Below are 128075 nucleotides of genomic sequence, written 5' to 3'. Positions count from 1 at the left end.
ACAAAGCCCTGACTCACAACCACAATATGTGTTACAAAATACTGACTCACGATCACAAAATGTGTTACAAAGCCCTGACTCAGGACCACAATATGTGTTACAAAATACTGACACACGACCACAATATGTGTTAAAAAGCCCTGACTCACGATCACAATATGTGTTACAAAGTCCTGACTCACAACCACAATATGTGTTACAAAATACTGACTCACGACCACAATATGTGTTACAAAGCCCTGACTCACGACCACAATATGTGTTACAAAGTCCTGACTCACGATCACAAAATGTGTTACAAAGTACTGACTCACGACCACAATATGTGTTACAAAGCCCTGACTCACGACCACAATATGTGTTACAAAGTACTGACTCACGACCACAATATGTGTTTCAAAGTCCTGACTCACGACCACAATATGTGTTACAAAGTACTGACTCACGACCACAATATGTGTTACAAAGTACTGACTCACGACCACAATATGTGTTACAAAGTCCTGACTCACGACCACAATATGTGTTACAAAGTACTGACTCACGACCACAATATGTGTTACAAAGTACTGACTCACGACCACAATATGTGTTACAAAGTCCTGACTCACGACCACAATATGTGTTACAAAGTACTGACTCACGACCACAATATGTGTTACAAAGTACTGACTCACGACCACAATATGTGTTACAAAGCCCTCACTCACTACCACAATATATGTGACAAAGCCAATTAGATAAGGTGTACACACGGAGAGTATTTGTGACTTGTAAATCTCAATCAAAACCCTGTTGATAATACGCTTTGTACGTCAGTTTATTTCATATTTAGACGAGGCGGTGGGGTAGCCTAGTGGTTAAAGCGGGTCGCTCCATGCCGGAGACCCGGGATCGATTCCCAACATGGGTACAATGTGTGAAGCCCATTTCTGGTGTTCCCCGCCGTGATATTGCTGGAATATTGCTAAAAGCAACGTAAAATTAAACTCACTCACTCATATTTAGACCTATGCATAAATATTCTGAGTGACAAAAACAGGTTGATTGAAAAGAGGATGACTTCAAATTCCTTAATTTGACTTGTGCCATCGGATTCATTAGTCGGATAAACCAAAGTTGTCTTTGGACGTAAATAATGTGGCAGGATGCGCTCATCTGAGTCAGGTGCCCTTGCCATTTGACAGTGATTCATAAACTCATGCTCATCACGTAGACGAAATTGCACCACCGACTCTGCAATTAGCAGACATTTCTTAATATGGAGAGGGTTTTGTCACCTTGAATAATTATATAACTCCCAAGTACAACGGCATGGTACATGGTGTCAACAACTATGCAGTGTTCTCCACGTCTCTCCTACCCGTTGGTTTTCCGGGTTAACGTGCTGGCAACCTACGCTGGTCGTGAGAGTTGGCTAGAGCATGCTACCCTGACGGTATGGATCGTTGATATAACATAAATCACTGGATCGGTTGGTCCAGATTTGCTTGTGGACAGGTCGCCTTCACATAACTGGAATACATACATAGGGACGATTTAATCAAAGAACAATACAAAATCAATAATTCTGTTTTCAACAATTTTATTCAACCAATCACACAGCTAATGAAATAACATTTGCACGTGACCGTTAATTGCCATAATAGCACCATGACTTCATGTAGGAAGCGCAGAATCAGTTTCTATAGTAACACACACGGCTATGCAAAATATTCATGTCGTTTATACATATTATTTCCAATCGCGCAAAAATACAAATATGTACATTGTTTATTCAAACGTATAAAGCATTGTGCCTCCAAAATAAACTTTGATAAAAAGATTGACCTATATCATGAAATGATTTAATAAAAGGTCAAGAATTACGCACATTCGACAACGTCGAAAATGAACACTGCAACCATGACCTTGGGCTGTGTGCACGTGGAGTTGCCTGTGTCGGCTCTCATTGGAATAGATGCTGGAATCAGTTAGATGCTCCAAGGCCTCAACAAATTAACTGTTTGTTCTTCGGAATCTCTCCACCACTACTCCCCATCCCCTGGAACAGGGTATATACACTCTCGGTCTCGGCCGGAAGGAAACTGTGAAGGCTTACCACAAATACTTCTACGGCAACTGAACCATGTGACGCCACTACAAGATTCGATGTTAATAACTGTAAAAAGTAATACAAATGAGCTTTCCACATCAAATAATGTAGCCATGTTAAAAAATACAGTCTCCCTCCCTATCTGCCACGTAATCAGAAAACTGAGAGTAATGACACATGGCGTTTTGGAAGAACAAACAGACCTGTCTGTGACATCTGGTAAACTATGAACTCTGCAGCTACACTTGTGTAGGTGATGTGACAAAGTGAGATAACCAACTTAAATAACACTGATGTTTCATATTTCCATATATGGAAACAAGTCAAGTGAACGATAAGGACTGTGACGTCAGAGTTGACGTAGAAATGAAGTCTTATTGTCATACGTTTACATGAAATATCACATGGGTGTCTTCAACGAACGATATATTCCAATATCACCTAAACTGTCGAGTCCATAACCATTTCTCACGTGAAAACTGGCACTGTCACAGGTAACATGGTGTAAGTACTTGACATTCAAGGACCGTAACCTCTAACACCGTAGTTTTAAGAAAAAGGTTCACCTTGCATCATAAACAAGACAGATAAAGTAAAACCGTTAACCGGAACACGTGAGCTGGTAGGAACACTTTCAGAAACAGATAGTGATACGTCAAACGCCATTCCCTTCCTTACTCACCACACCACCACCCGGTGTGAGGAGCTATCATCGAAGGCCTGCATGTGCTTTTACGCGGGAACATTGTTCATACAACTTGTCTTACAAGCCCTGACTCTGGGCCAAGTACATCACGACACAAATATTGCATTATTCGCTGAAGATTTATGACATGGAACCCACGTGTTTTTTCGCCTCCAGATTTACCCTTGTAGTCAACGCGCGCATGGAAATATGCCAAGACTTTGCGCAAACATTCTTCCAGGTAATTGTGAATACGCATTGCACAACACAGATTCCTGTTGCTAGGCAACGAAATACAACATGTGGGGTTTTTCCATGTTTGTAGTGAAAATAAAGATCTTGTCTCCAATTTCATTACGGTAAACACAAACGAATGACGGTGATATTTTTTGTAAGTCTTGCTGTGATGGCCGCCACCTCCACACACATCACACGCACGTCTGGTTCTGTTTCCTTCATAACAAAGGATAACCTGTCATCATACACATGGTTTACTGGCGGGATGTGTGAGACTGGAGATAAACCACCGTAATGAACAACGGACAAGTACTAACGCAGACCTTTCATTTCACGCATGCGCACAAAGAAAGCAAGATATACTATGAGATTACTGGTATTGTTGAAAAAATGATATCAGTTTTGGAAACATGTCTGTGTTTATTTTTCTTGAATATAGCATAAGGGCGGGTAGTGTACCACGTGGTTTCTTGTGGTGTGTGCTCTAATACAGGTGCAGCATGTTTGACAAACTTGATGATCATCAGACATCGAAGAAATTATTATTTTCTTTTGAGATTAAAATATCTTTGTTCAAACAAAGGCCATGAGGGCACGCCGAAGGTAATGGGGCGGTTGAACCTATAGCTCGAGTCCAGGTGTGACGCCATCCCCTGTGCTTATACTCGCCGTAACGACTGACTGCACCTTGGTGGTATTTACTGTTCACCAAGCTCCCGATTATACAGACAGTTAGGAACTACAGGACTTTGTTTAATCATAAACCGCATGTTGTTTTGCACTATTAAAATCAGAAGCCAACGTTAAACCGTTTGTATTCAAAAGAGAGACAATATTCCTGTAAATGTGGCGAAGCCATAAAGACGGTTTTGTGATTTAAACATCATAACTGCATGGAAAATTAGTCATAATCGCCCAAAAAACCGCTTACTTTCATGAACGTCAAAGATAAAGAGTGAAAATAGTACTTTCCAAATGACTGCCTCTAATTGAATTTTGTTTACGTAATACAAGCATGTCGAACCTGTCAGTGCCTACTACAGATAAGAATCAGATTCCTGCTTTACCTGCGTCTACTACAAAAAAACTCCACATCAAAGACAAGCACGATCATCTGACTACAGTGCTAATAGCAAAGTTTGAAATTTGGGGAATTTCGTTTTGCATGTTTACGACACTTGAAACCGTAAACGCTAAGCCAACAAGAGGACTTGATTTGTTGCAGTTTTGCCATCAGCTCTTTAAAGACAAGCAAGGAAAACAACGTGAATATCTCAAGAGTTGTAACAACCATCAGTGTTACGTGTCTAAACCTGTTGTAAGATCAAGGGCCTCCCGCTGCTACTTCGTCTAATTTCATGCATGCTGAATATAACTGTTTCATTTGCTCTTGAAAACACGTGTTGGGGAAGAAAAGGGTGCGTTTTAGAGACGCGTTATATTCATTATTTTGTTTTTACTGTTTCGACACATTATTCTCTGGCGTTGACGTTACTTGAATATTTCTTCATATACCTCTATCGCGCATTTGCTCTTGAAAACACGTGTTGGGGAAGAAAATTTAGAGACGCGTTATATTCATTATTTTGTTTTTACTGTTTCGACACATTATACGAAAGTGCCAGTTGTGTAATATTTGCAAATGCCATAAAGTTTTGTCTGTATAAATGCCAAAACGTTTTTCATATGCAATAGTTTTGGTAATGTAGTTTTATATGAAATGTTGACATCTGTTCAAAGGTGGAATGAAACCCCAGAAGGAACACATTTCCAAATCCGTTTTCCAGTTCTAACCATTTGCATGGTCATGTCTCCAGAACGCAACGGTACCTTAATGTCCACAGCGTGTGTATTCAGCTATACGTGCACAAATCCCTAACAACTCCACACACCGACATGCACCTTTATCAAGGTATCTGCATAATATGCACAAATGTAACGCTGACGCCAGGACGTAAAAGCTCCACACACTGCTTGTGTTCCTGATTGACCGTTTCGTTAAGGGCACTTCCTCAGCGGATGCGAACAGAATGGTATTGCCATTCTTCCGATGCTAACCTCCCAAGATTTATCCTGCCTGTTTAACAAGGAATAACACCTACTGCTGTGGATCTAGAGACGCACACATTCATCACACTGTTTCTAAAGGGCACAGTGAACTTCCGGTTGGATCACTGTAGTCGACGACGTGGGCGCAGCACCATCCACCACAGTTACTTGATCTGACGAGGGCCAGACTGACATGGGCGGTCCAAGGAGTGATGGTTCCACAATAATACACAGTTATACAGACCTGGTGCAGTGCTGTCACAATCAGACGGGTTACGGAGAGTTGCGTCTCTCCCGATAATCACGGATTTGAATCCCTGTTCGACCCTATAAGACTGTTGTTCTGGCAGCACCCTACCTGTCATACCGGGTATCATCAAACAGAGGTGCATGTGTGAGTTGTGGATTTCTTCTCCTTCAAGTTCAAAGGCCGTGATGCTGTGCAGGGCGGCGACACACCCAACTGACTGATATTGTTCAAATGAAAAGTATATCCTTATTCTCTTAACAGTACTTAACGTGCCTTTGAATACCTCTGAACTGACAGCTGAACATAATATCAAGCCAAACAGTACTGACAGGGGCATGTACAGGAGCAGGCGTGAAGAATTGTGTTTGTACTCACGGCGTGGTGTAAGTATTCTGAAGTAGAGGGAACACTACGATACCAAAGCCTAACTCAGTGACACAATTACTGGTGTACTCGTCTTCTAAATTGCTATGTTACATGGAAATTAAAACCTTTTCATAGTTGTTCAAAACCAAAATCAGATGAATTCAGATGAAAGAGCTATCAAAGGGGGTAAGCCAAAATCGTTCTCCAGTCATAGCTGGTTGCCTGGAGCTAATGTCAGTCTATCGTTCCACGTTGCCTGGTTCGGCTTATGGTGATGTCTGTACATGAAGCAACGCGTACAAACCTCCACACAATCCCCGAACACAGGGTCCTGTACACCTGAAGCAACGCCTACAAACCTCCACACAATCCCCGAACACAGGGTCCTAGTACACCTGTACATGAAGCAACGCCTACAAACCTCCACACAATCCCCGAACACAGGGTCCTAGTACACCTGCCCGAGGAGCGACCTTCAGTATTGGTCTCCACAGAGGGATCTCATCCACTACCTCAGGGGCCTGGCTCTAATTTGTGTATATTCTTAACAGTGAGTAGTAAACACAATCGAAACAAGCAAATGCATCGCTCTAGAGTTTCGCCAGGTCGCTATTGTACTTTATACATAGTTAGTGATTCGACCAGGGGAATTCGCTATTGTCTAGGAACCTGGGATCGGTCCAGACGAAAATGTCTTAGAGTCCGTAGAATGATTCTAGAATAGCGCCCTGGAACTAATCGGGCATTGCTGCCTAAGAATCTGCAACTGATATGTGACATGTCAAACAGACAAGAAAAGCATGTTTGTCTCAAGGTGTGAAGGGTTGAGGCTATAGCGACAGGACACACAGTGACGTACACAAGTATACTCATGAAATAAAATAAGAGAACAGGTACAGAGGAGCGCATTATTATACAATCCCAAGTATTAAACTCAGGTATTGTGACAGTTTGTCTGGAAACTGTCTCCTCGTGTTAACTGGAAAACACTGAATACCACAAGCAATCATTTTTTTCTTCCATCGCTCTGTTATGTTCTCTTGTTTGATTTCATCAGTATAATTAGGACCTAGTTAGCCCTTGGACCTGATGACATTACTTCAACGAAACAATCTGTGTACTTCGACATGACGTCTTGGACACGATACCGAGTGGCGACGTAACTCGCCGTGGATGACACCACTTCATTGACGCAGCCTGCCCTTGAATACTTCATCAGAACCGTCTTGCCCTTCTACTGTTTAACAAGCGTTCATATCACCCACGATGAAGACGTCGTGTCCGCGGTGTAGTGTCCGAGGACATGTTTTGTAGTTATCTTCACGTCAACATGGCCGCAGTGTAACGAAGTCCACTGACCACACATGCGCCATTTATCAAAGAGATTCAGTATTTTGACCAGTAACGTTACTTTCAGCTGCAATGTGTCGGATATTCCATGTTTTGGATACATTACACAAAGGGAAGACACACCACAGGTATGATTCAATTGTCTGGATAAGGCTTCACAGTCCTCGGATAGTGCTTGTTTGGCCTTCAGTGGTAGGTGACTTGGTCGAACGGTTCAGCCCTGGGTTAGTCATTGCTGCTTCTCGCTACTCTGGCCATTCTGAAAATAGCAAAGTTACAATTAGTGAGTATCTCTAATGTCAGTGTTTAGAAGCTGTAGTGTCAATAAAGGCAAAGTGCTGGGTAACGGCACACACTAGTTGCGAGGCGTATCATTAAGTGAATAGTTTTACCATTAGTTGCTGGACTGCTTTACACAGGCAGTTCCATAGTTACAGACAACACTTGGATATGATCGAGGATAAAATAGTATTTTTACATTAACTGTCATTCTCTAACATGACTGATTCAGGACGCTAGGAACACCTTAACAATAAGCTCATGCATACTTGTCATGATATCAGTTAGCTCGTCGTCATGCATACAGGCAGTAACACCAAACATGTAATGAGTAGAAGTACAATATTCTTAGAAAACTGCAGTGGAAACATTTGTCACTACTCGACCCTTTCCGTAAAATGATTCTGCTTGTTACGGAATGACACGAGTGTTCACGAGCACTCACGAAAGACGCAAGTTCGCATGCATCCCGATATCCTGTGGTCATACATGTTATAAGCAAGATGTTAGAAGTAGGATATATCATGAATTCCTGTGGCAATGATTACAAATGCTGCTCTCAAAGAACAGTTTAAAAGACTGATGTTAGATCAGAAATCTAACTGATTAAGCTACCCTCTGAAACCAGTTGTAAAAATGTTGACAACACCGTCTTTGGTACCCGACAATGTGACGGATCATTGGTGGGGCGAATCTTTGTTTTGTTTCTATCGGACAGATGATCTGCGTTCCCCGAGACACAAGGGAGGTACCCCTGTGAACTCCTAGATGACACGTCTCTGACAAACACAAGATCTGGGGACCGACTCTGTCCGCTACATCCATTCCTGTGTCATACACTGACCACGTGTGTCCGCTCACAACCTGCTGACCATCAAGTATTCAGTGGACTACGCTGAAGGCAAATAAAGAAGCCGGCATGGAAACATTGACACGGCTGCGCCGTAATGAATTACTAAAACCAGCCTTTGACCATGTGTCAAATCATTGAGATGATTCTATTCCCTACAATAAAGGGTGAAAACACTGAAACTGTTCTGTCTGCGGCAGGTCATTGAGGGCCGGACGCCGCAGGGTGGGTGAGAAAGAAGTCTCTTCATGCCAGACATGAATGTTTAAACACGGCCTTGCTTGAGGTCTGGAAGCTATATGAAGCCAATTAGTGTTGGTTACTTTCCTTATGCTCCGTGGGATCAACCAATCGCTAGTATAGTTATTAATGGTTACTTTATGCATCAGATAATCATCTTAATGGAACAACAGAGACACTGAGCTTCAATATCAATATTACAGTGCTGATTAGCGGCTGTGACTGACTCGCTGTGTCACTCTAATGGAACGAATCCAACCATGCATACTTTGGACAAGAAAATCTATATTCCTTTAACTTGTTTCCAAAAGTTAAACACTCAAAATAAGTAAGCGTAATGATAGTGTATCGCCATGCTGCTTATCATTATAAACATAATGCCACAATTACTGACATTATGAATAATATTATTCTGATTCACTCCTGCTTAACATATATCTATGATGATAAATATTTAATTAACAAACACGATACCATGCTCCTCATCGATAACACAGTGATCAAAGGATGCTTCATTATTAGCAGACCAATTAAAATAGAAAGTGATAAGATTCATTACTGATGGCGCTCCTGGAACCTCCATGTTTCCCCCGAGAACAAAGCAGCCTCTGGTCCGCAGCTCTCTTAGCGCGTCCATCTGTACGATATTGTCTTAATTGTCAATAAAACTCTGTTGATATTAGTACAAGTGGAACTACTCCATCATTCATCAGTTTCCGTCTTCGATTCTCTCATTTCGGGCCAAACTTTCTAATTGTTTCTCGGGGACTGATAAGGACGAGGGATGAACTCGAAATGAATTCCATTAACATTTCAGCTACAATAGCAGTCAAGCAAATTATGGTTAATTAAGAAAATCACTTTTACACCGTGGATGACAGAATGTGGTGATACAACGAGGCGTTGTAGGAAGGTTTAAAAGACGTTCAGACAAAATATCCCTCAGGACAGAGATGGCCTAATTAAACAACTTACCCGGAAGCACTGCCAGTGGATGAATGTTTGCAGAAATAGTTAAAGTGAGTGAGTGAGTTTGGTTTAACGCCGCTTTGAATAGTATTTCAGTTATATGACGACATGGTGTAGGAGGCCGCCCAGATCCCGGGTCGGTAATGGCCAGCCAACACATAGAGATATGGTGTATCGAGCAGGTGCTTGTCTACTTTGGACTTGGTGAGATTCTTTGGTGAGCGAGTAGTTCAGCACACCTTGAAAACTTCAATTAAATGAACACAGTTGTTGAACTCCAGTTTCCTGTCCAAGAGAGACGGTATTTCCGCTCTAAACAGTATTTCAGATATGAAAGTAATGAAAACACCTACAAGTTAGCATAGTTCATGTATCCCACTCATGGTAAAGGCAAACCAAAGATCATAACTGACTTTGAACCCTGGAGACGAACCTACTCTGTATACCCAGTTATATCACCTTCGATCGCCTGACCAAGCCTTTGTCCAAATAGTGTTCCCAACTTGTTCGAATGATAATACAAGACCTGGATTAGAACCTACGACTCTGGTAGCCAAGGGATTAAGCTTGACAAAGTTTCCCATGGCGCATGGCAGCAATGATGGTAGACAGATGACCCGCTCACCTCGCCTACACGTGACTACCACATTAATCCCGACCCGCCTAACATATACAGATTATCCTGAACAAGGCTACTCTCACTCCAGGGGCTGGGGAATCAATTAAATATGAGACTAAATATAAATGGGAACTCTCTACGTCTTTTTGTAAGAGATCGTTTAACTAAACGGCTCCTGATAAAAGTGACAAAGGTCTCCTTGGCGATCTTCTCGAGGTGGAGAGTGTCTACGTTTGTTATCTGTTCAATTAAGCGCTGACGTGTAGAAGCAACGATCGATGCCTTATGTAGATTCGCTTACAGGCGCAGTGTTAACTTTAATTATTCTCTAGCATACTTCCAGCTAATGTCGTGATAGTGAGTTCGATTACGGTAGATGTCGTCATTGTCTACCGAGGTCGGGAATTTTGTGATTTCTTTCTTGTTTGAGACAGGACTTTTCTTTGTCACTGACTGCTTCAGGCTGGAGTGGGTGAGTGAGTGAGTTTAGTATTACGCCGCTTTTAACAATATTCCAGCAACATCACAGCGGGGGACACCAAAATGGGCTTCACTCATTGTGTTCATGTAGGGAATCGAACCAGGGTCTTCGGCGTGAGGAGCGAACGCCTTAACCACTAGGCTACCCTCACCGCCCCGCTTCAAGCTGGAAGACCTGCACCTGGTACTCTGAGCACTCTTAACTTTACAGTCATCAGAAGGGTACGTGCCACATGTCTGGAGAAATGAACTCTATGGTGTTGATAAAACCCCTATAATTAGTACTAATGTGAGGGTGTACGATTAGTACTACTGTGAGGGTGTATAAGTATTACTGTCGGTGTGTGTGGTTAGTACTACTGTCGAGGTGCAGGGTTAGTTCTACTGACCGGGTGTATGATTAGAAACACTGTCATAGTGTATGGGTCTTGTGCTCCCTGACGCAGAACAAAGATCGTGACGAACAGTGATGCGACTCATTCGTACTGCACCTGACATAACCCTATGCTTCCCGCAGCGTTCATTTAAGGGACACAACTCCGTACAGCGAGGTGCGCTGCCTCCGATGGCGCGTGTTTCTGCACAGAAGCCTCTGATTAAGTTATTTGTTGGTATCCCGCGTGTAAAACTCAGGAAAAAACACAAAGAAACCATTATGTGAGAAGAATATTAGTTTTGGAATATTGTTATGCATACGTGTCCCGAAGATTAATGTCAACTAAATGTGTTAGACAGTACGCTAAAAGACAACGCCCAGGAGAACTAAGAGCCTAAACGCCTATAGATTAAAGGGCCGAATCGGGCGACTATCAACGCCCTTAGAGACAAGATGACTGAATGAGATTCTTTGAGTCGGGTCAGCCATAGAATTACTTTCCTTTCGGACGTGTCTCTTCTTTCCTAATAGGGCGTATCGAATTAAAATCTGTTGATTTGTCTAATCTTTACTCGAGTTATTTTATTCGTGTCGATTGTGCTTCAAATCCATTTACTCCATGGGGACCAAATCAGCGAAACAAATTTATTTCATAACAATTTTGAATGAGATGAAATCGTCTTTCTTCGACATCAACAGATGGGACTGATTTGCGTCTTTCCCTGTGAGGTCGGTGCTGCTTTCGTTCGTTTTTGAAGCATTGAAAATCCCTGGAGTGTTGGTTTGTCAAAGTGAATCAAGTGTTTTAAAGGTCCTTTATTATCAGTCAATCTTTGCCATGGCGAATCAGCTACAAAGCATGGTGTTTTCAAAACAGGTCATGACTAAATTACTCGGTCTGGGTTGGTGTTATAATCAAACAAATGAGCAAAACATCTCTTAATGTTGAGAGTTATTCAATCAATATATTCAAGTGTGTTCCAGTGGGCACCGAGGACTATGAATACGCTTCTCTGTGGCGCGCTGTTTGAGATATGAATCACGCCTTTTCATAGTTTAAAATGATTTCAGAGAAACTGGTTTTTCGGTTAATTAGAACCAAGACGTTTATTACTGGAGTCTGTTCTGATGCAGATTACACATAACGGGAATCGGCACAAATCGATTCACATGTGTCATTGTATTTTTACATCGTAAGTTAACAATTGCCGGCACGAGTTTGTTCTGGCATGTATTGCTTGATGGTGTCAAGTATGTTATCTAACTAACCCCTTTCTAATGCCTAGCGTGATCATCGATTGAACCTTTTTGTGAAGCCTTCAAATATATCATTCACAAGTCACCATTTACCGTGAGCGAGATTGTTAATTTCAACAGTTACGTCACTTACATCAGGTCGAGTCACCCCAGTCTGTGGGAGCCCGGTGGCGTGCGATATGTACAACATTCTTGGGCCAGTGTGAGAGGCCATGGCTATAAGTTTTGAAGCGTCACCGTTTCAACTTAGTGGTTGATTATTCCATATATGTACACATTACTAGCCAGTATGTGAAAGTATGTTAAACGTCAGTCGGAAAAATTCTAGCAATTACCACGTCCGTCTGTGAAATATGGCATCTGGTCCAGTTGACGACAGCATGAGCCAAGACCACGTTGTCTTTGAGTCCCTAACAACAGTTAGTAAATACAAGACCACAGTGTCCTGGAGTCCCTAACACCTTGTTAGTAAAGCCAAGACCACGGTGTCCTGGAGTCCCTAACATCTTGTTAGTAAAGCCAAGACCACGGTGTCCTGGAGTCCCTAACACCTTGTTAGTAAAGCCAAGACCACGGTGTCCTGGAATCCCTAACACCTAGTTAGTAAATACAAGACCACAGTGTCCTGGAGTCCCTAACATCTAGTTAGTAAAGCCAAGACCACAGTGTCCTGGAATCCCTAACACCTAGTTAGTAAAGCCAAGACCACGGTGTCCTGGAATCCCTAACACCTTGTTAGTAAAGCCAAGACCACGGTGTCCTGGAGTCCCTAACACCTAGTTAGTAAAGCCAAGACCACGGTGTCCTGGAATCCCTAACATCTAGTTAGTAAAGCCAAGACCACGGTGTCCTGGAGTCCCTAACACCTTGTTAGTAAAGCCAAGACCACGGTGTCCTGGAGTCCCTAACACCTTGTTAGTAAAGCCAAGACCACGGTGTCCTGGAATCCCTAACACCTTGTTAGTAAAGCCAAGACCACGGTGTCCTGGAGTCCCTAACACCTAGTTAGTAAAGCCAAGACCACGGTGTCCTGGAATCCCTAACACCTAGTTAGTAAAGCCAAGACCACGGTGTCCTGGAATCCCTAACATCTAGTTAGTAAAGCCAAGACCACGGTGTCCTGGAATCCCTAACATCTTGTTAGTAAAGCCAAGACCACGGTGTCCTGGAATCCCTAACACCAAGTTAGTAAAGCCAAGAGTCCCTAACACTAGTTAGTAAAGCCCAAACCACGGTCCTGGAATCCCTAACACCTAGTCAGTAAAGCCAAGACCACAGTGTCCTGGAATCCCTAACATCTAGTTAGTAAAGCCAAGACCACGGTGTCCTGGAATCCCTAACACCTAGTTAGTAAAGCCAAGACCACGGTGTCCTGGAGTCCCTAACACCCAACCACCTCGAAGTCCCTAACACCTAGTAGTAAAGCCAAGACCACAGTGTCCTGGAATCCCTAACATCTAGTTAGTAAAGCCAAGACCACGGTCTACTGGAATCCCTAACACCTAGTCAGTAAAGCCAAGACCACGGTGTCTTGGAATCCATCACACCAAGCTAGTAAAGCCAAGATCACGGTGTCCTGGAATCCCTAACACCTAGTTAGTAAAGCCAAGACCTCGGTGTCTCAGAATCCCTGACACCTAGTTAGTAAAGCCAAGACCACGGTGTCCTGGAGTCCCTAACACCTAGTTAGTAAAGCCAAGACCACGGTGTCTCGGAGTCCCTAACACCTAGTCAGTAAAGCCAAGACCACGGTGTCCTGGAATCCCTAACACCTAGTTAGTAAAGCCAAGACCACGGTGTCCTGGAATCCCTGACACCTAGTCAGTAAAGCCAAGACCACGGTGTCCTGGAGTCCCTAACACCTAGTTAGTAAAGCCAAGACCACGGTGTCCTGGAATCCCTAACATCTAGTTAGTAAAGCCAAGACCTCGGTGTCTCAGATTCCCTGACACCTAGCTCAGTAAAGCCAAGACCACGGTGTCCTGGAGTCCCTAACACCTAGTCAGTAATAAACCCAAGACCACGGTGTCCTGGAATCCCTAACACCTAGTCAGTAAAGCCAAGACCACGGTGTCCTGGAATCCCTAACACCTAGTTAGTAAAGCCAAGATCACGGTGTCCTGGAATCCCTGACACCTAGCTAGTAAAGCCAAGATCACGGTGTCCTGGAGTCCCTAACACCTAGTTAGTAAAGCCAAGAGCACAGTGTCCTGGAATCCCTAACATCTAGTTAGTAAAGCCAAGACCACGGTGTCTTGGAATCCCTGACACCTAGCTAGTAAAGCCAAGACCACGGTGTCCTGGAATCGCTAACACCTAGTTAGTAAAGCAAAGACCATGGTGTCCAGGAATCCCTAACACCTAGTTAGTAAAGCCAAGACCACGGTGTCCTGGAATCCCTAACACCTAGTTAGTAAAGCCAAGACCACGGTGTCCTGGAATCTCTAACACCTAGTTAGTAAAGCCAAGACCACGGTGTCCTGGAATCCCTAACACCTAGTTAGTAAAGCCAAGATCACGGTGTCCTGGAGTCCCTAACACCTAGTTAGTAAAGCCAAGACCACAGTGTCCTGGAATCCCTAACATCTAGTTAGTAAAGCCAAGACCACGGTGTCTTTGAATCTCTGACACCTAGCTAGTAAAGCCAAGACCACGGTGTCCTGGAATCGCTCACACCTAGTTAGTAAAGCCAAGACCATGGTGTCCAGGAATCCCTAACACCTAGTTAGTAAAGCCAAGACCACAGTGTCCTGGAACCCCTGACACCTAGTCGGAGTTCTTGTGTGACTGTACCTGAATTACACTGATCGACGTTCACACGTTACAGGCGTCGTAAAACGCCAACAGCAGGACGACTGTCGAAGTTCTTGTGTGACTGTACCTGAATTACACTGATCGACGTTCACACATTACAGGCGTCGTAAAACGCCAACAGCAGGACGACTGTCGGAGTTCTTGTGTGACTGTACCTGACTTACACTGATGGACGTTCACACATTATAAGCGTCATAAAACACCAACAGCAGGCAGTACTGTCGGAGATCTTGTGCGACTGTACCTGGATTACACTGATGGACGTTCACACATTACAGGCGTCATAAAACGCCAACAGCAGGCAGTACTGGCGGAGTTCTTGTGCGACTGTACCTGGATTACACTGTTCGACGTTCACACATTACAGACGTCAAAAAACGTCAACAACAGGCAGTACCGGCGTGTGTGACTGTACCTGGATTACACTGATGGACGTTCACACATTACAGGCGTCATAAAACACCAACAGCAGGCAGTACTGGCGTGTGTGACTGTACCTGAATTACACTGATGGACGTTCACACATTACAGGCGTCATAAAACACCAACAGCAGGCAGTACTGGCGGAGTTCGTGTGTGACTGTACCTGAATTACACTGATGGATGTTCAAACATTACAGGCGTCATAAAACACCAACAGCAGGCAGTACTGGCGTGTGTGACTGTACCTGAATTACACTGATGGACGTTCACACATTACAGGCGTCATAAAACGTCAACAGCAGGCAGTACTGGCGGAGTTCGTGTGTGACTGTACCTGAATTACACTGATGGACGTTCACACATTACAGGCGTCATAAAACGCCAACAGCAGGCAGTACTGGCGGCGTGTGTGACTGTACCTTGATTACACTGATGGACGTTCACACATTACAGGCGTCATAAAACGCCAACAGCAGGCAGTACTGGCGTGTGTGACTGTACCTGAATTACACTGATGGACGTTGGCACATTACAGGCGTCATAAAACACCAACAGCAGGCAGTACTGGTGTGACTGTTCCTGTACACTGATGGACGTTGTACAGGCCTGAATTACACTGATGGACGATTCACTGGTGGACGTTCACACATTACAGGCGTCATAAAACGCCAACAGCAGGCAGTACTGGCGGAGTTCGTGTGTGACTGTACCTGGATTACACTGGTGGACGTTCACACATTACAGGCGTCCTAAAACGCCAACAGCAGGCAGTACTGGCGGAGTTTTTGTGCGACTGTACCTGGATTACACTGTTGGACGTTGGCACATTACAGGCGTCATAAAACGCCAACAGCAGGCGGTACTGGCGTGTGTGACTGTACCTGAATTACACTGATGGACGTTCACACATTACAGGCGTCATAAAACGCCAACAGCAGGCAGTACTGGCGTGTGTGACTGTACCTGGATTACACTGATGGACGTTGGCACATTACAGGCGTCATAAAACGCCAACAGCAGGCAGTACTGGCGTGTGTGACTGTACCTGAATTACACTGATGGACGTAGGCACATTACAGGCGTCATAAAACACCAACAGCAGGCAGTACTGTCGGAGTTCGTGTGTGACTGTACCTGAATTACACTGATGGACGTTCACACATTACAGGCGTCATAAAACGTCAACAGCAGGCAGTACTGGCGGAGTTCGTGTGTGACTGTACCTGGTTTACACTGGTTGACGTTTATGGTATTTTTTAATCACTGCCCGTTTAAACACTACAGGCGTCATATAACACCAACAACGAAACATTCTGAAGCGATGATAGGAAGCCTTGCCTAGCATAAATAAGGAAAGACAATCTGAATGTCGTCATACGTTTCATCATGTTTAGTTTCAACAGAGAAAACACTCTGAAGGTACTTGCGTTACTTTGTGCTCATATTTCGTTGTTTACAACAAACATTGGCAGGCAGTTCACCGACAACACTTATCTCTGCTTGCATGTAAGGACTTGTATTTTTACACTGAAGCGCACATTCATCATAGCGATACAGACCTTGTGAAACATCATAGGAAGCTTTCAACAGACATTTCAAATTCCTTTTAAAAGAATTTGTTTTTCGATGTGCTATTTTCCATGAATGGCAAATTAATATGGATCGGTGCAGCGGGTTTACGACACAGTCGGCTCTTCGTTATTATTTCTTTTCACAACGGTTAATTTGCAGAAACATGTATCTTGCCTGAAACGAGTAGTAAATGGAGTGAGTGATAATTATTTAGTCTGTATAAGACAGTTGTTGGAGGACGGTGAACTGACTGACATATCCTACACAGATGAAACCCTCCAGCAAAGGCAAAAAGAAGGGGAATATCAGACATTCCCACCTTCGACCAGCGGATCCTGGCCCGGACAAGGGAAGCAAGTTTGCACGACCCACACAACACGTCTGGAAAAGAGGAAGTGGTCTAACATGACCGAGTGAGTGAGCGAGTGAACAGAAAATGGTTATCGCCGCATCTGTTTGAGAGGAGTTGTAACTTGCTTGTAAAACCTCCACCACCTGATGACAGTTACATCGCGGACACTGCCCATGACCGACAGGATGTGACGTCACGCTAGTATAACCACCCAGTGGACTAGTTCCCTGTAATGGCTATTGTATAGGCTGCCCCATGGTAAAGTCACAAGTGAATGACTTGTACCCCGAGCGGCTGGTTTATCAGTTGTGTGTAAGCGGTTCAACCACTAAAACCCATCTTCCGACTTGTCAAATTCCATTAAAGACTAGACATAGCATCACTATGAACGGCAAAAGACCATTTGAAGGTTCTATTTAAAAAAAAACCCACATCAGACCGCCCCAAATCCCTTCCGATTCTCCCGCCGCGGTCATGACTATCAGATCCTATCTAAAATTCCAACAAACAAATTTAATACTGAAAATACCACCAACTCCCACGCCGATATCTATCAGGACAATTCTTACATACTTGTCTTCGTGTATTAGAACAAATAGGTTTAAGATCCGCTGTAATAGGCCTCCATATCGCATGTTTAGTCTGCATGGTATTAATGTTTTCACGGGGTCTTGTTTACATCTCCCGGCGCGGTCGGGCTGGTTGTGTGGAAGAAAGTGTTCTCAAGTCTGGTCTTGTTACATACGATCAACCGGCTGTTGCGCGTCAAGCCATGACTTGCGTTTGAAGCCATCTAGCCATTTTGTAATCAACAGCTCACAAACATTCCACAGTCGGTAGCTTTATTTTCTTATCCTGATTGTGTAACTCTCTGTGTATTTATGAGCTGTATCTGTTTCTGGAACTATCGCGTGTCGATGGCAGCGTTTGCCATCTTCCAAGCTTCCGAAGCAGTGAGTGAATGAGTGAGTGAGATTGAGTTGACTCGCTTGGACATCACGAGATGTAAGCCCGAAGTGATGGTGTTCGTGAACCTTTACAATTAAGCCAAACCTACTGCCACAGCCTTGACCAATCGAAAACACTGACGTCAAACCACGATTTGAACCTACGCTCCCTGGCTTGTGTCAGACAAGGCACTCTACACATTGACTTGGGGCTCCTTTCACGAAGCAGCCTTACTAAGGTTAGCCTTAACTCCCATTCCTTAACATTGCACTAAGGTTACCTTAGTGACTTACGATCACCTTAGTGCTTTGTGGAAGGAGGCCCTGGATGCTGTTGTACAAAGCGATCTTAGCGCTAAGGTAACTCCCATACCTTAACATAGACTTAAGGTAGTCTTAGCGCCAAGGGGACCGTAACTCCCATACCTACATAGACTTAAGATAGTCTTAGCGCTAAGGTTGTTTTGTACAATAACACCTTGGGGCTCCTTCCACGAAGCAACCTTTACTAAGGTTAACCTTAACTCCCATTCTTTAACACTGCACTAAGGTTACCTTAGTGACTTGCGATCACCTTAGTGCTTTGTGGAAGGAGGCCCTGGAAGACTGAACACCAGAAGCCTGGTGGGAATACATCATACCCATGGGTTAGTAGTTGAAGCCATATGGACTCCTTACAGCGCTTCGTTGTGAAGGATCGCTGTTCTGAGAAACAGCTATGTTGAATGACGGTAGTGAAGCCAGTCTCTTCATATGTTATTTTTTTGTTCAAGACAAAGACATTGAATGGCGAAGATGGATGTTCTAGATGAAACAAAAGCTCTCTGGGATTCTTCGTTCCGTATTTTTCAGGTTATGATTTTTGACAAACCTTTCCGACTTAATGCAAACACTAGCGTTTGTTTCCTGATGGTTGTTTTATCATTACTGCTTGTCTATGACTGTCCTAATTATATAATGACTCGGGTTCACTAATTCCTTAATAACTACATCTTGATGTGGGATACAAACGGGCATCAGCTGAGTGTTGTAGGAGATCGTTTCGAATTCAGAGATTTCTCAGTTGATAAAAAGCTAAATTACATCTGTTTATCTGTTTACCCTCATGCATATTTTACAGTAAAATAATGCTTCAGGATTGTCATTCTCTAAGTAGTCTTTGATTATTTGTGTTATAATTTTAGACAGCAATTTAATGTCATATTTAGAAAGTTACAAATGTTCAACAGAGATGCACGCAAGGTCAACCTTTCCCCAGATTTGAAGAATCTTTACAACTTCAAACAAGGCTTCAGGAGGCTCCTGGTTAAAGCACAAAGACGCCCTTCTACCATGTCCCAACAAGGATCTCCATTGTACCGACCTGTTTGACCTTTAATGGATGATGCAATGAGGATGACGTGTGAAAGTTTGCACAGAGGAATGAGGGGGGTTCTGACAGCGTTCTGACTGTATCGGCAGTGTTGTCGGAAACACGTGCAGTCAAAGCCGGCAATGGCGACACGGTTCCAGCACAACTCAGTGAAGGCCTATTTTGGGGATAATTCGCTATGATACAAATTATCTTTAATAAAAAACAGGAATCCATGCGACATAGAGAATACACTCATGAATATCTCTGGGCTAAAACTCTTTATACATCTTGCCACTTCAAACTTATATATGTTGAAACTGAGGTAATGGAGGGAGGTGTCTACACTGAGTAGATGATGTGGCGTGTGTCAGTGTCTGCAATGGAGGAATACTACACATTCAGGCCCCTCACGAGACTCCGTTATGGCCTCACAAGTCATGTACTAAATTAGCAAGTATAGTGATGTGTCAAAAATATATCCATTTTCAAAATAAGAAAAATAAATCGATAATATACCATTATGTAAAAGTCTGGGGTGGACAGGGATGTTTATGTTTTGTAAGTAATGGTTGCCATGACAACAGCGAGGAAGTACACAGTCTCCTATGATCTGCTTTGAGCTTCTTGCAGTGTTTCAGTAGGATGGGGGATTGTTGTCTTATGCAGCTGAACTTGGGTTCACTTTGTGATACAAATACAGTTGTTGGGGGTGTACACAGTTACACACCTGATAACGTTGTAGATTGACTCCCGGCATTGACCCTAACAGCAGAGATACTGTGGCAATGAGTAACAGGTATACCCTGGCCAGCATGTATACAGATAGTTACTCCCCGTTAATCCAGACACATCACAGTATACCCTGGCCAGCATATATACAGATTGTTACTGCCCGTTAATCTAGACACATCACAGTATACCTTGGCCAGCATATATACAGATACAGTTACTCCCCGTTAATCTAGACACATCACAGTATACCTTGGCCAGCATATATACAGATACAGTTACTCACTGTTAATCCAGTCATCATTCATTAGTAGTCTAACCAAACACTTCTTCTCACATCATATATATATAATAGTCTAACCAAACACTTCTTCTCACATCATATATATAATAGTATAACCAAACACTTCTTCTCACATCATACATATAATAGTCTAACCAAACACTTCTTCTCACATCATATATATAATAGTCTAACCAAACACTTCTTCTCACATCATATATAGAATAGTCTAACCAAACACTTCTTCTCACATCATACATATAATAGTCTAACCAAACACTACTTCTCACATCATACATATAATAGTCTAACCAAACACTACTTCTCACATCATATATATAATAGTCTAACCAAACACTTCTTCTCACATCATACATATAATAGTCTAACCAAACACTACTTCTCACATCATATATATAATAGTCTAACCAAACACTTCTTCTCACATCATATATAAAATAGTCTAACCAAACACTTCTTCTCACATCACATATATAATAGCCTAACCAAACACTTCTTCTCACATCATATATGTAATAGTCTAACCAACACTTCTTCTCACATCATATATATAATAGCCTAACCAAACACTTCTTCTTTTCACATCATACAAATAACAGTCTAACTAAAACTACTCACATCATATATATAATAGTCTAACCACACACTTCTTCTCATATATATAATAGTCTAACCAAACACTTCTCACATCATATAATATATAATAGTCTAACCAAACACTTCTCACATCATATATATAATAGTCTAACCAAACACTTCTTCTCACATCATATATATAATAGTCTAACCAAACACTTCTTTTCTCACATCATATATATAATAGTCTAACCAAACACTTCTTCTCACATCATATATATAATAGTCTAACCAATACACTTCTTCATCACATCATATATATAATAGTCTAACCAAACACTTTCTCACATCACACTAAATCACTTCTTTCTCACATCATATATATAATAGTCTAACCATACACTCTTTCTCACATCATATAATAATAGTCTAACCAAACACTTCTTCTCACATCATATATATAATAGTCTAACCAAACACTTCTTCTCACATCATATATATAATAGTCTAACCAACACTTCTTCTCACATCATATATATAATAGTCTAACCAAACACTTCTTCTCACATCATACATATAACAGTCTAACCAATCACTTCTTCTGACATCATATATATAATAGTCTAACCAAACACTTCTTCTCACATCATATATATAATAGCCTAACCATACACTTCTTCTCACATCATATATATAATAGTCTAACCAACACTTCTTCTCACATCATATATATAATAGTCTAACCAAACACTTCTTCTCACATCATATATATAATAGTCTAACCAAACACTTCTTCTACATCATATATATAATAGTCTAACCAAACACTTCTTCTCACATCATATATATAATAGTCTAACCAAACACTTCTTCTCACATCATATATATAATAGTCTAACCAAACACTTCTTCTCACATCATATATATAATAGTCTAACCAAACACTTCTTCTCACATCATATATATAATAGTCTAACCAAACACTTCTTTCTCACATCATATATATAATAGTCTAACCAAACACTTCTCTCACATCATATATATAATAGTCTAACCAAACACTTCTCACATCATATATAGAATAGTCTAACCAAACACTTCTTCACATCATATATAATAGTCTAACCAAAACACTTCTTCTCACATCATATATATAATAGTCTAACCAAACACTTCTTCTCACATCATATATATAATAGTCTAACCAAACATCATATATATAATAGTCTAACATACAATAAACACTTCTTCTTCTCACATCATATATATAATAGTCTAACCAAACACTTCTTCTCACTCACATCATATATATAATAGTCTAACCAAACACTTCTTCTCACATCATACATATAATAGTCTAACCAAACACTTCTTCTCACATCATATATATAATAGTCTAACCAAACACTTCTTCTCACATCATATATATAATAGTCTAACCAAACACTTCTTCTCACATCATATATATAATAGTCTAACCAAACACTTCTTCTCACATCATATATATAATAGTCTAACCAAACACTTCTTCTCACATCATATATATAATAGTCTAACCAAACACTTCTTCTCACATCATATATATAATAGTCTAACCAAACACTTCTTCATACATATAACTCACATCACTTCTTCTCACATCATATATATAATAGTCTAACCAAACACTTCTTCTCACATCATATATATAATAGTCTAACCATACACTTCTTCTCACATCATACATATAATAGTCTAACCAAACACTTCTTCTCACATCATATATATAATAGTCTAACCAAACACTTCTTCTCACATCATACATATAACAGTCTAACCAAACACTTCTTCTCACATCATATATAGAATAGTCTAACCATACACTTCTTCTCACATCATATATATAATAGTCTAACCAAACACTTCTTCTCACATCATATATATAATAGCCTAACCATACACTTCTTCTCACATCATATATATAATAGTCTAACCAAACACTTCTTCTCACATCATATATGTAATAGTCTAACCAACACTTCTTCTCACATCATATATATAATAGTCTAACCAAACACTTCTTCTCACATCATACATATAACAGTCTAACCAATCACTTCTTCTCACATCATATATATAATAGTCTAACCAAACACTTCTTCTCACATCATATATATAATAGCCTAACCATACACTTCTTCTCACATCATACATATAATAGTCTAACCAAACACTTCTTCTCACATCATATATATAATAGTCTAACCAAACACTTCTTCTCACATCATATATGTAATAGTCTAACCAAACACTTCTTCTCTCATCATATATATAATAGTCTAACCAAACACTTCTTCTCACATCATATATGTAATAGTCCAACCAAACATTGCTTCTCACATCTGCTGAATGTTGATAGAATCCTCCCAAAGAGGATCAAAATCAAAATGTTGTTGGACAGATGGGAGATTTGGGTCCATAGCAAGGGGGTCGTAACCTAAGTGCTTGCTGACCTGGTTTCTTGCATAGTATCCCTGTGGATCAGTGCTCAATGTTGACAATCACTGGATTGTCTGATCCAGATCGATTATTTGTGGGTCTGTCCCAAGCTATCTGACCTCTATCCTGCTGTCACACAGTGTTTGACTATAATTACTTTACTGTGTTGTAATGGTTTGTATATTGTGGGTCTGTCCCAAGCTATCTGGCCACTATCCTGCTGTCACACAGTGTTTGACTATGATTACTTTACTGTGTGGTAATGGTTTGTATATTGCGGGTCTGTCCCAAGCTATCTGACCACTATCCTGCTGGTTCACAGTGTTTGACTATGATTACTTTACTGTGTTGTAATGGCTTGTATATTGCGGGTCTGTCCCAAGCTATCTGACCACTATCCTGCTGTCACACAGTGTTTGACTATAATTACTTTACTGTGTTGTAATAGCTTGTATATTGCGGGTCTGTCCCAAGCTATCTGACCACTATCCTGCTGTCACACAGTGTTTGACTATAATTACTTTACTGTGTTGTAATAGCTTGTATATTGTGGGTCTGTGACAAGCTATCTGACCACTATCCTGCTGTCACACAGTGTTTGACTATGATTACTTTTACTGTGTGGTAATAGCTTGTATATTATGCGGGTCTGTCCCAAGCTATCTGACCACTATCCTGCTGTCACACAGTGTTTGACTATAATTACTTTACTGTGTTGTAATAGCTTGTATTTTGCGGGTCTGTCCCAAGCTATCTGACCACTATCCTGCTGTCACACAGTGTTTGACTATAATTACTTTACTGTGTTGTAATAGCTTGTATATTGTGGGTCTGTGACAAGCTATCTGACCACTATCCTGCTGTCACACAGTGTTTGACTATGATTACTTTACTGTGTGGTAATAGCTTGTATATTGCGGGTCTGTCCCAAGCTATCTGACCACTATCCTGCTGTCACACAGTGTTTGACTATAATTACTTAACTGTGTTGTAATAGCTTGTATTTTGTGGGTCTGTCCCAAGCTATCTGACCACTATCCTGCTGTCACACAGTGTTTGACTATAATTACTTTACTGTGTTGTAATAGCTTGTATATTGCGGGTCTGTGACAAGCTATCTGACCACTATCCTGCTGTCACACAGTGTTTGACTATGATTACTTTACTGTGTGGTAATAGCTTGTATATTGCGGGTCTGTCCCAAGCTATCTGACCACTATCCTGCTGTCACACAGTGTTTGACTATAATTACTTAACTGTGTTGTAATAGCTTGTATTTTGTGGGTCTGTCCCAAGCTATCTGACCACTATCCTGCTGTCACACAGTGTTTGACTATAATTACTTTACTGTGTTGTAATAGCTTGTATATTGCGGGTCTGTCCCAAGCTATCTGACCACTATCCTGCTGTTACACAGTGTTTGACTATAATTACTTTAGTGTGTTGTAATGGCTTGTATATTGCATATCAGGAAATGAGTTTTAGTTTGTATTTATTCTTTCTTTGCTATAAAACTTTTAAAAATCCTGCCTTCCCAGATAAGGCACGATTCTGACCAGATCATCTAACTGTACTGTGTTCAGTGAGTTATCAGAGTTCCAGGAGCGTTGTGTCCCTGTGTGGAATATGACGACAGTGGGAGTCATTCTACCTGTTTCCATTGAAATGTTTTATGGACTGCTGAAACACAAACACAAATCATCTGTGGGAAGTCTGGGAACACAGGACACTGAACTGGCCATGCTACACATCACACTAGGGGCGCTGCACAATCAACACTGTTGCATGCTGGGAATACTTTCAAAAAGTTCAAAAACAAACATTGCATGAAATGAAATATTTCTCCATGAACAAAAACTGACAATTCCTACGTGCAATAAATTCCTGTCTTTAAACTTCTTTGAACAATAAATCTGATCACAATAATTATTGGTGAGTGTGAGGCTGATATTTCCTAATATAGTCATAACAATAATAATTCTTTTAAAAATGAAATATTTCAAGCAATTCCAAACATAGCAGTAAGGTATGACTAAACCCTTGTGTCAGGTGGAAATGGTTAATATCCTAACAGTTTCTTCCTGTTTATAACTGTCCCAGACTCCAACTTTCTCAACAGAGGGTGGTACGATATGTCAAGGTTATGGCCTGTAACATATTGACATTGTATTGCACCAACAGTGAAGGATAATGAACACCAAACTCTCTTCTCAATGAAAAATATTGTTATTTCATTTCTTAAATAAAGATATACACCATTTTGTACAAAAAATGTGGCTCACATTTACTTGAAACACGTGACAGGCAGGTCATGCAGAGAACAAAATAACAAAGTGAAGTCAGCATGCAGGGAAGTCAGCATGGCACTGAGTCCTGGAAGTCTCACTGGCTGGCACTATGTCTCAGTCCTTCTGTAATCACCTTGATGATAATATTTACACAGAATAAACTTAAAAATACAAACTGATACTTCTTCATTGATATCATGTCAGAAAATGGCAGGATGAGAAGATATATTCATTATCATATTCTACACTTTGATAAAATGTCCAAATCTTGATTCATATATATGTGGACAGTGTTTGTTAAATGACATTTCCATGTTTTCAGCAGTACAGTCATGAAGTTCATGACACCAGAGGTAGTGTTCTTACCACGGAAGATGATTCATCAAATATATTTCATTACTGACTTCTGAAGTTGTGTTAATCAGTTCCCTAGTCTTAATGACAACCACTTAACCAAACCTTCATGCAATGGTCACTGGGGGAAAATATTATATACACTCAGGTCAAACCTTCTTGTTTTTGTTTCAAGGAATATTTGTCCACTGCACTAAGATCCAGAAAAACAATTAATACAATGACCTGATTTGAGGTTAACAACCTCCACAAATATGACTGTAAACAATGATTTTAACACTGTTATAGATCGTACAATCATTTTGCAGTACGATTATCTTTCTTACAGCGTCAACAGGTTTCTGGCCTCATGGACAAAACAGTCTTGAACAACATTCTCATTAGTGGTCCATTCTTGATTCGCAAAACAGGACTACGGTTTGGCTGAGATATTGATTACTTTCTGATTCCTTACCCAGTGACCACACAAATATTTTCAACATGCATGTTAACCCTCCTGCCTTCATGATGACGTGAAGACAAAAGTGTTACTCACACAACACAATAGAACATTATGCAACAGTTTCACTTCTAGAACGCCAAGCTTAAAACACAATCACTATACTTGGCTGCAGAGTCCTTGCCCCTGATCCGAGTCGTTAGACGACGTTTCTTGTGATGATGTTAATGAATAATTAGCTGAGTCCCTCCTCCCAATGTCACCCTTCTTCACTGATAAGTGCAGCGGTCTTGGAAAGAGGTATTCAGATTTCTCCAATGGAGGGTAGCCATTTTTTGACCGTTTTTTCAAGCTGTTATCAGGACTCTCGTTGGTTCCGTTAACAAGATGTCTGCTTGAATTGGGCATGGGGAGAATGTCATTGGACATGCTACTGACTCCAGATGTGCTAGTCCTCTTTGAGTCATCACTGTTACACGAGGAGTTTCTCTTACATCTATTAAGAGAGTCCAGATTGTCCAGATGAATATCATTCAGTTTCAGAGACACCTCTCCAATCTCGCTTTCCACCAAGCCCTTCCTCTTAGACAAGCTGTTGCTGTCTACGTGTCCGTTGGAAGAACTATGGCTGGAATTTTTCTCTAGTGAGTTTGTGGTTGGGAACATGGACTTACTCTGCTCCTTGTAATTATTAGCAGTCCTTGAAGATTCCTTGACCTTGTCCCTAAATGAAGACATTAATGTCGGAAGAGGCTCAGAGATGGTGCTAGAAGGAGCTTCCTCTGAGGAAGTAGATAAATTATTCACATTGCTGTAATACTCCCCACACTTGTTTCTAATACTGTTTCTGTACTCTCGTGAGATGTTGTTGTCTGTTCCACTGTTTGCCCTTCGCAGAACACCCTCCCCCGCAGATCGCTTGTCTTCTCCATTATGGACATCCACTGTGACATTCATCATCTTTGCTTCTGGAGTTGTCCGCCCATTAACTCCGCCTCTGCCCCGAGGTTTACCATCCTCCGAAGACGTGTTGCTGCGAACAGATTCATCAAATGTAACTCTCTGTCCTCCATTTCGCCTGTTCCTAGACTTCCTCATGGCTCCACCATTGGTCGCTGGTTGATCCATGTCTGATAATGGATTTTCAGTTAAGTTCATGTTATCAGAGTTGTCAGTTCCATCTTCTGATGGCATGTCATCAGTTCCTTCTGTAGAAAGAGCTTCCAAATATCCTGGAGGGGACTCACGTTGTCGGTTCCGGCTTGGTGGTCGCTCTTTGTGGAGTTCATGCAATTCCATGTTGTCTGTCTCAAACGATGGGTTCTTCATGACATGACCATTCTCTGAGGAGTTGATCATAAAGACAGGCTGTCCAAGAGGAACATAGTCAAGAATTCGGAACCTCCACTGTTGCTTTATTGTCAGCCCGAACCAAAGGACAATCCAGAACACCATGTAGCACACCTCACAGACAACACAGGCCAGGACAAGGCCGTCTTTGGTCACACGATACAGACTGACCAAATTGTACAATATGGGGCCTTTACACACAGCAAAGAATATCAGAGCAGCCATTGCACAAGAATGAGGAATATAGCCCTGGCAGCCACTGTGAACTATCACAGTCTGCTTCACATAAGTCTCTGAGTTATGTTTTCGTTCGATGATTTTGAACTTTTCCTCAAAGTAGTGTGCACCATATTTAAACACTGTCATGGTGGACAGTACCATGATGATTCCTCCAATAATGTACAAGGCGATAATTGCAGCACACCCAAGAGACAGATGAACATTCTGGTAAAGGTGAAGGTTGTAGCAGACTTTGTACAAGACAGAGAAACCACAATAACCAAACACTGAGGTCAAGGTCATGAAGAACATCTGGAAAGCAAAGATGGCTGTGAGGATCTTGTTAGTGAACCAAAACACAGAGGAGTATCTGATGGAGAAGGTGATGAGGGCAGCAGCGAAGTTGACAAAGGCCACAGTGAGGGAGTATTTGTTGGTCCAGCCCCAGGGAGGGGGTCGGGGCGTGGGGATGACGAGCAGGGTCTCATTGTGTGCCTCCGTGATGTTGATACTGCTCTTCACGTCACTCAGGTGTGCTCGCTCGCGCGCAAACAGGAAGTCCATGTCACTGGTCCACACAGCATCTGGCAACAAGTAAAGGAGCAGGTTAGTGATATTTGGAATAAATAACATCAACTTATCAAGCAAATGTTTTTTCATCAGAAACTTGTTTTGAAAATATATTTCAACCCATAATGGACATTCAATCACCCTTTCAGCTGCTCTTCACAACAACATGGAGTCAGAGGAAGCACCTTCTCCATGATATCCTCACTCAGACTGTTTGGATCATAAATAGCTCTCAGGAAACACATGCTACACTATCCATAGCTTCAATAGATGCAAGAAAACAATCTTCCTCTATCATATTTGTTGTGATCCAAAATAAACCTTGCGCAAAGATGCATTCATTCAGAAAACATTCATATTTTCATTTCAAACAATCAGCGGCACTTCTGCCCTACAACTTCCGTCTGCTGAAACTAGGAAATGGCAGACATGTTTTCTCGAGCTGCAACAACACTGTTCTGTAGCAAGAGCTTTACCTATATTGTAATATCATCACAATAACTTATTACCAAACGTAGGCCAGTTCCCCAGCAGACATTCCTTGTGTAACAAGCTAATGGGGAGGCAGCAGGGGAATTAACCTGTTATTCTGACAGGAATTGTGAATATCATTATCCAAATAACCACCTCCTGAGACTTAAAATCTGCTTCAAACTGGATCGTTACATTTACAGAACAATCACTTTTAGTAGGCATTTTCAAACGAAGATATGTATGATGTAAAAGATGGTGTGAATGATGTGTGTCAAGCAAGAGATACTGACTGCTATAGGTACATACAGTTCAAATGTGGTTTGAGAGTGTTACCATGGAAGGTTTTTCTCATAGTTAAACATTCCTGCCCAATATGACTTACATGAGACTCCATTAAAACCATCTTGAAAAACACTCTACATACATCAAACGACTGCTCTCAACACATTGCATTTAATACAAGATAAAACATATCACATGATTCCCACTTCAGATAAAGAAAGGTCATAGATATACAAAAATATTTCCTATATTCTTCACAGCATGACAGTTTCCAACAAACTGCATTTTTGTAGTATCACTCTGTTTGCCAGATGATAGCGTCTCATGGAATCAAAGCGAATTAATGTGCTGCGGTGGTCACATTGCATGGGATTAACATTCATTGCCTCTGTTGGGCTTCAAAAGACTCATTACTCTAATTTGAAACCTTGGTAAATCCTGGTACTGTCACCAAGAGGGAACTGGTTAACTGGGCTTATACAGAAGGAGAAGTTGACCAAGATGGAACTGGTTAACTGGGCTTATACAGAAGGAGAAGTTGACCAAGAGGGAACTGGGCTTATACAGAAGGAGAAGTTGACCAAGAGGGAACTGGGCTTATACAGAAGGAGAAGTTGACCAAGAGGGAACTGGGCTTATACAGAAGGAGAAGTTGACCAAGAGGGAACTGGGCTTATACAGAAGGAGAAGTTGACCAAGAGGGAACTGGGCTTATACAGAAGGAGAAGTTGACCAAGAGGGAACTGGGCTTATAGAGAAGTAGAAGTTGACCAAGAGGGAACTGGTTAACTGGGCTTATACAGAAGGAGAAGTTGAGAAATCTTCTTATGGATTTGGCAGGTCAATTGGAATGTACTTTGCACAGTTTGCTGAAACACCCCTTGATCCTGACAACATTCTCGGGATGCACCGGGAACCGGCTGCCGAATCTTGGCCAGAGAAGTGGTTGGTTGATGGCATGAGCAGACTTGTGGAATATGACGAATTGGTCATGACACCACTGTGCCCAGTCAGGTCTTGTACAAGAAGCTGGGGATCTACTCCAGTGGAGCTGAGTGGAGCTGAGTGGAACTGAGAGCGATATGCTTAGTGGGAGGTGGGTTAACACAAGCTATCAATTAATCACCACGGGTGTCATCCATTAGGCACTGCAGACCCTCAACATAGATTCACAGAAAGTTTTAATCATCTGAAAATAATATGGCTGTATAATTCCCTGAAATCAGAAACATCCTCACTATGATTGAAGAGATTGTTCAACTTATTGCCAACAGACTTTGTAGATTGAATGTTTACGGAAATAGAAACTCTCAAACAAACATTCTTCAGGTAAACTAGATACAGCAAATGTAAAACAGGTTTAATTAGAAAACACTTCAGTAGAACCCTGATGAGGCTGAGGTCTCATCCAGTGAGATAGACATTGAGGCAGACGGCTACCAGCAGACGGCTAATAATGACCTACTGCTGTTGGTGCATCCAGACTAATGACATAACGAGAGCCACACTCTGCACTTCATCAATGACCTACACTCTTGTGTGAACTACCTTCATGATTCCAAAACAATTACATTAAAATTCTAAATGAGCATCTTAAGGAGGTGTTACTAAAAAGTCAAGTTGTTAAATGTAGGGATTTCCAATGATTGATACAAGGTGTCCAGGACTTGAAGACTTATCACAGAAGCAGTTGGTTCTGAAGGAGAGCAGCACCATTTGTGCTAATAAATAACCCAGCATGCGTGCAGGGATTCCTGTACTCGTCTTGAATGAAGAAAATGAAGATTAATGCTGGTAGTGGGTGGTACACAGTGGGCATGAACATGGATTTAATCTTTAAAGTTTGTATTGTTTGAATAAAACATATTCTTTTTATACATTATTGCCAATAAAATACTTCAATATTCTTCTGCAAATATTTTAAAAAGATAAACCTGTAAGTTCTGATAAATATATTCTCACATGAAATGGAAATAGAATCCAATAAATATTCAAACAACAGTTAATATCCTGAAATATTTTGCCCCTCTACTGTTTTAAGCCACATGTTCATACATTAACATGGTGGTTTTGTTGCTTTCATTTACTGGAAGAGTCTCCAGACAAGTGTTCAATCCTTGTGATTTATCTGAACCTAGATGATACTGTGAATGACCTTTTGAACTATTTGTACAAACATGGGTGACTTTAGTAAACTGTACAACTGTACATCCAGCCCATCAATCAGTCAGTTGGTAAACCACAGGTAGCAAGCTGGAGTTTTACCATAATTTAGTTCCAGTCCTTGCGTCTGGTTTCCAAGACTTATGGAACTGTTGGGACCTGTAACAAACTCTGTTGTGGATCAAACACATGTTCAACAAGCCTCCGTCTGACAGACAAGTACAAACAATTGAAGTCAATCCTGAAGTAACACTCTATTCATGTCTCCTCTTTATTACATTACTTTGCATTTCAAGACCCATGGAATCGGTTTGTTTGTTTGTTGTTTAACGCCACATATCGCAGTATTCCAGGTATACGGTGGGTGTCTGTAAATAATGGAATCTATACCAGACAATCCAGTGATCAACAAGATGATCAAAAGTGTTTTTTATTAGTCATTGACCGAATAGTTTCCATTCAGTCCAGAACATTCTCAGACTAATGGACATTGACAAATTGTTCCTCAAAGCTTTGCCTCTCCAGACAGTGTTCTTAAAGGTAAAAAAATATGCAATTACTTGTACATATAAGTGAGTTTGTTTGGTTTTATAAATATGCCCCCCAGGGCATAGAGGCAACTCATACTGATCATTTCTGACAAGAGTAGAACATTTTCTGTGAAGCTTTCTACATTTTTGGACAATCTTGAAAACATTCTGTTTGTGTAAACATTCTTTCACACTCTTCAGAGAGAAAGAGGATTTCCTGGATATATCCCTTTAGACATGACCTTTGACCTCCCTAATGACTGTCAGCTGATGAAGGTGTAACCATTGGTTGGTTTCTGTGTGGGGGCTGGGCCACATGTGGATGGGTGTGGCAGTTGGGGAGGTTGATGCTGTTTTGATTTTTTTTTATTGTAGCTGCTGTTGATGTGAGTGAGGAGTTAATTGTTGACACAGTCATGGCAGCGGTCGGAGATGACAGTGGTGGAGGTGGTTGTTGTTGGTAATGGTGTTGATTATAGCGAGGAGATGACTGGTGGTTGTTCTAGGTGAAGGTGTGGTGAAATGGGGTTTAACTTCACACTTAAGAATATTTCACTCATATGATGACGTGCATGTGTATGTATGTGCGGCTGCTTGTCCTAGTCCAGACTTAAGCTGGTTGTATAGTGCCAGCTCATGTTGCATGAATACCCCACTCAGACACATTATACTGGCCAGTCCTTGTTGTACCTATTAATGCCGAGCACCAGGCAGGGACCAACAAGTACCATATTTTAACATCTTTTGGTATGACGCGACTGGGGATCGAACCTGTGACCTTCTGCTCTCCAGGTGGACCTCTCTAACCACGACACCACGGAGGTGGTCTGTCGCTGATGGTGTTGAGATAACAGTGGTATAGGTGGGGTAATGTTAAGAGGATGAAGTCATAGGTGGTGCACAATAGATAAGGTGGTTATGGTAGCCAACCATTCACTGATGCACCCACTGCACCTTGCCTTCAACTCTGCTACATTTCATCCTATCTGTAGACAAACTTCTTCACAAATTGTCCTCAACATCTGCACTCTAAATCTACAAACTGGCACGTGTAACATTTTATCATGAAGTGAATCTTGCTTGCCTGACCCAGATAACATAGCGGAGACTTAATCAGAATGGAAATGCCAAAACAACGCCTCTTATCCACCAGGGCCTGTGCCAACCATGTTCCAACTTCTCCATTACCAACAAGTTGTATCACCAACTTTTTAGTCTTAGCAAATATTGGGCAATGACGAGCAAGCCTCACTAAAAACATGGACCTCCAACAGCGGGGAGTTAATCTATCCCAGCATGCCACATGTTTCTCTGTCAGGCTGATTAACCCTACAGAGCTACAAACACAGCCTACTAAAAAACAAATAATACAATTATGATTTGTTAATAATTTATAATTTCCTGATTATGTTAATGGTATTACTGCTAGCCATGGAATATATTCCTGCTTGTTGAGTGAGTGAGTGAGTGAGTGAGAAGAGAGAGTGAGTGAGTGAGAAGAGTGTTTGTGTCACCTTCATATGATGGAGCCCCTGATTAAAGGTCACTGAGTCACACTTAGAGGCTGATAGATATACATGTATGCCATCACTGCACACGGTACAACATTTTTATTGAATGACTTGTGAAGATCCAGGTTAGAATCGATCTTCAGTAACCCATGCTTGTTGTAAAGGCGACTAACGAGATTGGGTGGTCAGGCTCACTGACTTGTTTGACACATGAGATCATATCCCAATTCTTAGATCGATGCACATGCTGTTGATCACTGGGTTGTCTGGTTCAGACTCGATTATTTACAGACCGCCGCCATATAGCTGGAATATTGCTGAGTGCAGTGTTAAACAACAACCAACCAACCTACATATTTAAACATACCTCTATCAACATGCCAAATATGGCCACTCGGTGACTGCCTTGAGTGAGTGAGGATATAAGTTGAAAGTGATGCAAGTCAACGAGGTTTACCCCTCTGGTGAATGATATTGGTGCCTCCGGGCCAGCATCAAACTCATGACAGCTAATTGGGATATCTATGTCCACATTTATTATAATCTATGAGATATTACACGTAACATTTCGTTGTTGTGTACAAAACACCCAGAAACACCCAGAACCAAGATACCAGGCCTGTCCAACCAGCAGGGGTACAGATAAGACGGAAGCACTACATGTCTCACAACAGACACTTGGCAGTACAAATATATACTCCTCTTGACAGACACTTACATTTGAAATTTGTCAGCAGACACATTGTTTGCAACAGATGGGCTTGGGAAGGTACAAATAATCATATACGACACATTTTTTCAGTCTATTCAAAATGACACGAGGCCAACGAAACAGAACCAGCATCCATTGTGTGGTAATGACCCTGCTGTCAAAATACAGTAGCTGCTTGGGTCACAGCAATATCTGCTGTTACTGGACGCTGCTGCAATCAGGGATTATATCATGGTAATGACCCTGCTGTCAATATACGGTAGCTGCTTGGGTCACAGCAATATCTGCTGTTACTGGACGCTGCTGCAATCAGGGATTATATCATGGTAATGACCCTGCTGTCAATATACAGTAGCTGCTTGGGTCACAGCAATATCTGCTGTTACTGGACGCTGCTGCAGTCAGGGATTATATCATGGTAATGACCCTGCTGTCAATATACGGTAGCTGCTTGGGATACAGCAATATCTGCTGTTACTGGACGCTGCTGCAATCAGGGATTATATCATGGTAATGACCCTGCTGTCAATATACAGTAGCTGCTTGGGTCACAGCAATATCTGCTGTTACTGGACGCTGCTGCAATCAGGGATTATATCATGGTAATGACCCTGCTGTCAATATACAGTAGCTGCTTGGGTCACAGCAATATCTGCTGTTACTGGACGCTGCTGCAATCAGGGATTATATCATGGTAATGACCCTGCTGTCAATATACGGTAGCTGCTTGGGATACAGCAATATCTGTTGTTACTGGACGCTGCTGCAAGCAGGGATTATATCATGGTAATGACCCTGCTGTCAATATACGGTAGCTGCTTGGGATACAGCAATATCTGCTGTTACTGGACGCTGCTGCAAGCAGGGATTATATCATGGTAATGACCCTGCTGTCAATATACAGTAGCTGCTTGGGTCACAGCAATATCTGCTGTTACTGGACGCTGCTGCAATCAGGGATTATATCATGGTAATGACCCTGCTGTCAATATACGGTAGCTGCTTGGGATACAGCAATATCTGCTGTTACTGGACGCTGCTGCAAGCAGGGATTATATCATGGTAATGACCCTGCTGTCAAAATACAGTAGCTGCTTGGGATACAGCAATATCTGCTGTTACTGGACGCTGCTGCAATCAGGGATTATATCATGGTAATGACCCTGCTGTCAATATACGGTAGCTGCTTGGGATACAGCAATATCTGCTGTTACTGGACGCTGCTGCAAGCAGGGATTATATCATGGTAATGACCCTGCTGTCAATATACGGTAGCTGCTTGGGATACAGCAATATCTGCTGTTACTGGACGCTGCTGCAAGCAGGGATTATATCATGGTAATGACCCTGCTGTCAATATACGGTAACTGCTTGGGAAACAGCAATATCTGCTGTTACTGGACGCTGCTGCAAGCAGGGATTATATCATGGTAATGACCCTGCTGTCAATATACGGTAGCTGCTTGGGATACAGCAATATCTGCTGTTACTGGACGCTGCTGCAAGCAGGGATTATATCATGGTAATGACCCTGCTGTCAATATACGGTAGCTGCTTGGGATACAGCAATATCTGCTGTTACTGGACGCTGCTGCAAGCAGGGATTATATCATGGTAATGACCCTGCTGTCAATATACGGTAGCTGCTTGGGATACAGCAATATCTGCTGTTACTGGACGCTGCTGCAAGCAGGGATTATATCATGGTAATGACCCTGCTGTCAATATACGGTAGCTGCTTGGGATACAGCAATATCTGCTGTTACTGGACGCTGCTGCAAGCAGGGATTATATCATGGTAATGACCCTGCTGTTACTGGACGCTGCTGCAAGCAGGGATTATATCATGGTAAGGATGGATGTTCATCACTTTGATATAAGTACAGCAGAGAGTGATCTACAGGGTGTCAGGAGGTTGTCATACAAGGGTCTACGTATGCTGGGGTATGTCTGTGAAAACAACAGCAAGCCAAGCAATCTATGGATTCCACTGTGTAATACCATCTTTTCAGTGACTGGTTTGTCAGGTGTTATATAGATCTCGGGTGTTCAATCACTCTTTGAATGTGCATTTACAATATCAGCTTCCTTGCTGACATGCAGATGGCTGTTGTTTGTTGTAGCTGACACACAACCCAACATGGAAAAGTTCACACAAGTGTTTACTTCAGGTGAGCTTCTTTAAATGCAAAAATCTGAAAATCCTTTTAGTATCCAGTCCTGGGTGGTCTCCTCACTGTAAGGATTACGTAGTGTTCACACATATTGTGATAGATTACCCATGTAGAACAGGGGTCCCTCTCACCTTGGAGGGGGCACCGTGCGGGGTCAGCAGTAATTACATCATGAGGAGAAGGGCACTGAAAGGGGCAGTGGTATTTGCATAATAAAATAACACTTTAAACCCATTAAAGGTACCCCATCCCTGTTTTTCTACAAAAGGAGACAACTCTGTCAGGCACAGTTCATCTTTATGAGACTGTTGTGATGTCATGAAGAGGTGATGTCTGGGTTCTGTTCCCAACATGAGGTATGTTAGTATGGTTTTATGATGCCTGTACCAATATTCCCATTTTACCATAACATGGTGATAGACACACATGGGCTCTGCACATCACACAAATGATGAGAATCAAACCCAGACATTCAGCATGACACCTAGCAGGCTGCTCCACTGTCCCACCCCCAAAAGTATATTGTGAGTGAGTGAGTGAGTTGAGTCAGACACCTGGAGCTTCTTTGTGGCAATTTGCAGTCGTTAGATGCTACATCAATGGTGCACCTTATGCCCGAAGGAGCACGTATAATAGCACAGTATCCAAGTGAAACACAAGACGCCCCCTGTTACAAGGGTTAGTGAAACACAAAGCATGTTCCCTATGTTGTAAATTGAAAAATGCACCCATCAGTCATTACGTACTCATTTCCTGTTCAGCAGAAACATATGTAACATCTAAATGGTGGACTTTCTAACGTAGCAACTTGTTAAACAAATACACACCTTGATGGATTACTTTCATAACAGGATCCTAGTACACATTATTTTGAAACAAAATAGGCAACAATTCCCATTCCCGGCCAGACTAAACACTGACAGGGATGATACATGTAGCCAAACAACCACCTTCCCTCAGCCGGCATCCAATTACTTCACTAAACACTCTCCATAAGCACCAACTATCTGGCCAGGTACAGAGATGTACATGCCGGGCAGGTGAGAAAATTGGGGAGGGGGAGGGAGAAAAGAAAGAGAGAGGGAGCAGGTGGGGAGGGGAGCGAAGGGAGGGAACCATGGCCAGGATGTGTTGGTGGGTAGGGGTGCGTGAAAGATGACTGGGGGAGGAATAGCTTGAAGGAATGAAAATCAAAGGGATGTAGAGCCTTCATGGAAGGAAGAAGGGTAGAAGCAAGGAGTGAGTGAGTGAGTTTACTTTTACACCACACTCAGCAATATCCAACTCTGTGGCGGCGGTCTGCAAATCATCTGAACCAGACAATCCAATGATTAACTAGCATGAGCATCGATCTACGCAATTGGGATACCATGACGAGTCAACCAAGTTAGTCGCCTCAAGATTACGGGTTACTGAAGATCAATTCAAACCCGGATCTTCATGGGTTAAAAGCAAGGAATAGCATGGGTAACAAGCATGGTGGAAAGGATGGAAGAGCTGATAGGAATGAGGGAGGAGAGAGGAATAGCCTGAAGAAAGGATGGAAGAGCTTATAGGAATGAGGGAGGAGAGAGGAATAGCCTGAAGAAAGGATGGAAGAGCTTATAGGAATGAGGGGGGAGAGAGGAATAGCTTGAAGAAAGGATGGAAGAGCTGATAGGAATGAGGGGGGGAGAGAGGAATAGCTTGAAGAAAGGATGGAAGAGATGATAGGAATGAGGGGAGGAGAGAGGAATAGCTTGAAGAAAGGATGGATCAATTTATTAAAAGCTTGACGTAACGAGGCATGATGGAAAGGATTAATTGTTAACAGGAAAGAGGAAGGAAAGAGGAATAACTTGAAGGAAGAAGGATGAAAGAATAGCTTGACAGAGATGAAGGAATGAGGGGAGGAGAGAGGAATAGCTTGACAGAGATGAAGGAATGAGGGGAGGAGAGAGGAATAGCTTGACAGAGATGAAGGAATGAGGGGAGGAGAGAGGAATAGCTTGACAGAGATGAAGGAATGAGGGGAGGAGAGAGGAATAGCTTGACAGAGATGAAGGAATGAGGGGAGGAGAGAGGAATAGCTTGACAGAGATGAAGGAATGAGGGGAGGAGAGAGGAATAGCTTGACAGAGATGAAGGAATGAGGGGAGGAGAGAGGAATGAAGCTTGACAGAGATGAAGGAATGAGGAATGAGGAGAGAGGAATAGCTTGACAGAGATGAAGGAATGAGGGGAGGAGAGAGGAATAGCTTGACAGAGATGAAGGAATGAGGGGAGGAGAGAGGAATAGCTTGACAGAGATGAAGGAATGAAGAACATAAGGAGTGCTGAAGGGAACTCAAATCTTAAAGGAAGGAGAAGATATTGTAGAGACCTGATGGGACGGAAGGGCTGGAGAACTGTTGGAGCAACAGGGAAATGTATGTCAAGTAACTGTTGTACAGGCACAGAACAAAAAGTAGACAGTCATGTTATAAGTATATCTTTTAAACAAGAACCTGTAAACCTCATTTCTGGTGACCAGTAGAGAATATCAGCAGACATTCCAAACCTTACTTCCAAGGGCACCAAGAACACAAAAACACAGTTGAGTGCACACTTCTTCAGCGTGTGAGTCATGTACAATGTCTTAGATTTTGTTTTATTGTTTTTCAGATTCAGATAAACGATGTTATGCAACTTTGTAAACAAGCCGCATCAATCAGGACGGGTCCTGACATCAGCTGCCATCTGTAAAGGCCATCAAGACTACCGTCATTACATGTGTGATGCGGAGTTGCAGGTAGCTTAACACCAAATGTTCTGTGCAGTATTTGATTGTGTTACAACTCATGAATCTTACTGCGTCACTGGATTCTGGGCACTGATGGAGATAACAGGAGGCAGGTGTATTTGTGGACTTCAATGTGAAACTATAGCCAGTCAGAGCCTGTTGGGCTACATACTGGTTACATGTTCATGGATTGTTGGATGTTGGGATCTCTGCAACAGGTGGGGGTATATACAGAGCTGTGACATGTCTCAACAAACACAGCACATTGTTTAGAAATGGAGAAGTCTCGTTCAGCATTATCTGATGTGTGATCTGGCAGAACTCATAGCCAGGAAGTGAAACTATCTCATGGAACAGTGAGTGGGTGAGTGAATTTAGTTTTACGCCGCACTCAGCAATATTCCAGCTATATGGCAACACTCTGAAAATAATTGAATCTGGACCAGGCAATCCAGAGATCAACAGCATGAATATCAATCTACACAATTGGGATATGATGACATGTGTCAACCAAGTCAGTGAGTCTGACCACCCAATCCCATAAGTCGCCTCTTACGATAAGCATGGGTTACTGAAGACCAATTCTAACCCTGATGTTCACGGGTTCTCATGGAACAAGTATGATGATACGCATTACACAGATGAAACCTGATTGGGGAACGCATGTTGTTGGTGAATGTTTATTTCACCACACTGGCAATAATATACTTATAGCATGTCAGCCTGTCAACCCAATCTAGACTGGCGGAACCATTCGTTCATAACATGTTCAGTAATTTACTGGTATGTGATAGCACTTCACACATTGTGACCATTTCACAGGCCCTGATGGCCAACTGGCAAATTAAAGTATTGCAAATACTGGCTGGTATGTGATAACACTTGCTTCAGACATTTTGACCATAGGATCCCCATTTCAGACTGGATACTGGTGACCTATTCAGGATGAAAATACTCCATGGACATGTATCTTCGATATCAATATCGATGTGTGTGTTAGGGGTATCACTGGTTTAAACATGTGTTTAGTTGATTACATTATAGAACTGGTTTCCTTGGTGACAGCAATATTGAACTTATAGCCTCAAATCGTAAGTGAAGATACTGGAAGTATACATGCAATAATTTGGGAATCAAATAATTAATAAAAGTATGCTGAGAAAATGAACATTGATTGAAGAACAAAATGACTCATCAACAAATCGGGATCTCAAATAAATATATTCCAACAACAACAACAACAACAACACAAGACTGTCATGCCAAGGAGCTAAACATCACACACACAGTACACTGCTGCCCTCAACAGGTGGGCTAGACACATACAGCAGGAGTCTGGTCCATCCATATCCTCAACAGGTGGGCTAGACACATACAGCAGGAGTCTGGTCCATCCATACCCTCAACAGGTGGGCTAGACACATACAGCAGGAGTCTGGTCCATCCATATCCTCAACAGGTGGGCTAGACACATACAGCAGGAGTCTGGTCCATCCATATCCTCAAGCCTGGAAGAACCTTGGCTGGCATTTACCAGGCTGAAGACCCGTGTCAGACACCCTGTGTGATGTTGTGGTTAATGGACACAATCTTGTTGTTTCCTGATACAGATTGAGATACAGCAAACACGATACTGCTTTCACCTTTGTTTGTTTTCTCTGATCTTGACATACTTATACAATGAAATCTTGTTAGGGTAGAATTCATCAGTAATTCTATCTCGTGGATGATTCTTTTAGGGTGTTTATATAATGACAAGGGAACATGTTTTATAATGTGTTGTTCCAAACATTTGTTCAAGAAGACCCCCTGTCTGTATGGCTGAGATAAAGAGACAAAAATCCATCTTCAAGTTGACAATGTGCAACATCTCCATAGCATACTAAAGAATTATCAGAGAAAGTCAAGTTACTTTTTATCATAATTTAGGAGAAAACAGACAATGACACCCAAAACTTTCAGAACTAGATTTTAATTCTAAATCCAATTTTCAATTTTAATGCACAACATATTGGAAAGAGCTCTTTCATACCGTCCTCAAAAAGCCAACAAATCTGCTTTTCATAAAAAACCACTGCATATAATAGTTTAAAATGAATCAATAAATTCCATCTTAAATCCTTTACAGATTTTAATTTCAACTAAGTTCTTATATGCCTCAACGGCTTGAAAACCTCCATAAATGCCAATAAAGAGATTTTCTTTTTCACATGCAAGTGAATTCCCTTGTTTCCATAAGCGACTCATTTCTCTCCACTGCAGCTTAATGCCTGTCCTCTTCCCCTAACTCCGTGTACACACAAACACTCATAATGGCCTCACAGAACACTGGCCATATCTAAAGCCATTCAGCAACAGCACCCAGTCAACACACAACTCGAACTGCTCACACATCAGATTACAGATACAAGCTCAACCACCACTCATACAGCACAATTACATTCAATTATAATTAATTGGTCTGGGATTCAAAATATTCCCATCACGTCAGGCTGTGTCTAGTTGGAAGTTTTTTCTGATAAGTGATGTTAAATAAAAGTCTTGCTTGTTTGTTTAGTTCAACTCCCCTTCAGTTGCCCAATTCCATGTCCATTATGCCTGTGAGTGAGTGAGTGAGTGGGTGAGTGGGTGTATGGGTGGGTGAGTGCTGCAAGTCCTAGACTGACTGACCTACACTCACACACTGGATGTTTCTGAGATTCAAACTAACAAATGCAGGATTCTGGGAAGCTTAAGGGAGGGAAACAGAGGAGACTGAGATAGACTGGGCCCAACAATATGTCGAGGCTAGAATCCAAGTATCAGGATTTGGGATTCAAACTCACTATCAGCAGATTCCAGTTAACAGGTTGGTCTGTGCCAAACCGTTAGACCATCTGTGCCATGTTTCCACACGTGACATGGGAACATTTCAATATGTTCTGAAGGAACAATGCCTGAACCTGCAGAGGTGTTGCAACAAGAAATGGAAAGTTATGCCCAACTGAAAATGAATACTACTTAATACAAGGCTTAGTACAGCTAGATGCAGATCTTAATAATGCCAAGAGTCTGTGAAGGTGTATATGGGTGTATGTATAAAAGTGACTGCACAAATAACAGTGAATGACTGACTTTACATGGGTGTGTAGTGTGTCAGCAATAGAAGAATGAGGCTAGTTGAACTGTGGATTGGCTGGAAGCAACAAGCTGCAGATGTAGTTAGGGATGTTTATTAGTTGTAGTTGTAGCTGTGGTAGTAGTAACTGTAGTAGTAGTAGTAACTGTAGTAGTAGTAGTAGTAGTAGCTGTGGTAGTAGTAACTGTAGTAGTAGTAGTAGCTGTGGTAGTAGTAAGTGTAGTAGTAGTAGTAGTAGTAGTAGCTGTGGTAGTAGTAACTGTAATAGTAGTAGTAGCTGTGGTAATAGTAACTGTAGTAGTAGCTGTGGTAGTAGTAACTGTAGTAGTAGTAGTAGCTGTGGTAGTAGTAACTGTAGTAGTAGCTGTGGCAGTAGTAACTGTAGTAGTAGTAGTAGCCATGGTAGTAGTAACTGTAGTAGTAGTAGTAGCTGTGGTAGCATTAACTGTAGTAGTAGTAGCTGTGGTAGTAGTAGCTGTGGCAGTAGTAACTGTAGTAGTAGTATTAGTAGTAGCCGTGGTAGTAGTAACTGTAGTAGTAGTAGCTGTGGTAGTAGTAGCTGTGGTTCAGTTTCACTCCATTTCACCAGACTACACCTGTTGACGAGTTTTACCTGGAACCTGATCCCAGGTAAAATTGACAGGTATGATGTATCTCCTTGTAGGGGAGCCGACAAAGCCTCCTTCTCACTACAACCTCACTATCTGCTCTCTGTGGTGCCAGAGTCACCACCAGGTGGGCATGAAATGAACTTTTATTCACGTAAATACTTGTCAATTATAAACATTTAAACCCTTAAGATGGGCGTGTGTGGTGAAAAGGTGTAGCTCCAGGGGTTGGGGACCCATAACGTGTCATCATTGTATCTAAACACCTCATACTATCCACAGTCAATGCAATAGGAGAAGTTCCTCTGTCCGAGTTAAATGATCGCTGTTTGACATTAATGTCTATAGTTTGACAGATCAGGGGACAGACAGAGGCGACCTTGTATCATCAGACTTTGTGACTTCAGCATTACATACCACTCACCAATGATAAGGATAGTCAGGGTGTTTGGGACTGAATGCAACTGGCTTGGAGATGTTTCCATACAAACATAATTCTGTGTCACTATGGAAGTCACACAGTTTATTTCCAGAAGACATAAGCATGTCTTTAACTGTTATCCTCAACTAATGATGCATCCCTAACAGTGAGCAGCTGATACACGAGTGAGTGAGTGAGTGAGGTTCTTGCTGCTTTTAGCAATATTCCAGCAATATCGGCGAGGACACCAGAAATGGGCTTCACACATTGTACCCTTGTGGGGAACTGAACCTGGGTCTTCAATGTGACGAGCGAACACTTTACCCACTAGGCTACCCCACCACCCCTTTATACAGATGAAGCTCCCTGTGGTGTCTGGGTGAGAGAGATGTCAAGGAAGGTACACTAGGCTACCCCACCACCCCTTTATACAGATGAAGCTCCCTGTGGTGTATGGGTGAGAGAGATGTCAAGGAAGGTAAACTAGGCTACCCCACCACCCCTTTATACAGATGAAGCTCCCTGTGGTGTATGGGTGAGAGAGATGTCAAGGAAGGTACACTAGGCTACCCCACCACCCCTTTATACAGATGAAGCTCCCTGTGGTGTATGGGTGAGAGAGATGTCAAGGAAGGTACACTAGGCTACCCCACCACCCCTTTATACAGATGAAGCTCCCTGTGGTGTATGGGTGAGAGAGATGTCAAGGAAGGTACACTAGGCTACCCCACCACCCCTTTATACAGATGAAGCTCCCTGTGGTGTATGGGTGAGAGAGATGTCAAGGAAGGTACACTAGGCTACCCCACCACCCCTTTATACAGATGAAGCTGTCCCTGTGGTGTATGGGTGGGTGAGAGAGATGTCAAGGAAGGTACACTAGGCTACCCCACCACCCCTTTATACAGATGAAGCTCCCTGTGGTGTATGGGTGAGAGAGATGTCAAGGAAGGTACACTAGGCTACCCCACCACCCCTTTATACAGATGAAGCTCCTGTGGTGTCTGGGTGAGAGAGATGAGATGTCAAGGAAGGTACACTAGGCTACCCCACCACCCCTTTATACAGATGAAGCTCCCTGTGGTGTATGGGTGAGAGAGATGTCAAGGAAGGTACACTAGGCTACCCCACCACCCCTTTATACAGATGAAGCTCCCTGTGGTGTATGGGTGAGAGAGATGTCAAGGAAGGTACACTAGGCTACCCCACCACCCCTTTATACAGATGAAGCTCCCTGTGGTGTATGGGTGAGAGAGATGTCAAGGAAGGTACACTAGGCTACCCCACCCACCCCTTTATACAGATGAAGCTCCCTGTGGTGTATGGGTGAGAGAGATGTCAAGGAAGGTACACTAGGCTACCCCACCACCCCTTTATACAGATGAAGCTCCCCTGTGGTGTATGGGTGAGAGAGATGTCAAGGAAGATGTACAGGTACACTAGGCTACCCCTTTATACCAGCCCCTGTGGTTATACAGATCAAGGAAGCTACCCCACCACCCCTGTGGTGTATGGGTGAGAGAGATGTCAAGGAAGGTACACTAGGCTACCCCACCACCCCTTTATACAGATGAAGCTCCCTGTGGTGTATGGGTGAGAGAGATGTCAAGGAAGGTACACTAGGCTACCCCACCACCCCTTTATACAGATGAAGCTCCCTGTGGTGTATGGGTGAGAGAGATGTCAAGGAAGGTACACTAGGCTACCCCACCACCCCTTTATACAGATGAAGCTCCCTGTGGTGTATGGGTGAGAGAGATGTCAAGGCTAAGGTGAAGCTCCCTGTGGTGTATGGGTGAGAGAGATGTCAAGGAAGGTACACTAGGCTACCCCACCACCCCTTTATACAGATGAAGCTCCCTGTGGTGTATGGGTGAGAGAGATGTCAAGGAAGGTACACTAGGCTACCCCACCACCCCTTTATACAGATGAAGCTCCCTGTGGTGTATGGGTGAGAGAGATGTCAAGGAAGGTACCAGCAAGGTGATGTTCACCAGGACATACAGGGTTGTTACATCAGTGTCTGCCAGGTACCATTTATCTCATGACTTTTTCAAGTTGCAACCATGCATCTGTTGTGAAACATTGAGTTGAAAGAATAATGGTGTGTAAATGGCATGAGTGCAGTAATCTGTTTCTTTCACATCCTTAATGATGAGCATTTAGTTGAGGAAATAAGGTTTTCATATGTAAAATTATATATCTACAAAGTGGATATATAATTGAGCCAAGAACAATACTTAAGTTCCTAGTGCTGAATCAAGGTTCAGGGAAAGCACTTAGGAAAATAGTATTTCTTGAACTGCTTTCCTTCATTGTAAACTATCATTGTATGAATAGAGTCCGCAATGTGGAGACTGAACTAATTACAAATGATACCATGTACATGTTAACAGAATTGTCTCATTCAGATCGACTAGTGTTATCTCAGCTAGGTCACTATCAAACAGAGTGCAATGTTTACATATAATGCACACCACTGACACATATTACACACAGTAAAATGTCTCTCCATCTTGAACATCTATTGCAGAATATATTTGCAAATAATGTCAAAAGCAAATGTTTTACAAAGTGCTTTTTCAATCTGATTGACTCTGTGATGGAGAAATGTTTAACCTACAAATACACAATTCTTTGTCTTGATCAGCCAACCCTATTAACCAACAAACAGTGCAGGACAGCGAGGGTGTTGAATGACGATGTCTTGCTGAGGATACTAAGCCCCATATTTAAACAAACAAGTGGGGATGTACCAGTGTTTATCAATCGGAAAGTCAATGTTAAACAGAGTAAATTCAAACATTTAAACAGTGAACTTTGAGCGTATTTATGACCCAAATGTCAGTTACATGCAAATGACCTGTGTATTTCCTCACTACTTAATTTGATTCAAACAGCCTGACATTGTTGTCAACACCTGTACTCACGATCTATATTGCCGCTGTCCATTCACATTGTTGTCAACACCTGTACTCACGATGTATATTGCCGCTGTCCATTCACATTGTTGTCAACACCTGTACTCACAATGTATATTGCCGCTGTCCATTCACATTGTTGTCAACACCTGTACTCACGATGTATATTGTCACAGCTGTCCATTCACATTGTTGTCAACACCTGTACTCATTCACATGATGTACTAGTATATTGCGATGCTGTCCATTCACATTGTTGTCAACACCTGTACTCACGATGTATATTGCCGCTGTCCATTCACATTGTTGTCAACACCTGTACTCACGATGTATATTGCCGCTGTCCATTCACATTGTTGTCAACACCTGTACTCACGATGTATATTGCCGCTGTCCATTCACATTGTTGTCAACACCTGTACTCACGATGTATATTGCCGCTGTCCATTCACATTGAGGCACAGGGCAGGCATAATAGCAGCACAAACTTATACAGGATCCTTATAAAGAAATAATTACATATTTCTCACACACACAAAGTGAATGAAAAGAACACAAGGGTCCCTACAGTTGCTGCGTTCTTCAAGTCTACATCACTTGCCTGCTGAACACTTTTGCCAGCCCCATCTCGTATCCACAGACTATCAGTACACGATACCATGAACAGCGCTCCCTTCGAATGTTATCATAAATGTTACATTAAAATATCTGTTTATGATACTCTTAAATCCTAACAAGTGTGGTTGCACACAAAAGAAGCATATGTTGAACAATGACAGTTTTTGTTTCCGCTGTGACTGACATAAACCCTGCCTGACGATAAACTGGTTATTGTTTACAGATGAAGATAACAATGGAATAAAGAACACGCTCAGTTCACAAAACTTGAAAACCTGAACTGATTATTTGTAGATTTAAGTTCAAATAAAGGTGTGAGCATCGGCTGGTTGGCGCCAAGCAATCTCCAAGCCGCACAGCCCTCGGAAAGTAATGAGATACCGGGACTCATTCTGTTTGGCGGCTCTTAACAACTCTTATGCAATACCAGACACTCACCATGCACAGAAGTAAATTATACTAATTGTTTCATTTGGGTGTGGTTGGCTAAACAAGATAAGGACTTAGTGGATCTTATTTAGAAGTCAACACTCAGTTTTTTTGTGATGGCTCATGAAGTGTTAAACACAGTAGACAGACCCTGCTGGTCAACATACCACAGGTAGAACATCATCAGGCATGTCGATAACACAGGTAGAACATCATCAGGCATGTCGATAACACAGGTAGAACATCATCAGGCATGTTGATAACACAGGTAGAACATCATCAGGCATGTCGATAGAACAGGTAGAACATCATCAGGCATGTTGATAACACAGGTAGAACATCATCAGGCATGTCGATAACACAGGTAGAACATCATCAGGCATGTCGATAGAACAGGTAGAACATCATCAGGCATGTTGATAACACAGGTAGAACATCATCAGGCATGTCGATAACACAGGTAGAACATCATCAGGCATGTCGATAACACAGGTAGAACATCATCAGGCATGTCGATAGCACAGGTAACATCATCAGGAATGTCGATACCACAGGTAGAACATCATCAGGCATGCCGATAGCACAGGTAACATCATCAGGAATGTCGATACCACAGGTAGAACATCATCAGGCATGTCGATAACACAGGTAAAACACCATCAGGCATGTCGGTACCACAGGTAGAACATCATCAGGCATGTTGATAGCACAGGTAGAACATCATCAGGCATGCCGATAGCACAGGTAGAACAACATCAGGCATGTTGGTAGCACAGGTAGAACATCATCAGGCATGCCGATAGCACAGGTAGAACAACATCAGGAATGTTGGTAGCACAGGTAGAACATCATCAGGCATGCCGATAGCACAGGTAGAACAAAATCAGACATGCCGATAACACAGGTAGAACAACATCAGGCATGTTGATAGCACAGGTAGAACATCATCAGGCATGTTGATAGCACAGGTAGAACAACATCAGGCATGTCGGTAGAACAGGTAGAACAGCATCAGGCTATCGGTGCTGGTTACTGGCACATACCCCAGTAATTACTTTCACTAAACTAGGGCACAAATGGCATATAGGAAGCTGTATGACCAATGAAACAGGTTCAAATCCCAATGTGTGAAGCCCAGGATCATTGTCTATGGAGGAATGTATGGATGAGAAAATTGGAAAATGCAGCTTAAATAAACACGAAGGCTGCAACCACCCAGCCACCTCTTCACAACAACTCATGCTGCCCCCATCCCCTTAAACCACCCAGCTACCTCTGCCCCTCACCAGATGGTGCCTCAGTTTATTCCTAGGTGTCTGTTCAGTAATCCCTGCCAATCCTCCCCGCTGCCGGCCACCCCACCCCTCAGCCGAACCTGCAGCAGGGGTAATCTGCAGCTTACCACATCCATGTGGTGAACCAAAAACACTCTCGTTGTTATTCATTCAGATTTCAGAGACAGTTCAACATAATGCAAAATAAAGTACTGTTATTTGTACTCCATATCAAAAGTCACCTTTGCTGAGGTATAACATTAGTTCATGTCAATATTGATCATAAATATCTTTAAATCCTTCGTGGGTCATGTTACCAACAAAGCTTACAATTCAGGTCTGACCACACTGTGCATTTCTATCTTATGATTAACATATGTTTTACCAAAAAATATAAGGTACAAAATATTTTGTTTATTGGAATGTCTCTGATTCTACTGGGCACAACACTACATGAGTCACGTGTAAGAAGGCAAAACATAAATGTCATCTCTGTTTAGAGAGCAGCATGTTTACCACATGGCTGAAGTAACAGGTTCTCAGTGGAGAAGAGGAATCCCATGTTAGCTGTTCACAGACCACATTATGCACCTGCTATCTAATACATTGTGCATCTCTCTCTCTCTCTCTCTCTCTCTCTCTCTCTCTCTCTCTCTCTCTCTCTCTCTCTCTCTCTCTCTCTCTCTCTCTCTCTCTCTCTCTCTCTCTCTCTCTCTCTCTCTCTCTCTCTCTCTCTCTCTCTCTCTCTCTCTCTCTCTCTCTCTCTCTCTCTCTCTCTCTCTCTCTCTCTCCTTCCCTCTTCACCCCCAACCTAAAAGCCTAGGGCATGTTTTAACAGCTTGTTACAATGACAGGTCTCAAGACACTGATGACACAGACAAGAATAACATGATGGCCACATTCATTATAAGCCTTATCAAAACTGAAATGAATTTCATTGAAAAAGCTGTTCTCCACTTAATGAAACTGATTCATGCAAGATAAACTGTGTTTTTCTTTACTCTCCTGAAAAACTCTACATCCACCAATACTTCAGGCTACTGTTTGCTGTAGGCTTACCTCAGTATTGTAAAAATCATATTTCATTTTGTCCAAATCATTGAATGAAATTTCATATAGTAAAGTACTTCCAGAAAAATACTTTCACAATAACAGAATGTCCAGCATCATTTGAGCACTGTATACCACACACTGCCAACTCAAATTATAAACTGTGATGCTCCACTTCACATCCTAAGCCGAATTGTTGCCATTTTCAACATCCATCAAAGGTTTAACAAAAAACACAAAACATCTTTCAGCTGCTTGTGAGCAAGCAAAAAAATTGAAACGTACATGAGTGCTGCACATTGTAGGTAAAAGGCACCGACCCAAAACCTCCCCCCGGCCTGAGACCAATCTTCAACCCCTGAAGAGGCTCATAGACTACTCGCAGCATTCCGACCAGCAAAACAAACCATGAAAGTACAGCCATGCATCCCTGGTGCAAGGAAAAGCCATCATCTTGTCAGATTTTGCAGAGACGTTCATTACAGCGTGAAAGGAGTTATGGACTGGAAAGAAACCACTGTGCTGGCCAGACAAATATGTGCGCATGTTGGGGGAAACGTGGCCCCTTGGGGACTCCAGCTGGGATATACTGACAAAAACAAAGGAAGGGAAGAAACTGATGTGAGTTCAAAGGAATCTACATATCAGTGGTTTATTTCATGCTCATGTGACCAGACTTCCTGTGAAAGGCCAAATCGTGATTTATAACTCATGAAACGCAAAAAGAAATTGAATTCTATACAAAACCAAAAAGTGAGCAAATAAACTCAAAATACACACAAAAAAAAGAATGTCTTTTTCAATTTTCTGCAGATATACAACATTACAGAGATGAGGAAAGAAGACTCATAAAGATGTTTACACCTGATATGTCAGTGTAACTGGGATTTTTTTCAAATTGGTATCTTTTTTAAACATCAATTGCATCCATCAGCACTTTTGTAAGACTACTTCCCCCTTGTTACAAGCTCATCATGATATCATGATAGCCCAAATTACCACTGTTTTTAAAGATCTGAGATATAGGGTACACATTCTGACAATGTGGAGTCCCTGGTGCAAGGAGAGAATGTGTGGCAAGTGATGTGATCCTCTATTTATCTCAACACTCTGGCAATTACCTACAGTGAACACCTGTCTATCTGTTCCCTGTAGACTATCTATCACACACACAATCCATATCAATAATCACATCTTTACGATGTTAATTAGATACATTGTAATTAAACCTCCAGGTGTTTTCTTAACTCTTAACAGGTTGTTATCTAGTTCCAGTGTACATATGACCCTCACCATGAGATTGAAAGCGAGACTCTCTGACTGTCTGGACTTGTTTCTGTGGGTGACAGAGCATGTTAAAGATGATTTCATGTCTTGCATGGGGAGCTGTGTGAGGGTTATATCTCTATTCACATCTACAGGATGTCATTCACAACCTGGGAATGATGTAGCACAGTGTTTGTAGGGGTAATGGCCCATGATCCCTCCTGGCATGTCCCCCCACTCTCACTGATCCAACCCACCCCAACACTGTCCTCCTAACCCTTACTGATCCCTCCAAGCCTGCCCACCCCCTCAGCTATCCAACCCACCCCAACCCTGTCCCCCAACCCTTACTGATCCCTCCACTTTCAACTATCAAACCCACCCCAACCCTGTCCCCCCAACCCTTACTGATCCCTCCAGCTTCATCTATCCAACCCACCCAACCCTGTCCCCCAACCCTTACTGATCCCTCCACCTTCATCTATCCAACCCACCCAACCCTGTCCCCCAACCCTTACTGATCCTCCACCTTCATCTATCCAACCCACCCAACCCTGTCCCCCAACCCTTATTGATCCCTCCACCTTCATCTTTCCAACCCACCCAACCCTGTCCACCCAACCCTTTCTGATCCCTCCTAGCCTGTCCCCACCCTCATCTATCCAACCCACCCCAACCCTGTCCCACCCAACCCTTACTGATCCCTCCACCTTCATCTATCCAACCCACCCAACCCTGTCCCCCAACCCTTACTGATCCCTCCACCCTCATCTTTCCAACCCACCCAACCCTGTCCCCCAACCCTTACTGATCCCTCCACCCTCATCTTTCCAACCCACCCAACCCTGTCCCCCAACCCTTACTGATCCCTCCTAGCCTGTCCCCCACCCTCATCTATCAAACCCACCCAACCCTGTGCCCCCAGCCCTTACTGATCCCTCCTCCATGTCCCCTACCCTGATTGATCCCACCCACCCCAATCCTGTCCACCCACACATCAGGGCATGTCCAGAGCTCCATCAGGAGCCTGGCGACACAGGGGTTATCAGGGAGATCTCCGATTCTATCAGGTAATTCATCTACTTAACATTCCCCAGTGTAAGCTGACTGTCCCAACTGAGTCATTGACAACATCTTCACTTACAATGACCATCATGAAACATGACCCACTGCCAGGCAATCTGCAGACTCCTTGTGAGTGAGTGAGTGAGTGAGTGAGTGAGTGAGTGAGTGAGTGAGTGAGTGGAGAAGCTGTGGGTCAGTCATGTATTAAGTCTCCAAGATAAACCAGGTCAGTTGGTGTGTCAGATAACAGAGGACAATTTGAACCATTAGAACTGCCACTGCAGGAGGAACAGTCTATGTCCCGTCCTCCTCAATGTCATGTCTTGTCTGATTTTCTGGTCAAGTGCCTCACAATGGTGGTGGTTTAACAATGATAACAATGTGTAGGATTCCTTTGTGTCCAGATCATCAGCTCTGTTATTCCACTGTCTGACGTCATGGACATGTGTGAACCTGTTTACACACAGAGACAGGGCTGTCACTTCACATCAGACATTCACACAGATATTGCTGGATGAAATATTTCAAACATTCATGGCACGCTTGTCTCACTTGTCCCGCTTGTCCCGCTTGTCCCACTTGCCCCTGAGTGCATCTTACATTACATCAGGAGATACAAACTGTTACAACTATACAGATCAAAGGATATTCAAAGAAACATCCATCCAGCATGTATCCCCTCATATACTGTAGGTTCTACAAACAGTATCCATGGGCATCCAATACATATATGTCAGTGAGTCATGTTTTGTTGATACCACTATGATTGAACACAACAATCACAAAATGAATGTTACCTGTTTCTCCACCTCTTATACTGTTGTCAAGCAAGAGCGGTATAAGAATCTATACAACAGAATAAGAATCAACACCGACATGTTGCATCATAATATAACAAAGAAGTTGTTATCCATAAAAGTATCATTCATTTCTGACATCTGAACTGAATAACTTTCCAAGATTTTATTCATTTTTTTATTCATAAGTTGGCATTTATGGTATTGATGAGATACCTCATATTATTGGAAGTATGAAACATATTCAAGACGTGTTTGTCATCATTTAGTTTTCTAAGTATCCACCTATTTATATATTTAAGATGGCAGGTACATGATGGCCTATGAGTCATGTTGACTATCAAACTCAACACATACTGATGAACCTGATACTGCTGACAATCACAGACCTCACCCATAAGGAACATTAAATATTGTGTCTCTGTTTTCTGATCAACTCTAAGAATCCCCAGCACTTTACCGTTTGTCTTGAAGCTGCACTTACGGCATTATCACCGTTCCCACTATTCCATATTTGACACCATTACTATGAATCTGCTGTGCTTCACTGCAAGTAATCAAAGCCTTCAACTTGAAACATGAACAGACACACTAATGTAAACTACAAAAGAAAAAGTATACAAAATCATGGAACACCAAAAAAACCACCCCAATTTTGAATGGGCTAAATAATATTTTTAGAATTAAGAGTAAAGAGCTGTTAATGACAACCTCCCAATATCAACTGCCTGGCGACCTGTGTAAATTGTCTGAACCGGCCTGTGTAACACTGCGATAAATGTTCACCAAACCTTAAACCCTTCTCTATCAACAGTGGTAAATGCGAGACATTTCAAAGATCTGATTACCAAGATACACACACACCAACAAAGGTGTATATCTGACACAAGACATCAGCGTGGATCGGATTCAAGAGTTACATGCATATAGCTTAGATTCATACAGCCTATTTCAGACTTCAGCTTTAATCTTTCAACACGCCTTTCATCTTCAACCAGATAATGGTTTCTCAGACAGTATATAATCCTTAAGACACATCTTATATCAGACAGTCAGCCCGATGACGTGGAATCATGTACAATATCTGGAACATAGTCAACAGAGGCTACAGAAACTAAGTTCCATGATCTGCATGGAACACACCACAATCAGGTGACATGTACTGGGCTATTGAAACGCCTTCAGGATTGAAATCTGGCACCTTGAGTCATGTGTCACAGATCGAAGGGAATGTTACTTTGCATGGTTACACTACATGTTGCATGCAGAGTAGTCCTCAGTTTATTTACAGTTTCAGAAGGTGAGCTACAAGGTTATCTAATCTGTATGTGAGCCAGTAAGTATTGTTTTACACTACTGTTTTACTGGCAGTATTCAAGCAATGCCATAAATAGTCAAGTCTTGGTAAAGCTAACCAGTGGTCAATAGCAAGAGGAACAATCCACACTGTGACACACTGTCAGTCATGTCATAATCTTTCCTTCTCCAGTGAGAAGAGTGAGTGAGTGAGTTGGGTTTTACGCCACTTTTAGCAATATTCCAGCAATATCATGGCGGGGGACACCAGAAATGGACTTCACACATTGTACCCATGTGGGGAATTCCAGTCAGTAGAGATCTATTAAGCAAATATTTCACAAACATAACTTTTTGAATGGAAAATGAATTCAACGCCAAAGTATATGGGATGAAAAATAAGACATGATTATATTTATCTACTGATTTTATATACTTATGTTGTTTTAGACAAAAATCAGTTCAAACAAGAAAGATAACATACAGAAGTGTCAGCAGATGATTGATGGGAAGACAATGGACCTGTTTCTTCTAAACTTGTCCCACTGAACTATGTTACAAAATACCAACAGCTGATGAACACGGTATCTGTCCCAGAGACTAATGACCCATCAAGTGTGGAGATGTAGTCTCCTCGTTACCACCTGAAGCCAACCAACACCGCCACATTCCGCTCTCTAATGAAGATGTCACCCACTGCTTTATCAGGGAAAGTGTCATCACTACCTGGAACAAGTGAAGCCAACCAACCAACAATGCACACCCTGCTTGCCCATATGTCAGACGGATGATACAAGATAAATGGCTACCAATTGCTGCGGTATCTCTGGTGTCTGGCTCCTTGGACAACTTTCACATGGTGGTTGCGGGGAACATTGGAAGTAGTGTATCATCAGTAGCAAGTTACAATGAACTTTGGTACTAGTGATATGATCCGTGGCAAGTTACAATGAACTTTGGTACTAGTGATATGATCCGTGGCAAGTTACAATGAGCGTTGGTACTAGTGATATGATGCGTGGCAAGTTACAATGAACATTGGTACCAGTGATATGATCCGTGGCAAGTTACAATGAACGTTGGTACTAGTGATATGATCCGTGGCAAGTTACAATGAACATTGGTACTAGTGATATGATCCGTGGCAAGTTACAATGAACATTGGTACTAGTGATATGATCCGTGGCAAGTTACAATGAACGTTGGTACTAGTGATATGATCCGTGGCAAGTGACAATGAACGTTGGTAGTTATATCGTCAGTGATACACTTAGTTGCAAGGTATGTTTTATATTGATATCAACAGTGATGTGCTTATTGGAAAGTTGCAGGAGAGTTGTCTACAGGCAGTGATATACCCCATGGAAAGTTGCAGGAGAAATGTCTACAGGCAGTGATATACCCCATGGAAAGTTGCAGGAGAGATGTCTACAGGCAGTGATATACCCCATGGAAAGTTGCAGGAGAGATGTCTACAGGCAGTGATATACCCCATGGAAAGTTGCAGGAGAGATGTCTACAGGCAGTGATATACCCCATGGAAAGTTGCAGGAGAGATGTCTACAGGCAGTGATATACCCCATGGAAAGTTGCAGGAGAGATGTCTACAGGCAGTGATATACCCCATGGAAAGTTGCAGGAGAGATGTCTACAGGCAGTGATATACCCCATGGAAAGTTGCAGGAGAGATGTCTACAGGCAGTGATATACCCCATGGAAAGTTACAGGAGAGATGTCTACAGGCAGTGATATACCCCATGGAAAGTTGCAGGAGAGATGTCTACAGGCAGTGATATACCCCAAGGAAAGTTGCAGGAGAGATGTCTACAGGCAGTGATATACCCCATGGAAAGTTCTAAATGTGGGCAGCCAGAGTGATAATGGTACATTATACTGGACACTGGTGAAAAGAACGATAAGTTTGGAAGCTTGTGGCAATGAAGGTTGGAGTAATCAGTAAAACACTTAGATCTGTTATAATTAACATAGATTTGTGAGTCCTTTAAAGGTCTGAAGACCCAAACTTCATCAGCACTTTCACATTATGACCCTTCCCCAAAGCAATACTTTCAGTATGATCAAAAAAATTTGACATGGGCATTTGTAAGAAATACATCCAAGAATGCTACTAAAAATCCATAAAGCTCCTCTCATATCAAACAATTTACGCTGCAGAAACGATCACACTTACTACCAAGGAAGACATTAAAAGGAAATTTCTTTGGGGAAATTATATATCCACAACATAAACGTTTTCGACCAGGATATATTGTGAAGCTCAGTTTTGGGTTAAGATGTCATCAACATTGTTCTGCATCACAGGACATGAAATCAGGCTCACTACTCACATGCTCATTACTCTTTCAATGAAATATACGCTCCGATGAGCCACGGGTGAGATATCATCACATTCTACACAAAGGCAGAACAGCCAATAACCCACTCATCAGCTTTCACTGCAAGATACACTCAAGGCATCTCCATGATGATACCACATCCCATAAATCATGTACACGCTAAACAGAGGGAACAAGCATAGGGTGACAAGAAAGTTCAGTCATGCTACTTTTTCTAGTTCACAAGAAGTTGTCTATTTGGGTGTTCATGGAGCACAACTAGTGGACATAACTGATGGTGGAGATATTGATGATATCAGAAATTGACAGACACCTTCATGTGGCTTATCCAATACAATATGATGATCCCAAACCTTTTATAATTTTGTCTTTGATTATAAGTTTCTCTCAACATAAATTGCTGAGTCAAGATTTTATGAGTAAGAAGTATTATTTTCTTATCAACTATACAACTTTCCTGATGCCTGGACTATTGGTGGGGCAACCCTTTTCATGAACACCTGGTGCCGTCTCTGTAAGTGAACGACACATGAGTGAAGGTTGACATGACTGTGTTGGTGCTTGTCAGTAATGATTATTTCTTGTCAAGGGGTAGAGTTATGGACAACATAACTGAAGGTAACTGTATTGGAAATCACAAAATGTGGAATGAAAACTTAATAAACTTCAAGAGGGACAAAGAAAAAACCCAGCAATTTAAAGAGAAAATTGGAAATGACAACACTTCCGAGATCGCTACAGGGGGAGGCAACAGGGATGTCGGTGAAGGACTGTGAACCTCCACACAGATGAGTTGTGTACACTAGGGACTGAAGGCATGAACAGCCATTGGGCAATGGAGACCTATTCTCCACTGGAATCCCTTCTACAAGACACACATGGGGCAATGGAGACCTATTCTCCACTGGAATCCCTTCTACAAGACACACATTGGGCAATGGAGACTTATTCTCCACTGGAATCCCTTCTACAAGACACACATTGGGCAGTGGAGACCTATTCTCCACTGGAATCCCTTCTACGAGACACACATGGGGCAATGGAGACTTATTCTCCACTGGAATCCCTTCTACAAGACACACATTGGGCAATGGAGACCTATTCTCCACTGGAATCCCTTCTACGAGACACACATGGGGCAATGGAGACCTATTCTCCACTGGAATCCCTTCTCACAGAGACACACATGGGGCAATGGAGACCTATTCTCCACTGGAATCCCTTCTACGAGACACACATGGGGCAATGGAGACCTATTCTCCACTGGAATCCCTTCTACTGAGAGACACACATGGGGCAATGGAGACCTATTCTCCACTGGAATCCCTTCTACAGAGACACACATGGGGCAATGGAGACCTATTCTCCACTGGAATCCCTTCTACAGAGAGACATGGGGCAATGGAGACACATGGGGCAATGGAGACCTATTCTCCACTGAGGCCTATTCTCCCACTGGAATCCCTTCTCACGAGACACACATTGGGCAATGGAGACCTATTCTCCACTGGAATCCCTTCTACGAGACACACATGGGGCAATGGAGACCTATTCTCCACTGGAATCCCTTCTACAAGACACACGTTGGGCAATGGAGACCTATTCTCCACTGGAATCCCTTCTATGAGACACACATTGGGCAGTGGAGACCTATTCTCCAACGGAATCCCTTCTACAAGACACACATGGGGCAATGGAGACCTATTCTCCACTGGAATCCCTTCTACAAGACACACATGGGGCAATGGAGACCTATTCTCCACTGGAATCCCTTCTACGAGACACACATTGGGCAATGGAGACCTATTCTCCACTGGAATCCCTTCTACAAGACACACATTGGGCAATGGAGACCTATTCTCCACTGGAATCCCTTCTACAAGACACACATTGGGCAATGGAGACCTATTCTCCACTGGAATCCCTTCTACAAGACACACATTGGGCAATGGAGACTTATTCTCCACTGGAATCCCTTCTACAAGACACACATTGGGCAATGGAGACCTATTCTCCACTGGAATCCCTTCTACGAGACACACGTTGGGCAATAAGACAGCTCTGCCCAGTGCAGGAAGACAGGCCAGGATAGAAAGTTCTGGAATCCCTTGGAGGATCCAACAAACAGATCTCCATGCATTGGCAGACCTGTGACAGGTAGCAGAGGCAAACCTTCTTACCAGTGTTTGTAGGAAAATACTGACTGGTATAATCCTGCACAATCTGTGTATTTCTGTGTATTTCTGGCCCCATCCTGCCCAACACTGGATACAAGCCAGGATCCGCAGGTATCTTGGTGCAGCCAAAGTCAACACGGATGAATGCTGGTTTGTCTCATCAAGGCTATTATTAGCACCACCCACAACTGTATGCACTTCCTGTGGGTAAACAATATTTCCCAATTGTTTAGATGTGCATCATGTCGTCCCTGGGCACATTCATATATATCGTTACAGGATGAACAGACTTGTCCAAAATAGGCAACACCCTACCTGTCAGCCATGTCTACCTTCCATAAACTTGCACTGTATTGTCCGGCTTGCTGGGTTATATCTGCGTTATTGCTTACAGGTGTACATCATGGCTGATTGTTGATAGCAAATGACAAACAAGGTTAGTTTCCTGCCTGATGTCATACACACCAATATTACCACTGTAAGACAGTAGCCTGCAAAACTAGTGATTGCTATTATGAGCAAGGAACCATATTGAGGCATGATCTCACACAATTCACTAAATCCGAGCCTGGCCATCCAATCCTCTTTTCACAGATCCGACACAACCTACTCTTCCACTTCTCCACTACTGGTGGAGATACTTTAACCATCTCATATAAAGAAAAACAAAACGAAAGAGAAGTTAATTCATACTGAATACCCCATTTAAACAGCCTCTGGAGATCTGGGTTAGGATATTGATCTTCAGTAACTCCTGCTTGCTGTAAGAGGCGACTAACGGGATCGGATGGTCAGGCTCGCTGACTTGGTTGAGACACGTCATTCGGTTCCCAATTGAGCAGATCGATGCTCATGCTGTTGATCACTGGATTGTCTGGTCTAGACTTGATTATTTACAGACCTCCACCATATAGCTGGAATATTGCTGAGTGCGGCGTAAAACTAAACTGACTCACTGCCTCTAGCAGCAGCGTGTGCCCATCAGCAGGTCTCCAGATACATCTCCACCCCAACACCTGGTTTGACAGTGTGGACACCTTCCAGCATTTACCACCCTCCATTATAAATACAGCATTCCTGTTAATGGACACTCTCAGGTGATCCTGAATGTTTAAATGGGTTTTCCTAACAACTACTTATACATCAGACAGTTTGTCCTGAGTGCAGTGATGGTTTGGCTCCTAAGGTTACCAAAAACAGGTATTCTGGGAGGAGGGGTGATGAAAATATTCCAACTTCCCCATTAAGTACAACAGGCTGAAGTATCGCCCCTTGTGTTTAATTGTTGAATATTGCTCATAAATATTTTCAACAACTGTTTGTTTCATATGCCTGATGGGACCAATCAGTACCTCAAACATTGGATAATGTGTTTGTGCAGCTGCATGTTCTCATGTGTGTATGCATTTGATTGTGTGCATGTGAGTGTGTATGCATCTGCATGTGTGTATTTATGTGAGTGTATGCTAGTGCATGTGAATATATCTGTGTGTGTGTGACTATACCTGCATGTCTGTGTATGTGACTATACCTGCATGTATGTGTGTGTGACTATGCCTGTGTGTATGTGTGTGTGACTATACCTGCATGTATGTGTATGTGACTATACCTGCATGTATGTGTATGTGACTATACCTGCATGTATGTGTGTGTGACTATACCTGTGTGTATGTGTGTGTGACTATACCTGCATGTATGTGTATGTGATTATACCTGCATGTATGTGTATGTGACTATACCTGCATGTATGTGTGTGACTATACCTACATGTATGTGTATGTGACTATACCTGCATGTATGTGTGTGTGACTATACCTGCATGTATGTGTGTGTGACTGTACCTGCATGTATGTGTGTGACTATACCTGCATGTATGTGTGTGACTATACCTGCATGTATGTGTATGTGACTATACCTGCATGTCTGTGTGTGACTATACCTGCATGTTTGTGTGTGTGACTATACCTGCATGTATATGTATGTGACTATACCTGCATGTCTGTGTGTGTGACTGGTTTGTTGTTTAAAGCCTCACTCAGCATAATTCCAGCTATATGTATGTGTGTGTGACCATCTGTACGTATATGTGTGACAGTACCTGCGTTTATGTGTGTATAAAATCATCAAGATATAAGAAACAAGTCATGCATAACAAGCCAATGCTCAAACTAGAACATCATTATCAATAAGCATCGGCAGTAAAGATTTCTAATCAGGTTTGCAGCAGAAAGCTTTTAACTAATTACCCTAAAAAGTCAATAGACAACAAATTGTATTTAGCTTCCACGTTCAAAGGTCATCATGAACATCAACAGTACATTACAGGAAGCCCATATATCAGTGGCCTGCTGGGATATCCCATAATCCCCCACCGTGGGGGCATGTTCTGCACATGCAGCAACTATTAAGTGCATGTTTAGCTTGGCAGTAACTATTTTCACATCGACACACAATGGTTCAATATTGCTGCTGTTGGAGAAGCATGTTGCCCTGGCTAGTTAGGATGTGATTTAGATAAAACTTATCATTGTCCAAACTTCGCTTTCGTTGGAATTCCTGGATACTGGCTGCTGATAATTAGATGATAATTAGATGAGCATCAACAAGCTGACCTCACCCTTAAGGGGGACAGAAGATTAGATGAGCATCAACAAGTTGACCTTACCCTTAAGGGGGACAGATGAATACACGAGTATCAACAAGCTGACCTCACTCTTAAGTGGGACAGATGATTAGATGAGTATCAACAAGCTGACCTCACTCTTAAGTGGGACAGAAGATTAGATGAACATCAACAAGTTGACCTTACCCTTAAGGGGGACAAATGATTAAATGAGTCAACAAGCTGACCTCACTCTTAAGGGGGACAGATGATTAGATGAGTATCAACAAGCTGACCTCACTCTTAAGTGGGACAGATGATTAGATGAGTATCAACAAGCTGACCTCACTCTTAAGGGGACAGATGATTAGATGAGTATCAACAAGCTGACCTCACTCTTAAGTGGGACAGATGATTAGATGAGTATCAACAAGCTGACCTCACTCTTAAGGGGATTAAAGATGATTAGATGAGATGATTAGATCAACAAGCTGACCTCACTCTTGGGACAGAGATTAGGGACAAGTTGAGACCCTTAAGGGGGACAGATGATTAGATGAGCATCAACAAGCTGACCTCACCCTTAAGGGGGACAGATGATTAGATGAGTATCAACAAGCTGACCTCACTCTTAAGGGGGACAGATGATTAGATGAGCATCAACAAGCTGACCTTACCCTTAAGGGGGACAGATGAATACACGAGTATCAACAAGCTGACCTCACTCTTAAGGGGACAGAATGATTAGATGAGTCAACAAGCTGACCTCACCCTTAAGGGGACAGATGATTAGATGAGTATCAACAAGCTGACAGATGATTAGATGAGTATCCTCACCCTTAAGGGGACAGATGATTAGATGAGCATCAACAAGCTGACCTCACTCTTAAGTGGGACAGATGATTAGATGAGCTGATCACTCAACAAATGATTGACCATCAACAAGCTGACCTCACCCTTAAGGGGGACAGATGATTAGATGAGTATCAACAAGCTGACCTCACTCTTAAGTGGGACAGATGATTAGATGAGTATCAACAAGCTGACCTCACTCTTAAGTGGGACAGATGATTAGATGAGTATCAACAAGCTGACCTCACCCTTAAGGGGGACAGATGAATAAACGAGTATCAACAAGCTGAGCTCACCCTTAAGGAGGACAGATGATTAGATGAGCATCAACAAGCTGACCTCACCCTTAAGGGGGACAGATGAATAAACGAGTATCACCAAGCTGAGCTCACCCTTAAGGGGGACAGATGAATAAACAGGTATCACCAAGATGACCTCACCCTTAAGGGGGGAACAGATAATTTGATGGGTATCAACGATGTTTCACAGGTTTAATTAAATCTGGGCCTAAGACTCCAACTGCTGAATGCCTTCTGTGCAGTGAGAGATCACCTAGTCTGGACTGCATATTTCCACAGCAAATGTTCCCTGGCAGCCATGAGAGCGCTGTATGCACTACATACAACATGTGATATTTAGGTGGTATTTGCCTGTTTTCAGGAAGATACAGAATGTGACAGAACAGAAACCATTCCAGTGTTTTTGCTCATTGTTCGCATCACCTTTTCATCAACCCATAACATTATACAGTGAGTTTTTTTTCCCTTATTAGTTTAATCTTTCCAGTAATATAGCTAAACTCTGTTTATGTCATTAGAGAGGACTATTTAAATATCCCAGGATATTCATCCATGTATCAGACCTACTCCGCCCTTCTTCCTACAGTCAGCACTAACTCAGGTACGTACAGGTAACAACAGAGCCATGGTCCCTGCAACACATCAGGCTAATTAATTAAATGTGTCAGTAGCTTCTGTGTTTTTCACAACTTCTGCTCCAACTGTCACAAACATTACGTTAAACATCCACTTAATAATCAAACATCACTTAAAGTTCATAATCATTAAACTAAAGAAACAAAACACCCACACAGATTCTCTCCGTGATATTTTAACCATGTCACAACACTAACAAAAATCAGTTCCTGTGCTAACAACCATTTGATCATGGTGTATTTCGTCACCTAACAGCCATATTCCTGCTTCAAACATTTGTTGACATTCTTTGATTTTGTATGCTGTAAAATTCTTAATAATGATGAAATAACCTAAAGAACAAAAGACACATTAATGTTTTTTCTGTATACAAACATTGAGGAGCTGAAGTTTAGCCGCTAAAGCTTGTTTGAGATGGCAGAGCCATTTGCTAACAAACACAAAGCCGTTAGGTCAACAGGGCTGTTCTTGAATGGCCAGATACAGTGTGCTACAATGTGCTACAGCGCCACAACAATGTTACAGCATGTTGACAGTCCCTTAACACACCTTTGGTAAGCACAAAATAACAGCATTCTTCCTCAAAATGAAATGCAAACGAGGATCTGTGAAGAATACTTTTGAAACAATGGCCAGGCTGTTGGGAAACTGTGTTTGTTGCCAAGCGTTTGATATGGCAACATGCACATAGCCGATAATCAGTCAGCCTTGAAGATTAGGATATCATGTTGCATACAAGTACCCATGTCAATCCCCCAATGACAGATGCAAGGACATAAATATCAACATGTTAAAACTGAAAATAGTGGTTTAGATCACATAGCTGTCATTTGTCATACATTCATAGCATTTATGAATGAATTGTAATCTTGGTTGTCAAGCAAGACTCTTGCTTGACAATGGTACAAGAATCTGTATCGAAAAGTCCTCTTGCTTGACAACGGTACAAGAATCTGTATCGAAAGTCCTCTTGCTTGACAACGATACAAAAATCTGTATCAAAACGTCGCACTCACGAAATAAAGAAGTTATTATCCATAAAAAATGTTCTATATTGTACGTCTCAACTTCTAAAATGCCACTCAAACAAGATGAAATATAAGTTTATAATTTTTTCTTGCATTGATAATCTACCATGATGTTGAAAGCAAATGAGGATTTATCCTCTGACATACACACAGAAATTAACCCATTGTGTGTCGCTGCTGTGCAACGAATACATCGTCCCCTATGTGATTTATCTCGACCTTCTCGGAGACAAATTCAGCAAATTGAGACACAGTCTGTAGGAAAAGCAGCAAACACTGAAACTTTTCCCATTCATATCAATGTAGTTTAACTAATGTCATGGCTTGGTGGAAGGGAGGGACTGTGTATCACTGACAACAGAACTAGTTAAAACAAAGAGGAAGCAGCTTCACCGCCTAGTTCTACATCACTGTACTTGGGGATCCCTGCATCATGAAATGTGTGAACTGCTAACTGTAAGTAAAAGATTATCATGGAAATAAAGGACTGATGTCGGCCATTCTGACATGGCCCTCACACATGAACATTAACACACCCAGGCCATCATGGTGTAAACATACCTGGAGACTGGACATCCTTGACCAGGCATACCTTAGAAATCACCTGCCTACAAAGGTGCCCACTGTTAATACACCTTGATAAAACATCTATTATAAGTGGACAATTTAGATCACACAAATCAACCAAATGGGGAGGTTCCATATCACTCTCCTGCCACCTATTTACTCAATGTGTAGGATAACAGTCAATAGCATATTTCCAGTGTGTGAAGAACCCATGCTTGACTGGCTATTAGCTGTTGTTGACCGACTCTCTTAAAAGTTCATCCACTACAACAGGGGAGTAGCACAGGGGCACCTGCTGAGAGCTTCATTATTATAGAAAACTAAATTTACTTTCACAGGCTAAACCTGGTACATCCAGCTATTGAAAGAAGTGTACCCACTCACCATATTTAGACCAAAGTTATTACAAATTTTGTATGCTTTTACCAACAAAAAGTCATTATCGGAAGTCACAAAGAATTTGGGTACAGTTTAAACAAACTGAACAATATACTTAGACCATTCTGAGAAATCTTTTGACAAGGACAGCATTTCCGCAAGGTCTTCAGGTATTCGCTCAAGAGCAAGCAAGTATGTACCAACCTGCCAGTCTTGGTCATCCAGGTGACAAGGAGTATACTTCACTAGTGGGTGGCGACACACACACGCCATGTGACTTCACAATGGAGGAGTAACACCCATTAAGTTTGCTACATGTGGCCTCTCCAATGGGTCTTTAATGGTCTTCAACACGAGGTGACCAATAACAAATATTGAAATCAACCACATAATAATAAATAATCAAATCAATGTTTGTGATTAAATGCAGAAGAACTGTATTTCTAAAAATTGTAAATATCAAACTATTAACAGCATTGATATTCTAAACTCTGTTCATTCATAAAGAAAGCAACCTGGCAAACCAGACCAAGAACTACCCTCTTGAAACAGTGAGTGAGAATTTAAAAACATAATTTCATAGCTTTTCCAAGTCTATCAGGAAAGAACAACAACTTACAGCTAGACGTGAGTTATCAGGAATCACAAATGATGGACAAGCTCATCACAGATCCACGCTCCAGATACTGATCCACCATCAACCAAAGACAATATATTTAAAAATTGTAGATGAATTAACTTTTGATAAATGTGACAGGCGATATCATCTTGGGCATGAATAATGCTAGGTGTGTTTCTTTAAGAGATATTGCTGGCTGGTTGTTTATATTGCTTCCCTACTCTTGTCTTTGTCGTATAGGTTCAAGGGTATATTGAATGTTGATAGTGAGCATGGAGGGTTGAGGAATGTGTGTGTGCCAGTAACTCATCTTAACAGAATCAACAAACAACATCAACATTCTCATACTGAATCACGCAAGTTCCATTCTGACACACATTTCCCAAAATAACATTAATCAAATAAATGGAAAGCAGAAGAAATCTTGGCTCAGAGGATGAAGCAATTTCCACATATAACTTTAACTGAATGTTTCAAGCAAGAACACAGACATTGTTACCAGCAACGTTTCATGTGATAGCATGCAGACATAATGCACACTGTTCACCTTTCCTAAACGATTATTTAGAGAAGACATAGCAAAATCTTATGTTTGGCTCTCAAACATGGAACGATCCTGTTTGCAAATGAATAAAAAGGGTATGGAACTTCAGTTACCATGGCATTAACAGGAACCACTCATGGTGCCAAGTGGAGAAAAGTATACTGTTTATTACATCATTTCCAACCAACTTGCTGACTGAGTATTATACATGACACAAAACACACAGAAACCATTTAAGATTAGTGTTTAGATATCATGGCAAAAAATGAAATAATGATTCTCTTTCCTCAATGTGTTGTACTGTTGGAAGCAGATTGTCACATGATGCTGATGTACAGACAACTAGTCATAACAAAACTTCCTTTCCATTAACTGCTGGTATGGAATTAACACACATCTACATTATATCATTCATCATGTGTCTGCTGTTATGAGTGTAAAGTGTGTGTGTAAATCAGTCCAGGAATAATTTATCATCACCGGTTACCATGACACTTTCCAAAACATATCCAATTATATATTTTTGTTCATAAATGCGTCATGGTACTTTGTTCACAAAGAAACGGCCATTCCTTGGCAGCACATAACAAATGGGGATGTTTAGCTGCTTGACTGCCATTGGCTGTATAAGTTCCAGGCAACACCGACAAACCTTCTGGATGAGCTTAGGGACTTAAAACAGAATTCCAAAATGATAATGTCAAAAGTGATTTAAATGATGACCAATAAAGCGACACAAGAATGTCCTTTACTTACTTATTTTTACATTACTGTATTGAAAGCAATATTAAACAGTTCCTACAATGACATACAAGGACAGTGATGAACTATTTAGTGTGTCAGTTGGTCGCAAGGGACAGTACCACTCATACATGGCCTGAGTGAAGTCCAATAGTTCATAGTGAGTCACAGTGACTGACAGACACAGCTGCCCTTTGCTACACACCTCCACAAGACGAATATTGTTGTGATTACACAATGCCACTTAGAAAGTGGTCAAATGTAACATATGTTATATTTGGGATTACACTTTCTTAGTAAAGTACAGATTCTAGTACTTTCATTGGGTTGAGTCCCATCCGGGATTCGAACCCACACCCTCAGAGTCAGGCACCTAATCGCCAGCACACAAAGTCAGCCGCCTAACCCGTTCAGCCACCGCGGCTTCCATATGTTACATGAATATTGTTATCATTCAGGAACTCGGAGTAATCCTACATCCTAACTCAGGTTCTGCAAATATCAGGAACCACACAGAAATAAAATATTACCAACAAACAGAAAGAATGCAGTCCGGATTCTAATAACTCAATGTTGTGAAGACCATGTCATTCATACAGGAAACTTATAATTGTGACACACTTTAATAAACTATTTGTGGGTCTTACAGCCAAAAGGCTTCAGAAATGGACTCCTTTGTGGGAACACGTACTGGAAGGAAGCGTGAAACTGAGTGTCCATCATTCCACAGGGACTTGGCCAGTAGCTTTACAACTGAAATTTTGACATTTTCAAACAATATTTCTTTACACAAACCTTTGCACAATGCTTCCTGCCAATAATCTACAAAGGAATTCAGGAAATAGCAAAGGTATTCTCGGAATTCAGTTTTGTGCAGCCCTTTGTAAACAAACTTAATTATTTTAATCTCTGAAACAAAGAACTGGACATGTCTGCTTAGTAGTTTATTCAGTATCGGGCTGTGTGGACAGTAGTGCCCACTTGACCAGTCTTACACTGTTAATTGCACTTCCCTAACAGCTATTGTTGAAACAGTGAGCTTTTCCATTGTACTAACAAAGCTCAGGAATTTTACATTCCCTGCCTAATTTTTGCTAAGAGGAGCTCAGTACGTCAAGGTCGTGGTGTGGTCAAAAAGAAACATTTGCCAAAACTCTGAAAAAAAGAAAACTTGGTTTGTGATTCTTAAGTTTTGAATTTTGCATCAAAACTCTTTCTTTAGGAACAACGCAAACACTACTGGGAGTGGGGTCATAAGGCAATATTGTCTTCAATGTCATTACTGATAAAGTGCACTTGAATACTTGATGCACCTGTAGCTAAACTTGACGTCTGCTATCAACAACAATGAAAGAAAAATGATTACCGACTATCAGAAGAAAGATGAAAATCTGAGACTGAAAAGCCAAACACAACATGTATATTGAACCCATTACTTAAAGTTACAGCGATTGTCAAATTACATTACGTGAACTACAAAATGTTTAGAAATAACTGCACCCCTTTCCAAATCTGACATTATCCCCATTGTGTATATCAGAGCAAGACCGTACAACCTGTCATAACAAATTACTCCATCTCAACAAATAACGACAAAGTTATTACCACAGCACAATAAACTTGTTCTGGTTGAGACCATATACTGTTTAAACTACACAAAACAGATCCTTTTAACATCAGTTGCACTCAGAGAACTGTCTGCTTCCAGGTTAAATACTGCCAAACTTAACCAAAGACAAACATACAGTCCTACAAGTTTCAGTGAAGGCTGGCCTGCTATCAACTCTGCATGTCTTCTACATGATGTTTACAACTGTAATCATGTCTTGTTCAGCAATATTGCCAGTTTGTCAGGGATGGAGGTGGTAAATGGTCCAGTCTGGGCCATACAAACCAGGGGTTGATATACTGAACACTCTCCATGCCATAACAATCCATTAATCTAAATTTGGAATGTACACTCTTGCTTACAATTGTTTTGATGTGCAGAAAAATATGGGGAAAGTTCAGAGCTTGAGGACACAATGATTGCATGTAATTCACATTAGTTCACTAAACAGCCAGTGACATGAAGTAAATACAAAGACTATTGAAATGAAAGTGACAAAATCTTCTGCTTCATGATACAAAACCTCTTCTACATTTTTTGTATGAAGAGACCATAACCACTTCAAAAAACATAAAAGTGTTTGGTCCTTCTGAGTGGAACCAAAAATTGTCTGGCTCATGGCTTATTCTAGTCACTTGTACAATTCCGATCATAAGCCTGTGTTTACAGAATCTATCTTTGCAACTCAGTTACTTGGAAAAAAATGGAAAAAAATCTTATTTCTGGGCTCATCAAAAAACTTTCCGATATTGAGGATATTTTGCCATAAACAAACTTCAACATGCTCACAGCATGCAAAACATGATTACCATTAACTGCTACTCAAAACACAAAGGCATGGCAGAAATTACCCTACATACTACGCCATTTAACTCTTACTGCCCACTTGTGAAGCATCCACACTAGACTCATCCAAGCTAGAACTATTAATCCTAACATTTTTACCTGCTGATGTGTCTCCTGATGACCTTAACAATGGCACACCTCGGGTCAGCCATCTTGTTTTACTGGGCACTGTCTAGACTGACAGATAAAAGACTCTCTAAACAGTAAACAGAAAATATTTATGACACGAGTCCACAAACATCTATGTTGCCTGGAATACTCTTGTGTCTCCTTGCAGGCTAATGATTCTTATCAGGGGCAGACAACTCAGTAATGGATAGTTACACGGCAAGTCAAGGACAGCAGTTGAGCAGGCTTCCAAAAGTACATCACAATTCATGTTTCTGTGCTATTCATGTTGGAACATGCATGTCATATTATATTTCAGTTGTGTTGAACATGGCATAACCCGAAGTTCTTATGTAGGTTCAACAACAGATAATATATGCTTCATTCCTCACAATACCTTGGATGAGAACCCTGATGGTCTATCAGATACTTGCAATGTGTTTAGTGATGAAATACTATATCTGTCTGCAAACCTGTTATCAAAACTTCACTCAGGCATGGACAACTGCTTTCAAAATATCACTTAATGCTCCTTTCAGTCTGCTTCAATGACTCTATAGTTTTTAAAGATCAGTAATAGCTACATAGTTTGGTTTTCACATAAAAAAATTCCAGATGATCTAATCTTGTAATCTGATACTGTTAACATTTCAATTATTACTGAGTCCATAACAAACAAGTGAAATATGATGTCCATATCAGTTCCTTCAGATGATGATATTTGTTGTGCATATTTCCTGAAACAGAAATAAAGTGCAGAATAGAGTGAATCACAGACTTAGAGGTCAGGTGCACAGGACATCACTGTATCATTTCTGCATGGATTTCAAGGGTGAAAATGTTCCTTAACACCCAGTCTGAGCTCCCAGAGTTTGCTGTGACGAGGGTTGGAACCGGTTCCCACCAACGTAAAGGTCACGGTGAGATGTGGCAGCCCATATATTGGGTGGCTGTGGTGATACTGTCTGTATCATGGCAGACTGACCTTTACTGCAGGTTGAAGCATGGCGACAAAATGATTACTGATGGTTCTGGGACTGTGGTAATCCTGCCCTGAGTTACCTATACATCAGCCTCACACCTGGTGATACCTCACCACCTACAGAGTCCAAGTCTCTCTACAGACTCTGGAATAAACTAGGTCCCAGGACTGTCTCTCTACACACTCTGGAATAAACAAGGTCCCAGGACTCTCTCTCTACACACTCTGGAATAAACTAGGTCCCAGGACACTCTGGAATAAACTAGGTCCCAGGACTGTCTCTCTACACACTCTGGAATAAACTAGGTCCCAGGACTGTCTCTCTACACACTCTGGAATAAACTAGGTCCCAGGACTGTCTCTCTACACACTCTGGAATAAACTAGGTCCCAGGACTGTCTCTCTACACACTCTGGAATAAACTAGGTCCCAGGACTGTCTCTCTACACACTCTGGAATAAACTAGGTCCCAGGACTGTCTCTCTACACACTCTGGAATAAACTAGGTCCCAGGACTGTCTACACACTCTGGAATAAACTAGGTCCCAGGACTGTCTCTCTACACACTCTGGAATAAACTAGGTCCCAGGACTGTCACACTCTAAACACAGGACTGTCTCTCTACACACTCTGGAATAAACTAGGTCCCAGGACTGTCTCTCTACACACTCTGGAATAAACTAGGTCCCAGGACTGTCTCTCTACACACTCTGGAATAAACTAGGTCCCAGGACTGTCTCTCTACACACTCTGGAATAAACTACACACTCTGGAATAAACTAGGTCCCAGGACTGTCTACTCACTCTGGAATAAACTCCCAGGACTGTCTACTCACTCTGGGTCTCCACACTCTGGAATAAAAGGTCCCAGGACTGTCCCAGGACTGTCTCTCTACACACTCTGGAATAAACTAGGTCCCAGGACTGTCTCTCTACACACTCTGGAATAAATTAGGTCCCAGGACTGTCTCTCTACACACTCTGGAATAAACTAGGTCCCAGGACTGTCTCTCTACACACTCTGGAATAAACTAGGTCCCAGGACTCTACACACTCTGGAATACAGGTCCCAGGACTGTCTCTCTACACTCTGGAATAAACTAGGTCCCAGGACTGTTTCTCTACACACTCTGGAATAAACTAGGTCCCAGGACTGTTTCTCTACACACTCTGGAATAAACAAGGTCCCATGACTGTGGTGATGAATATGTGTAACATGTAGTCCCAGGACTGTCTCTCTACACACTCTGGAATAAACTAGGTCTCTCTCTCTACAGGTCCCAGGAATACACACTGGAATAAACTCAGGACTCTCTCTACACACTCTGGAATAAACTAGGTCCCACTGACTGTGGTGACTGTGGTGATGAATATGTGTAACATGTAGTCCCAGGACTGTCTCTCTACACACTCTGGAATAAACTAGGTCTCTCTACACACTCTGGAATAAACTAGGTCCCAGGACTGTCTCTCTACACACTCTGGAATAAACAAGGTCCCATGACTGATGAATATGAATAAACTAGGTCCCAGGACTGTCTCTACACACTCTGGAATAAACTAGGTCCCAGAACTCTCTACACACTCTGGAATAAACTAGGTCCCAGGACTGTCTACAGACTCTCTGGAATAAACTAGGTCCCAGGACTGTCTACACACTCTGGAATAAACTAGGTCCCAGGACTGTCTACACACTCTGGAATAAACTAGGTCCCAGGACTGTCTACACACTCTGGAATAAACTAGGTCCCAGGACTGTCTACACACTCTGGAATAAACTAGGTCCCAGGACTGTCTACACACTCTGGAATAAACTAGGTCCCAGGACTGTCTACTCACTCTGGAATAAACTAGGTCCCAGACTGTCTACTCACTGAATAAACTAGGTCCCAGGACTGTCACTCTGGAATAAACTAGGTCCCAGGACTGTCTACACACTGGAATAAACTAGGTCCCAGGACTGACACTCTGGAATAAACTAGGTCCCAGGACTGTCCCAGGAATAAACTAGGTCCCAGGACTGTCTACACACTCTGGAATAAACTAGGTCCCAGGACTGTCTACACACTCTGGAATAAACTAGGTCCCAGGACTGTCTACACACTCTGGAATAAACTAGGTCCCAGGACTGTCTACTCACTCTGGAATAAACTAGGTCCCAGAACTGTCTACACACTCTGGAATACTGTCTACACACTAGGTCCCAGGACTGTCTACTCACTCTGGAATAACTACTAGGTCCCAGGACTAGGTCAGGACTGTCTACTCACTCCGGAATAAACTAGGTCCCATGACTGTCTACACACTCCGGAATAAACTAGGTTTTGTTGGTAGAATGTTTTATTAGTTGATGTTTTTCATGCCATTGTAGCAGTAATGCACCCTTAAAACCCATAACATAATCCTTGTACTCTTCACATCCAGGAATGTATGAACTGACATTCTTCTTTGAGCAACTTAATTTTCTCTCTTGGTTTATAGAAACATGAATTTGTTTTTTAACTACCAATAAACAAGAATTTTTCCTGCATGAAACACAGAGAATACATGCTCAATACTTCATGAAAAAGATTTAAAAGAGTAATGCCCATAATTGACACAGTTCCATGACTTACTGAGAAAGGAATTCAGAATTTATAAGGTTTCTTACACCCCAAACACCAGAGGCAAGTTAAAGTTCTGAGACTTTATGCTTTGGGGTTGAAATATAAATCAAATGCCAAGTTTTTTTATATACTTTGCTTAATTACAAAACAAATGGCCATTTTTTATGACAACATATTTCATCAACTCCACAAATTCGACTGCATGTTTCACCAAGACAACATAATAGTTTATCTCCATTATTTCTGTTTCCTATTATATGTGCACAACGTTATAAAAACTATTTCAGATGATCTGTGTTTACAGCTGACAATAAGTAAATAACTGAAGGCAGAATGACGCAGATGTTACCGTCCTTCACATATCCATTGGTGCTGCGGCAGTCTGTCATTGTCACAATGTGTAAGCATAGGTTCTTGTGTGAAACTGTGTAACATGTAGACACTGTGTGAAGTTCTTTAACATGTAGACACTGTGTGAAGTTGTGTAACATGCAGACACTGTGTGAAGTTGTGTAACATGTGGACACTGTGTGAAGTTGTGTAACATGTAGACACTTTGAAGTTGTGTAACATGTAGACACTGTGTGAAGTTGTGTAACATGTGGACACTGTGATGTTGTGTAACATGTGGACACTGTGTGAAGTTGTGTAACATGTAGACACTGTGTGATGTTGTGTAACATGTAGACACTGTGTGAAGTTGTGTAACATGTGGACACTGTGATGTTGTGTAACATGTGGACACTGTGATGTTGTGTAACATGTAGACACTGTGTGATGTTGTGTAACATGTGGACACTGTGTGATGTTGTGTAACATGTGGACACTGTGAAGTGTAACATGTGAAGACACTGTGTGAAGTTGTGTGTAACATGTTGTGTAACATGTGGACACTGTGTGATGTTGTGTAACATGTGGACACTGACACTGTGTGTGTGAAGTTGTGTAACATGTGGACACTGTGATGTTGTGTAACATGTAGACACTGTGTGAAGTTGTGTGACACTGTGTGAAGTTGTGTAACATGTAGACACTGTGTGAAGTTGTGTAACATGTAGACACTGTGTGAAGTTGTGTAACATGTAGACACTGTGAGAAGTTGTGTAACATAACATTAAAAATAACTTAGAGTACTTGTGGTGGTTACAATAGCATGTTCCACACCACTGTTAGTATCTTGGCACAATATCCAGGCCATCTGCTGTTCTGCCTCTGGGGACAGAACTGGATAAAGAAACAACACACTGTAAACAACAAAGTACAATGAAAACATATGCTGTTGCTGTCAATACTGCGAAGTGTTTATTTTTTAAACACTGTTGGGGGTAAGGGAAATACCATAGAATCATTTTTTATTAGCAAAAGAGCCTAAAATTATGTAAGGTAAACTAAAATTGTTTTTTATCAATAGCTATATTTAAATGAACTGTTGAAGAATGGATTGTATTGCAGACATATGTGACTTGGGGTATGTTTGAAAAGTAAAAATATTTCTGTATTGAACTGGCAGAGACTCTAGGTATAACACACAACTTCACACAATAAACATAAACTTGGTTTGAGAATGAGTGGTCAAACATCAGCAACAATTTTAAGGTGTCAAATATTGAGACCCGTGAAGGTCCAGGTTAGAATTGATCTTCAGTAACCCATGCTTGTCATAAGAGGCGACTAACGGGATCGGTTGGTCAGGCTCGCTGACTTGGTTGAGACATGTCATCAGTTCCCAATTGCACAGATCGATGTTCATGCTATTGATCACTGGATTGTCTGGTCCAGGCTTGATTATTTACAGACCGCCACCATATAGCTGGAATATTGCTGAGTGCGGCATAAAACAAAACTCACTCACTCAAATATTGAGGGACTTTATCGTATAATGAATGATAGGGAGATTACACACGTGTAAGCAATATTTCAGCTGTATCAGGAATTGGTCAGACTTATTGTGCAGAGTTGTCCCCCTTGGCTATGTGAAGATCCACATTCATGGTTGGAATATCTGACTTGTTATTATTTCAAGTTTTACCACAGAATAGGTCATGAAAGTATGGAGGGTGAATACAAATTACATCTTCGCTGTTTTCTGTTTATCTGCAGAGAACTTACGGAAAACATATTCTTGTCTTTGTGACTTTCTGTGGATCACAACCACGCTGCAGCCTTGCCCTTTACATATATTGACCTCTTATACAGAAGAGCTACTGTCTCCATGACAGAAGAGTTCCCATGTGTAGCGTCTATCACCCATGGCTATAGCACACCATGGAGCTCTTGAAGGAGAGGTTCTGTCAAAGTGATAAGCTGTGAAAGATGCTAGGGGGAAAACAAACAGGTGTGTGGCTGAGTGTTGTAGTGGGGTAGTGGGTGAGATGGCCGTTGATTGGGTGAGTGAGTGAGTGAGTGTGAGAGTAGAGCAATATCTGTGAGGGGACACAAGAGTGAGTGTGAGAGAGAGAAATAGAGTGAGTGAGTATGATTTTACGCCACTTTTAGCAATATTCCAGCAATATCATTGCGGGGGACACCAGAAATGGGCTTCACACATTGTGCCCAAGAGAAATAGAGAGATATTGGGGTAGTGGGTGAGATGGCCCTTGACTGGGTGAGTGAGTGAGTGTGAGAGAGAGAGAAATAGAGTGAGTGAGTATGATTTTACGCCACTTTTAGCAATTTTTCAGCAATATCACGGCTGGGGACACCAGAAATGGGCTTCACACATTGTACCCAAGAGAAATAGAGAGATACTGGGGTAGTGGGTGAAGTGGCCCTTGACTAAATTGGTGGGTGAGTTTGTGTGTGTGCAGGTGAGATGGCTCTTGACTGGGTGAGGAAGCTGGTGAATGAGTCTCTCATAGTATCACAGGTCCTAGACTTTATATCACCGTGAACATCCAGGAAAGATCTGATCTTCAGTAACCCATGCTTGTCATAAGAGGCGACTATAGGGATCGGGTGGTCAGACTCGCTGACTTGCTTGACACATGTCATCGTATCCCAATGCTCATGCTGTTGATCACTGGATTGTCTGGTCCAGACTTGATTATTTACAGATCCCTGCCAGATAGCGGGAATAGTGCTGAGTGTGGCATAAAGCTATATTCACTCCTAGACATTATACCACTTTCGTGAAATCCACCATTACTGATTAGACTATATGATGCAGACAAATGAAGATTGAACATTATTCTCCATTAATTGCTACAAATATATAGAATATAACCACTGTGTCAAGTATTGGCCATATCAAACACAGTTTGTTTTCAACAGTTTTACAGTCACTTTCATTGTCCTATTTGGTATCAATAACCTGTACAGAAGAACTATCAACCTGGTAGACCAGACATTGACCAATCATCCATGCTGCTTGCACTGGGGCACATGGGGCACATGAAGCACAGACAGCAACATTAGTCAAGCATATCCTTTTCACACCAGCAAATTGACTGGTAATATCGTCTACATAAGCAACATGAGCTATTTCAATAATCTTCAAGTTGATTAAATCTTATTACAAACCATGAATACTTCCACAAACAAAACCTCAGACTGAAAATGGAATGTAGGTCATGCTGATTGGGGCAACGCACACCTTGCTATGGTTTCTTTAGCCGTGTTCTGACCACCAGGGCATTACAACCATGAAGACAGTTTAACACACACCTTCAATAAGCTATGGAAAGCTGATAGTGTAATAAAGTGGCTGGAGGCTTACACTCACATTAAACACGAACGGGAATAGCACCATGATTGCTACTTATTACCTTCAGATTTGAATGTAACTGCAGGTGTTGGCAGATTGGATTATAGGTTTGGTGAATGTGCTGGGACAACATATTACTGTGTAATGAGATATGGTGCCTTCTTGTTGTGGAAGCGTCTACAAGCAGCATCCTGGCTCGATGCTACCATGTTCCAGTCCTTGTTATTAACACAAGATGAGTTGTTGTTTGGAAACTATCATATGTCCTCTTGTCTCTACTAATCTTATATCTTTGTAGAGAATCATTAATTGAATTAGTACAGACTAGTAATACAGAAAGAATTCTGATACTGTGACCGTTAGCTTGAAACTTCTACACAAACACCAGTGACATATTACCTGCAATACCATCCAACTGTACAGGTATTCTTTCAGCATCTGGTCAGTTTAAGATTGCAGACCAGAAATATCCTTCACTTGCTCCAAGATTGTAAAACATAAGGCAGTTCAGACAATATAATTTGGTAATTCTTGATTACATAGAACAAATCAAGTTGGTATATATAAATTTTCTTGGACGTACACTAATCAAGGTACGAATTCGGATAGGAACAAAATATGCTATTGATGCAAAGAACTGATCTGACTTAATTTATTCATAACACAAAATGTCCTTGGACATTCATACAAATCTGCATATGGACAATGTAACTAATGGTTATCTAAACATGTAACTGTTAATGTTTTATTGACTTTTAATTTCCTTTGAAACTTATGCAAGCGTTATTAACACCCTACAGAGTACAGTACCTAGAGCTCCCCTAGAGACATTGGCAGTCTGTCAGTGGCCCAGCACATCCACTAGGTGGGAATGGGAATATATACAACACTAGAACAACAACTGGCTGACAGCATCACATGCCTGCCAGTAGCGGTCAAGCTGTCCAGAGGTCTTCTTCAACCTCTGTGATGTCACAGTAAATGAGTGAGTGTGTGAGTGAGTGACTTGGGTTTAATGCCACTTAAAATAGTATTCCAGCTGTCAGCTTAATGTGATTGAAACCTGGAAGTGATGCCGATGTTTAGCGTGGGTAAGGTGCTGACAAACCAGGCAACCAAGTTGGACCAAGTGGGATTCAAACCCACAATCAAACATTTCAGGCACACACAAGGGACATAACTCTGCAATGTGAATTGCCAATGGTGACTGGGCTGACCGAGCCTCTCTTCCTCACTCACATCGGAGATGTAAAAAATCCTCATCATTTAGATTCAGATATGTTTTCTTTTACAGCTCTTTTTCTGACTGAAATATCCCAGCTGTTTCAGTACTTGAAGGTGAAGATTGAGCTGCTGTGATCCCAAGCCCTGATATGTCAGTGATGGGTAGCGTTTCCATATTTCGCTGACATAATCCTCCTTCTCTCAACAAGGATCAAGCAAATAGTCAAGTCATGGGCATCTGGCAGGTGGTTTACTTGAGAAACACATCTAATTCATCAGCCATTGAAATAACAGAATAAACTGCAGTAGCTGCATGAGCAATTACACTGTTTCAGTTTCACTGGTAAATGTTTAATGTTGTACACTGTTTCAGTGTCATTGGTAAATGTTTAATGTTGTACACTGTTTCAGTGTCATTGGTAAATGTTTAATGTTGTACACTGTTTCAGTTTCATTGGTAAATGTTTAATGTTGTACACTGTTTCAGTTTCACTGGTAAATGTTTAATGTTGTACACTGTTTCAGTTTCACTGGTAAATGTTTAATGTTGTACACTGTTTCAGTTTCATTGGTAAATGTTTAATTTTGTACACTGTTTCAGTGTCATTGGTAAATGTTTAATGTTGTACACTGTTTCAGCATCATTGGTAAATGTTTAATGTTGTACACTGTTTCAGTGTCATTGGTAAATGTTTAATGTTGTACACTGTTTGTTTCACTGGTAAATGTTTAATGTTGTATACTGTTTCAGTTTTACTGGTAAATGTTTAATGTTGTACACTGTTTCAGTCTCATTGGTAAATGTTTAATGTTGTACACTGTTTCAGTGTCATTGGTAAATGTTTAATGTTGTACACTGTTTCAGTGTCATTGGTAAATGTTTAATGTTGTACACTGTTTCAGTGTCATTGGTAAATGTTTAATGTTGTACACTGTTTGTTTCACTGGTAAATGTTTAATGTTGTACACTGTTTCAGTGTCATTGGTAAATGTTTAATTATGTACACTGTTTGTTTCACTGGTATATGTTGAATGTTTTTTAGAAAGCACTCAGAGGGGTAGAAAGAGTCACAACTAATGGCATTCCATTCCATCCATCAAGAAACTATCCAGCCATGTTGTGTATTGCTGCACGCTGATACACCAATACATCGCACCAGAATTATACACTTCCAAACAATGCTTGACAGAAACTCTGCTCCTATGTTTACAGAACCAACAAGTACTAAGTGAAAGGTATTTCCAAAATGCTTACCACCAAATTCCACAAACACAATGACACCCGTAGACTCAGCTCTGAGCTCTGGAAGTGATGATATCGGGGCGGTTGGCATAGTGTTATGTCTTCAACTGTGAGTGGCTGAAATGTTTCACCAGTGATGCCAAGCACAACTGCCCAGTGTCATCAGCCAGACGTCTGGTGTCGTGCCAACACTATCACACCCCTGTAGGTACCGCTGGGTTGTTTGTTCCTTGTTTAATACAGCGTCCAGAAATATTCCAGCTATACAATGGCGGCCTATGAATAAACAAGCTTGGACCAGACAATTCAGTGACTACTGTTAAGATAACAATCCACTCTGACAGGACCATCAACCATGTCAACATGTCACCATCCATTAAGTCCCCCTCCTGCCCAGCACAGATACTATCCTGCTGCTCCATGTAATTAGACGTGTCCATTGTCTACACCTGGGTTCATCCATTCTGTCAGCAACAGACAGGCTGGTCTAAAAAGAGAGGGTGCATCTAAACTAAAACCAATGACAGAAATTGACTTGATCACATCTTGAGGGATGTAAAATCCCAACCTTCACCCACCAAACTTATTCTCCCTCCCATCCATCCTCCTCCACACCCTTCTGGATCTCCAGGGAAGAGATTTGGACCGGTTACTAACTTGCATTAAACAGTTTTGAATCCCACCACTGAATATTACACCATGTAATATCATGTACCAAGTATAGCTTTATTATGACCAAGAATTTACTACACTCTCAAAAAAGGAACAATTCCTAATAATTTTCACGAACACAAGTCCTGAATTAATTTCCAAAATATGTCACCATCTTTACAACTTTAAATGAATTCTATATCTTACCATGGTCTCCTCATATATTATTTCCATGTCATTATACCACATGATTCCTAAAAAAAAATTAAAATGTACATCATTTATGTGTGAAATGTATCTATATTTCTTGTACCTGCTGTGTTTATATTTGTTGTTTATAGAATATTGCCACTGTTTCTTCATTGAATGCTGTGCAATAAATATCTTATCTCTTATTACACACACTGAGCTTTTCTGGACTTTCAGCTCAAGGTCATCAGCTCATTTTCTTTGTCAAAATCAGATAAACAACAAACTCATCTTAAAATCATCCAAATGTACCCTGCATGAACTGGTGCTGGTCGTCACACATCAGTTGGCAGACATCATACCCAAGCTCAGACTGGGAGGTGTTGTTTCAGATGTCCACCAGCACCCCACACACAGGTCCAGTTCTGGTGTATTCTCCTCTGACCATGTCATGGCCTCTAACCTTTATAAGATTGTTTTTGTGATGTTTTCTTTCCAGCAAGTGACATGCAGGATCTTCTACACATGTGGTGACCATGGCCACAATAGTTGGAATCTGTCAAGTATTCTGGGGGTGTGATCTCAATGCTGGAACCATCATGTGTTGAATAAACAGCCAGTTGTCAGAGGCCAGCTCCTCTGGCAACATGTGTTGCTGCTATGAGATGAAACTGGCTGAGATTTCAAAACTGGATTCATTTCCTTCTTCATATGTATAATTTCTGAAATTGTTTCTTGGAATGGTCTGACAAGACATTAATGATAGGCAGTTCTATGAATATTGCATGATGCACCCTGAAACATTCCACTTATGTGACAGTGAACTGAATACAATTCAGACCAGACAAACCAGTGATTAACGTCATTAGTACACCATGACAATGACCAACCCTATGATAAACCCTAAACAACCAATCTGACGGGGCCAACCACTTGATAAAGTAGGCCTCTTCATACAACATGGTTAGCTGTGGTCCTATTCTAACCTTGAATCACCTTCTACATATGAGTGTATACTCCTGGGGTTCATGTACAGAGCAGGTTCCAAGTAAAATCCCATTCGTCTAAAGAGCTGACAAAAAATGGAAATAGGATGTAACCTTATATTACCAGGCTGACTGTCATCATACCAACAGCTAGGGTTCTATACTCCCCAGGGAGCTGAGAATGAAATTTTCATGCAATGCAGGTCAGGGTATTGTCATTACTGCTGACACCAATAACAGGTCTACATGGCTGGATATACAAGAAACATGGAACTAATATCTATAGAATAGTAGTGGTTGTTGTTAAAACTTTAAGCTCACTTAGTGAACATATTTCCTAATTATGATAAAAGTAGTTGGGGAAAATATGCACTTATACATTGGACAACAGTCATCATAATATGGGTTAGAATTTGTCTCTGGCTTGTCAGGAGGCAACATTGGGTTATCTGACTTGCCGATTTGGTTGATGCGTGTAGTCACATCCTGGTCACATAGATTGATGCTCATGATGTCAATCACTGGATTGATTGGTCCTGGCTTGATTATAACCGACCACAATCATGTAGCTGGAACACTGCTCTCAACAAACAAAGACTCAAAAGACAACTGAAGAATTTACCAAGCATAAGAACACAACCTTGCCTCAGCGCGCCAAGCCAGCATTGCTGTGAACTCTCTCTGTTTGACACACCTGATCTGGATGATGGTACGTATGATACCACAAGAGGACAAGTAAATTAGGGATGTGTCCCGTCCAGTTAAACTTGCTGTTTATATCCCAGAATTCCCCAAATTCCCAATGTCCAGCTGCTACTCCTGCCAGCAATTCCAATCCCAACAAAGCATCACAGCTTGTCAGACAGATTTCATGGTTTATGAGGCGGCAATTAAGCAGGTGCCAGGACAGTTTACAGCCCCTCTCACTACACCGCTGGGGTGTAGCTTCATCAATGAGGTAAATGCAATTTATTAACCAGATCTGTGTTCACAGCAGGAGGGCCTGCTCCCTGATTCAGTAACTGACATAGAAGATACAAATAACCATTTTGTGCTTGGTGTGGCAAGGTGTGGACACTGCGCTGTACCTGGTCAGCCATCATGGGAACACAGTTATATGTACCTGGGATTAGTTTAGAACTATTGGTTTCATGTTTTACAAAAATAATTACAGTTGACTACGACCTGATTTCACTGTTTAAGTCTGATACAAGCAATTTGGAAACAGTTCATATAAGGAGTTAAGCTGGTAGATAAGGTAAGATTTTTATTGCAAATAATTCAGTGAAGGAACATTGGCAACATTCTATAAACTACAGACATAAACACAGTAGGTATAAAGATATAGAAATACACGGACACACTCCACATATAAATGATGCACATTGTAACTATTTCACTTGGAAAAATTGGAAAAACATATGCAGTATAACAAGGAAAGAATATGAAGAGGGAAGAGACTGTGGTTAAACACAGAATTTATCTGTTTGTGGAAATTGTTCATTTTCACAGAGTGTAGCAAATTCTTGAACATGATTAAGGATTGTTTGAATGAGCTGACACAAGACACTTTGCATCTGTAACTACAATTCAAGAAATGAATACATGCATGCTTATCTGAAACTTATATCAGTTTTCTTGCAAATGTTACATGTGGATCAGATACCGTTCTCCTTATTACACAGCCCTTATTGCCTTTACTGCCTGCTTGGAGAAGAATGTCAAATGTTCCATGTGGATCAGGCTATCATACAAATCTGTTCCTGATCATCATTTGCCATAACACTGTGACATGTCAACTGACACAGATCGTAAATCACATGGAAATACCATATTTCAAATACGGTTAATGATGTTTGTCTGGATTTATTTAATATTTCCTGTTACCATGACAACCAAGTCATTTACCCATGAAAAAAACTCTAAATATGACACTACTCTGTAAAAGATAAAACTCTGAAACCAAATATTCACATGCAAGTCAATAATAGCTCAGCATGTTTAGATTTCTTCACTTGCGTATATGAAGAAATACTTTGGGCTTCTTTCCATTATATTCTAATGATATTTGAACTATAAATCAGAAGATTAGTCTATGACCATCTCAGTACTCTAGTTTCCTAATGTATATATTTTCCTAATAACTACCAATGGTTTTCACATATAATGGATAACCAACCCCTCAAGCAAGCTTCAAGTCAGTCTGAGCCCTGGGCAGCAACACAGCAAGTCATTACTGTGAAGAATAATGACAATTATTATTTATATACAACTTAGTTTATTCTGTGGAGGCAAAGAAGTTGTATATCCATAATAATTGTCATTATTCTTCATCAACTCAACTTCTAAAATGCCCATCAGGTCATTACTGTGTCCTGTCAAACTGTGCAGACTTCACAATAGACTTCCCTCTTCCAAAATCACCCCCCATATATGCCAGTATTACTTGCTAATCTAACTGAGGGGATTTCAGGACAAGTCTCCAGTACCCCTCAACTGTGGTCAGAGTGGAATGAGTGTGGATTGGGTGGTCAGTGCATGTGGCCTATTTGATCACAAATATCCTCCTGATGCTCGTGACATCAACCGCTAGTGAGCCTGGCCCAGATACAGGGGTCACTCACTCACATATTATGTTCTGTTTCTGTGGTCTAATGGAGAAGTCACATGCTTTACCAGAAAGTGGGAGGCTGGTGGTGTGATCATTTGCATCATCATACCAAAAGACATTAAAAGATGATACATTTATCCTGCTTCAACATCTAGATAAAACAAAGACTGGTTGGGGTCAGTATCGTTTGTCTGAGTCGGGTATCCATGAGGAACTGGTATGCTGCTATCTTCTTGGGCTGGCACCGTGCAGCAAACACACAAACACACATACATGCTCATCACTACATAATGTCATGCAATAATGAAACCTTATTTCTCCTCGCCTCCTTCATTCTACTACAATAATCATTCACAAAAATGACAGCTTCATGCAATCAAGCACGTAAATGATAAATATAAAAATGATTCTGAAGTGTTTTCACATCATGATTTATTAGTTACAAATAAATATTCAGAATGGGTCTAAAACCTAACAAGATAAACATCCCTATCACCACTCCAGCCGGGTGTTGATGAAACCTGCAGATACACACTGATATAGCTGGGAGTGTTGTCTAACCCAGTGTGCAGTGGTGGAAAGACGTGATAAACAATTTATTCACCATCAAGGTTTTTCACAAGTGTCCATTCAGGTAGGTGATGAAACATATTCGGAATATAGAAGTTCTGAATACTTCTGTGACACAGCATGATGAAATGAGTACAAATATTGGAGGGAAATATACTTTGTGGAATTTTGTCCCAAGATAAATAGGCAGAGAAGTAAATGATTAATGTGAAAGACATCTATGGCAGTGATGCATTACCTTCAGATATTTATTGGAAAACATGGCTGGAAATTACAAGCTTAAAAAACATCAAACATTTTACCAGTAATTGCTTTTCATACTGTCGGCAGAGATGAAACATATTCCATTACAAAGCTTTCCAAACTCAATATTCCAAAATCTAGGAGTTTTCTGATACAACAGGATAGCAAAATATATTTCATATTTAAATAATCTCCCAAAACTAATTCCTTGTGTCTTACAGTAGACCAATTGATCAAGTGTACAGCTCATGCAGACAGCCTGTTTAAACATGGATGTATGTGTCAGATCCCATAGTGTGGGAAGACCAGCCAGTGTAAAACAAGGAAGCCCTTGTCTATATTACTGATTAGAACTGTAGTCTGAATCACAGATTAGAGACATTTCAGTCAGATCTTGCAGAGTCCTCACCATGAGGAGATCTTGTGGTGACCTTGCTGAGTAAAGACATGCTAGCAATCTCCGTACAGTCTCATACACACAGAAAGCTCTTCACAGAGCCTTCACCTTAAAGACATGATATTGTGAATATACTGTGTTATGTAATACACTACAAGCTCCATACATTGCAGTTGTGTTTCACATGAGTAAGCTCCGTACAGAGGGCTCATCAAAAGGACATCATCGAATGGTCAATTGTTTGAGTAATTGTTTTAACTTTGAACATTCAACTTGTTTGAGTGGCATTTAGAAGTTGGTGTGATGAACAACGAGGAGAGTTCTATGGATATACAACTTCTTTAATATAATATGAGCGACGTTTTGGTGTAGCTACTAACACCGTTATCAAGCATTTTGTAGCTACACCGAAATGTCGCTCATATTATATTAAAGAAGTTGTATATTCATAGAACTCTTCTCGTTGTTTGAACATTCAAACTGTCTTCTGTAAATTGCTACAGATATATTTATAAATAAAGTGTCTTACTCAAATTCATCATGCACAAATTGTCAAAACATTTTTAACTGTGTTTCACTTTTAGGTAAGATGTCTTAAGATACCTTAGTGCCAGTATGTAATTAAGATACTGTTAAAGTTTATTGTGATGCACATTTACCATTAAAGTACAGCTGCAAAGTTTATTGACAAGAACGTTGAGACATCTATCTGAACAAACCTGCCACAAGCTGGCATCCTGGCAACATTTAGCAGGAGCACTCAGTCGGCAGATGCAGAATTCTAGAATCCTCTCTCTTGAGATAAGCAAACATCAAAACCTTCTCCAGAATTCCATCCATAATCAATACTTGCTATGACAAATATCAGAAAAAGTTAACCGGGAACCAAGTTTTTAACAATTAACGTGTCATAAAAGACAGAAGAGACAAGCAAGAGCAACACAATAACACATACTGGTATTGAAGATTCTAGTGTTTCCATCAGAATAATTACTGAAGATAGCTGTCTTCAGCCAAATAATACGCTGACATAGCAAGCAGAACATATTTTGAAAAATAACTTGAGCTGAAGGCATCACGTTTTTCGAAGCAACTAATTATCCACATCTCTGGTGCCAGTATGTAATTTCTAACTGTAACAGTCTGGGCCAGATCAACTTGAGCACATGGAGGAGATGGCCAACAAATCCTGTCAAACCACTCTTCCACGAGGATCCAGTCCACCTCCACGATATCAGTGGGGAACACAGGTAGAAACTCTCACCATATGATGACAAGGGATCCCTCAGACACACATCTTCAAATGGTGCAGTCAAATCTCTCAAACACACATCTTCAAATGGGGCAGTCAGATCTCTCAGACACACATCTTCAAATGGGGCAGTCAGATCTCTCAGACACACATCTTCAAATGGTGTAGTCAGATCTCTCAGACACACATCTTCAAATGGTGCAGTCAGATCTCTCAGACACACATCTTCAAATGGGGCAGTCAGATCTCTCAGACACACATCTTCAAATGGGCAGTCAGATCTCTCAGACACACATCTTCAAATGGGGCAGTCAGATCTCTCAGACACACATCTTCAAATGGGGCAGTCAGATCTCTCAGACACACATCTTTAAATGGTGCAGTCAGATCCCTCAGACACACATCTTCAAATGGGGCAGTCAGATCTCTCAGATCTCTCACACACATCTTCAAATGGGGCAGTCAGATCTCTCAGACACACATCTTCAAATGGGGCAGTCAGATCTCTCAGACACACATCTTCAAATGGGGCAGTCAGATCCCTCAGACACACACACACATCTTCAAATGGGGCAGTCACACATCTTCAAATGGGGCAGTCAGATCTCTCAGACACACATCTTCAAATGGTGCAGTCAGATCTCTCAGACACACATCTTCAAATGGGGCAGTCAGATCTCTCAGACACACATCTTCAAATGGGGCAGTCAGATCCCTCAGACACACATCTTCAAATGGGGCAGTCGGATCTCTCAGACACACATCTTCAAATGGGGCAGTCAGATCTCTCAGACACACATCTTCAAATGGGGCAGTCAGATTTCTCAGACACACATCTTCAAATGGGGCAGTCAGATCTCTCAGACACACATCTTCAAATGGTGCAGTCAGATCTCTCAGAAAGACATTTCAGATGGTACCAGGTCCTACAACATTTTTTTCTATCACATAAAAGTCCACAATGACCTATACCGATCAAACACAATGTTAAATAAGATGTATATTTGTAAGGAAAACCTAAAATCATTTATCTTCCAGTCATGGGCAAGATAAACACTGATAAAATCATTTTATAAAAAGTTCCATCATGTGTTAAAAAGGCATGCATTAGTTCATGTATGGGAAGATGGACGAGTACTCAGAAAGACATACAAGACACATCATCAGCCATTTAGATCTCCATTTAGGATCCTAGCAAATACCATTTATCATCATCTTTGTCATGGAATGTAGCATGAAACTTACACACAAAATTCACCTTTAACACTCCCCAGAAAATATTGATATCATCTTGAATCTTCACTATATATTTTACAGTTGCTGGTTTCTGGCTCCAGTGATCCTTCAAACAGGATTAAAAATGTGTGTCTAAGCATTAAATAAACTGCCAAATGCCTCATTCACTGACATCCAGCCTGTGAATAGGTCTGAAAAGTAGCCAGCCTGACAGCTGAAGATAACTATTGCAAATACAATCAATTATTCTATCATGTTCTGTGTCGAGTGTAACCCTCTCAATAATCCATCAAGTCCCGCGATCAAGTCTGTTCTGGAGATCAAAGGAAGGACCCTGATCATACAAAACTCTAGAGAAAGTTAGCCGAGAACATTCACCGCACACATCCAGTCAGTTGTCCGCACATCCTCCTTCTTGATAAAGCTTGACCTGCAAAGGATTCCTACATCAAGTCTATTTAAGACAAGATTTAGGAGCCTGTAGAACCTTGCTTCAGCGTAAGTGTTATGGATGGGCAAGTAATCAACAATGCATGGACTAATAGAACACATCCATCTCCAGCATTCAAAATGGCCTCTATGCGAAGCGAGTTTTCCCCAGACAAAGTTGTCGCAACAGTCACATCTAGACAAGTTTCATTAATTCTCCAATCAATGACATATTTTGTAAAATCGAGGCATTTTGCATTGATCGAAGTTTCTTTGGGTGAAGGTGATAAAATGTCAATCCTAATAAAGGCTTTGTTATATGTACTTTTCACAGTGGAGTGGAGGGAAGTGAATATTCTTGAATTTGTCTGTTTTATTCTGTTAATTCTTGACTGTTGTAAGACAACAAGATGGAGGGAAGTGAATATTCTTGAATTTGTCTGTTTTATTCTGTTAATTCTTGACTGTTGTAAGACAACAAGATGGAGGGACATTCTTGACTGTTGTAAGACAACCAGATGGAGGGAAGTGAATATTCTTGAATCTGTCTGATTTATTCTGTTAATTCTTGACTGTTGTAAGACAACAAGATGGAGGGAAGTGAATATTCTTGATTTTGTCTGTTTTATTCTGTTAATTCTTGACTGTTGTAAGACAACAAGATGGAGGGAAGTGAATATTCTTGAGTTTGTCTGTTTTATTCTGTTAATTCTTGACTGTTGTAAGACAACAAGATGGAGGGAAGTAAATATTCTTGAATTTGTCTGTTTTATGTGGAGGAAGTGAATATCTTGAGATAGTCTTGAGTTTGTCTGTTTTATTCTGTTAATTCTTGACTGTTGTAAGACAACAAGATGGAGGAAGGGAATATTCTTGAGTTTGTCTGTTTTATTCTGTTAATTCTTGACTGTTGTAAGACAACAAGATGGAGGGAAGTAAATATTCTTGACTTTGTCTGTTTTATTCTGTTAATTCTTGACTGTTGTAAGACAACAAGATGGAGGGAAGTGAATATTCTTGAATTTGTCTGTTTTATTCTGTTAATTCTTGACTGTTGTAAGACAACAAGATGATGGAAGGGAATTCTTGAGTTTGTCTGAATATTCTTGAATAAGACAACAAGATGGAGGGAAGTAAATATTCTTGAGTTTGTCTGTTTTATTCTGTTAATTCTTGACTGTTGTAAGACAACAAGATGGAGGGAAGTAAATATTCTTGAATTTGTCTGTTTTATTCTGTTAATTCTTGACTGTTGTAAGACAACAAGATGGAGGGAAGTAAATATTCTTGAGTTTGTCTGTTTTATCCTGTAAATCCTTGACTGTTAAAAGACAACTTAACAAGATGAGCCTCCCTAAGGTCATAGTCTTTAAACACCTGGTGTCTTCACTGTCGGTTCTGTTTTACCTGCCATCCTCTTTCTACAGTGTGTGTGTCCCATCATACAGATGCTAGTTACCATTCAATCAACAGATCAAGTCAAAAAGTCATATGATACAGAATACAAGAAGTCATTGACCAGTCTCTGTAGAACATTGGTATGATGGCTGCAGGACATGCATGAACTCAATGCTTGAAGATTACCATATGTGCAGGGGAAGCAAGGCGATCTACTCCTTCTCTCCAATGGTTCCCAGTCTCTGGCACATCAGTGGTGCCATGTGAAGAATGTGTACAGCTCAATGTGAAGAACAGTTTTGTAACCTACGTAACCAGCAACATCAGGGTTTGATCAAATTATTCTTACTTTTCACTTAACAGATGCCTCAACATTTTAAATGCAGTCTTCCTGTTTGAGATATCAAACAGAAATTACAAGTGACATATTTTAAATCAGGTGTACAAAGTCAGGCCTGTGGAAGTACCTTAATCAGAAGGATCGTGTTGCCCAGTAGAGAAAGTGACTGACTGAGTTTGGTTTTACGCTGCTTTTAGCAATATTCCAGCAACATCACGGCGGGGGATACCAGAAATGGACTTCACACATTGTGCCCATGTGGGCATTCGAACCCGGGTCTTAGGCGTGACGAGCCAACGCTTTAACCATTAGGCTACCCCACCGCCCCAGAGAGAGTGATAGTGAGATAGATAGATTGAGTGAGTTGGTGAAACAAGCTTCACACAATGTACCCACTGGGGAATCAAACAAGGATTTTAGGGTGATAAGCTAACACTTTATACACTGGACTATACCACCAACCCTTAATGTAAGAAATGAATCAGGGTTGTAAGGTCACCCTGACCCATGAAGGTTCAGAACCTTGTATTTAACATTTGATTTATTTCTGTGGTAACTCCCAGAAAACCAGTACTTATTAAATTACTCTTCCTGTCCATAAATTCCACTTCAAAGATGGCGTAGCTTCAATTCAAAATTGAAAATCACCTGACAAGATTGATCAGGAAAAGAACCTTCACAAGCAATCTTGTAGGCCATAATTTAATTAAAAGTGGTTAATGATCGTAAAAAAATAAGGCAAAATGAACACAGAATCAAAGCACAGTATCTCAGAAGTATGAAACATGACACTTAACGCTCTTCAACACTATACACATCTTACCACCTCTATTGAAGAAAATGCCTACCAATCTTCATTAGACATTCATAACCACATAACAAATTATCACTTTACATCAAGTGTTCTTCAATAATTGTTTACTCTACACTTCCGCCCTAACCCTTTGAAACAGGCCTGCACACAACCTGTACAAATGTAAATTCAGTTGGCATGTTGGCAAGGTTCCCTGTTAATTAAGACAATCTGGAGCCTACCACATTCTAAGTCTAAATGGATAATCCACACAACGCACTTGCTCTCCTAGTCATACATCACATGCAACTTTTATCATTTCTCTTACTAATTTCCATTTCCTTCAACTAATATCATATTTCATGGCTAATTTGAACACAAATCATACTATGCCTGTTGTGTATACACCAGAGATAAAAATATTCCATTTCGTATTTACTGCTTCCATATGACTTTCAGGGATATTACATATCTTCATGGTTCATAAATGAGCGTATATCACCCACAGGTGGAAGGATACGGCTTACAAACTCACTACTTTCAAACAGATGGACTGTTAGTAAAAGAAAAGATATAGTAAGATTATACAGGACTGTTGCCAGTTGCGTATTTAATATCAATACAATTTTCTTCAAATTCTTAAGATGGAAGACAAGTATCATGATAATCCTTTTATCAACTTGCAAATTTCCATGTGAAGTAATTCTTAAGTAATGCTGACAATCAACGTTTGTCTGTTTCTCTGCACTCGCATGTCAGCCACATTTATGTTACAGGAATGAGGATGGGAGTTATGTCCCCTGGCACGGATCATTAGGGATCTAATATGTCCCCACATATGGTCTCTGTAGAGCCTTAAATCATTAATAATACATAAAGGATTATAGGATTTTCCACAAAGAAGAATTGTCGCAGAAATTGCTTTAAAACATGTTCTTGGGACTGACTGTTGAAAATAAAACACATGGAATACATTGCTACAATCTGCTTATAACAATAATACAGGGGGCTCATAGGTTCATGTAAAAAAGATGTCTGGTTTGGCAAATGCCTCCACATAAAGTCTCAGCTTACCAACACCCTCAGATTAGTGCATGGTACTGAAGACTTGGGGGCCCTATTATACAACACCAGCAACATGGTACCAGTTTAGTGGGGGTACACAAACAAGCCAAACTCACATAATCTATTCTTCATCAGCTTTGAGGGACATCTCGGATTGCGACAATGTGCCGTACAACCTGGGCTTCATTAGTGATGAGAAGGCAGATGAGCCCTGTTTCTACTGATAGCTAGATCAAAGGCTGCTTAAATCTGCAACAGCATCCACTTCAGCTTGAACAACTCCATACATGCAACAACTCCGATTGCAGCTACATCGTGGACATTTAACATGATAGGGATGTGAGGAAGATACAGGCATTTTCAGAACATCTATAATAGATTACGATGACTGATAAAAGCTTTGGTAAGATGTCTGGAAGTTCTTCCAAGTCCTAACCCCAGAAATGTATGGCGGTGGAAGGTCTCAGTGTTGCTAGTATCACACTTTCAGTGATCAATAGCAAGGACATAGGGTGGGGGAGAGATGGAGGGCTGAGGTTGGTGGGATGGAAGTGATGGTAAGCATCATCACGGATTAATCCAGATTGTGAACTTTGAAGTGCACCTTGACGAAATAAATTGTGCCTAATTGGGATTTTTTTAAAGTTGACAATTTCTATAATACAGCAGCATTTTAACATTGCACTTTAAGAGTGTATACAATGCAATAAAGTAGAAAATAAAACTAATTACTGAAACCTCCCATTTATTGGTTTTGATGTAAGTAAAAAACACAGTTTGAACAGAGACAAAGCAAACAAATTTCTTAACAGGGTATATTGTATTTGTATTAACAGGAATTAAGATTCATAATGCCACTTGGCACCTCTTACAATGAACAACTGAGACTAGTTACTGTTACAGCCATTAACATACTTACTTTAACATCTGGTGACAGAAAGATACACAGCCACTTTGTTTCAGTGATTGTACAAACAGAAGGAATGAAGATATTTCCTTATAACAAAACTGCTACTATTTACAAATGAAAGTGTCAGTTTTACTGTCACTTCACAATTTAAAATCACCACTTTTCACAAACTTCTCTTCACAAAACCTCACATTTATGCTCTTTTACAAATATCACTTCATTCCATTCCAAGACAGAATCAGTGAGATCACTTTCCTCCTGTCATCCATTAAGATTCATAATCCCCTGAAACAATCCCCCTCCTCCTGGAATACCAGCACAACTGCCATGGTTTCCAACTGCCCCCCAAAGACGCCACCAAGCATCCCTGTGCAATGTTACCAATAATCAGCTGACTACATCAGGACTGACACAGGAACACTGCCTCCAGCAGGGGCAAACAGTGTCAGCGGGAACACTACCTCCAGCAGGAGCAAACAGTGTCAGCATGGACACTGCCTCCACCAGGAGCAAACAGTGTCAGCAGGAACACTGCCTCCAGCAGGGGCAAACAGTGTCAGTGTGGACACAAAGGACTGATGCCCAAGAAGGAATAGGAGAGAATGGGACCACTTTATCCATGAGTGACCATGTTGTATTTCAAAGATTTGAGAGCTATTAGTAAATAATAATCACCGAGTGCCGCTCCTTGTATTTGTCACCCTCCCATTCTTGTGTCCCATTATATGGACTGATAACCTGCATTAATCCATAGTAATGTCGAGTGAAAACCTGTATTAATCCATAGTAATATGGACTGATAACCTATATTAATCCATAGTGATATGGACTCATAACCGGTATTAATCCATTGTGATATGGACTGATAACCTGCATTAATCCATATTAATGTCGACTGATAATCTGTATTATTCCATAGTTATATGGACTGATAAACTATATTAATCCATAGTGATATGGACTCATAACCGGTATTAATCCATTGTGATATGGATTGATAACCTGCATTAATCCATAGTAATGTCGACTCATAACCTGTATTAATCCATAGTAATATGGACTGATAACCTGCATTAATCCATAGTAATGTCGACTGATAACCTGTATTATTCCATAGTGATATGGACTGATAACCTAAATTAATCCATAGTGATATGGACTGATAAACTATATTAATCCATTGTGATATGGAATGATAACCTGCATTAATCCATATTAATGTCGACTGATAACCTGTATTATTCCATAGTAATATGGACGGATAAACTATATTAATCCATAGTGATATGGACTCATAACCGGTATTAATCCATTGTGATATGGACTGATAACCTGCATTAATCCATAGTGATATGGACAGATAACCTGCATTAATCCATAGTGATATGGACAGATAACCTGCATTAATCCATAGTGATATGGACTGATAACCTACATTAATCCATAGTTCATATGAATAAACTCATATTCCAGCCAAGGCCTACATCCAGCACACCTTGGTATAGTGCAAAGTTGTCTAGTTATATGTTGCCTTGCCTGCCATACAAAACAAATTTGAGTATTATATTAATCTATTTAATCCATGGTGGTAAGGAAGGATGGATTTAACAGAATCAATCTCATTCTAACAAATTTGAGCAATTCAAGAAATGCAATATGTTTGTGGTGATAACTTAGTCTCATTTTTTTTATATTCTTTGACTTTTTTCATCAGTCCCAACATACACATACCTTACTTACAAAATAACAAATTACTTTACAGGCATTAACTGGTTTAATTCATACTGACTACTTGATCAAATAAATCCATTTCTCATACAAATCCATTTCCTCCAAAGTTTATTTTGTAGGGGGAAAATGAAGAACCGAAAATAATATCTGCAAAAACTACACAAATTCTCATTCAAAATCACCTCACTTCATGCCGATCGAGTATCTTATCAAACATCTATCAAACAACATCAAACACAAAACTGTCTTCATGACGCCTATCAACAGAATCCACTTTTGGGGAGAGTAAAAACCTGCACATGAATCTGACACATCTATCATGGCGGCCGATAACTCTGTCATGCCCTCACTAAACTGAAATCAATATGTCCCCCATCAAACCTTCATCAGACAAATCAATCAGACGCCGTCAGCATCTCAATATCACGGACTTGCACGTGCTTTACAAAGGCCGTCACGACACGCCAATTACATACAGCATAGCACCTTGTCTTCTCACAACATAGCACCATGTCGTCTCACACCATAGCACCTTGTCGTCTCATCGTAATTAGAGCAGATTTATTAGCACAAGTGCAGTTTTACAACCAGCAACCCCCACCCATAAACCAGATGTTCATGAGATACCCCCTCCCTTTATCTAACGCGGAGGTTATGGGGGCAACGGTAATTTGGATAATGGACTCTTGATGACCGTCGCTTTCCGTAACTGTGTGAACGAGGATCTGATTAGCCAATGAACGTACTTGTTACAAGAGCTTGGGGAATAAAAGAAAGATTCCTCGGCGACGCATTCTTGGAAGTGCTATTTATGACATGCACCTGCATGTGTTTATATAACCGATGTATACCCCGAGCTAAAACCCTGGCAGAAGTTAATTACAAACTGAAATGAATTGACAAATTTAAAAATTCGTGAACTTTCTATGACGGGGTTAATTCCAATATATGCTGAGTGTTTAAATCGTATCTAGCCGGTCTGTATGCTAATGTATGCACATTGCGTATATGGAATCACATACAGAGACACAATGACATACAATGAGACAATGACATACAATGAGACAATGACATACAATGAGACAATGACATACAATGGCATAGGCCATAGCCACTTCGGATTAAGGTAATTTAAAACTTGACATGGCATAACAGTTTTGTTACCGATCTACTAGAATCAGAAACATAAAAAAACACATGCACAAACATTCAATTACGTTTTTTTTTCTTTTGAAGTGTGTTTGTGAATACGTGTTACGTGTGCTCATAATGTTTGGTTTCATGAACACCCGTCCAATATCCCAGCTACAAAACTAGAAAATAATATCAGTGTCAACTGAGGTGTCCACTTACCCGTTGTCCTGTAGCCGTACTGCACCTCCACCGCCGACAACACCGTCTCGGGGAGGACCAGGAAGAAAGCGGAAATCAAATGAAACGTTTGAGCCATGGGACAAAAATGTTGCCAAATTCTTTTCATACCGCCTTTCTTGATCTTTTTACAGAATGCGTCCATGTTGGTGTTCAAAGCATGATCTCGCCCTAACTTAATCCCATCGTTACCGTAGTTCCCCACACGGACCCACGCAGTTAGTACGAAGAAGGGTAGGACGAGAATTGACAAGATGATCAAGGCAAGGTGAGCCGATACCTCCACTGGTCTTCCGTCCTGACCACCCGGCCACGCCCTCCCCGACGCTTCATGGTAACGCCCAATGGCGGTATATATGGCATAACTTTGTACTCCTAAAACCAACAGGCAGTAGATGATGGACCAGAAGGAATTCAAACTTGTACTGTGGGTCACAATTCCAGCCATTGTTACACACTCGATGTAATCCCGCTCGAAGTGTTAGGACACTCAGCTAGACACCTCTGTCTTGTTTCCCATCATTTGAACTACTGGCACACGAAACAGTTCCACTTCCGTGCTGTTTCATAATATCCCGAAATATCGTGTTTTAAGCCGTCATTCACATTCCACAGTTATTCCGTAATGTTCCCCATAATCCAGAATACTTTCAAAGTTTGGTGAGTAACATCCTGCACCCAACACAGAGAAGAGTACACTCTCCACTTCAAACACACAATATTTCTGCACCTATCCGATCCAGAAAATGTTACTGTAAGCAATATCCTCCGAATATATCCGTGTTTCCGACACCAAGCCGAATGTGTCCATTCTCTGTCGGCGGACTGAACTGTACTGGCGTCGAGCCACGGCCAGGTAGCGCTACTCCGTGTTGAAGCTGTACCGGCGGAGCATGTAAACACAGCCCCCTCGCCTCTACAACAATCTTCCTGGCTTTCCCTTCTCACCACGACCACTTAATGACAGCGCACATTGAACTTCACTTTCATGTAACACTCACGCACAGACTTCTGCGCTTAAAGAATCTGGAAAGTCCTTGAAAACTTCTGATTCCAGCCCACGTGCAGTGCTGGTATCGTCTGTCGTACGGCACTTCACACGCACGCGCGCTGTATCTCCGCTGTGGCGGGAATGCGTAATTCGTCCCTCTATCCCCCGCCGCGTTCCCTGTTTAGCAAATAACTTGCCAACTTTTCACCCATTGTGGAGTTGTGTGCGTTACAGATGCATCGACGACTACTGAAAAACAAAAGAAACTGAGTTACAGTTACAAAATTGCTGCGGGTTGCCTGTCGTCTGCTCCCAACGTTCTCGTCTGCCGTGTGTCTGCTGCACGTGTTGTCTTCTTGCTGCGGATGAGAATGTCAGCTATGTTAAGGCATCGTGAAGAATTTATCAACTGGATCTGTTTATTTATATGCCACATGGTTTGAGGATGTCATTAAGAAACCCAAAGGCTTCAAAATAAAGTTTTCAGAGAAAAACAGATAAATAGGCGGCGATTGAGAAACCATTAACTATAATTTAGAGCCTTCACTGATTTGGACGATTACAGAGAAATGACGATGATTACTAATGTCAATGTCCGTGTACAATTTCAGTTTTCAGAAGAAAAGGCCAAGGACGCCTAAACCTAAAAAGAGATGAATTAACTCTTGACATTCTTAAATCCGTTAACACTCCCAGAGTCATGGTGTGTAACTAGAAATGTCAGTCTGCATGGTTTTAACACTTTTCCCTACCTTCAAACGTAACAACGATACCCTACTTAGTATTGACCAAGAGTGAAATGAATGGCTTTAGTTCTAAAGCTTCATCAACAGTGTAAGCGTTTTCGTGTTGAACTATCGAAATTAAAGACATTGATATTCTCAGGAAAAAACAACTAATCATATTTCGGTCGTTTCAAATTATTGATTTTTTGTTGTTGACCGATGTGTGATGATTGATGGCCAGCAATGTCTGACCCCGAGTCCCTGAAGTGGAATTACTCACTGTGTTCCTTCCCGTTCATCTCAAGACTGACAACCAAATTATCCTCTCACCCATCTACAAACTGTGTTGATACGTGTCTTCGATTAGGGCCCTAAGTTCCTTCTAATTAGCCCCGGTGATGTGTTGGATAACTTCATGTCACCGATGATAATGTACCGACCGTTTTGGTGGATCATGACGGGATGGAATCCCTGGTATGGGCATAATGTTCCTACCCATTAGCCCCGATTGAGCTCTTACGTAGCAACAGTGGCTGATAGGTGATAGCTACTGACGTTATCAGAGTCATACAACACTGATTTTATACGACACATATCCATGATCTAGGCTGACATATTCTTGTCACATGCGCTTGACGTACTAACACTGCCTCGTCAAAGCATCTAGCATGGCGATGACGTCTTTGCGCGACAATATGGGGACGTCGTCGCGGAGGACACATTCTTACATGCACATGTACGGGGCCTGAACTAGAGTTTGCTGCGATCATGTTATATCTGCTGCCAAGTTCATCACCTGGAACGATGACATCACAATCCTGTACGACATCCAAAGATGACATACTTGGTCGAGTTAACAGGTACACTGCAGTGTAGTGAGTGGAAGGAGGTTGGTACTAACTTAATAGTGTTGCATGCATCAGTCAAGTTGCTGAGAAGGAGTTATTATACCCCGCGTTACCGAATGAAGATAAACACAAGTTATTAAACCCTGATGTAACCGGCAGAAGATGAGACAACGGTTTTCCATTTGTTGGGGTGAGTTTAGTTTTACGCCGCTTTTATCAATATTCCAGCAATATCACGGCGGGGGACACCAGAAATGGGCTTCACGCATCGTACCCATGTGGGGAATCGAACCCGGGTCTTCGGCGTGACCAACGAACACTTTAACTACTAAGCTACCCCACCGCCCCCATTCGTTGTAATAGTACAGAATGTGATGTGTTTATTCAGCATACATTCAGGTATACGTTTGCGTGAATGAAGCACCTCAGCTGTTCAAGCGTTCGGTCATCAAGCGGGAGTCCCATGTTCGATCCCCTGCGTGAGTAAATGTGTAACCCATCACCATGGCCTCGCTATTACCTGTATCACACTGAAACGACATTACGATGCAGTCATCCGGTGAACTCACTCACAAGGAAGGAATACGATCTCCCGCGGGGAATATATTCTGAGACCCAATGGCAAAAATGATCCTTTTATCAGGGTCTCAAGTGACATCACTTTGGGTATACGTCCAGCGTGAAGTATCACATGATACATCTGAAATACCGTTGATAACCATTAACTAAACTCTCTCAATCACATTTCGCTAGATAGTGTACCTCAGTGCCAAAATACCCCCAAATAGCATCTTACCCAGTAAAATTTACGTTGTGCAATTAACCGACAGATCCCTTTCCGTGTTTGACACGTGAATGTTTCAAAACAACGACAATGCCTCGACAGACTCCCACACACGCGACTTAAAGAAAACATCATCATATTCTCCCTGACTTCCGGTGATGTCAACAACACATTCTTCTTGTAATGCAAGCCGCCATCTCGGCTAAAGTCACAATGACATGCACGCCACCTACACCGGAAACCGACGCACGCTTGTTTATAGTTTTATCTATCGTGAAAGACAAAGCCGTTGTGAATTTTCAAATTCGAATTTGTTGACTTGGGTTGTATTACTTTGCCAGTCTCGGAAACAAACGGTCAAACGTGTCAAGACTTCAAAAAGTTAAACAAAAGAGCAGGCATGCGGACATTTGAATCCTCAAATTCTTAGCATAATACATGAAGACAACTTTGTTGTTTTTCGAAAAAGGCTGTGATTCAATAAATTGGCAGCTGGCCACCGCCGAATCATGCCAATATGTCACAAACACCAGTTCTATGAGAAGCAGGGTTATAGATCCGGGTCGGGCGTTGAACATCCTGTAAACCATATAGGGGGAACCAAGCAGGGAAATACATGTATATAGGGACAGTAGACCATATAGGGGGAACCAAGCAGGGGAATACATGTATATAGGGACAGTAGACCATATAGGGGGAACCAAGCAGGGGAATATATAGGGACAGTAGACCATATAGGGGGAACCAAGCAGGGGAATATATAGGGACAGTAGACCATATAGGGGAACCAAACAGGGGGGAACCAGGGGAACCAAGCAGGGGAATATATAGGGACAGTAGACCATATAGGGGGAACCAAGCAGGGGAATATATAGGGACAGTAGACCATATAGGGGGAACCAAGCAGGGGAATATATAGGGACAGTAGACCATATAGGGGAACCCAAGCAGGGGAATATATAGGGACAGTAGACCATATAAGGGGAACCAAGCAGGGGAATATATAGGGACAGTAAACCATATATAGGGGGACAGTAGACCATATAGGGGAACCAAGCAGGGGGGAATATATAGGGGACAAGCAGGGGACCATATAGGGGAACCAAGAACCAAGCAGGGGAATATATAGGGACAGTAAACCATATAGGGGGAACCAAGCAGGGGAATATATAGGGACAGTAGACCATATAGGGGGAACCAAGCAGGGGAATATATAGGGACAGTAGACCATATAGGGGAACCAAGCAGGGGAATATATAGGGACAGTAGAAATATATAGGGACAGTAGACCATATAGAGGGAACCAAGCAGGGGAATATATAGGGACAGTAGACCATATAGGGGAACCAAGCAGGTGAATATATAGGGACAGTAGACCATATAAGGGGAACCAAGCAGGGGTAGGTATAGAGGAGTAGACAATATAGGGGGAACCAAGCAGGGGAATATATAGGGACAGTAGTAAGTGCCGAGGACAGCTATGTATACAAACTTAACCTACGTTTTCATGAATGGAAATATACTGTGAAAAACAAACAATAGACTTCATGTAAACTTCCCAGTTGTTAGGTCGACAGTACCACATTGTGCAGGTTATAACTATATATGTACCAGCTATTTCTTTCATAAAGTGACATTTTTCAAATTTGAATAATAAATGTTTGTCAAATATTCCATTAATTTCGTTTGATATTCCAGATTGTTTCGATTTCTTTCTCTTAGTGTGTTAATATGAATTATTTAACTCCTACGTTTTCAAAATATTTCAATGCCCCACATCTTGTTTTCAAGGCATAGAATGTAATATTTCTGAATAAGGCGGAAATATCCGAGGAAGGCTGAATGTCCCACGAGAATGAATCACGGGTTTACAGACATGGCCGATTGTCTCGGATTTTATTTCCGACTCAAATCAATTACGCTGCTATGTCGCTGCTACCGGTGTCGTCGACTGATTGCATGTTGATGTTGTCTGCCGTTTCTGTCGGCGTGCATCCAGACACAGTCCCTGCAATCGGAGCCCCAGTCACTCACGCCTTCAACACAGTTACAGAATCGAGCAATTTAATTTGGCGTCATTTTCTGTAGAAGATTAAAGGCGCATTTACGCTTTGGAAAAGTTTATCCATTTCGATGCTTGAAATTCTGGCGCGATAAATAAGTCTGCCTGGATTTTACGTTGACATTGAAAGGTTTGATGACGACTTGAGTCATGAATCGCGGGACTCATTCAGCACCTCTCGTTTATCCCCGTAAACACCGAGTAGTGACGACAAGTCTCAGTATGACGCGGGGGTCCTGAATTCCACAAATGATTAAAAGATACGTGTTTTGAAAACTGATATTTATAGCTGACTTGGGGTTTGTTTGTGTTTCTAGCAAGTGAAACAGCCCATCTATAACCCTTCATCTAGGTGCGAGCGTTTTATTTTTGACTGTGTATGATTTTACTGTCGCGGAATTGCTCGATGAGCCCTTGAATAAACTCGGCAACCTTTGACATCTTGTCGCTTAAATCATTTTGAAATTTTGGCTTACTTGTCGTTTCAAGCGTGTTGTATATGATGGTGTCTACGAAAAGTGTTTTCATCAATCATAAATGTAAATACATGTACATGAAAGTGTAATCTTAATACATGCATGTGTTCTGGTCGCACGACCTTCTACATGAATCATTGAAAAGTAATTTTACAATTTATTGCAAACATATTCAGATACCAAAACCGCACAAGATTCCAGAAATTAAAGTACATAGATGAGAACTATATTCGAGACATATTTGAATGTATTTAGACCTGTAAGTGTTCATCATGAACCGTTCTGGTGAATAAAACATGTATGTGATAAAGAAGGAGGCCGACTACGCACGGAATCTATACAGCGACACTGATCCGCGCAATGATCCAGAACCCATATGTTGTCAACAGGCGTCCAGGTAAACACCGGCGTTCTCTCAATGAGCACATTTCTCTCCAACAAGGTATCACCCATGTATAATGCATTATCCCCAGTCTGAATAATACCATGTATTCACTTGTTGTATTATAGTTTCTGAAAGAACAAATCGATTTCGATATTTTTTCTCACCACCCAGCGTCTATACGTCCACACATCATTGAGTTCAGTTACTGGATATGGATGAGGAATGCCACATGATCGATAACGATACCTACATGAGTATCTAGTAGTATATATATAATTGACGTTGCACTTTGATTGCTGGACTTCCCTGGAGAAACTGTCGTTTAATGATGTAGAGGTCAGAGTGGGGTTTCAAAGACGTCACTATCCATTAGCGAGAAGGACGTGAAGGAATACCAAGTATGACAATCACCCCTGTGCCTTAGTTCTGTCCCAGGATTAGAAACATATGTGGTAAATAATGTATATCCTGTGGCCGTCTGCGATGGATAATCTGAAACTTGTCTATACGCTAGGGAGTAACAGAAACGATCTTGTTACAGGGCTGGATGTTTTACGCTGCAGTTAGCGTGGCTGTATCATATTGGACTGGAGATATCCACTCAGTCCAGGTGATACAATGGTTGATAGCATGAACAACAAGGAACACACACACCCACACACACACCCATCACACACACACACACACACACCCTCACACACACACGCTGTCGGGGTATAAATGCAGTGTACGTCAGCTCCCACTGTAACGACGACTAACGGCGCGTTCGTGATACACTACTGTAATGGCTGTTGGTCACTGGATTGTCTGGTCCAGACTCGATATTTACCGCCACCATGGAGCTGAATATTGCTAAGTGCGACGTTAAACTTCAAACGAACAAAAGAACTAATGAACTAAAGCCGGTGTAACGGTGCCAGCCCACTGTGATGCCATGCCACTGTTTAACTTGGATAGTGTTGACTTTGCCGTGATTGCTAGTGAGACCAAGGCATGGTAACAACAACCACCATCTTTTAATGCCTTCAGCTACGACACAGCAGCGACCCAGGTATTATAGGAGGACATGAATCGGCCAGTTCGGACATGTGGGATTCGATGGAGAAGTTTGAGTTATCGGGCTGTAACCATTGATTGCGTGATTGATTTGCGCCCTTTTAGCAATACTTCATTACCAATAACGGCAGGGGCCAGTCATTAGCGTTAATCTGTGATGAGCCGTGTCTTCTGCCGCAAACATCACATACCATTCCAAACACTGATAGCTTTCCAGTACAAGCCGAATGGCCTCTTTGGTTACGGCAGACGACAGTCAGTCTGCTTGTCTGTGATAAAAACACATTCAGACGAATGCGTGCTGTGGGTTTATGAACAGAAGTGGCACAAGGCAGTGTGGTATGAAGACCTGGTCTGTTAACCGATCGATTGCGTAACGAGTATACTGGTAAACTGAAATCCTATTGGAATGCGCATCTGAGTGGGTGCACTCGTTTACATATTGTTGTGGACAGGAGCTCAGTTTGTGAAAGTGAAGCTCGCGTGCTAGCATGACACAAACTCGACTTTAAAGCTGGAGAAGAACAAAGGGAGGTTAATCCATTAGATTTGGATCACATCCAGGGTTTACTGGACAGAATCCCATCGTCAGTGTTGACTCGCTTTGAAAAGAGTCACCCAGCCTTTGACGGAAAAGTATTCCAAGTATTTGAAAGTGTTGACTTTGATGATTTATTACACGTATTGCCCATTGAACACGAATAAACCAACAGACACAGATACCTGTGGTGTGGCCATCATATACTCGTCCGATGTGAGAGACACCAGGGTCAGTAGAGCGGGAGACTGGGTTCCCGGCTCCGATATCAGTTGATGGTCTCTGTCTGCTCGCACAGATCATCAAACTCCAAACACTGCCATCGTGAGGTCCACAGAGGCAGCAATAGACTAATGCTTAGTCTCTGAATGTATACAATCTTGATAGTAACAAATAAGACCATTTAAATTGAAAAGGAGCCCCAGGGAGACCAGAGATTCAGGAAATCTAGACTTGCTTTATTTAGGGCTTTAGCACTGCAGAGAGGGTTTGGCAGTTGGGAAAATAATGTGGTTCAGGGACTGTGAGACAAGACTAAGGCAGCAATGGAGCAGTGGTTGATATAGGGTTTATACCACTGTGATGATATAGGGTTTATACCACTGTGATGATATAGGGTTTATACCACTGTGATGATATAGGGTTTATACCACTGTGATGATATAGGGTTTATACCACTGTGATGATATATGGTTTATACCACTGTGATGATATATGGTTTATACCACTGTGATGATATAGGATTTATAGGGTTTACTGTGGTGATGGGTTTATACCACTGTGTTTATACCACTGTGATGATATACTGTGATGATATAGGGTTTATACCACTGTGATGATATAGGGTGATATTACCACTGTGATGATATAGGTTTATACCACTGTGATATACCACTGTGATGATATAGGGTTTATACCACTGTGATGATATAGGGTTTATACCACCTGTGATATATGATATAGGGATATAGGGTTTATACCACCGTGATGATATAGGGTTTATACCACCGTGATGATATAGGGTTTATACCACTGTGATGTAGGGATGATATAGGGTTTATATACCACTGTGATGATGATATAGGGTTTATACCACCGTGATGATATAGGGTTTATACCACCGTGATGATATAGGGTTTATACCACTGTGATGATATAGGTTTATACTGTGATGATATAGGGTTTATACCTGTGATGATATAGGGTTTATACCTGTGGTGATATACGTGATGATATATAGGGTTTATACCACTGTGATGATATAGGGTTTATACCACCGTGATGATGATATAGGGTTTATACCACTGTGATGATATAGGGTTTATACCACTGTGGTGATATAGGGTTTATACCACTGTGGTGATATAGGGTTTATACCACTGTGATGATATAGGGTTTATACCACTGTGATGATATAGGGTTTATACCACTGTGATGATATAGGGTTTATACCACTGTGATGATATAGGGTTTATACCACTGTGGTGATATAGGGTTTATACCACTGTGATGATATAGGGTTTATACCACTGTGGTGAGGGTTTATACCACTGTGATATAGGGTTTATACCACTGTGATGATATAGGGTTTATACCACTGTGATGATATAGGGTTTATACCACTGTGATGATATAGGGTTTATACCACTGTGATGATATAGGGTTTATACCACTGTGATGATATAGGGTTTATACCACTGTGGTGATATAGGGTTTATACCACTGTGATGATATAGGGTTTATACCACTGTGATGATATAGGGTCACTGTGATGATATAGGGTTTATACCACTGTGGTGATATAGGGTTTATACCACTGTGATGATATAGGGTTTATACCACTGTGTGATATAGGGTTTATACCACCGTGGTGATATAGGGTTTATACCACTGTGATGATATAGGGTTTATACCACCGTGATGATATAGGGTTTATACCACTGTGATGATATAGGGTTTATACCACTGTGGTGATATAGGGTACCACTGTGGTGATGATGATATAGGGTTTATACCACTGTGATGATATAGGGTTTATACCACTGTGATGATATAGGGTTTATACCACTGTGATGATATAGGGTTTATACCACCGTGATGATATAGGGTTTATACCACCGTGATGATATAGGGTTTATACCACCGTGATGATATAGGGTTTATACCACCGTGATGATATAGGGTTTATACCACCGTGATGATATAGGGTTTATACCACCGTGATGATATAGGGTTTATACCACCGTGGTGATATAGGGTTTATACCACCGTGATGGCATCTGTGGGAGAATCACATTACAACCCAATGTAGTGAAAGCAAAAATAAAAAAAACATTTTTAGATGTCGGCAAAAAATGTATTGCAAGAAGTCATTTTCCGACAATTCCGGTTTGTGTGTCTCTGGCTAGATTGTCATCCAGCCGCCACGGTACAGTGGGAAAGTTGGTACTGAAAGTGAACAACTTTCACTCATGTACAACGGGTGATTAATACCATCAACTTAAGTTCAAAGACGTTAGACTCGTTGCACATGCTGACATCCAACAAAACCTGATTGCTCAGGCAGGCGAAAGCAGACGCCATCCCACATTGATATTACAGCACTACATTTCAGTGAATGAGTTGACTACAGCCCGATTTGACCAATATTCCAGCAACACCACGGCCGGGGACATCACGAAATTAGTTTCACACATGTGAGGATTCGAACCTGGACCTTAACAAACGAAGTCTGGAACGACTTGCTGCCCCGACCCTCTTTTGCGCCACAAATATCGGTGTCTGTTTTAACGAGATACACAAGGCACAGTATAGATCACCTATAGAAAATGAAGGATCCATACTGTTACACGGTTCCAGTCCGGTGCAAAGTCTGGACAATGCAGCCATTATCAGAAGCAGCCGACATGGGGTTAAAAACTCCACCTTACTAAATTACCTTTGACCTTACGTTATTTTCAAACCTGAAGGTCACAGAGACCCCGTGCCTTGATAAATTACCTGCCACAGCGCCACGTGCACAAGCCCGAACTGTCAAAATGTGGTATAACTTTACATATCCCCCGCGCAACGTATCCATACAGTTAGGATAAAGTTTGACAGGATGATCACATCTCAGAATCAAGACAGACAGTTTCGGGTCTGGCGTAATTCTCCCCCGACGCTCGAACGTCTTGAGAACTTATGAAAATTGCTTTCCCTGGGTTTACTTGAAGAAAAAAGGAGGAGAGGCCCTCTGTTCACCACCAGATCGTATGGCAAATAATTATAGGGGAACAGATTACGGGTACAAATGACAGTCGGAACTATTTCTGGCGGAAGAATATCCTTCAGAAGCTGAACACTGTGGAATGATTGATTAGTGAAAGGCAACACATGCTGTCAGTCAATTACACAGTGAACAGACAACAGTTTGGGGACCAGTCCATGTGTTCAAAGTCGGTTAAGGTTACGTTTCGTTGCAGAAAACATATAGTTCATACATTTTCAGGATGTTTTGCAAACCGTACATGTACAAGTATATTTGTGTTGATAAACACAAAGGCATAACTTATTATTGGTTGTGAGGATGATGTTATATATGGCTGACTTTTCCTCACCAACCTTCAACCGGTTCAGACAACATCCATTCAGTTTCTTTTGCCAGTAAAAGTAACTTTGCATGCTCCAACTCAAATAATTCTTCGATATCAAGATATATTGACTTTAAGGTAAGACATGATTCCATAACAAAATTCCAGAATCCAGTGACGTTAGAAGTGTGATCCAGTGACTATTACGATATGACTTGCTTGTATGATAATGTTTCCACGAGGAGTACTCTTCCCGGCGGTCGACATGGATGGCCTGACCAAAGATCCAGATCGCCCATAAAGCTGTGCTTACAGTATCATGGCGGGGAGCTTGCAGCTCAATATTAAGACGGGAGCCGTGTCTTAATAGGCATTGAAAGGCAACTCTCCATTGCCATGTACACCTTAGGACATTATATGCAAATGAGAATAGAGTGCAACCGACTCTCTGTGGCTTTACAAAACATAGGAACAAATACTCGGGTGCCACTGTGAGGTGTGTATCATGACGTATCGATGTTGTGTTGATGAAGAAAATCAGATATAATACGGAGTTAAACGCCTGAACCAATGGTGAAGAATTCCAAACTACGTATATCAGGGGTGGTAGGGTACTTCAACTGCTGCACATGTACTACTACTACTACTACTACTACTACTACTACTACTACTACTACTACTACTACTACTACTACTACTACTACTACTACTACTACTACAACAACAACTAGTACTACTACTACTACTACTACCACCACCACCACCACCACCACCACTACTACTACTACTACTACTACAACAACAATTAGTACTACTACTACTACTACTACTACCATCACAACCACCACCACCACCACCACCACCACCACTACTACTACTACTACTACTACTACTTTTACAACAACTACTACTACTACTACTACCACCACCACCACCACTACTACTACTACTACTACTAATACTACTACTACTACTACTACTACTACTACTATGGAGGGGAGCTATGGAGGGGAGAGTATGAAAACACTAAAGTGTCAAGTTAGTTGAGCGGAAGTTATGATCGACTTCATGACGGGATACCTACTGCGTTAATGACCCTTCCACATGAACATATTCCTCGCCTTCCTGAAGCCCCTCCTCCTACCACCATCCCCGTCCTCCTCACAGCATCCTCCTCCCCCCTCCTTCACCCACACCCCACCCCGGTGATCGGTATCTATGAAAGATCTATGTGTTTCAAACGGCAAATTTATTCATGTAATTGGATTATTGATCAGAAAAGCACTCTACGGGAGCATCTTCACCAAGGAATTACTTCAGTCGATCATCTCTAAACAAAACCATTACCGGAAGTCCCGTATCTGTCACTTCGATTACACGTCGTTACAGAACACGCGTGGTCCGGCTAAAGGAAATATTCGTACATTTCCGGGTTGTTCCGTCAACCCATGAAAGGACCCATGATAGTGTTCCGATTTAGATGAAGGTCGATTGTCTAAATGTAATCTGAACAAACATGGCCAAGCATTGGGAAGTCAGATATCACAGGCACAGTGTCACCTACTCTAACACATGTCCAGCAGCTCTTCAAGCATCCCATTGGCTATCTATCGATTCCTGACGCTTCATCCCACAGCGTTCTGGGTCGCACGTTCAACACGCGCAAACAATTGACCTACGGTATCCGACTTTCTCTGTTGCCAAGAAACCAAACATGTGGAAGATTAAGACGTAAAACTATAAACTTCACCGAATATACAAAGCCGAGAAGCCGTGTAGGGGATCCCTGATGTAAACAATGATGTTTACCTTGGGTGTTATAGGTCCCCGATACCACGATCTGCTCCAGAACGTCGTGTGCGTCGCTTGCCGGGATTATCCACGTGAATTACCCGGATTTGTAGTTCGGTTGTAACGTTAGACGCTTCGATTAATCCATACATCAACTGGGCTCGTCCCCTGCTAGGGCATCTAAATACACGTCAAATAATGGACTCTAAACAATTTGAAGGCCGTCTTGATTATGAAAGTAAAGAAATGTTAGCTCTGGCTAAGTGTATTGTGTTATCCAAGCTGTTAGGAAATAAGCGTATGTACAGACTGCTGGAGAACAAAGATAATACTCGCCATGGTTACGGCCAGGGAGTAATGCAGAGCATCTTCTGTGCAAACATGACTTGTAAATAATACTGTACAATGGTTTATACATGAGTTTTCTTTAGCTGGTCAAAAACACATTGTTACTCTGTGTTCAAGGCAATTTGGAAGGTAAACCAGTAAATGTTGGTTTGCGTCCAGTCAGTAACATTGCACGTTGTCACGGCGGCCTGTCAGTAACATTGCACGTTGTCACGGTGGTCTGTCAGTAACATTGCACGTTGTCCCGGTGGTCTGTCAGTAACATTGCACGTTGTCACGGTGGTCTGTCAGTAACATTGCACGTTGTCCCGGCGGCCTGTCAGTAACATTGCACGTTGTCACGACAGCCTGTCAGTAACATTGCACGTTGTCACGGCGGCCTGTCAGTAACATTGCACGTTGTCACGGCAGCCTGTCAGTAACATTGCACGTTGTCACGGTGGCCTGTCATTGCACGTCACGGCGGCCTGTCAGTAACATTGCACGTTGTCACGTAACATTGCACGTTGTCACGGCGGCCTGTCAGTAACATTGCACGTTGTCACGGCGGCCTGTCAGTAACATTGCACGTTGTCACCTGTCAGTAACATTGCACGTTGTCAGTAAATTGCACGTTGTCACGGCGGCCTGTCAGTAACATTGCACGTTGTCACGGCGGCCTGTCAGTAACATTGCATTGTCACGGCGGCCTGTCAGTAACATTGCACGTTGTCACGGCGGCCTGTCAGTCATTGTCAGTAACGCACGCTGTCACGGCGGCCTTTGAGTAACATTGCACGTTGTCACGGCGGCATGTCAGTAACATTGCACGTTGTCACGGCGGCCTTTGAGTAACATTGCACGTTGTCACGGCGGCATGTCAGTAACATTGCACGTTGTCACGGCGACCTTTGAGTAACATTGCACGTTGTTGTCACGACAGCCTGTCAGTAACATTGCATTGCACGTTGTCACGGCAGCCTGTCAGTAACATTGCACGTTGTCACGACAGCCTGTCAGTAACATTGCACGTTGTCCCGGCATGGCCTGTCAGTAACATTGCACGTTGTCACGGTGGCCTGTCAGTAACATTGCACGTTGTCACGGCGGCCTGTCAGTAACATTGCACGTTGTCACGGTGGCCTGTCAGTAACATTGCACGTTGTCACGGTGGCCTGTCAGTAACATTGCACGTTGTCACGGCGGCCTGTCAGTAACATTGCACGTTGTCACGGCAGCCTGTCAGTAACATTGCACGTTGTCACGGTGGCCTGCACATTGCAGTTGTCACGGTGGCCTTTCAGTAACATTGCACGTTGTCACGGCGGCCTGTCAGTAACATTGCACGTTGTCACGGTGGCCTGTCAGTAACATTGCACGTTGTCACGGCAGCCTGTCAGTAACATTGCACGTTGTCATGGTGGTCTGTCATTTTTGAGAACGTCTTTCCACACGACTAGTCTGGGGATGGAACCACCGACCACATGCTCTCTAGACACTCGCTTCATCTACTAGGGGTTAACGCAAGTAAAAATCTCACCGCTTTTGGATATAAGGTTGACTAACCCGAGATCAGCCTAAATGTGGCAGTCATCTTCAGCAGATCCGTGCACGACAATGGAAACAATTCTGTATAGTGAACTATGACGCGTTATGCCTCTTTAATTGATTACAGAAACTGCTTATATCTCCAATGTCCATATCAGTGGTATAGAAACCATTAAATGTTCTGAAGTTTCACACTTTAAGCATTATTATAAACTTGTGACTATATCCACATAAGGATTAGATACCAGGTTACAGATGGTATCTTCTTCTTTTGATCATCATGCAGCATTTCAAAATTGTAACCGTTTTGAAATCTACTGCCTAGGGAAAAGACCAAGACTTCATCAAAAACCATAATTAAAAGATCTGACGTGTATAGGACCCGTCATGGCGACTGGTGATACAAAACATGCAAAAATACAACTTAACAATACATAGCTGAAAATGGAAAAAGTCGATATGTCTAGCAGCAGAGCAACAAAGAGGCGTCTTTAACGTGAAGAGAACCACGTGAATCAGTTGGAGAAGTGAACAAGGAATGTACAGGAACTGTACTCGGCAGTGATGAAGGATCCATTAGAGTTCTGTCTATGGAATCTTTTAGTGTGATTAAGGGTGATTTTCCAAACGCCCGTTCTGCAATACTGTGAAGGTCCATATGGAAAGTGGTACGCCTGCCGTACTGTACCTGCCACCTCGATAAAGGCAATAAAAACATTTAGAAGGATGAGGCATGCATTCTTGTGCTTTTTTCATCTGCCTCCGGTATTTCCACAATGTATCTCTACCGAGATCCCCTCAAAACGTGACAGCAATAATCGTAGTCCATCTTAATGCATGCACATTCAAATATTTCATCATTTTATCTTCCAATGGAATGTGACAGCACGTCAATCACTCCAATAAAGCACATGTAGTTAATGCACGTGCATTCACTGCCTTAAGCCAAAGGAGATACATTCAGACCAGTCGGAGGCAGCAGTGTATTTCTAGAACCAATCAAATCATCTAGATCACATTACCAGCCAATCCGGACACAGAATGTCAAAGACCATATTGACACATATGTCACTGATAAGTCAACATTAGCCTTGGGCGTCTGTCTCGAAAACAATACAATGAAAATAATGATGGTTAGTGGGAAGTGTAAGACAATGTTACTGTGGCGTTTATCAATTAGAGTATCTCTGCCCGGGGGACGCTGCTGGTCGTAAAGTAGGGGTTGTCTGAGGGGGCGGGGGGCAGTCGGTTATCTGATATACTGAACTCCATATAATATGGACATTGGTCAGTATACATTGCATTTATTTCGTTTCGTGGTTAATGGTCTTCTTGCTTTTGTGAAAATATACACCGGCGTCTTGATGCAGGAACGAGGCTGGGAGAAAACAATAGGGCGAGTTACCAGTCGGTTCCCACTTACCTGACACGGGCAAAAATAACACGAGACACACCACACCCTGCCTCTCCCCTTACCTGGAGGTTATGTGGAATGTGACTTTAATGCATCACGCCCATGGTGAAAGTGTGTACATGTATATACACTGTCAACAGTAACAGGCTGTCGGAAGATTAAAATAGGGGTGGAGTTACACTTGCCCAAGTCTATAAGGTAATAAATTAACTGTGTAAATGATAATTTCTAAACAATATAAGTATCCCTCTGACGACTGGCGTCCTTATAATGTCAGCTTACCTAGACTTGCCATTTAAAGGATATAATTGCTATACATCCATGGACTTAGCCTTCAAGTACAGCCTTGGAGCAAGAGTAGGGAGGACCATGTCATTACATGTTGTCTGGTAAGTTCCAGAACAACTTTCCGTGAAATATCATGTCTATACAGGCTCGATCACAACTAACCCTAGACTGTACAATATTAAAGAGGAATGTCCTTCACGGGCTGGTACAGTTGTCAGTCACACCTTCAGTTCAATGTGTGAGTGAGTGAGTTAGATTCAATGCCTCTTTGAAAATCAATCTAGTAATCCCAGCGTACAGCTTCATGAGGGAAGAAAGCCTTAGATGTACATCCCTTTCCTGCCGTCAGTGCGAGTCAGGATTCGAACCCACTCCTATGTGACCTAGGTTTGCACAACGAATTGCTTAAGGCGACAGGTCCAACTCCCGTGTGCAATGCAATATGTTCTTATACGACTCTGCCATGGGATAATTCATTACAACACACACGCGCATGCGCACGCACGCACACACACGCGTACACTCACACATTAACACTGTGGCTGATGTTGTTATGCCCTCACTTAGATTACAGGTTCTCAACATCATGGTAGACACAAATGTGGTTGACTGACGTTCAGTAACGACACATATAGTGTGGTTTTCGTCCGCTTTCAGCAATATTCCAGCAATATCATGGCGGGGGACACCAGAAATGGGCTTCACGCTTGGAGATTGACCCAGTTGGAGAAACGAACCCGTGCCCTCGGCGTGACAAGCGAACGCTTTAACCACAAGGCTACCCCGTCGCCCCCACTAACGCTATAACATAATAGCGAGTGAACTGGTTCTATTCCCTGCTGAACACATAGCGTGTGGAATAAAAACGCACTTTACACTGTAGCACTGCATCTCTTGGGACCGCCTACAGCAGTTCGTTTTAACCGAATTCGATATAACCCTGAAAAATAACGTTAGAAATGACTATAGGGATTAGAAAGGTTTCGCCAAAACCGACAGTAGGCTACACACGAACTTGTATCGGGATTTCATTGTAAAAAAGGTAAATAGTTAACTTAATTTATGAAATCGATATTAGCAAAAAACAAAAATTCCATCTCATTACTATTATTACTTTCTTAATTTTTCTATTAGATATTTGACTCTCTAGCGGGATAATCACACCAAGGAATATCTGTCACTAGTTGATGGAGCTGTTTTAATTCTGGAGAAAATGGGAATTCACAAAAAAGTTTCAGCAAGGTTCAAATGAGGCAGTATTGTCAATTAATAAAATGCATTATCCGGAATAAGCTGGATATGACCAGTCCTTGATGCTTGCAACATCTTCTTCCGAACAGGTCGAGCGGTACAGAGACATCAGCCATGACCTTCCAGTCGAAATATCTCAAAAGATTAGAATTGAGTCAATTGTCCAATATACTACTTTCCTGAAGGAGGTTGTGTACCCACTAGCCGGGTGCCCCTTTGAAGGCACATACATGACTGTTACTTTCAGATGGCCAATACATACAACAGCCCGGATTACTCGGAACTCACTCAAGGATGTAAAGGAATGGTCAAGCCGCAATTGGTCAGTCTTCGAGTGGACATTGAATACTCCAGCTTTGATGTTATCAGCTGTCAATATCTTTGGCTAGTGGGATGAAAAGGGACAGGTTCTCATCGAAAGCCAATCACAGAGCGCCGATTTGATTGTCCTGAAAGCTCTCAATCGACGTTCTGGCCTAAGTCTGAGGAGAATCATTCAATTCATTGTCCGCCTCCTAATATCATTTGACCGAATGTGGTAGGTCTAATTGTCCGTTTAATTAATTCGTTTTTCAGATCTGTTTTCACATGCATGGCAAGGACATGGCCACCGTGACCTTTGACACGCAGCACGTGCAGCGATCGTCTGTTCACGTTCTGCTTAAGAAGAGTCTTATGGTCTGGATCTACTCAACAGAAACGACTGATCATTTGAACTTTGGATGGAATGTGACGCGGGGCCCTTCATCGCAAACTACGGCGATATCGAGCTGGTTCACAGCTGAGCGGAACCCAGGCACCACGCCATGCATGGAAGAACTGCTCGTCAACTTCAGTTTGGAGAATGAAATGCTGGCTACTCACAAAGACACAAAACATTTATAAATTGTTATTTAACATAGATACAATAACCCGAGATATAAATTTCATATCAAACCGTGGAGGAACAGTGGCAATATTCTATAAACTACAAATATACACAATAGGTACAAAGATATATATATGTTTTGTCATCGTTCAGTTTAAGAAGGCTTGATGTCATCCAGTGCTTGATGTCGTCTACACAGTGTTGGATTCGCTGATATGAGATTGTTACTGTTGGTGGCTTGAAAGCCAGATAGATCTGACTGTCATCTGCATAGGAGTGAAAATCAAGGTTGTGTGCGATGTCACCAGCTGCTAGCGTGTATATAGTGAACAGGATCGGCCCAAGAATAGACCCCTGTGGAACACCATAAAGTAGATCTTTCTTCTGTGAGTTTACACCACCGATACTTACAACCTGTGATCTATTGGGCAAGTACGATTGGACAAGGTGAACCCTGGACGCCGATCCGGTTATCCGGCATATTAAGAAGCACATTATCATCCACAGTATCGAATGCTGCCGATACGCCTAATAGCACTAAGATGGCAGCTCCGTCTTTGTCAACTGCTTTCAGAAATACACAGATACATTCCACGTGTAAACGATGTAACCATTAATTTCATTTTGAAAACATGTAGTAAAATGACATGGAAACAGTGTGAGGAGTGAGGAGACGGTGATGATACAAGAGATTTAGTTAACATTGTAGATATGAAGACATATCTTGGTATTGTTTCTGGACATCTGTTTCTAAATATTGTTAAGAATGTTTCCTTTTAGCAGAGTGTAGCGAATTCTTAGTCATGATTAAGAATCATTGGTAGAAGGGATTCTCTTTCTTGGCTGTACTTCATACAGGATATTACATGGTGTGGCTCATCTTCTACGACATTATATGTTTTACACAGAGGTTCCAGCGAGGTTCCAGAGAGGTTCCAGCGAGGTTGCTGGTTTTGTATATCTACCAGTTTGTAGTTTGAGTTAATAAGCACTCCATCGTAGCGCTATGTTTGATTTTGGGAAATACTTTCTCAGCATGGTAGGCTACAGATTCGGCTGCGGAGCAGGGTAGGCTACAGATTCGGCTGCGGGGATTTTTGAGATTTGGCTTCTGAGTCTGTGAGGTGTTCGAATACCGGATGGAACCCAACAGCAACAGAAGCCCTAGAATCTTCTCTCTACTGAAAAAGTGTCATCCCAAATATAACAAATGTTACTTTTGACCACTTTAAAATGACATTGTGTAATAGTTGCTGCTTAAAGAAGCAATGTTCCCTTCACATGTTCCACAGTTCATGTTTCCGTATGAGTGAGTGAGTGAGTGTGTCAACATGGCAGCGAAGGGACAGACAACTGTCTACATATCCAGTACCCTAGTCTGTCTCACAGTCCCTGAACCACATTAGTTTCCCAACTGCCAAGCCCTCTCTGCAGTGCTAAAGCCCTAAATAAAGCAAGTCTAGATTTCCTCAGGTTTCTGAATCTCTGGTCTCCCTAGGGCTCCTTTTCAATTTAAATGGGCTTGTTTCTTACTATCAAACTTATATATAATATAATAAACTAATATCATCCTTAAAGATGCCATGGAAGCAAATATCAGTCTCTGTGATCACAGTATAGGCTGGGTTCATAAACTTAATAAAATAAAGCAAACTTTTGAAATAGCGAACACGAATAAATGTAATCTATCTACCATGAATATACTCCAGTCAAAATGTGAAGACATGTTCAAGCATTCACTAAGTGATTCCCCTACTTCAAATAACAAATTAAGAACATACAGATTGGCAAGTCATCTATAAAACTCGAAAATTACCTATTTCATTGTAAAAACAAAGCTCAGCGATCACATTTTTCAAAACTACGTTTAAGTAATCATAAACTCAAAATTGAAACTGGAAGATATACAAAACCTGCAACCCCTTTAGAACAACGTCTCTGTGAAATGTGCAGTGTCTTAGACGATGAGCAACACCATATAATATCATGTACCAAGTATAACGAAGAAAGAGAATCACTTATACACACAATGCTATATTATGACCAAGAATTTACTACACTCTCAAAAAAAGAACAATTCTTAATAATTTTCACGAACAGAAGTCCTGAATTAATTTCCAAAATATGTCACCATCTTTACAACTTTAAATAAATGTTATATCTTACCATAGTCTCCTCATATATTATTTCCATGTCATTATACCACATGATTTCTAAAAATTGTTATAATGTACATCATTTATGTGTGAAATGTATCTATATTTCTTGTACCTACTGTGTAAATATTTGTAGCTTATAGAATATTGCCACTGTTTCTTCATGGAATGCTATGCAATAAATATCTTATCTTATCTTATCTTATCTATATCCAGAGACTAAGCCTTAGTCTACCAGTACCCATGTGGTGTAATCGAAACCAGGTACAGATGATGTCGGTTTAGATTCACAAGCGTCTCACCAACAGTTTACAGAAGATGGACAGTTCTTCCTGTGTCTGTGTGTTTGAAAGAACAAGATTGCCACAGATCGCCATCTCTTCTAAACGCTCCAGTTTTAGATATTCAGAAATTAGTGACAACGCTTAAAAAGGTTACATAGCTAATTAATGTTCACACATGGGAACATACCAACGGAGACACATTGCAGCACATTTCCATTCCGCCAGAGACGTGATTTAACTGACAGTCGACAGCCGTTATTAAATTTGAACTGATTTCTCCAACAATGATTAGAACCTCCTGACTATTACATAACGACACTGTCCTGGAAAGTGTCAGTCCTGATTCAGTAAGCGCGAGCTCTTGCAGATGTCATTAGGGCGTGAAGATTACATCCGGCGCACGCGGCACGCAAGACGCGGATTCGATGATTTTAGGCGCCCCCTGGTGGGTAGATGACACACGGTTTGACGCTAGGGGTCAGAAGGTTGTGACCTCTGCTTCTGATTGGTTGAGACGGTAATAACCCCGCACACACTGACATGGGTGAGGAACGGCAGAAATTGTCTTCTATTAAAGATTTCCCACCTCCTGTGTCATGTCCGGCAGTGCTCGCATGCAGGGACACTGAGAGCAGGTGCGCATCTTCGTCCTTCACATTCCATCACTTGCTACTCATGACATACACCTTACTGCCCTTCCAAGCTTCAGCCACTGATCAACATAAGGAAGATTGGAGATAGATTCACTAGTAGACATTACATAGAAGTAACCTCCTTCTCAGAACCCAGCATATAGCTACAAGGTGGAGGCTCAGGGCGCTCCTTCCTCAAACTGAACGATGGTGTCATTCCAGCACCCCAACAACAGACAGAATATGCACCTTCTGTAATATTACTGGAAGATGAGGAACACTTTTTCTTGAAATGCCCTCTCTACTAAGATCTGAGACACGAACTAATATCATCGCCCGCCTCACCTTTGCTAGACTAACACTTAGTCTCTGAATATATATAATTCTGATAGGAACACAAACTCCCAAAGAAGACCCAGTGAGAAATTCAGAACCTGAGGAAATCTAGACTTGCTGAATTTAAGGCTTTAGCATTCCAGGTACTGCTTGGCACTAGGAAACATACTTCGGTTGAGAGACTGTGAGACAGACTGCCCCTGTGCACTCACCGTCACTTTAAATACTTCTCTACCCCTCAGCACCCTGCTCTAAAAGTGTCTCTTGTTTCGTGTACAAGATCATGTTTATGAAAAGAAAATATGCGTCTCCTCCCTAGACATTGTTCCTGTGACTTGAGATTATATAACTTCATAACTAACTACATCTACGTTTGTACCCTGTCCTCTGTGGGTGTCCATGTAACATATTACACACGGGACAAGTAACTTCATGAATAGACCCATTTATGATCTATACACTAAGGTTAATTATGGTCACTGTAACACCACGCAAACAGATGAATGGAGTCTCTCTCTCCCACCCTACTACCTCTCTCTCCGATAGCATGTACCGTTACCACGTCCTGTAACCCACCGCCGTCTCATGAACTCCGCGGCACCCAACACGCTGTTGGTTCTTCATAACGTCATGTAAAACAAGCATGTCAACCTTCCCTTCTGTTTGAAGATGTCGTGTCACAGCGCATGTAAGAAGAGCAGCTGATGCCTTTTGATTTCCACCAGACGCCTTCGTCTTTTTAGGCCGACATTAAACGGCGCTGTTGTTTATTATGCTGTGTAAAGTTTGCCGATTCATAATATTTTTGTTACAATAGTTACAAATGAAATGTTGGAGTCTGGAGTAAAGATATTCGAGGCATCTAGTCGTTTCTCTGGCACTACGCAAAAACATCCAAATTACGGTTCGTCTTAAACAGTCGACGTTTTTCTCAATCCGGCACACAGGAAACTGGAGGCGAAGAGGCTAACCCTGTCTTGACGCCTTACTTTTCGGAATGTGCAACATCCCAAATAAAATATTTTTTTCATTCAAATTCAGCGAATACCCTCTCGCTAGTTGTTATTTTCACCGCCATGCTGACACCGTCTCGTACTACTGTCTGGATTCTCGTCTGCCGCCATATTGCCAAGGTCGAAAATCAACCAATGAAAATGCAGTATTGTTTTCGGATGTTTCCGTCGACCAAATTGGTAATGTTTGAGCACGAGCCTAGATAACAATGAACAACTAAGCCCATTATCTTCCTTCGATGAAGTTTAAATTTCGTTTGTTACTTTTTATCGGGATGCCCCTATGTTTTGTTAGCAAAGCGACGACAGTGTTTTCGCCGACAACAGTCTATTGTTCTTTATGGCCGGCATTCTTTGTAAAAGAGGCAACGTAAGCTTCTACAAACATGGCGTATGCTCTGCGTTCCCCGACAAAGGCTGGCTTTCAGACAGCACAAAGTAACTGGTTTTGTGTTTGAAGCGCGCAGCCTACTCTCTGCATATATCCTATAGATTATGACGGACAGAACTCAGTCTGTAGTGGATCCGTAACGTTAAAGGTCAACAATCCTGAACTATCGAAGTAGCTCTTTGCGGTCACAATCACATGTGTTTCCCTTTACGACCATAAGCATGTCCACACAAAAAACACAAGGTGAGGGGATGCGACGCATGGACTCCAGGTCACGAGATGAACTGTTTGGTCACGGTGATCTGGAGAGGTCTAGGGAGAAACAGATGTATACATGTTGGTGTAAGTAAAGATCTTGTTTTAGATATTTAAGAAGCAATTTGTGTGCGTGCATGGCTCTCTACTAACCAGAACATTAAGATTTGATAAACAATGACGAACACATACACGTACACACACACGCGCACGCACGCACGCGCACACACGCACACACACGCACACACACACACACACACATGCCTGATATGTAGATAGCGCCTACACACAGAATCAATAACACGCAAGCATGCTATTCTAACGTACATGTGTCTGTTATTTAGCTCACTTATATTATATATACACATTTGTATTAGTATATGTATTGTTGCTATGGCTTATTATCTATCGTGTTTATGTTTATGAATATTGTCACTGTTTCTACATGGAACGTTTGCGCAGTAAAATATCTTGTATCTATTAAGTATAATTGAAGGAAATACAATCTAGTAATAAATTTAGTGATACAATTTCATCAACGTTTCTCTTCATAAACGTAAAGGTTTCAGATGAGATGTCAGTTTACAGTAGTCTTGGGGGACACATTAAGTCCAAAACAGGCTCTGGCAGCCACGTTGAAAATGGGATTCAGATATCTGGTTGTCATATTGACAAATTCTTTCACGTTTTATGCAGTGGAGTGGAGGTTTGGGTAAACTAGCGATGGAGTTTTTCTAACTGACTCCGGACGCTGCATGACACACTCACACGCTGCAGGGAGCTGGATGCAATCTCATAGACACGAAGCGTCAACAAGCAAGGGCGTTTCTTAAAGACGAAAAACTTTTATTGAAACAAATTGAACAACCTTACCATAAAAGAAAATGTCGATCAATCAAAAAGTAATTGAAAATGTTAAATAGCCTCGGGAGTGAACTGACCCGACAGCGCCTACACCGACGACACACGCTCCAACGGTTTATAACAACATCGTTGGAAGGGGGAAGGTTTCGATCGGGTTAATTGTCCGGAATCACGCCAAGATTGCATGATGCTAGGCATTTATATGAAGTAGTCGGAACTTATCGGGCTTTGTCCAGTGTCGACAGATTGTCATATCCACGCACACCCTTGCTTGTTGCTTAACGCCACACTCAGCAATATCCCCGCAGTATGACGGAGGCCTGTATAGAATCGAGTCTGGAACAGACAATCCAGTGATTGACATCATGAACATGTGTCCTCACAATTGGGGACGATGGCATGCAGTCAGCTACGTAGCCCACGTCAGCATCCAAGTCACATCTTACTCCTGGGGATCGATCCCAGACCCACCAGTCGGGTAGCACCATTGGTCGTGGTGGAAAGTGCTACAACATGTAACACCAGTTTGCATCACCGGAAGTTGCGTTAGACACATGGCATTCACGAGTGGCTCCACTACAAGTCGAGTTGTACATTCCCCTGTACTTGGAGATGTCTCATGTACTCGTAAATTATGTGACACAGAACAAAGCAAATGTTTACATGCTTTCCAAGGTAGACCACAGACCAATGATCTTAACAGACCTGAATAACGTCAGCTTATACCACCTCTCATAAACAGTACATCGGAATGGATGTTTCAACGTTTGACTTATCGCGATGTGGGTTTATGTATATAACACATGGTGTATATATATACTGACGTTACAAAAAGAGGGCACAGGGGCAACCAATAACGATAACTATGGAGGTAGTGACGTGACACGCGGGTTATGGGTGAGTGTGGCTACCTGCTGTGGGCGACCAATAACGATAACTATTGAGGTAGTGACGTGACACGCGGGTTATGGGTGAGTGTGGCTACCTGCTGTGGGCGACCAATAACGATAACTATGGAGGTAGTGAGGTGACACGCGGGTTATGGGTGAGTATGGGTGTGTGGCTACCTGCTGTGGGCGACCAATAACGATAACTATGGAGGTAGTGACGTGACACGCGGGTATTGGGTGAGTGTGGCTACCTGCTGTGGGCGACCAATAACGATAACTATGGAGGTAGTGAGGTGACACGCGGGTATGGGTGAGTGTGGCTACCTGCTGTGGGCGACCAATAACGATAACTATGGAGGTGGAGGTATGGGTGAGTGTGGCTACCTGCTGTGGGCGACACGCTATGGAGGTATGGGTGACGCGGGTGTGGTGGCTACCTGCTGTGGGCGACCAATAACGATAACTATGGAGGTAGTGAGGTGACACGCGGGTTATGGGTGAGTGTGGCTACCTGCTGTGGGCGACCAATAACGATAACTATGGAGGTAGGGACGTGACCCGCGGGTATGGGTGAGTGTGGCTACCTGCTGTGGGCGACCAATAACGATAACTATTGAGGTAGCGGTGACACGCGGGTTATGGGTGAGTGTGGCTACCTGCTGTGGGCGACCAATAACGATAACTATGGAGGTAGTGAGGTGACACGCGGGTTATGGGTGAGTGTGGCTACCTGCTGTGGGCGACCAATAACGATAACTATGGAGGTAGCGGATGGGTGACACGCGCGACCAATAACGATATGGGTGAGTGTGGCTACCTGCTGTGGGCGACCAATAACGATAACTATGGAGGTAGTGAGGTGACACGCGGGTTATGGGTGAGTGTGGCTACCTGCTGTGGGCGACCAATAACGATAACTATGGAGGTAGTGACGTGACCCGCGGGTTATGGGTGAGTGTGGCTACCTGCTGTGGGCGACCAATAACGATAACTATGGAGGTAGTGAGGTGACCCGCGGGTTATGGGTGAGTGTGGCTACCTGCTGTGGGCGACCAATAACGATAACTATGGAGGTAGTGACGTGACACGCGGGTTATGGGTGAGTGTGGCTACCTGCTGTGGGCGACCAATAACGATAACTATGGAGGTAGTGACGTGACACGCGGGTATGGGTGAGTGTGGCTACCTGCTGTGGGCGACCAATAACGATAACTATGGAGGTAGTGAGGTGACACGCGGGTTATGGGTGAGTGTGGCTACCTGCTGTGGGCGACCAATAACGATAACTATGGAGGTAGTGAGGTGACACGCGGGCTACCTGCTGTGGGCGACCAATAACGATAACTATGGAGGTAGTGAGGAGGTGACACGCGGGTATGGGTGGTGCTACCTGCTGTGGGCGACCAATAACGATAACTATTGAGGTAGTGACGTGACACCGCGGGTAGGGTGAGTGTGGCTACCTGCTGTGGGCGACCAATAACGATAACTATGGAGGTAAGGACGTGACCCGCGGGTATGGGTGAGTGTGGCTACCTGCTGTGGGCGACCAATAACGATTACTATTGAGGTAGTGCGGTGACACGCGGGTTATGGGTGAGTGTGGCTACCTGCTGTGGGCGACCAATAACGATAACTATTGAGGTTATGACGTGACACGCGGGTTATAGGTGAGTGTGGCTACCTGCTGTGGGCGACCAATAACGATAACTTTTGAGGTAGTGAGGTGACACGCGGGTTATGGGTGAGTGTGGCTACCTGCTGTGGGCGTCCACTGTTGCCGTACAGACCCTGAAACAAATATATCCAAGAAAGCCCAAACAAGTCTAGAATGTGTGGCAAGTCTAGATTTGTAAAGTTTCTGAAAATGAAGAAAGTCTCTGGGTTGTTTTTCATTATATCTTATGATTATTTCTTATGAACCGTTTTTTCTGTAAAATATGTTGTTTTCAGAGACAAGATGTTAGTCTAACTGTGGACTTGCAGTGGAGATACCGGGCACTAAAAGTCGCTGTTTAGTTCCTGACCAGAGACCTCCGCTCCGTATCCACCAGTACTATGTGGAGCACCAGCCAGGGTAACAACAAGTACACTCTTTTAACTATTTGGTATGATTTTGGGCGTGGATCGAACCGTCCGCCGGGTGTGAAAGCGGCATGAATATTAACTGTAAGAACAGACTTTACGTGAAAATAAGTAAGTAAGTACATTGATAACATCTGATGAGCATTCATGTGGTCATTATTGTGTGGAACAATCTCTCTTGGTGCGGCATGTCATAGCCAACCCTCACTTCCATCTATGTATAGTGACCCGAGAGAAGTGCAATTTGAATATTCTATTACCAGTGAACTGGTCTGAAACCACATTGCTACTGGCGTATGTTCTACTGACATATAACATATTTCACCAGCCAGGGAAAAAACTGAGTGTATACAAAACTAACTTTGAACCTTTGACAATCGAGGTTTTTAGAGTTGAAGCGAACCATTGAAATCCACTTCACGCCGAGGGCTCAGTTCATTCAGTTGCGGTGAGAACATTATCACATTGTACAGAACACCGCGCCACCCATTTCTCCGCTCTCTGGAGCCACACAACAATGGACACCGTACAGAAGGGGTAGCTTCAATAGGCATGACACAGTACTTCAGCAAAGGGCCCTTCAATCCCGTCTTAGTATTTCCCCGTAAAGTAACACTGAATGCTGGGTATGCTGCATGAATTACGTAGTGTCAAGTACAGCGCTGACAGAGGTCGTGAGAACGTAACGTGGCAGTGTGTGTTCTAACGTAGGATGTGTGTGTGTGCGTGCGTGCGTGTGTGTGTGCGTGTGTTTGATAGACTAACATCTAGTCTCTGAAAAACATTTGTTTCAGAAAACTGTTACTGAAATATATTCATAAACTATAATGAATGGGAGGCCAGAGACTTTCTTTATTTTCATCAGCAGTGAGGGCAGTTAAGCCGAGTGAAAGTGGGTAGGACGGGTGGCTGGGTACTGTCAGGGTTGTGTTGATCTCTGAAAGTTGTCCGTCTTTATTATGTTTCAACCTGATTCCATCGTGTAACTCCGGGTAGGTGGTGAGGTTTGGGGGTTGGTGAGAGAGGGCATGTGATGGGTGGCGCGGGATGGAGAGGGGTGTCGCTGCTGCTTGGACAGAGGGGATCGTCACACGAGTAACAGGTGCGAGTGATTATTCTCGGGTCATATACTGTACGTATTAATAAACTGCGAAAAAAAGCTTATGGCAACGAAAACAATTATCAAAGCAAACGTTTTATAGAACTATTATCATATTGTCTTTCTTTTAGGGCAGCACTCCACATTAATGACGAAAATGATTAAAACTATTGACTAAATTGCGATAATTTGAGTGGCAAAAAAGACTCAAACACATTAAAGTACTCCATCAGTTCCAGCCGACTGGACATACAAGGATGTTCTTCCAGGAACTGGTGACTACATCCTGCCCCTTTCCTGTATCGGCAGAGTCCTCGTCCCGCCCCCCTCATCTCCCCCTGTACAGCACCCTCCCGGGGATCCAGGTGGAAATTACGCCCATTGTCTTCCGAAGGAAAACACCGAAGTTCATCACACCCCACAACCCATTCGTTACAGCCGACAGTCGATAATCGTTGGGATCATGATGGAGGCGAACAACAATCGACTTTAAAGTCGTTAACACACCGCGTTACACGTTGCGCCCAGTTAGGCGATGTTTCGTTACGTTGCATTACTTCTGTTGTAGGGATTACATGTTTTTAGAGGTGATTCTTTACAGGCACCCGGGCGTAGCTATACGACGACTGATACTGTGTACTAAAGTAACGGGCATACACGGTGATTTGTCGATAAGTACATATAATTGTGTTGACAGATGAGAGACTCAAGTAGATTTAGCCCTTACCAAGTAGACGATGACACAAACACCCGATGTACTGCAGGTACACACAGGTTAAATACACCGGGGTATGTTCACAGAAGGACTGGTCATGGTGTTAAGAGTCGTTAACGCCCATTGTAATCCCCAGGGTGGCAAGACTTACAGATGATGTCCGTATTCAAGTACACAATGACTCAAGAAGACTCAACACAGTTGTACTAGCTTGACCTAGGGGCGGTGGGGTAGTCTAGTGGTTAGAGTTCTCGTTCTTCACGCTGACGACCGGGGGTCATATTGCCCACAATCAGTGTGTGAAGACTTCTGCTGGTGTCCCCCGCCAGGACATCGCTGGAATATTGTTACATGCGGCGTTAAACAACACCCTCTCACATTAACCTACAGCTTAATGTACCGATTGTTACACTGTAGAGACAGGGACTCGAACCATTGCCATGATCAGACACCAGGGTCCTCTTGCTCTAAACTACTGTAATCATGGCCAACATTACAGGAACCCTAGCACTAAAATGTTGAACAAAATTGTTTATGTGGCCGTATTTAAATATTTTTTTTCAAGAACTGACTGTGTGATTCGCCTCGGCGCGATGCAAGTGAATTGAATTTCAAGGGAATTTCGCATATGCGCCTAACTTTGGTGACTCTGGTTATGAAATGCCTGTACACAATTCATTGAGAACCAACTGGGGTTCTATATCTGACACACCTTAATATACTTGCTGATGTTGGCGGGCCATTATGATTGAACATCAGGATAACTGCAATGTCTTGTCAATCTGTTCATATCCGTACAAGCTGTAAGTCCTTTTGTACGTAAATATTCATTGTTAATTTGATTCATCAGCTGTCTGCGGGGACCTTGTAGTTACATATAACGAGGAGACAAGTTCTGAATGTGGTGGCAGTGGTGTTTTACTCACAAGTCAGTTTACGCACGGTCAACGACAAATGAGTTTAAACCTGTTTAGAAAGCCCGAGTCTCTGACTTGAACAATATTGCATAGAATAGCATCCAACTGCCATATTACAACACTATGCATTACACACACATGTATCGTTTCCCACCGATAAGTGTCCTCTGAATACTAAATCTACTGTGTGGTGATTTGGGGGCCGAGTGAGACTCCTGTAGCAGAGTGAGACTCCTGTAGCAGTGCCTTGTAAGGGACAGAAAGATAGGCTCTGAGTGTACATCTGGGTGAAGGTGTGCATTGCGTATACACTGATGCCAATGATGCGGCTGTCGAGGTATCAAGCCCTGGTTTACCCAATCCCATTGTTTACCTCGACTGAACAAGAATACTTCTGACCGTGCATTAAAAACATCCCCTCACTCACCCAGTGAATCTCAGTACACCAAGGAATACCACACAACAAGCCTACTGTCCATTGGTGAGTGATTCCACTACAACATGGTATGGCGCTCTCCACCTACCAACAGATGCACTCCCGTCACATGCCTTCTCCAGCACACCCTCCACAGGACCCTTTGTGTTTTCGCCATGGAGAACATACGGAGTCCGTGACACTGGAAGTGTGTAGCAGAAACGCAACACTGATCCTTTAAAAAGGAATTAACCTGCAAATAGCCGATACGCTTGATCTGTTTGACACGGTAATTGGGAACAAGAAAGTGGATATTCCAGCTTCACAGACAGACATGTCGGGAGAAGCCTGTTGGCCTGTCTGTGGTTTCAGTGGTCGATCTGTTCTCTGTCCCCTGTTGCCTGTTCGTGGCAGTTGTTAGTTCAAGTACAATAATACCAAATACATATCTCCTGTCAGCTTACGTCAGGGGACTGTCAAGATTTGTTTGGTGCCACCAACGTGAACGATGCTTATTGCCGCCTGTGTTTCTCTATGTCGTTAAATTGGTCAGTGACCAGCAGGTTCTGTGATGGTCAACAACGTGGTAGCCCTATGCGACTAGGTCCGACATAGAGGGTAACAAACGCTGGGTTTCTGTTGTGGGTTTGAACCCGTAAACAGTCGAGACGAGTGGCAACACTAAGGTCGCGGTAACCCCTATCCTATCAAACCCAAATACATGACTTTTTCGTATTTGAGACAAGTCATGACTGAGCCCCCGCCATGACATCTATTCTCGGCAGACGACAGACCGCCGGCGCGTGTCACCAGACCACAGGTTGGTCGCGTGCCAGACGGTCCGTGCGGTCCGTGCGGTCCATGCGGGCCCTGTTGTGGTCATGAACCAGAGGTCAGGGACAAGGGAGAGGTCAAAGCTACCTCGGCCCAAACAATTTACATTTAGATCAAAACTGAGTCTTTTATGAGTTATGAAGGGCATTGAGGTAATTGAAATGTAAATGACGTGTGTCCAGATCGGCCCGGGTCTAGGCCGGTTTTCGCGTTGAACAAGATGGGTCTAACTGATGGACATTACCCTGGGTACATCTAATTACCATTCATATTTGGAGAAATATGGCCTCAATTTCAAACGTTAATAAAACGTGTGGACAAGATTGGAAGAAATTCCAAACCATTGTGTGAGAACAATTAGAGGAACAGGCGACAGCAAGGTCATGGTTATAGTTCATCTAACACTAAACAGCCAGACAAGAAGAACACAACCTTGTCCGACGCTGGCTAAAAGTGAAACAAACAACACATGTTTTTTCGAAGGTTATGTTTCTTATACGAGTATTACTGCAGTGTTTGAATCATCATCTTATTGGCAGTGTTTTCCGACTGTTCACTGCCTAGCAACGTTTGTAATTTTGTGGTCAAATGACATTTTCAGGTGAGTACATGTGATTTCTCGTGCCCCGGC

At 41.9% G+C, this 128075-nt stretch overlaps 1 protein-coding gene across 1 annotated transcript; it reads right to left on the bottom strand.

Moving 5' to 3' along the window:
- Positions 1 to 6699: 6699 nt before the first annotated feature.
- Positions 6700 to 96943, bottom strand: LOC124253013. Its single transcript, XM_046686733.1, has 3 exons — positions 95617 to 96943; positions 26898 to 28885; positions 6700 to 7291 (listed from the first exon to the last, which is right to left on the bottom strand). The coding sequence occupies exons 1-3, from the start codon at positions 96080 to 96082 to the stop codon at positions 7262 to 7264; spliced, it is 2484 nt and encodes an 827-aa protein (XP_046542689.1). The 5' UTR covers positions 96083 to 96943; the 3' UTR covers positions 6700 to 7261.
- Between the last annotated feature and the right edge of the window lie 31132 nt (positions 96944 to 128075).

Source organism: Haliotis rubra, unplaced genomic scaffold (genome assembly GCF_003918875.1).
Source record: "Haliotis rubra isolate DU_JTF1 unplaced genomic scaffold, ASM391887v1 Scf114, whole genome shotgun sequence".
In the NCBI taxonomy this organism is placed as follows: Eukaryota; Metazoa; Mollusca; class Gastropoda; order Lepetellida; family Haliotidae; genus Haliotis; species Haliotis rubra.
The sequence above is the reverse complement of the archived record's forward strand: the minus strand, read 5'-3'. Positions and strand labels throughout refer to the sequence as shown.

Bases quoted from the DNA above. Each gene is read 5' to 3' on its own strand.
- LOC124253013 (XM_046686733.1), bottom strand. From the start codon at position 96,082: ATGGCTGGAATTGTGACCCACAGTACAAGTTTGAATTCCTTCTGGTCC. The intron at 28,886-95,616 runs GTAAGTGGACAC...ACTTGTTGCCAG, and splicing joins GTACGGCTACAGGACAACGG to ATGCTGTGTGGACCAGTGAC. The intron at 7,292-26,897 runs GTATAGTGATTG...TGCTATTTTCAG, and splicing joins GGCAAGGACTCTGCAGCCAA to AATGGCCAGAGTAGCGAGAA.